Consider the following 121,896-nt stretch of genomic DNA (forward strand, 5'->3'; position numbering starts at 1 on the left):
TACATAAATCCCTCATTTCTATGCCCTTGCCTTCCAATGTGTCAAACGTGCCACAAGACATTACTTAAATAATGCCTGAAGGTGCAAACGCCACTGACGGTGTCCCCCTCCGTTCAATTTGAAACGCATCAAATCCTCTCTAATTCCACATTTGAGGCTTTTAAATTGCCCTGTGCTCTGAAACGTAACCAAAGGCTTCAACTTTGTTTCGAGACTTTTTCCCTTTTTATTTTCTATTAATGTCAACTTTGTGTTACTCTGAGCGAATGAGATAGGAGAGGGGAATAAGGCCATTTTCTTTTTGTTGTAAATGTCCTCTGTGTGGTCACACAGGAGCATCCGAGCAGATAGCAGACCTGAGTTTCAACGCATTCCAATTTTAGGAAGTGAAAGCTGACCTCTTCGGGGACTTCCTCATGGCATGTGTCTCTCAATCAGTGGAATCTCTGTGGATATTCTGCTTCAGGTGGGACACCGTTGGACGACATGGACAGAACAACAGCCTGTCTCATTTTGGAAACTCAGGCTGAGTCGAAAACCACTTCTCATCTCACCATTATAATTATGGGACTCAAATTAATGCCATGACAGAAAAATGAGATCCAAAACACAAAATCTACAGCATTTGATAGAATATGGTTCTAAAACATCATGTAACTTCGAAGTTACATGTAAATTCATCTTAAGTATATGTATCATAGTAATCTCGATGCAATGTCTATCTTCAAGATGTTCATCTTCTGCAGCAAATATTCTTTTATTAGATAGTATTATTATACTTACTGATAAGTTAATATGTAAGCAGTGTGTTGTTGTTGTACATGTCCAAGGTGGAGCTCATTTAATCTACTTCATCTAAGAATTTATTCTAGATATTACTGCTCTGGAATTAATGCAGTAGTTTAAAAAGTATTCCCACCTTAAGAGCAAACTGGAAGTAAAATATCCCTTGCAATGCAAAAGGCATAGCCTAGCCACGCTACACCCATGTTTCTGACGGCACAAGGGTCGAGGGAAGCTCGACAGGGAAGGAGGCGGGCTAAAAAGTTGTCTATCAAATCCCTCTGCAGCAATTGGGTAGGTAAACAGCCAATCAACGCAACGAATAGTCCTAGAGCACCAGCGGATTGTGGCTAAGTCCCGTTAGCTTCCCAACCAGCGGAGCCACGGAGCCAACTGGTGTATTAAGGATTTGCCATATCCCGTCGGCATAAGTACCAATACGTCTTTCTTCTCAATGAAACACTTCAGTGCCGTCCTTTGTTTGTCTTTCAAGTTGAATTTTAGCTTCAAATCTTTAAGGGCTGTGGCCAAAGCCGAGTCGAAAGACAACTGTTTATTGTGCGCTGGTTGTTTCTGTCAGAATCGTCACGCCTCTGTCGTCACTTCGTTACGCCCGCCTTCTGACTCTACACTTCATGGTGATTCGTCCGGCCAGTTTTAGGAGAATCCAGCCTCAAGCCTTATGGAGGGTAACTAGACCCACCCTGGCAGAGAATTAAATTCGTTGCCGTGGGTTGTCTAGCGCGGCAAGGCTACAAAAGGCATGGTTTTAAGCCAATACACTTGATCACTTGCCAGTGAAGTAGAGTAATAAAGTAGTATGTGATTGCAATTACTGGAATATGCTTCTGTGCATGTGCATGAATTTAAAAAAATCTGTCTATCTATCTATCCATCTATCTATAAGGGGCGGCTGGTCAACAGAGGGCGCTAGGGTGCCTGTCCCTCTGTCTCACATCATGTAGAGTCACAGCCCTTCCTTTAATAAAACGTTTTTAAAATCATATTTACACGTATATCCTATGTTTTTAACAAGCAAAATGGATAATAGAGCCTGTAGAGAGTTACTAAAATGTATAATTTGTAATAAAAAGTCAGATTAGAAATGTCTGACGTTGTCTACAATTACTAATAGTGGACATATATCCGGGGTGCACTCATCTTTCCCCATTGACTCTTGTTATAACTTTGACATGCGCAGTTCGTTCCTCTTCAATACAAGAGACCGCGCCCTGCGGGTTAGCCTGCGCTGAACTGTCGCTCATCTTCAGCAACACAGAGTTCAGGAGTTGCAATGGTGCTGTGGCTCTGTACCAGCTCTTCATGAGCAACAATCTTCAGGACACCTTCTTAGAGACTGTGTCTTTCCTGAAGATCCTCATCACGACTCCAATGACGACAGCTGAATGTGAGAGGTGCTTCTCAACACTAAAAAGAATCAAGACCTTCCTCAGGAACACGATGTCACAGGATCGTCTTAATGCACTGGCCATGCTCTCTATGGAAAAGAAACTTGTCAGGGAGACCCCAGATTTTAACCATAGAGTCATTGAGAAATTTGCATGTCTCAAAGACAGAAGAGCAAAACTTGCATATAAAAAATAACACAGATGTAGAGGTGCTGACTTTAATCTCTAAAATGTGAGGATTTACTTTTTTGTCATTTAATTATGTAAATAGAAATGTTAGTTGACACAAGCTTTAGACTGACAACAGGCTTTCACTTTAGATTGAAAGCCTGTTGATTTTCATATGTTCTGAAATCTGAGGAATTACTGTTTTTCTTTATTTTCATTATAAATATTTAATGTTAGTTGACAGAAGCACTTTGGGCTCAAAGCCTAAGATAAGATAAGATAGGTTTTATTTGTCACATGCACAGTTATACAGAGTATAATGCCTAATGGTTTCACTATTTTTTTTCAGGCAAAGTGACAAATTTTTATTGCTTTGATCTTAAATATGCAGATTTGCTGTTTTCTCATTGTCATGTAAGGTTGTTAATGTAAAAGTTAGCTCGCAGAAGCACTGTCTGCTTTAAGCCTTATAGTTAGTTTTTTTTAACAAAATGTCCAACGTTTGTTGGTTTCACAGGTATGGATTTGTTTTTGCTTATTTGAGTATGTAAATATAAATATGTTGTTCCAAAGATTTTGGACAGAAGAAGCACTTGGCACTCTTTGAAGCTGAAAAAATGAATTGTTTCTTTTTTTTAAACTTTTGAAGTAAAAAATAGATTTGCATATTTATACATTCTTAATTTGTTAAAGGAGATTTTAAGCGTTTGTGTGTACCAATTACACCTTATCTGGAGCAAATCATATCAAACACTGGGGAGATAAATTCAAATTCACTAGCTGGTAACATTTACGTGCATTTTTTGTCTATTTGACTCAGCAGTAGTGCTTAGGTGTACCCTGGTAGTGGTGCATAGTAATAGCACATCAAATGGCCGTGAACATAATTTACATCAATTCTTGTATTCCGGTGTTGCCGACTCTGCTATTTGGTTTGGTAAATTAAGTGCGCCCCCCAAGAGAAAAATTCACCAGCTGCCACTGCTATCTGTCTATCTATCTATCTATCTATCTATCTATCTAATATCTTTCCACCACTGAAAAAGGTGATCTCTCTTTGCAAAGCACGCAAAAAAACTCCAGCTTACTATTTCACAGTGTTTTGGACCTGTAGTTAAATGTATTTGTGGTCAATAAACTGCAATAAAACTTCATAAGTCAGCAATCATATTTGAAAAGAAATCTGTTACACAGAGCTACAAAACAGAAATCTAAAATAAATGCAGACTCTTAGTGGAACTAAGTAAAAAACTGCATTGTTGTTATTCTGGCACTGAGTAAATTGACTTTAAAAAACAAACAATAATGGCACGTCACACAGACTTGCAATGATTGCAATCATTTTTTGTCTTTTCTGCATGAAGTTAAAGAGAAATCTGAAGTAAAGAGTAACATTTTGCTTGTTATTTGTCTAACATTATGTAAATTTGCACTTTTATGACATTCCTTAAAGGTCCAAGAAAGAATGAAATCAAAATGTCACATTTTGCTCTGCTGCAAACAGCTTAGGATTGAACCCTCTGTCAGTTGCTTTCATCAGCCTCATGGTGTAGATGCACATATTTGAAGAGTGTATCAGTGACTGTAGTGGGACAGTGTAACTCCAGCCAGCATGGGTCAATGTCCAGAGCATCACTTTATTCCCTATTGTTTTAGCATTTGCATTAAGCTGTTTGGAGAAGATGAAAACAGAAAATCAGAAACACTGTAGAGACAAGCAAACTTGGATTGCAAAGTTTTAAAGATGTGTCATCACATCACTGAATAATTAATCACTTTATGAATGATTTAATTTTTTCACATCTGTTTTCATTTGAACCCAAACACTAATACCAGGAAGCTGCCCGTGACAGAAACTTTCAGAAAGAAGGATGTTATCAAAGAAGTCAGGGAACTCTCAGTCTTTGTTTCCCTACCTTTAGCTCGTCTTATCGCTCTATTACAAATCTCCCCGCTTAGACCAACGTCATTTTTCTCCCATGTAGCTATCAAATGCCCCTGCCCCCCATGTGTATCGACCACCCTCCTCCTGGAGATCAATACTGAGCCTATGGAGGCTGGAACAAAAACTGTAATTACTCACAAAGCTGCAAATTCCTCGGTGATAACAGCTTATTTCATTCATTATTGCAAGTAGGAAAAATACACACACGTACACATATAAACCCACACACTTCAGAAAGTAGCAAGTGATAATCATGGTGGAGTTATTTTCCCTGTTTATTTATCCAAACCTCAACTTTTCCTTGTTGGGGGTAGAGGTAGGGTAAACTTCTATTCAGGTTAACATCAAGCAACCTGATAAATGCTGTGTCACTCTAAAAGTATTCTATATGTATGTATTCCGTATTTCTCTTCAGTTCACCTTGCTGTCATCCGCATGACAGCAAATGAGATGAGGAGCAGAGCCGAGAACAAACAAAAATCCATTTTGAACCACAACTGGAAAAGATGAATTATTTCCACCATGAGAAATAAGGTGAGCAATAAAACCTCTCATGATACAAAAGGGTGAGAAAGGATAACAAACAAGTGGGCGAGATTTGCTGCCTTTCAGCAACCCTCTTAAGTGGTAATAGGATAACCCTGGACACGTCAACAGCCTATCAAACTGCCCCTCACATTCGACCCCTGGGTGAGACAGGAAGGGCCTGCTTTGTTTGTAGCAATTGGGTGCTGTGTGCAGGGCCGTAATGAAGTGACCTGAAATAATGGAAAGCCCTGGGCCCCGCGCCGATGATTTTTGCTGGGATAAGAGCAGGGATCCTGATTCGGAGTCACAGTTCATTTCATTTTTCGTCTCTGATGAGATCTCCTCCGTTATCTGATAAAATTGAACAGCCATTACCGGCAGGGGCTCAGGCCGGCCAAGCGGTAAAGCGCTGCCGACTGCTCCTAACAGAAATCCTATACACTCCACTTTGTCAGCAGTTTTGAATTCATCGTTTGCCGGCGCTTGAGCCAGATGATAGGAATAATCTTGGCCCAACCAAGATTGACACTTCATTTCAGAAATCAATATTTACAATTTACTTCTTTCAAAGTTCATTCTGAGAGAAGATTCCATATTATCCTTTCCAAATAAGCTGATCATATCTCTCTCTAGTCCTGGAATGGGTTTTCCCAAAATGTGAATTTTTTGGTTTAAAAAAAAAAATCAATGTCACCATTGTGGGCTTTAATCTGCCCTTTGATGACAGTAAATCTTTATCTTTTTATAGGCAAACAGCTGTGGGCCACTGACACCATTTCCTCCCAGAACAAAGCCCCTCGCCCCGTGTGGACGCTGGTAGATACATGGAACCCTAATGTGGCTGGACACACAACCGACGGGTCATTAATCAGACACTGTGACAGCCACCTCTTCCCAATCCAGCCCCGACTTCAGCCACTAGACAAGCCTACTCAACTCCTTACCCACAGGAACCCACGCAGGGAGCAAAGAGACAGAGGGTGAGGAGGATTGAATGGGCGCTGGGAAGACAGGACAGACAGGGATGAGGAGAGATGCTACAAAGCCGAGGTATAAAGAGACTCAGTGAGACTTAGAGATAAGAGATGTAAGAGTCACAGAAGAGTTGGTGCAGGAGATAAACTGTAGTGTGAGAAAGTGGGATTATTTCCTAAAGATCATAGCGTGTGATCATAAACCGATGTACACAACGAATATATTGACTGAAGTGAGCGTGCACCTTCTCACCTTCTGAAACATGTCTAACAAGATGGAGGCCTGTTCAGTGTTTTTGAGCTAAACATCAACATGATCACGAGTGATGCTAATGGGTTAAATTGTTTACAGTCTTGCTAATTAATAGGGAACACATTAGCACTAAACACAGCTAAGCACACCTGAGGCTGATGGGAATGTCTTTCATTTCAAAGGCATTTGGTCACCAACTAAAGCACTGGAACAATTCAAGCTTCTCGATCTAAAGCATGAGAATGTCGGCACCAAATTTCATGTAAAACCATCTATGTATTGTAGATAAATTTCACTTAAAGCCACATATGTCACCCTCATGACAAAAATTCAGAAGGATCCATCATTTGTGGATGTGCTTGTTGCTGAGATATTTCAGTCTGACCACCAGACAGACTGACACCACCATCTGAACTGGTTAAGATACAAGTCTTCATTTTAACTCATTAGGACATACTGTATAATGTAGAACTTCTAGGAACCAATTTCAGTGTCACACAGTAGTTCAATCTTCTATTGAATGATGCGACAGGAGCACTTACAGAGATGGGTCGCCAAGGAGAAGTAAAGTCACCGGATCAGTGAACCATTGTCTAACATTTCACTCCTCAGATAAAGATATGCCTAATGCTATTCCCACTAATTTTTTAAAAAAAAAATCTCTCTATAGTTGCTTTGCAGATGCTTAAAAATGTCAGAAGTCAACTGTCAGGTGAAAATGCATCATTTTGGAATCCATGTCAAGACACCAACCAATGATTGAAAGCTTTTATTTGGAATTTAATTCCAAGTATTCCCACTTTCTGTGCGTTGTTTGTTTCCAGGCCCGTGTGTCTTTGAGCCATAGAAAAGCGATAAGAACACACATTAACACAGATCATCACAAGTAAACCCTCAGAGGTACAACCTGATGTAGTTAAAGGAGAAATAACCAATCACAACTTTGGCTTCACTGAAAACCTTAACATGATTTGCAGCTAAGTTAGAGCCCAGTGAGCATGTGTGTTATCCAATTTTCATTGTTCTTTGGGATGGAAGTGATGTTCCAAATCATCTTATAGGCACAGCTAATGCAGTTTCAATTGATCACAGGTTTGAAGGAGAACCATTTTCTCATTGTCTGTCAGGTGCCTGAGGAAAGCATGGGGCAAATGTATATATCTTACAGAAAACTGAATATGTGAGCATGAATATATACATCTAATGGTTTTTCTAACTGCACCCAGGTGATAACCACGTTTCTCTCCATTTATAGTGAGCCACTCTTCCCGAGCCAAGTACACTCCATTAAAACCCCACTTCACCATAAGCCCCAGTGGATAAAATAAAATACTGCACTTCTCCGTATTGACTGAGTAAAATGAAATAATCTATGATGCATGAACAAGCTCTAAATGAAATAATAATGTCCTTAGCGGTGAAAAACGGATTGGTGGTACAGTAATTGAGCAGATTTATTTCCAGCCGTTGGAAAATGGGAGGAGAGGGAGGTAGCGGTAGTCTGCTGAAAACTGCCCTGCTATTTTATTTAATCTCATATTGGAGGAATTATTGGCTGGTAATCTATTGTTAAACATCATTTAGGGTGATGGATTGAGAGCGTCAAGCGTTTCCCCACGTAATCAATTCATATCTCATTAGCACGTATTATTTATGATTCTCATAACGTCCCTGCGGGGACAGAGCTAGGGGAGAGCCGGCCCCACTGGAGGCCTCAGCTGTTGCTAAAATGAAGTGTGACATACTGTAGCTTATGACCTAATAAATGCATATTATAAAAATGCTTTTGCTTGCAATATTGATTTGTTTCTGGCCATTCTAGAAAAAAAATAGAGAAGATTAAGGGTCATAGGGCCCCTGTTCCCCTTTAGCACTTAAAAAAAAAGATTGTGAGGAAAGAATAATAGCAAACCTCAGTAGGGTGTATAATATGTGTTTCCTTATATTACCAAAACAGAATCATCATAGGAGTGATTGATTTAGGTAGAAGTAAACTCATTAGTATGGCTATGTAAATCTGTGAATACTTCACAGTGTAAAGGTCACATTTCTCCCAAAAAACTGAGTAAATTCAAAGCAAAGTGTGCAACTTTGCAAGGAAAATAAAATATTGCTTAAAGCAAGAGGATGCAAAAAAAAATTAAGAGCATGTTTTTATTATATTCGTTGCTTCACATCCCAACTGAATCAATAAAGCAAGTGATCTAATAATAAAAAGAAAAAAAGCATATCTGTGGCAATAGCAAGCCCGTATGAAGTCAGTTTAGTCTTTGCTGTCAGTTAGCACGAGATCCACGAGCCTGTCTAACTAGGTACCTGCCTACCTGTGCACGCAAGGCTCGTCGGACACATTGCTAGACCTAGTGAGCAGATAGCACAACAGTACCCAGGCCAAATGTCTCAGTTCCACCTAAACCTGCAACATCTGGCACTGCTTTACAAAACAAGAAAAGAAGAACGGTGGGGGAAAAAAAGGCAGCAACCAAAACCTGGGTCAACTTCGGCTAGTCTTCAGTTGTTCTTTTACAGTTGGAGAGGTGGTTATCTGATTTTCTTTGTGTTATGGTAAAGAAGATTTGATGTGGCTTGAATGCAAAACGCTTCTCTTTCATGGATTAGTCTTCCAGTTGTAGTCACACAAAGCGCATTTATTTGTGTTTGAGGAGAGACTTTGGAGGAAGCACTGAAGGGAAGTGCTGGGATTTTGGAGGGTTATATGCACTCAAAATCTTGCCGTTTCTACAACCCTGCACACTGTAGTTGTAACACATATATTTGGCCACATTCCCTTTTTTTGTTGTTAACATGCAAAGCCCAAACAACATTGAGCTGGTAGTTTAGTCATTTGTGCCACAGAGCTTCAGATTTTCTCCACAAACTATTAAAAACAGACCTTGCAGTATTCCCTCAATACGATGAACATGGGCATAGAAAATTTTATACAGTAGATCTCACATACACTGTCTGCACTGTTGTTGTCATACTATCAAATACAAAGTCATTCTCAGCTACAAAACAGTCTTCAATAAATGCAGTGTTTGCCCTTGTAAAAAGTAATGTGCAAAAAAAAAATGGAGAAAGTGTTGAAAGATGCGATACTCCATTGTTTGTTTTGTATATTTTTAGGAGATTTGTCTATAATGCCTCATAAATATAGGATATTGGACTTTAAGTAGCTATAACACACATCAATCAAAAGGCAAAATGTGAGGCTGTTTGACCACTGCTTCTACACATAAATGCAAACTCCACCTTGATAAATTAGTGATTCAGACATACTGTGCTATTAAGACGGTAAAGCAGCACATTAATTTACATCAGAGTATGAATATCAACGTATCGCTCTAAAAAGATTATAGAAAATGTAATCATCACAAGTAGATTATCCATCCATATGTGTGATTATTGTTAAATTTAAAGGGGAAAAAAAGCAGAATGATTTTTCCCTGACAAGCTTGAGAGGTCTTAGGTCTGAGATCTGTGATCAATATCCTGGACAGGGGCATGCTGAGCTGCAGGAGCTTTCCTTCTGTTCACTGAGCCAGCACAGAAAAGGAAAAGTGTCATATTGTGATCTTTATCCAGTAATCGCCCTGACACACAGTCAAGTGATATATATGTCCGGTGGTTTGCTCCGGGGCTCTATGACTGTCCACAGTGTGCAGCGCAGATATAACATCTGTGCTGAGCCCCGGGATCACTTGGCAATAGAAAAACCTTAGAGCCAAAAGGGAATGCAAAGAGAGAAAGAAGGGGAGGGAAAAAAGCAATTATAGACAAGTTATGTTCAATTGGATATTGTTGCAACAAAACAGCCTAAGAATGGACGGATACTAGTAATAAGTTTCTGGATCAGTCAATGTTTATTTTCAGCAACCACGCAAAACAAGCTGTTCAGCTAAATAGATGCACCACTTGTTCCAAGAATAACACTCAGTGGTTTGGAGAAGAGTTGAAGCTCTCACTTGTGAGCGGACTGCTTTCAAAAATAGACCAACGCACAGGTTGTTGACACAAAAAAAAACTTCTTTCTTTTGTGCTAATGATGACGTCCTCATCGTCAACATTTTGCACATTTACATTGCAATAACAAAAGGGTAAAGCTGCATTACATCTTCTTATATTAAAAAGTAATGGCATGCTGTATCCTCTTCAGTAATAATCATCTGACTGTGTATCATAATGGGATTCATAAAAAAGAATACCCAGCATTAGATATGCACTTGAGTGAAACAGTAACTTTGGTGATATAAATGTATTTTATCTGGAGGAGGCAGGAGTTTTCTCTGTGGACATCAGTCCTTAAACAGTGTGTTGTGTTGTGATCCAGTTACTAAGTGACACAAGGCTGATAAACACAAGGTTGAAATCAGTCACAGTATCTCCATGTCTGGGTTGCTTAACATAATACCAGTGTAAGTGGGTGTCCAGGTGAATGACCTGTATGATTGGAAACGTGACTAATAGTTATATTTTACAAGGACTGAATCACTCAGCCAAACATGGAATTCCAAATAAGAATGTCATTGGAAATATTTAAAAAAAAAAAAAAAAAAAAAAAAGACAGAAAGGAGCTACAGCTCTGGATCATCAAACAGTGAGGAAGTCAAAGAACTAGTATGACGTATGACACCGTTCATCCGATTAAGACCATTTTACTCATTTATTTTTATCTAAACCACTTCTTGGTTTTATTGAAACAAACAATAAGATGCTGGACAGCAACTATAACTTTAATCCCTGAAGTGTTTTAAAATATGTCAACTAAGAAAAAAATGTTCTCACCTACACTATGAGTCATCCATGAAAGATAATCACCATTTATAGCATGTAATATAAATGTGAAACAGAGATGAGAAGCAAGATAAGACTAAAGAAGGGATAAAACTGATCGATTCATTCATATTCATAAACTAATGAACAACTTCTGCTAGTAAATAAAATAATTTATCAATAGATAAATTAGAAAAAGAGGATTCAAAACACAACGTCAGATGTCTTTGTGATCACACAAGAACCCAGGTTTCCATCATTGTCACAATGCGAGTCCAAGTTGTGGATAAAACAGCAACATAGGAGGAACTGGGAGGACTGGGAACAGTGGAAATGCACACTAGATGACATGGATCAAATTGTAGGGCTTTAGCACAACGGCAGATATTTCTGACTGAACTCATAAATTTTTTTTTTCTTAAAGGCACACTGGGTTGTTTTTATCTCTTGATCCAATCACAGTCATCAGGGTTAGCACTTAAGTCAAGGTGGCCATAGCGATACCTTTCAAAATAATGTGAAGGGAAACGGTTTTGGCTGTGGGACATGTGTAAATGACAGCTGAGTGTTCCGAAGAAAAAAAGAAAAAAAAATCCCTGCCAAAAAAACATGTTTGTCAAAAGACTTTCTTAGATACTGTAAATGTAGCACATAACCCAGATGAATGCAATGAACACACTCATTTTCCAAAAGAAAACCTGAATACACAGATTTGATGGAAAGCTTTATTTCGGATATGGAGCATCCTAATAGACTAAGTAGCACCAGCAATATTTTTTTACCCACACAGCTCTCCAAAGTGATCAGAAAGGTTGAGTAAGTCCATGTGGGCCAATGTCAGAATTAACTAATGTGCTCACAAAACCCATGCTGATCTTGTGTCAAAACTACGGGAAAAAAAAAAGAAAAACTATGAAAAAGACCTCTAAAAAGTTGGAGTTTGCCTCATCCGTAACAGAATAACACAACTAAACGTGCTGTTGGTGGCAAAAAGAAACACTCCTCTTGCAGAGATGAGTAGCTTCTTCATATATAATGTATACTACCATTCAAAAATTTCGGGTCACCCATACAATTTCATGTTTTCCATGAAAACTCGCACTTTCATTCATGTGGTAACGTTGTCGCACAAGGGTTTTCTAATCATCAATTAAATAAAAACTTAAATTAAAAAAAAATCATCAATGAGCCTTTCAACACCATTAGCGAGCACAATGTAGCATTCGAACACAGGCATGATGGTTGCTGGAAATGTTCCTCAGTACCACTATGTAGATATTCCATTAAAAGCCATTTCCAGCTAAACAATGTGGAGACTGTTTCTGATTAAGTCAATGTTATTTTCATTGGAAAAAAATGTTTTTCTTTTAAAAATAAGGGAATAAATAAATAAATATATATATATATATATATATATATATATATATATTACATCGTGAATTGTTTTAATGTTTTCACACTTAAGCAAGAACTGCAAATGCAAAGATGTATTAGAAAAATGTCACTGAGCTAATGCAGCTTTAAAAACACGAGTACAACAATATGGACAGCATAGTGGCTACAAAGGCAAACACCAAATTCCATCACTGAGTAGAGTCTCAAACAGTAAATACTTTGCACTGTGTAGCAAACAGGGAGCAACTCTAGACACAGCTTAGTTTCCAATAGGAGGCAAAGAAGTGTCCACAGGTTCACCAGGATCATCACTAACTGTCAGTAGGAGCTCTCACAATTCTTGCCTCCATGTCCGCAACATTCAAGCCTGATGAAGCAGCAACACCGACTCTATACCAACTCCAGGGACACTGCTCCGTCGTTGACCCTACTCTAAGAAGCTAGTTTTGGTGGAGGATGGAGGTGGAATAAAAGTACTCGGGCAAAGAGATGAAAGGTCCACGTACAAACCACCACATCAGGCACATCTTTGTTCATGTACGTTGTGTAAAAATCCATGCTGGTGGGCTGTATTTTGGGCGCTGTACTGTATGTTTTAATGTTCCAAATACAAAAGATGATAACGACTGTAGGAATCTCAGCTAGAACGTAGTTGTTACTATACCTTTTGTTATACAAACCTGACATCTACTGGTCATCCCAGTACATTTAGAGGAACAGAGTACATGGATGCAACAAGAAATCATCTAAACCCAATACAGTGTCATTAGATTATCAAAAAAAACAAACATTATTAACAGTACCTAGTGTCTCAGTTTATGTTGCATATCTTAAAAATGTACATTCGACATGTTTTGTTTGCAAAAACGTTTGAGATTGAATGTTTTGTTTGTGCATCTTCACATTCAAATTCTCAGTTGTGTCACTTAATGCTGTATATTAAAAATGTCATATTGTGTACGTCGTGTGTTGCAATCACGCTCCAGCGTTTGAGAAGCATCTGCTAAGTTATTCATAAAGTCCCATTACTCCTTATGCATTTTTAATTGACCAGACATAGCCTTTATGTCATGATATGGAGGCTTGTAATGAATATTTACTGTCCAATTATTAATGGCCTGGACGATTACTAATAACCTGCGAGGACGGCACATTAAATTCCACCACACTATTCATCCTCCAGGGGCCGGGGTTATAAATTTATAGATAACATTTCATTACCATAATCACTTTCATCACCCTGCTTGTTTTTGACCTTCATGAGATATTTTTATCTGTTTGCATTTAAGCTTTTAGAGGCATTTGTTTGCTCTAAAAGGTCCAGTGACTCTGCATCAGGTCTCACTTCATTCAGCCTTCAATGGTTGCTGAGTAGAATATCATTGATTTTTTTATTTTTTTCCCCTGACCATATGTCCTTACCTTGAATGTCAGAGATGTACATCACCCTTTCCCCAATATTTGCTCACCGTCCGACCCATCACTCACCCGGACTTCCAGTGCGTTTAAAGATGCACCTTCAGCAGCTCACAACAGCAACCCACAAAACAGTAAGAGAAAGGGACGAGTTACGATCACGCATTGGCAAAGTTCTAATCATCAGAATGCAGAAGTTTAATTTTATCCTGCAGTGCTTAGCACATTTTGGTGACTTTTGTGCAAAAACAATTACATTTGTATTCAAAATTACTGCTTTTCACTGTCTGATTAATAACGGTGTCCACACACACGCACACACGCGCACACACACACACACAGGCGCGCACACACACACACACACACACACACACACACACACACACACACACACACACACACACATTGACGTCCTTCCTGTCTACTGTCTACTTCTAGCGTTTCTTTAATCACATTTCCAGCTGTAATACCTGACTGGTGTGGTGACATCAGACAAGTGATACGATGGTGCGACTGGACAAGAGGAGACTCGTCTGCCGTCTTGTAGTGAGGACAGTAAAAGACTCACTCACACACGTTCACTTCCAACACACTGTATTAGCGAGTTTGTGTTGCTACAAAGTGATCCAGTTGAAATGAGAAGTCCTATATAAAAAAAGGAAAAGCTTTTATTGAAGATGCATCCACACCTATGAAATTCAGGTCTTCTTAATTGAAGGAAGGTATTGATATCAATCTCTTTATTTCATGGAAAACATTTTTGACTGAGCTTTGGCGATTAAATTTCTAGATGGATGTCCTCTATTCTACAAGACACCTGTCTCTTATCTCCCTCTTATCTGTGAGGATCGAAGCATGCAGACTCTTGAATTACCAAACCATACAATGTCATCTGTTTGTCCCCCAAGTTGGTGTAACCCGACCTTGAAATCAGAGCCACCTAAAATAAATAAATGAAACCCTAATCAAAAATGCTACTCTCCTTTGGATGGGTGTCAAAGAGGAAGGATGATCCGTCCTGATTTGATTTTGTTTCCAAACCACATGATGCATTCGGACAATTAAAATTTCAGCAAGTCATTCGCTGATAGCCCTGTGAGTGAGTGCCGCTGGGCCGGGTCCTGGTTTTGGATTTCTTGCGGTTCTGCCGACACTCTGAGGGCAGGTTATTTATTTTGGCCCACTGCCATGTCTGAGAAAACCATGTTTCTCTGAGTGTGTGTCTGGAGTCAGAGCAAGGTCAAAAGTGTTCAAAGTGGAGAGTCCCAGCTCGCTTTAGCACCGACTGCTGCTGCTGGATATTTAGTGTTCTGTCCAACAAGTTATTTCATGGGTCTGTCTTTGTATTTTACATTCCAATGCTCATTAACATTTATGGTACAGTGCAGATGGGAGTCTGTCTGTTGCCGAGTCTGATTATCAATGAAGGAATGCATGGGAAAGTGTTTAAATTCCACTCAAAAGCAGTAATGCACACTATCAGTTAAAAGTTTGGACATACCTTCTCATTCAATGCTTTTATTTATCTGTATTATTTTCTACTTTGTAGATTAATACTGAAGATTAACTCTTTTTTTGTTTACAACATAATTCCATATATATTCTTTTATAGTTTTGATGTTTTCAGTATTAATCTACAATATATAATATAATCAAATAAAAACCATTGAATGAGAATGTGTGTCCAAACTTTTGACTGGTAGTGTATTTAATAACACCAGTTTGATGCAGCAGTGTAAACTGCATTATGATGTCACAGGTCATGACACTTTTTAACAGTAATATTTCCATCTATACATCGCTTAATCCTCATTGGGGTCGCAGAGGGGATGGAGTCTATCCCAGCTGACTTAGGGTGATAGCAGGGGACACCCTGGACAGGTCACCAGTCTATCACAGGGCTACATATAGAGACAAACAATCACACTCACATTCAAACATATGGACAATTTAGAGTTACCAATTAACCTCAACATGTTTTACACTGTGGAAGGAAGCTGGAGAACCCAGAGAAAGCCCACGTATGCACAGGGAGAAAACAGAAATTTGGGAAGGCTGTAACGCAAACTGAGGATCTTCTAGCTGCAAGGAAAAAGTGCTCACCACCAAGCCACTGTTCAATCCCCAGTATTGCCATTTCTTGCTAATTTCATTATTCCAGGACAACTATTTGACAGCTATTGTTACCTGCTACTGCACAGAAAACTGAAGCAGTATTTTGATGCATTGCTCTAGATAAAATACATAAAAAAGCTTCAATTCAACCAGCCACATCAGTTAAATGGTACAGACACATTGATAAATCAGTGATGTGACACGGCTGTAAATCTTAAAAACAATACATGATATTTAAGGACTGCATTATTTGCATGGTAATTAATACTTTCTAAACTTGAAATGTGGTAAGGCCAAAAATACCTGATAAAACAACTCAAATATAAAACATGTGAGCTGTGTTTAATAAAAGTAGAAAACAGTATCTGAAGGATATAAAGTCTGAGCACATGTGAACCCAGTTTCAGAGTATTACGCCTCAGAACAAACATTTACAAAGAGATCTACAATGCCCTACAAATAAACTGTATTATACTGATGTATTCTTCACTATAAGTGTTAACATTTTCTGTTTGCTTGTTTGCTTTTATGGCCAGTGTAATTGCTCATACATTAAAAAGCAAATCCGCTGCAGAATGAGATTAGAGGTCTCACCCATTTAAAAGTAATGTTAACCATGTGGCATTAGGGCAGAAAGTTTTCCATGAAATTAAACAAAAGCAGACTTGTGTGCTCCTCTATGTCCCTGTGTGTGGCTGCGTTCGCTCACAGAGGCCTCTGTGCACCCACTTGTGGAGTGTTTTGCAGCCAGTGTGGCATGGCCTCTGTGCAGATAAAAGAAAATGAAACTGAATGTGATTAAGATGAAGTCATCAAGTATAATCTGCCGCTGCAAAGCAACACTGCAGGGACCTCTGATAGGGGATACTGCTGTGTTGGGCAATGGACAAGCAGATATAGGTGTGCAGCAGCCCGTGACACCCTTTTTACCCAGAGGGGAACATCCACAATGAGAGTGACAGCAGTGATGATGTCATCAAAATTGGCCCTGGCATGATGTGCTTGAAAACGATGCACGGCTATGGGGAATGTCGATTTAGCGAGCAGTGAAGCATGATAACTCCACTACAGGCAGTGCATAATTTCTGAGCAACGCAGGGAAAAGACATGTCTTTTTTAAAAAAAAAAAAAAAAGGGGGAAAGAAAGTGTATGGCTTCACCATAAATAATGAAACACAAATGGTTTCCGATACCTCCTGGCTGGCTATGCAGGGCTATTTTTGTTTTTCTTATTACACTCCATTGGTTTTTTCCACACTGAATTTAAATCGTGGTGAAACAAAGACTACTCTTCAAAAACAAGTCAACAAGAAATAACTAAATGAGTGCTCCTCGAGGATTAAAAACAGTCTGGGAACTTTCTTTATGGGAAGACCAATTATGTTTGATTGTCTGAATAGAAGTTGTGACAGTGTTTTGAAACCAGAGCAATAAGACATTACATTTCTTTGTACTCATTTCCCATTCATACTTTTTTTGCTTTCCAAGGTAAAAAGAAATGGAAATTACACAGATTAGCAAGGCAATATTTTCTATGGCTGCACTAAAAACAGTGTATATTCAGTCATAATGAGTTACATTCAACAAGCAAATTAAGAAAAATAACTACAAATAAGCACACAAATAGATCAAATTGATTTCGAGGCAGATGACGAAGACTCGGAATTTTGTGATTGCATAAATAGACTCATATTGATATAAGCTGAATATATGTAATCTGATCTTTGCACAGAATTATAGTCAACGTTTAACACAGTATTTTGTACATTTGCAGCAATTTGTCCATTATTCAGTATGAGCTTGACAGCTTTAAGGTAGACATAGACACGTCAGAGCGATGACTGTGTTTCTTAAGATGCAATGCTGCCATCAAGTGGGCGAATGGAAACATTTCAATTGTTCTGAGTTCATTTACAGGCTGGTGTAGGCATTGTTGTGGGTCTTTCCAGAATTGGAGGACATTTTTACATCCTACCCATCAAATTTCAAACAATCCATGTACAAAATATCAAAACATGCAGTTTTTGTGTAAATGTTCTTGTCCTGAAATCAAATCTAAAAAATAAAAAAAACTAGGAAAAAAGAATGTTTGAAAATATTTTTTAAATACCAAATAAGTCTGGAGTTCCACCTACAACGCCATTTTTCTCGTCTCACCCCCAATGACCAAACCGAATCTCAAATAAAACAGTTAAATGAAATTTGCATCTCCTGTTTATTTTTTTTTTCATTGATGTCTCTTGTAAATGTGAGAACATTTTTTAATCAACATAATATTTTAAATAATAATTATTATGCATGTGAACGTGTGTCCCACAACAACCCTGTTACCAAAACCTTTTTAGCTGCTAGAAGAAGAAAACAGTGAATCACATGAAACGCTGGAATTAACATCATCAAACAGTTTTCTAAAAGAATGGGTAGAGAAAAGCTATGTCCTCTCTTCTATTTTTCATATTTTCATAACATTGTCAGCCTTGATTGAAAGCTGATTAACTAGCTTCTACTAACACTAGTATGGATTAGCAACCCTGTTGCTGTGATTAGAGTAGTGTTAGCAAACAAGAAATAAAACATGGAATAAAAATGGGATCACTGATGTGTAAGCTGACCTAATCAAGCCTTTGATAGTTCAATACCTATTATTGATGAATATGTAGCAGAAAATTGTAAAAGAGGTTTATTTTTTAAAAATTTTGAACCCCAAATTTCCTCCAATTCTAGAATGACCTTTGTGTTTAGCTGATAACTTTAATCCTTTTTGTTGGTGTTTCTCATACGTTTTCATACAGTCCTTATATCTGTGAATATTTCAATATTTTGTGAATTCACACCTCCTTGGTGAAAAAAAACTTGTTTATTTGCAAAGAAAAAGAGTAATTGTGAGGATGTACTGAAGTTAAAAGCTAACATTAGCATTCTTCTAATGATAATTCTAGGACATTGGCTAATGTTAACTGTGTTCACTGTGCATGTTAGTATCACAATCAGTAGTTAATTAGCACTAAACACAATTAAGGCTGATGGGAATGCCATTAGTTACTAGAAAGCCACGAGCAGGACACTGTTAAAATATATAAAGAAAGAAATACATTTATTTTCATTTAATTATTTTTCCATATAGTTTTCAAAATCAGAAAATTACAAAACAGACTATATTTGCATATGTAATTTAAAAAACAATATTTAAAACCTGCAACTGAATAGCAGAGAAAATGGTTTTTTTCTTGACTTCAAATGACATTTACCAACTTATTGTACTTTCATGTATGTTTCCTTTTATGATTTGATAAATAAAAGTTAAACTGAAAATTCAAGTTAATATTGAAACAGCTTTTTTTCTAAAATTACATTCAAAGAGTAGCCTAGCAGCGCTAGACCCATGCTCTAAAGACACAAGGGTCTAGGCACGCTCGACAGGGAGGGAGGCGGGCTAAAAGGTTGTCTATCAAATCACTCTGCAGCAATTGGGTAGGTATACAACCAGTCAGCGCAACGAATAGGCTCCTCGAGCGCCGGAAATCAGAGGATGCGGTAGTTCGGTGAAGCCTTATTTATACAGTCAATGGGTGAAGCTCAAGTATATTACAGACATGTTAACAGAAAGATTATTCAGAGTCGGTGCTAAGGGAGCTCAACAACTGTTGTCGTTTTTGTTGTCGACCCTGGCAGAGAATTAAATTCGTTGCCGTGGGTTGTCTAGCGCGGCTAGGCTAGTTGTTTCCGGTTGTTTCTATCAGAATCGTCGCGCCTCTGTCGTCACTTAGTTACGCCCGCCTTCTGACTCTACACTTCATGGTGATTCGTCCGGCCAGTTTTAGGAGCATCCAACCTTGAGCCTTATGGAGGGTAACTAGACCGACCCTGAGAGAGAATTAAATTTGTTGCCGTAGGTTGTCTAGCGCGGCTAGGCTATTAAAAGAGTGACAAAGAACAGAAAAAGTATATATATATATATATATATATATATATATATATATATATATATAGTGGGTACGGAAAGTTTTCAGACTCCTTGAAATTTTTCACTCTCTGTGTCATTGCAGCCATTTGCCAAAATCAAAAAAGTTCATTTGATTTCTCATTAATGTACACTCAGCACCCCATCTTGATAGAGAAAAACAGAAATGTAGAATTTTTTTGCAAATTTATTAAAAAGAAAAACTGAAATATCACATGGTCATAAGTATTCAGACCCTTTGCTCAGTATTGAGTAGAAGCACCCTTTTCAGCTAGTACAGCCATGAGTCTTCTTGTGAATGATGCAACAAGTTTTTCACACCTGGATTTGGGGATCCTCTCCAGTTCTTTCAGGTTGGATGGTGAACGTTGGTGGACAGCCATTTTGAGGTCTCTCCAGAGATGCTCAATTGGGTTTAGGTCAGGGCTTTGGTTGGGCCAGTCAAGAACGGTCACAGAGTTGTTCTGAAGCCACTCCTTTGTTATTTTAGCTGTGTGCTTAGGGTCACTGTCCTGTTGAAAGGTGAACCTTCAGCCCAGTCTGAGGTCCTGAGCACTCTGGAAGAGGTTTTCCTCCAGGATATCTCTGTACTTGGCCGTATTCATCCTTCCTTCAATTGCAACCAGTCATCCTGTCCCTGCAGCTGAAAAACACCCCCACCATGTTTCACTGTAGGGATTGTATTGGGCAGGTAATGAGCAGTGCCTGCTTTTCTCCACACATACCGCTTACAATTAACGCCAAAAGTTCAACCTTGGTCTCATCAGACAAGAGAATCTTATTTCTCATAGTCTGGGAGTCCTTCATGTGTTTTTTTGTTTTTTGTTGACAAACTCTATGCAGCTTTCATGTGTCTTGCACTGAGGAGAGGCTTCTGTCGGGCCACTCCGCCATAAAGCCCCGACTGGTGGAGGGCTGCAGTCATAGTTGACTTTGTGGAACTTTCTCCTATCTCCCGACTGCATCTCTGGAGCTCAGCCACAGTGATCTTTGGGTTCTTCTTTACCTCTCTCACCAAGGCTCTTCTCCCGCGATTGCTCAGTTTGGCTGGACGGCCAGGTCTAGAAGACTTGTGGTCATCCCAAGATTCTTCCATTTGAGGATTATGGAAGCCACTGTGCTCTTAGAAACCTTGAGTGCTGCAGAAATTCTTTTGTAACCTTGGCCAGATCTGTGCCTTGCCACAATTCTGTCTCTGAGCTCCTTGGGCAGTTCCTTCCACCTCATGATTCTCATTTGCTCTGACATGCACTGTGAGCTGTAAGGTCTTATATAGACAGGTGTGTGCCTTTCCTAATCAAGTACTATCAGTTTAATTAAACACAGCTGGACTCCAATAAAGAAGCAGAACCATCTCGAGGAGGATCAGAAGAAATGGACAGCATGTGAGTTAAATATGAATGTCGCTGCAAAGGGTCTGAATACTTCTGACCATGTGATATTTCAGTTTTTCTTTTTTAATAAATTTGCAAAAATTTCTACATTTCTGTTTTTTTCTGTCAAGATGGGGTGCTGAGTGTACATTAATGAGAAATCAAATGAACTTTTTTGATTTTGGTAAATGGCTGCAATGACACAGAGAGAGAAAAATTTCAAGGAGTCTGAATACTTTCCGTACCCACTGTATATATATAATTGATGGGAAGCACATTTATATTATAAATGTGCTTCCCATCAATTATGTATGTATATATATATATATATATATATATATATATATATATATATATATATATATTATTAATGTAGAAAAAATCTTTTTTCTTGTGGTGATCAAGGGAAATCAAAAGAATCATCATATCAAAGTCATTAGTGCACATGATCAAAGAACCATTAATGTCTGCACAAATCTTGGCCCACATATTAGTGCAAATCCATCAGTTTTCAAATTGCAAGAGCTAATGAAAATGTAAATGAAAGAATTTAGAATATGAGTAGTAAATGTCATGGGAAATTATCTGTAAATCACACCTCAAACACTGCCCGTAATGGCTGCCCTTGCAGCCACATTTGGTGCAACAGTTTAGGTTTCATGAGTGGAAACACTTGCCATTTTAATGCACGTACACAAACACAGAAATGACAACACATACTTTCTCATTTCAAAAACACTCTCATTGCTTATTTAGTCAAGTTTTGTTTGACCAGCATTATGTTTTAATGATTTTCTTTTGCTTTACCCGTGCTGTGGGATCCAGGCTTCTGTCATTTGACTCATCTGGCTGGGCAAAAGCTTGCACCAACGCAGTAGCAGTTTTTTATACCAGGGCTGTCCATCAGACTGTACCAACTCCCAGCCACATACAAGCCAGGCCTCCAATGCAGATAGTATTAGCTACTTCATCTATTGGACAGCCTAAACTATATAAATGGAGGATTCTAATTGGCTGCCTGAGGGGGAGGACACTGGAAACAGGAGTGAGACTTTACTCGTATTATAATAATAAAAACAACATGTGTGCGTATTTTAGAAATTCAGTTACTTTGACTAACTCAGATTTCTTTATTTTTGATAAATAAAAGATCTTAATAGTTTAATCCACTACAGCTTCAAACATTTCAGTTTTTGTGGACAGTGATTTAAGCCTGGGGCAGACATAAGTATATTTGATCAGTTCAGTTGTTTAAGTCATATTTGTCATTTATGTCTTAGTTTAGCTTTGTTAATTTAACTTCTTTTACACCTTATTTAACCTTTTATGGACCCTGAAGTTGAAACTTGCTTCTGCAATTTTTGCTATTATTTGAGTAAAATCAAACCCCTACTCCTCTCCGCCCCTCACACTACCCCTGCATACACTGTGACAAATTTTCCTATAAAATTACAGTGAAATGAAAAGTTTGTTCATGCTAAAACCGATTACATTAAGCTCAGCAGTAGAACATGGGTTTTACTGTTTAATACTTTAATTAGACAAATGTATGTTTAGTATTTGTGATTCAGTTTAACTTTTAAAAATGCATATACCATTAAAGCACCTAAGAAAGCAGAAGCTAAATAATATGGAAGTTGTTTTTGTCAGAGGCAGCAATGTATGATAAATTGTAGTCTACTAAATAAATTTCAGAAACCAAGGAAAAATAATTTAATTTGTTGTAATTTTTTATTTTTTTTTGAAAAATCAAAAATGGCCTGTCTCAGGGCTTAAGTGTAACGTCATCAGTAATATTCTTATCTGCCAAAAATCAAGTCACCTGTCTAAACAGCAGCAAAGCCAAAGTGCAGCTATTACCTTCTTGTCAACACACTTTTTTCCTCTCATTTCATTAACAAACCAGTTCACCTCACTGAAGTGTGCTCCCTGCTCATGAAATAATTGTTGTCTGGATATTTTACTCTTAACCGCTAATGTGGAAAAGTCAGTGGATCACTGAGGTTGGTAGGAATCATCTTCCATGGCCAGTGCCTTGTGAAAGTATTCGACCCCCTTGAACTTTTCAACCTTTCGCCACGTTTCAGGCTACAAACATAAAGATATAAAATTAAAATTTTTTGTCAAGAATCAACAACAAGTGGGACACAATCGTGAAGTGGAATGAAATTTATTGGATATTTTATACTTTTTTAACAAATAAAAAACTGAAAAGTGGGGTGTGCAATATTATTCGGCCCCTTTACTTTCAGTGCAGCAAACTCACTCCAGAAGTTCAGTGAGGATCTCTGAATGATCCAATGTTGTCCTAAATGAGTGATGATGATAAATAGAATCCACCTGTGAGTAATCAAGTCTCCGTATAAATGCACCTGCTCTGTGATAGTCTCAGGGTTCTGTTTAAAGTGCAGAGAGCATCATGAAGACCAAGGAACACACCAGGCAGGTCCCAGATACTGTTGTGGAGAAGTTTAAAGCCGGATTTGGATACAAAAAGATTTCCCAAGCTTTAAACATCTCAAGGAGCACTGTGCAAGCAATCATATTGAAATGGAAGGAGTGTCAGACCACTGCAAATCTACCGAGACCCGGCCGTCCCTCTAAACTTTCACCTGGAACAAGGAGAAGACTGATCAGAGATGCAGCCAAGAGGCCCATCATCACTCTGGATGAACTGCAGAGATCTACAGCTGAGGTGGGAGAGTCTGTCCATAGGACAACAATCAGTCGTACACTGCACAAATCTGGCCTTTATGGAAGAGTGGCAAGAAGAAAGCCATTTCTCAAAGATATCCATAAAAAGTCTCGTTTAAAGTTTGCCACAAGCCACCTGGGAGACACAGCAAACATGTGGAAGAAGGTGCTCTGGTCAGATGAAACCAAAATCAAACTTTTTGGCCACAATGCAAAACGATATGTTTGGCGTAAAAGCAACACAGCTCATCACCCTGAACACACCATCCCCACTGTCAAACATGGTGGTGGCAGCCTCATGGTTTGGGCCTGCTTCTCTTCAGCAGGGACAGGGAAGATGGTTAAAATTGATGGGAAGATGAATGGAGCCAAATACAGGACCATTCTGGAAGAAAACCTGTTGGAGTCTGCAAAAGACCTGAGACTGGGACGGAGATTTATCTTCCAACAGGACAATGATCCAAAACATAAAGCCAAATCTACAATGGAATGGTTCACAAATAAACGTATCCAGGTGTTAGAATGGCCAAGTCAAAGTCCAGACCTGAATCCAATCGAGAATCTGTGGGCAGAGCTGAAGACTGCTGTTCACAAACGCTCTCCATCCAACCTCACTGAGCTCGAGCTGTTTTGCAAGGAAGAATGGGCAAGAATTTCAGTCTCTCGATGTGCACAACTGATAGAGACATACCCCAAGCGACTTGCAGCTGTAATTGCAGCAAAAGGTGGCGCTACAAAGTACAAAGTGCAAGGGGGCCGAATAATATTGCACGCCCCACTTTTCAGGTTTTTATTTGTTAAAAAAGTTTAAAATATCCAATAAATTTCGTACCACTTCACGATTGTGTCCCACTTGTTGATGATTCTTGACAAAAAAATAAAATTTTATATCTTTATGTTTGAATCCTGAAATGTGGTGAAAGGTTGAAAAGTTCAAGGGGGCCGAATACTTTCACAAGGCACTGTATGGTTGTATGAAATGTCATGACAGTCCATCAAATAAAATGGCATTTTGCTTTAATTTGACAGTCTGCAGACAGACAGATGTGGTTTGTACTTTGACCATTAGGCTACAAGGGAATCCCAGTTAGTGAAATTTTCGGTCTGAAGCAGACTGCACAATGCTATTTTTCTACCCAAACAGGGACATATTAACTGATCTTTCTACTAAGATTAGAATATTACACGCAGCTCAACAGACAAAGTGCTCTCTATTGTTGCATTGAGCCTGGATTCGTAATTAAGATATTTAGTTTCTAAATTTGAATGTATAAATCGATGGTGCATTTTATTATTTTTAAAACATTCCTGCTTCATTTTAATGCTGGCAGTCCTGTATAGTGTCTTCACAAAAGCATAATAACTGACAGGTTGTTGTGACATACTGCACATCACAAATAGTGATGTGCAGTATGTGCAGTAGTGCAGTAGTGATAAATTATGAAAATTTATTAAAAATGTCCTTGTGGTGGTTTATTTATATCCTTAAATCTGATGGTAGAGAAAAAGTACGTTTTTATTTACTTATTGCTTTAACAGAAGTCCTTGTATGCATACGAGTAAAGATACTCTCTAAAGGAAATTTCAACATGATGAAACCTTCACATTTTCTTTTAAACTGATCCTTTCTCTCTATATACATACTATGTGTACTATCTGTACTAAATAAGAACATCCAACATGGCATCATTTACCCACAGGATTCAGAGAAAGAGTTCAACCTGCAGAGGTCACCAAAACACTGTAAAACCTTCAGAGAGCATGAATGTATTCTCACTGATGTGATGTTCTCACCACAGATGAGACACAGATATCACTGTATTTAATAGGAAACTGTCTGAATTACCTGAGATCTCGAGTAGAAGCACCTCATTGCAGACTGTAGTGTGTAGATAGGATTAGGTGAGATTACAAAGACAAAGGCAAACTGTACTCTTGACATCCCTTCTTTGAAACCTTTGTTTGAAGAAAAAGGAAAAGTATTCATTTACTGAGCTGATGAAAAATCCAATGTACATGCAACAAAAGGCCAAGAGATGAACTTAAATTAAATTGGTTCATGCTTTGCAGTGCAGTAAGCTAAAAACCATATTTAACTAAAAAAGAATAAAAGTATAAGAGCTTGTTAGGCCTTGATGTCTGGGGCCACAAGCTCAAATGTTTCATGAACAGCCCCAGATCTCAAAAAAGAGGCAATTTTAATAATAAAAGTAGTATTTCGAAATCTGAAAAAACAATAACGCTAATTACTAAATGACAGAATTTAAAATCCATACAACCCTTCTGCTGCTCTAACCCCTTCCAACCACATGAACGTGTATCTCAAGCATGTAAGGACAGTTGAGCTAAAAGTCAACATTCATTTATGGCTTCACCCAGGATTCAAAACCAATCCATGTATGGTTTGCTCATTCGTTTTTCCGTTTCAAAATAAAATGAGAAAAAACAAATAATCGGTTTGTGTTTTTGTTTTTTCGTTTTAAAATGAAATTCAAAAAAAGAAAAGCAGAGAAAGAAAAAAACCCTTTGTTTTTACAAATTTTAAGGTTCAAACGAACAAAAAAAGTCTTTTCCCATTTAGAAGCTACTGGCAGAACCGGAAGTCACAGTGAGAATTCGTGGTGACTTGACTTCACTTCTCTGTCAAACTCCGCAGCACGTACTGTGAAAACAAGACATGTTTGTCTTATTTAGAGCGAGTAGACAAATCACTCTGAGAACTCATGATCACAGTGTGAACAAAATTGCTTTAATGGTCCAAGTAAGTATTTTTAAGTATTAAAATGTCAAGTACTCTCAAGAACTCTAATGAGTTCTCTAATGAGTCAGACTGAGATGGTTCGGACATGTCCAGAGGAGAGAGAGTGAATATATTGGTAGAAGGATGCTGAGTGTCCCACTGCCAGGCAGGAGGCCTAGAGGAAAACCAAAGAGGAGGTTTATGGATGTGGTTAAAGAGGACATGAAGGTAGTTGGTGTGAGAGAAGAGGATGAAGAAGACAGGGTTAGATGGAGGCAATTGATTCACTGTGGCGACCCCTGAAGGGAAAAGCCGAAAGGAAAAGAAGAAGAAAATGTCAAGAACTCTGGTGATTCCGACCGCTGTTCCAGTTTAACTGGCGATCAAGTCAACTAGTGATAGTTTCCGTGTACAGATGTTTAGTTGCAGGTTTGTCCCGACCAGACCTGGTTGTGCATCAAATAAACACATTAGACAAAGAAAACTTCCCCGAAAAACGTCGGCATCAGTAGCCTACGTAATAAAGTCTATATCCATGTAAACATCAGCTATAGACAGTAAAAAGAAATGTCTCTAATTTTATTTCTGGATTCCATCGTTTCCTCTCACCGTTCATAAAAATACGTGTTTTTTATTTCGCTAGTACATTTCCTTGTAATGTCTGTAGGTGATATTTACACGGATATTGACTTTATTCAGCAGTGATGCCGACGTTTATCGGTGAGCTCTTCTTTATCTAGTATCTTAATTTCACACACAGCCAGATCTGGTCTGGTCAAATCTGCTATGAAACATCTGGAGACTGAAACTATCACCAGTTAACCTGATCACTGGTTAAACTGGAACAGCAGCACCAATAGATGACACAAACGTTCGTCCATACGTCGGGCCTGTCTGTAAAACACACAAAAGTGAAACATAAGATTCTAAAGTTAATAAAGTATGGCACTGAAATTAAGATATGTCGTTAATATGGAACAAATGACAGCTCTCTCAAAATCAGCAGCTGACACATGACTGCGTCTTAAATTGTTCTCCATGCAGAACTTCCTGATAATATAATATAATATATTATAATCTCTTTAATATAGAGCAAAGTGAACTCCATGACTTCTGTGTGGGTTTTGTCACTCTCAAAGAGAATAAAATTGGAAAAGCGCTCCATTAAAGCCACTCTAGATGTGTTCACGATCCAGACCAGCTCTTAACAGTTCTTCCTCAGCGACTTCCGGTTTTGCAACAAAATAAAACAACAGCCGTATTTTGTATTTAGGGCTTAAAAAGCAAGAGCAAAAATCCAACACTGTGGTTTTTCCATTAGTTAAATAATACATTTCTACATTTAGGTTTTAAAAACTGAAAAACAAAAAAACAACATGGTTTATCGTTTTTTTAGATTTTATTTTGAAACGGAAAAACTAATGAACGAACCATACACGGATTAAAACCCAAATTCCCCAGTGAAATCCTGTTTTCACCGTGGATATTTTTTTTGTTCTACATGGCTAAAAGAATTATTGTTTTAGTCATTTACTGGTATTAATTGCTCAAGCATGGATGACTACCATGTAGAATTACATCCTGAGGTTTTTAATGAGACCCTTAGTTGATTTCAGAATGAAAATATTGAGAGATTGTTCTAACTTGTATTTCTACTGAATGATGGTACAATTTACTTTATTTTAGAGTTAGTATGTGTGAAGCATATTAACAGACTTCACTATTCGCTATGTGTGGTTCAGTCTAAGATGACTGTGCCCCCCTCCCGGTTCATCCTTAGCTCCGTCCCTGCTGCTGTAACAGCAGATGAGTCATGATGTAAGAGCTCCACTGCCTCATGTACCGACTCAGGTTTGTGAAGAAGAGTGCTCTTTAGGTAGATAGCACTGCAGCAGCCAGCACTGTCTGTGAGAATATTATGGGACATGGGCTTAGTATAAAAAGAAAGTGGGACGACCTTACTCTGGGTCTGCAGAATCCAATTGATAAGCTCTCCAGACATAATGTGTTTGCACTGTAGCATGTCTGTATGCATGTCTGTGACTAACTTTGCAATTGAAACTTTCATTCAGATGGGAAGTTATGCTAGGAATCTGATGGAGAGAGAACTGAAAAGAGCAACACGCATATGACAGAGGAAGGGAGGCTATTAGGATGGATTTTATCAGATAAGAGTAGTTGGAAATGATAAATTGCAATATAATGTTGACTATTTACATTTATTGCAGCTCCATTCAATATCAGCCTGTGGCTGTGTTTTATGACTGTCAGTCCACATGGAATAATAAGCACTTATGAATATTAATGACTTGCATTTGTATAATTAAATATTTGTTGGTGTATCTAAATAATTTGTGAAGCTTTCGTTCAAAAGAAATTGCTAAATAAGATGTGTATGTGATCTTATCATTAGATCAAAGACAGGAGAGAGTTGCTCAGGCTTTGACTGGCATATGGAGACTGAATCCTTTAAATAACGAGGACAGATAAGAGGAGGAGAGTGAACGAGCTGCTGCTAAGGTGAAGGACAGGAGAGCATCAGATAGATACATAGGACATAATTTGCCACAGTTCAAAAGAAGCCCTTGTCACACAACAAAGAGAAGCAGAACATATGAGACCGGGGTTGGTCAATTTTCTAAATGTAACATGATACTGGCACCACACAATATTGTATATGACTGCTTCATCAGTGTCTAGGATCTTATTTTTTCTTAGGGTTTCACAACCTGCTGCTGCAAAATTGCAACAATGAGGTCTTATTTTGCTTATTGTGATTTCCTGTTGTGGGAGGTGGTATCTCACATATTTATTTTCATTCTCAAAAAGCCCAAAAATGAGAAAAATATTGAATGAAAACCTAAAAATTTCTGGATGTTTCGCAATCTTAAAAGCATCTCCGAATGTACCTATAGAGCAGATCTCCAGCGTAAACATGAGCTCAGGCTGGTGGACTGAAAACTGATGAATAGAAGCTGCTGCTTTTATGCTGCAGAGAGGAAGAGAAATGGGCTGCAGGTTGGCAAAGAGACAGCCAATCTGCTAATCTGACTCTGACCCAGATGTTCATCAGGTAAACATGCTCCGTCTCCATGACAACAGGCATCCCAAAAAAAATAGATTTTCTTTCTTTGTCTTCGTAATAGGTTGAAAAGATCAGAAATGTGTTGAAGATGAGCAGAGACACTGAGTCATAAAAGGGGGCACATAATTGCAAGAATATTGGACTTAAACTGCAGAACACTGAGAGAAAAATATTCCCTCAAATCGACCTGATTAAGTGGATTTCACATTCAGCTAATGGATGATTCAGAGGTCTGTTTAAGTGATGGAGGAGATCATAACTAAGAGACCTTTTCCATGAGGCCATACCCCTTTTATGTTTTGCATGTCTATGCATTAAGGGAGTGTTAATGGAGGGAACATACCACCAAATAGTAGCCATTTGAGGACAAACACAAAGTTCTCACTGAGCAGTTTAATAAGGACACTTGTACTCCTGCTTATTATTAATAAATATCTAATTAACCAATCATAGAAATGTACAAACTTCTCAGAATTGTTCATAAACTTTCACACCAAACATTATAATGAGTGGAAAAAAACGGTATCACCGACTTAATGGCATGATTGTTTTTGCCAGATAGGCTGGTTTGAGTGTTTCTATAACAGTTGATCTCCCGGGTTTTTCATCCTGAAATTCTCTCAAATTTATTCCGAATAAAGTGAAAAACATCCAGTAAGTGTCAGACCATAAATGCCTTGATAATGAGAAAGGTCACTGGAGAACAGCCAGACTGACAGCATATCTACGCTAACTCAGATAACTGCACTTAATAACCATAATGAGTAGAAGAACATCTCAGAATGCACGACATGACACGTCTAACCTTGAAGGGCTACAACAGCAAGAGATCTAGCCGAGTTTCTCTCCTGGCAGCCAAGGGCACAAATTTTGAGGCTCACAAAAACTGGACAGTTGAAGATTGAAAAACGCAGCCTGGCCTGATGATTCCTAATTCTTAAGTTTCATTTTGGCAGCATAAATCCATGGACTCAACATGTGTCTAGGCTGCTGGTGATGGTGTAATGGTGTTGTAAATATTTTTCTTGTACCCTTTGGGCCCATTTACACCAATTAATTAGAGTTCACAGCCTCTCTGAGTGTTGTTGCTGACCTTGTGATCCTTTTATCGCCACATTTCATCATCTTCTAATGTCTACTTGGAACAAGTTGTCTCACAAGTTTCACAAGCATGACAATGAGCTCGGTGGCCGTCCCTCTCCTCGGATCTGAATGCAGTAAAACACCTTTGGGGTGTCGCAAGACTTTAGACTTACAGCGTGAAAATTGCGGTTGACAGAAATGATATGATGCAATCCTGTAATCATGGATCAGAATCTCAAAGGACTGAGGCTGTTTTGAGGGAGGTCCTGTCTAGCATTAGTATGGTGTTCATATTAAAGTATTTGGATTCAGCATTTGCATGAAGTGAAATGAGTAAACCCATCTGCCAAATCAAGTGTCAATCAAGAGTTGAAAGTCTGGCAATTAGTACACTGATCCAGATCAGATCAAGCTCTTGATCAAAGTGCAAGAAAGATTGTAGGTTTTTCCTGCTTCCGATACATTAATTGTTCACTTACTGCCTAATATATCTCACCCTTTGATAGTTGTTACTGTCACAAGATAATCAGTGTTCTTGTTTTTAATTCAGAGAGACAGTATAGCATTGCACTGTTCTATAGAAACTCTGTGTCACTAGGGAAAGTTCAGCTTGATGTAGAACACTGGGACTACACATTCTGATCAGTTTTAGCTGTTTTGCATGCATGGCAAAAGGTTGCTGTGAGCATTTTCTGCAGTTGTAGAGTCAGGGCCTGTTCTGTCGTCTTACCAAACACAGCCGGAGCATAACAACTTATCAACTCTCTTTAATCTTTTCCAATAGAGACATTTCCTTTTCCTTTCCTTTTGCTTTGATTGCTTCAAACATTGCAGTTTTTGTTGACAGTGATGTAAGGCTTGTAATGTAAGAGACCTTTTTGACCTTTTGAAGTTACCATTGTACACCCACATTTCACTGAGGACAAGCCTGCAAACACTGAAGAGAGTCAACATCTTGTATTGTGAACAACAATTTGAGACAGATACAAGGACTTGTTTTGCAGCAAAGGTGGCTTCTTCCTTAGCAAAGGTGCTCCTGGAAGCAATTACTGCCAGTGTGAGTGCCAAATGTACCAAATATGTTTTTTTGTCAATCATGTTGGGTTTTCTTCAGTGTGACCCTTCTGACGTCCGAACTTAGACTCTAAGAAGTTGTAACAATCTGCAGAATCCCATAACTGTCCTATTACCTTTGAGGTCAATTTGATCCCAAGCTTTTAGCTGCAGAAAGCAAATAATGAATACCATTGTTTTACACATTTTGTTTTGGTTATTTTAGATGATACTGAGGCCACCATAACATGCAATTTTATAATCCTCAAAAAGCTTTAGGGCCCTGAACTTTATAAAATTGTATTTGTTTTTCCTGATGTCAAATTGACAATATGGAATTTGAAATAATATAAAGCCATTAAAACAATTTAAAAAAATATCTCTTTCCAGTTTTAGGCCAGTCTGTGAAATTTTATTGTGATCTGCAGATTTCTCCATAGTCGCATAACAGATATTCTGGATGTGTAAGGGGAGTGGGTGGGGGTTGTTTTATTGAAAGGGCTATTTAAGTAGTCAATAAATAGACATAAAGTACCTGACACAGAAGTTGGGGAACATCCATCCATCCATTCTCTATACACCGCTTTATCCTCACTAGGGTCGCGGGCCTATCTCAGCTGACTCGGGCGAAGGCAGGCGACACCCTGGACAGGTCGCCAGTCTGTCGCAGGGCTACATATACAGACAAACAATCACACTCACATTCACACCTACGGGCAATTTAGAGTTATCAATTAACCTCAGCATATTTTTGGACTGTGGGAGGAAGCCGGAGTACCCGGAGAAAACCCACACATGCACAGGGAGAACATGCAAACTCCATGCAGAAAGATCCCAGGCCCACCCCGGGATTTGAACCAGGGATCTTCTTGCTGCAAGGCAAAAGTGCTAACCACTACGCCGCTGAGCAGCCCAGTTGGGGAACAATTTTAATTAAAATAACTTTCTTGAGGTTTTGCTGGAGTCAAATTGACCCCAAGGATAAAAGATGTTAGTAAACTTTAAGGTAATAGGAGGGTTAATATGACTTCTTGTCATTACACAGAGCTCCAGAAGAAAGCACCTTTTGACCCTTCAGACATCTGTGTCAAGTGAGAGACAATTCTTGGTCTCCTAAAATTAAGACTGAATCTGTCACGATACTGTAACTTTAAAAAAAAAAAAAAAAAAAAGGCAAAGTGGCAAGAAAAAGGGTCCAGAGGCTGCTGCTTTTTAAGTTATGTGTGGTGGATTTTCGTAGCGTGAAATGAAGTATCATTTTTCTCATCACATCTTTCCCATCACGCCCAGAAGAGCTTCAGTTGAAGGCACCACTGCATACACCACAAGACATGTAGTCATTTGGAACTGTTAAATCTATTGTTTTCATTTAAATACAAAACTGCACCATATAGCAAGAATATGCCAATCACTGCGGAATGAGTTTTTAGCCTTGTGTCATCACATTAAGTCTAATGGTGGATATTTAGCTCAGAGTAGTTGTCAGAGAGCGTTGCAGCATTATGTTAAGTAGCAGGCTTTTACTGCCTTCTTCGTACTGCACAGAAAATCTGGAGCGGGAGCTAAAAGGGAGGTGCATGATGTGGTTCTGATCCTCGGAACTGCAGGGCCATCTTGTTGAAAATAACTCTGGTTGGTTAATTTGGAGAGCAATCAAAGAATCTTATGATTAATTGTGGAAGTGAATGCGCAAGTAAAAAAGTTCAATTAGCATCCTGCAATACAAGCATGAATGTTTATTACGATCTCATCATGTTCCCTAATTTAATCCAAATGAGGCATCGCATGACCTCCTCTGAGCCATATTTTTTCGTGGACCGTGTTTACCATCCATGTTGCACCGACAGCAAGCCACAGAAAAAGCAGCTGTTCATATGAGCATCACAGATTTTTAGTGTTTATGAAATGCATGGTTCATGCATTCATGCCAGTTGCTCACCATTATGGTCATCATTATGCCAGTGCCAGCTATTACCCATCCTGAGTGCGAAGAAGAATTAGTCTCCAAGATAATCCGCCAGGACAGGAAGAATTAAAGCTGATGAAATTTACCTCCTGCTCCTCTTGGATATTTTCCTCTTCCTCTAATTGCTCACTAGAAAATCCTGATTGAAGGCACTGATCCAATCTCACCATCTCTAAAACTAACGGTATGATCATCTTTTTCATTTTGATAAGGAAGGAAAATGGGTTGCAAACATATTTCAATTTTTGCATTATTCGCATGAATATTTACTGAATTGGCCTTCGAGTGCCAATCTTTGGTTCATTGTATGAGGTAGTATTTTTGTACCCCATAAACTGAAAATAATCTTTTAAAACGGTTTACTTATGTAGTTCTCAACCACTGGAAGTCCTCCTGTGATCACCCATAAGTTAAGGCTGCGGTATAAACAGATAATGAATGACAACATAAAACAAATACTTATGAGACTGCAAATTATGACTTAGTTAGAATTACACAGCTGCTTAAAAGGCTCAGCGGCCCGTGGGCGGGCCGTTTTGATATCTGCATAAGCATTTTTCGAAATAGAACGATACTGCCAACTTGATGATAGAAACATTATACACCGATGGAAAGTTAAGATTCTCATGAATCCGCCAGTATAAACCACTTTCAGATGTGATTACCACAGCAGGTAATATAAACACATTTCTCCAACAAACAACAAAAATTTAAAGGGCACAACTCACCTTTGGACGCTCTTTTACTGATCAAAGATGAAAATAATCCACAAAAAACAGCCAGAATCCAAGCGTCGGCATCCAGACAATACTAGCAAGTATAATATTTTGTCCAAAACATGTCTTGAAATAAGTAAATAATCCACAAATAGTTCGGCTCCGTGCACGCACACGCAGCGCATGGCGGCGCTGCCCGTTTCATATTCACTGCATTTATGTCCATATTTTTATTCAGCGTACAGAGATCCATGTGGTCTTGGACTCAAAATGGCAACTGAAGTCTTCCTTTATGTTTACACCGCGTTTCAACCAATCAAGTGACTCTGGCCTGCCTCCGAGCCCGAGACGGCCAATCGTAGCCGAGACTGACCGATCTGGACCGACCTCATTTCGTCAATAAATTCTGAGCAAATCACGTCGGAGGAAACGTTTGACTGACATGGCTGATAGCCAATGAGCCTGCTGAATAGCAGGATATAAATAGAGCCTCTGTCAGCGGGGTTGTGTGACATTTCACACCTCGACCGCAGGCAGAATCTGCTGTAGACATAATAAAGAGTAGACGCTGCTCGGGGTGCTGCACAGCGAAAAATACGGCCGCCATCTTGGTCTGGTCACCCGCTCCACTCAGCGCTGTTTGACAGTGCATTTAATCTATCTTAACTCTGAATATTAAACTGATTTTCACGCCTTTTTTATTTTTATTTTTTGCTGCAAACGTCATACATGTAGCTATGATACAGAACAAATGGTTCGGTGTATTTTAATATTCATAGCGGGAATAATAGATAATAATAATAATAGGTAATAGAATATTCTGATATTAAGCTCGACTGTAGACAGGTATTTTGCAAACACTGTAAACACACACACACACTAATATATGTTAGAGAAGCAGATAATGGCAGTAAAGTCAATTATTTTAATAATTTGAAGAGACAATATATGATTACGCTATATATACATATATAAACAAAATACTGACTAATGAACACATTAGTCAGTTTTCTGATATATTGATTATATTGATACTCCATACATGATTTATATATGTAGTATGATTTTCTCTGATATATAACTTTTATCTATTATAGCCTATATACAATGCCTTGTGAAAGTATTCGGCCCCCTTGAACTTTTCAACCTTTCGCCACATTTCAGGCTACAAACATAAAGATATAAAATTTAAATTTTTTGTCAAGAATCAACAACAAGTGGGACACAATCGTGAAGTGGAATGAAATTTATTGGATATTTTATACTTTTTTAACAAATAAAAAACTGAAAAGTGGGGTGTGCAATATTATTCGGCCCCTTTACTTTCAGTGCAGCAAACTCACTCCAGAAGTTCAGTGAGGATCTCTGAATGATCCAGAGTTGTCCTAAATGACTGATGATGATAAATAGAATCCACCTGTGTGTAATCAAGTCTCCGTATAAATGCACCTGCTCTGTGATAGTCTCAGGGTTCTGTTTAAAGTGCAGAGAGCATCATGAAGACCAAGGAACACACCAGGCAGGTCCCAGATACTGTTGTGGAGAAGTTTAAAGCCGGATTTGGATACAAAAAGATTTCTCAAGCTTTAAACATCTCAAGGAGCACTGTGCAAGCAATCATATTGAAATGGAAGGAGTATCAGACCACTGCAAATCTACCGAGACCCGGCCGTCCCTCTAAACTTTCACCTCGAACAAGGAGAAGACTGATCAGAGATGCAGCCAAGAGGCCCATGATCACTCTGGATGAACTGCAGAGATCTACAGCTGAGGTGGGAGAGTCTGTCCATAGAACAACAATCAGTCGTACACTGCACAAATCTGGCCTTTATGGAAGAGTGGCAAGAAGAAAGCCATTTCTCCAAGATATCCATAAAAAGTCTCGTTTAAAGTTTGCCACAAGCCACCTGGGAGACACAGCAAACATGTGGAAGAAGGTGCTCTGGTCAGATGAAACCAAAATCAAACTTTTTGGCCACAATGCAAAACGATATGTTTGGCGTAAAAGCAACACAGCTCATCACCCTGAACACACCATCCCCACTGTCAAACATGGTGGTGGCAGCCTCATGGTTTAGGCCTGCTTTTCTTCAGCAGGGACAGGGAAGATGGGAAGATGACTGGAGCCAAATACAGGAGCATTCTGGAAGAAAACCTGTTGGAGTCTGCAAAAGACCTGAGACTGGGACGGAGATTTATCTTCCAACAGGACAATGATCCAAAACATAAAGCCAAATCTACAATGGAATGGTTCACAAATAAACGTATCCAGGTGTTAGAATGGCCAAGTCAAAGTCCAGACCTGAATCCAATCGAGAATCTGTGGGCAGAGCTGAAGACTGCTGTTCACAAACGCTCTCCATCCAACCTCACTGAGCTCGAACTGTTTTGCAAGGAAGAATGGGCAAGAATTTCAGTCTCTCGATGTGCACAACTGATAGAGACATACCCCAAGCGACTTGCAGCTGTAATTGCAGCAAAAGGTGGCGCTACAAAGTATTAATGCAAGGGGGCCGAATAATATTGCACGCCCCACTTTTCAGGTTTTTATTTGTTAAAAAAGTTTAAAATATCCAATAAATTTCGTTCCACTTCACGATTGTGTCCCACTTGTTGTTGATTCTTGACAAAAAACTAGAATTTTATATCTTTATGTTTGAAGCTTGAAATGTGGCGAAAGGTTGAAAAGTTCAAGGGGGCCGAATACTTTCACAAGGCACTGTATATGTGAATGATGTTGATACTCCATCTATGATTTATATATAGTCATTTTCTCTGATATATAACTTCTATCTAATGTTTTATATAGAAACATGTGTTCATTAGTCAGTATTTTGTTTATATATGTATATATAGTGTAATCATATATTGTCTCTTCAAATTATTAAAATAATTGACTTTACTGCCATTATCTGCTTCTCTAACATATATTAGTGTGTGTTTACAGTGTTTGCAAAATACCAGTCTACAGTCGAGCTTAATATCAGAATATTCTATTACCTATTATTATTATCTATTATTCCCGCTATGAATATTAAAATACGCCGAACCATTTGTCCTGTATCATAGCTACATGTATGACGTTTGCAGCAAGAAAATAAAAATAAAAAAGGCGTGAAAATCAGTTTAATATTCAGAGTTAAGATGGATTAAATGCGCTGTCAAACAGCGCTGAGTGGAGCGAGTGACCGGACCAAGATGGCGGCCCCACCGCTCGTCGGCCCCAATATGCAGTAGTGGTCGATGCGGCGTCTACTCTTTATTATGTCTATGGAATCTGCAGCCTGTCTCTCCCCCTCCGAGTCTCTGTGTCTGATCCCACACTGAAGCTTATCTGAAGTGATTTTTTGAGTTCTTTTTGAGTTTTTGGAGTGAAAATAACGTGAAAACGGGCTATAAAATGAACATACACCATTTTTGCCCAGGGTGTGCAGAGGACAGAGGGTGTCCAAAATTGACAGCGCCTGGCCATAGCAGTACAAATACATGTGCGAAACACTCATTTCTTGTAGTATTGCTCTAAAATTTTGACCTGAACTATGTAAGACCCCAGGCTGTTGCCTTTTTGTGTTTTCAAGCTGTCACAGTGAACTTATTTTCAGGTGTTTTATTAGGGAAAAAATTAGGCGAGAATAAAAGTCATCCTAATTCAGTGTGTTCCAACATAAAATACTCTGTGCCAGTAGCACCTAGAGTAATTCTGACTGCACTGGGGGAAAATTCAGGTTGTCAGCTTTCAAAGGAGACCCCAACCATGCCTGTACTCCAAACAGTTCAAGAACAGCATTCAATTTACTTTCCGTACATCTTCAGTAGAAATTTCAGGCGAAAATTGACTGAACCTTATAGGTGTACTAAAATATGTTATAAACTACTTTGTTTGCATACTGTTTGCTAAGTGTTCTTGGTACTCCGCCAAGGAATGCGGTGGAGCTATGTGACGATCGATGTACATTTGTCCTTCCATCTGTTAATCTGTCCTTCCATCTTTGCACAACATTATTCTAAAACAGACAAATGGATTTGGATAAAATTTTCAGGGAAGGTCAGAAATGGCCCAAGGACCACCTCATTAGATTTTGTCAGTGATGTGGCTTATTGTATGAATCCATGGATTTGTTAAAGATTTCTGTATCATTGCATCACTTTAACTATGACAACAAGTGAACACTACGTCAGCTGCCTGCTGACGATCACAATTGTGATCCTGCTACAGATTCAACGCTGCGAATTTATTGGGACTATTGGAAATAACACAAGGAACAATTGATTAAATTGTGGATATGTTTCTGAGTCCCATCAATTCTCACCACCTGCTACATACCGGGCTTTGCAAAAGTTCTGTTACACTCGGTTTCATGATCTTTAGAGACGTTTACATGTCGGACTGAAAAATTCCATGAAACAAAATGAAAGTTCTACCAGGCAGGTGTCATTAATACAAATTTGTTCTCCGGTGAAATTGTATCAAAATGGAAGTCAAAAGAGTTGCGATATCTGCTCTCCTTTGTGCTGGCCACAACAGGTCTGACAGCCAAACAGCTGAACATCAGCCGGATGACCGTCCACAGAGTCACGGAGAGGCTCAAGAATGGTGAAGATCTTTCAGGTCTTTGAAAGATCTTCACCATTCTTGAGCCAGCACCAAAATAAAAGCCCCTTTCTCTGGTCAAGAATATTGGTTTGGTATGTTCTGAAGGAGTAAGACTCGGTACCACTTGATTTGAAGGGCAAGCTCCGCGCACTGCCTCTTCACTTCTGCTCTTCAAGTGCATTTTGTTTCATTTTTAAACTACTGGTGTGTGTCCAGATGAAATCAACTGTGGATTTTTGTACACCTACATTTTACATCTAAGGCTTATTGATTATTTGAAAATGCTATGAAAATCGTAGACCTTCTCCACATTTCTAAATTTGATTGGACAGTCTCTCTTTCACCTTGATGGAGATAAAAGTCTTTGTTCTTTGCTAAGTGTAGTGAATAAGCCATCTTTCCATGGTAAGGTATCGATAATCAATATACATTTAACATTCTATATACCATATTTCATCTGTGAAATGTTAATATATGAAATTTTATATAATAAGAATAACAAAGTCAAGATCTGTTGTGAAAACACTGCTTTTTGACAAATTAAATGACCTCTGGATGGAATTTTTACATACATTTTTGCAACTGGGTATTAACTGGTGTGGTCCTTATGTTGCTTTTGGAGGTCTTTATTTTCTGCTAGCTGTCTGTCATATGATGCTGCTGCCACTAGGGGGCACCAAAGTTGAAACTACTCCAGATGAACCTTTATAGGAGGATTTATATTTCTATGGAAGAAAAATGTCACAAACTTCACTTCTTTCCTTTTATAGGGAACTCTGTTTGGTGACTTGTCAAGACGTTGGCACATTACTTAAAACATATTGTTGCTTCATGACATTTAGGGCAGTGCCTTATCTTAGAATGTATTATTTCTCAGTCAGGTCTATACTCACTGAGCTTGAACAGAAGGTGCAGCTTTGCATATTTCCAAGGTACATGAAGACAATCAGAAGCATCAAGGATGTAGTTACCTGCAAAGCAAAAAAAAAATTGTGTATAATGGTTTCCATGTCATAAAAAGCACTTCGGTAAGACATCTCAGTCCTTTAAATGTGTGTTATGGGAGATCCATTAAGACGTATGATGTGACCATGTTTACTGGTATAACATTTCAACATTACATTTCAGTGCAACTTCTCGAAATAATTAAGTCGAGCTTAAAAAGTTTTCAGCTTTCTTTGAAAAAAGACAGACATTTTATTATTATTATTGATCTCTACCAGGGAACAGTGATGAAACAGTTAATGAGTTTTTCTAATGGTTTATTACGACATGCTAAATATAGCCCAATCCTCTAGTTTGTACTATGTCTCCGATTGTTCTTCTTCATTTTACCTTAGATTTGTTTGCATGTTCTCTCTCTGTATGTGTAGGTTTTCTCCGGGTTCTCTGCCTTCCTCCCACAGTCCAGAAACATCCATCCATCCATTCTCTATACACCGCTTTATCCTCACTAGGGTGGCGGGGGGTGCTGGAGCCTATCCCAGCTGACTCAGGCGAAGGCAGGGGACACCCTGGACATTTACCTCAGCATATTTTTGGACTGTGGGAGGAAGCCGGAGTAGTCAGGGGAAACCCACGCATGCACAGGGAGAACATGCAAACTCCATGCAGAAAGATCCCAGGCCCACCCTGGGATTTGAACCAGGGATCTTCTTGCTGCAAGGCAAAAGTACTAACCACTACATCACTGTGCAGCCCCAGTCCAAAAACATGCTGAGGTTAATTGGTAAACTCTACCACACTCTAAATTGCCCGTAGGTGTAAATGTGAGTGTGATTGTTTGTCTGTATATGTAGCCCTGTGATAGATTGGTGACCTGTCCTTCACCCTACGTCAGCTGGGATAGACTCCAATACACCCCACAAATCCAGTGAGAACTAAGCAGTGTAGATAATGGATGGATGTCTCTATGTGTGTTTGAGTTTTGCCCCATTGATGCAGTTTTCCTGTTTATGGACCAAACAGGCTGCCAACCATGTCCATTTGTGTACACACCACCTTGTTTCTCCTGAGGTTCATCATGGTCAAATATCCAGCCCATCTATGTGTTGGTGTCCTATTAACTGAGATATGTGCATGAGTTTTAACTTCAAAAATTCGTTATTTTCACATCTGACATATTAACATGTTTTTCAAAATGTGTTGCAGAAAGTCCCAGATGAAAAAGCTGAAAAACTTGTTCATCCTTCACAGTAGAATCACTACTGAAGTTTGACTTCTTCATGTAAAACAGAACTTTACAAGCTTTGCTTTTTAGACAGAAAACGTTGGTCATGATTCGTATGTGTGAGTGTTTCAGTGCTACTCAGAGTTAAAGAATAATATTTTAATGACAGATCTACAGAAATCAATAAATAGCACAGCGGGGGTTGGGTATAGACATTCAATGGCTAACTAATTAGAGTAATTATCAATATTTCATTATAGACATAATTAAAATGCATACATGCATGACCTTTGAGCCTTTAACATACTTGTCTTTTAATATTAGCAGTGATGAGCACAAAGGTCTACAAAAAGAGCTTTATCTGCAATTATAGTGATTTACTGTTATAGAGGAATTGATTCAATAACAATTTTGTCACTACAAGATGTTATTAAAGGGGTGAAATGATGTGAAATGGCTGTGTTGTATATGGTGCCACAGTACCAAGAATCCAATGATTGTCTTTGTGCAGATCTTAAATTGATTTATGAATTTGTCATTTTTTTGTTAGTTTTTTCATGTCACTAAAATACAGAGGTGGGTAGAGTAGCCTAAAATTATACTCAAGTAAGAGAAACGTTACTTCAAAATAATATCACTCAAGTAGAAGTAAAAAGTAATCATCCAAAAATTTACTCAAGTAAAAAAGTACTTAAGTACTTAAGTAAGTCTTGTTTTCATTTTCGTGCCATACACATCAATGGAAAACACTGAAACTTTGCCCCCACTAGCTTAGTGTCTCCGTAGGCACGCTGCTCAGAGGGGCGTGTCGTATCGACTCTTCATATCTATGCCTGTGATCGGGAATGACTATCCACACTGGACAGGAAGCCCCGCCTAGAGCCATTTGATTGACAGCTCAGTCCACCAAGTGAAAGCAAACTGATGTGCATTTTATTTCTTGGAGAGAGACCTGGGCTTGAGGGCAAGATAACTCCGGCATATAGTCAACATCTTGGAAAACAATGTCAAGACTGGACTTAAAAAATGCTGCTCACTCACCCTCCCCTCCTACCTGGTAGTGTTTGAGCAGTTTTGCAAAAAGAAACCCACATGGTAATGCATTTCAGTGTCTACATGTGCAAACCTTTCCTCGCAGATATGCTTTAATTGCGAGCTAAGCCATGCTTACTAAATCCAGACATAGATGCAGGTGAGTAGTTATGTAATGTTGAAATATGTTTTCACTCCTGATATTATTGTGTTGCATAAATATAAAAAAGGAAATTATACCCTCTTCTACCAGATGTGTGTTGTTGGAATATATAATTTGACAGCTGAAAGGGTGCACTTAAAGCTTTAGCAATCACATTATTGTCAGGCACATAAAAAAATCACCAATGTGCCAATCGCAACGTGACTTTGAGACACTGGTCATGGATATTGTCAGCGTCTGTCTGGCACACCATGACTTTTTCCCCCTCTGCATAGACTGACATTAGGACCAGCCTCTGTTTTGCTCTTTTTATTGATTGCTGCCTTGGTCCTCCACCTTGTTAGCGAAGCTTTCACTACCTTAACTCTGCCTCCCCTTGTTTCTGCTGTGACCTTTCACAGAAAAGTCGGAGGCGAGCTATGAAGCAAGGGAAAGAGGCACATTCTGTCTAATAGAATGAAACCTTGTTTGAATGTGCAAGATGGGGCAGTCAGTGGAGTTATTTAAGTTGGCACACTTTATCAGGGAAGTTTCATTTAATGAAGCTCCTGACACTTCTGGGAGGCTCTATGGTGATTTTGAGCATCTAAATGTCTACCAACACTGGAGGCATCTAAAGCCACGTGCCAGTTCAATTTTTTTTTCAATTCAATTTTATTTATATAGCGTCAATTACAGTCAAATCGTCTCAAGACGCTTTACAGAACCCATATGCCTGACCCCCAGAGCAAGCCCAAAGGCGACAGTGGTAAGTAAAAACACCCTTTTAACAGGGAAGAAACCTCGAGCAGAACCCGGCTCTATATAGGGGGGACCCATCTGCCTGCTGGCCGGGCGGGTTGAGAAGGACAGAGGAGGGCAAGGGGGAGGGGTGGGAGAAGAGGGAGGGGTGGGAAAGCAAGGAAAACACAACACACATTTGGATACGTGCATGACAGGATATGTGACACAGACAAAGTATAAGCTAACATTGAAAACTGACTCATAGTTTACTCTGATGATGTACGGCTCTGACATTAAACATACTCCATATATAGCTAGCAGTAAAATTCAAACAGCATGTAAGTTAGCATAACAAGTATAGTGAAGGCGATGCAGAGTTGACTGGTGGAAAAGGGGAGTTGGAAGCAGAGGGCTGGAGGAAGGTCAGCGGCAGCATCCCACAGTGGACATGATGGAGACTGGACCAGCTGGTGGAACATCGACCGCAGATCTGAAGCATCCAGCTCTGGGACCAGGGACACTCGGAGAAATAGCACAGGGGGAAACAGAGTGAATGTACTGCAATAACGGTATACATATTGAATGTAAAGATAGATAGAGAAGGGCTCAGTGCGTCAAGAGAAGTCCCCCAGCAGCCTAGGCCTATAGCAGCATGACTAGAGGCAGAACAAAGGGACGTCCAAGAGGGAGTCAGCTGTGCAATGAAGACACAAGCCGAACCCCTGTGGGTCACCCAGTCAGCCCCAACTATAAGATTTGTCAAAAAGGAACGTCTTAAGCCTGGTCTTAAAAATAGAGACAGTGTCTGCCTCCCGAACCCAAACTGGGAGCAGGTTCCACAGGAGAGGCGCCTGATAACTGAAGGCTCTGCCTCCCATTCTACTTTTAGAAATTCTAGGAACAACAAGTAAGCCTGCAGTTTGAGAGCGAAGAGTTCTACAATAATAATAAGGTACTATCAGATCTTTAAGATATGATGGAGATTGGTTATTAAGAGCTTTATATGTCAGAAGAAGGATTTTAAATTCTATTCTGGATTTAACAGGAAGCCAGTGAAGAGAAGCAAGTACAGTGAACCCTCGTTTATCGCGGGGGTTACGTTCCAAAAAGAACCCGCGATATGCGAAATCCGTGAAGTAGTCAGCTTTATTTTTTTTACAGTTATTATACAATACTGCACTTGGGGGAGCGCTGCAGCTGCAGCCAGGTGGACGCCGCGGCGGTACTCTTGCCTCAGAGAGCGGGCCGGCTGAATCAATTGGAGCAGTCGGGGGTGGGGAAGGCTCGCGCCCGCGCTCTTCTCCAGGGGAGCGCGGCTGCGGTGGCCAGAGACGGCGGGGGAAAAGAATAAAAGGCTGCTCCGTCGGCTCCGTCTTTCAGGGTGTCTCACTACATGGAGACCAAGGAGAGAAATGATCCAGCACTCCACAGCAGGCAGCGCTGGCCTGTATGGCAGAGGAGACGAGGCTCGGAGACTGTTCACGTTGGTCAGTCCCTTAGCCAATCAGGATGCAGAACACAATGAACTGTTTAAAAAAAGCATTAAAAAAACTGCACTAAAAAAATCCGTGAAACAGCGAAGCCGTGAAAGGTGAACCGCGTTATAGCGAGGGTTCACTGTATAGGGGAAATATGATCTCTTTTGCTAACTCCTGTCAGTACTCTCGCAGCAGCGTTTTGGATCAACTGTAGATGTTTGAGAGAGCTATTTGGACAACCCGATAATAAGGAATTACAATAGTCAAACCTCGAAGTAACAAAAGCATGAACTAATTTTTCTGCATCACTCTGAGACAGAATGTTCCTGATTTTTACAATATTACGCAGGTGAAAAAAGGAAGTCCTACAGACTTGCTTTATGTGCGAGTTAAAGGACATGTCCTGGTCAAAAATAACTCCAAGATTCCTCACAGTAGTACTGGAGGCCAATGTGATGCCACCCAGAGTAACTACTTGCTTTGAAAGCGAGTTTCTAAGATGTTTGGGGCCAAATACAATGACTTCAGTTTTGTCTGAATTTAGCAGTAGGAAGTTAAAAGTCATCCAGGTTTTAATGTCCTTAAGACAATCTTGCAGTCTAGCTAACTGATCAGTTTCATCTGGCTTCATAGATAAATACAATTGTGTGTCATCTGCATAACAATGGAAGTTAATACAATGCTTCCTAATAATATTGCCTAAAGGAAGTATGTATAATGTGAAAAGTATAGGTCCTAAGACAGAACCCTGAGGAACTCCATGATTAACTTTAGTATGCTCAGAAGAGTTATTGTTGACATGCACAAACTGGAACCTATCTGATAAGTAGGATTTAAACCAGTCCAGCGCTGTCAGTTTAATGCCAATTGAATGTTCTAGACGCTGTAATAAAATTTTGTGGTCGATTGTGTCAAACGCTGCACTAAGATCTAACAAAACAAGTATAGAGACTAGTCCATTATCTGATGCTATGAGAAGGTCATTAGTAACTTTCACTAGAGCTATTTCTGTGCTATGATGCACTCTGAAGCCTGACTGAAACACTTCAAACAAATTATTCCTTTGTAAGTGTTCATATAATTGATTTGCAACTGTTCTTTCCAGAATTTTAGAGAGAAATGGTAGGTTGGATATTGGTCTATAGTGAGCTAACACATCTGGATCTAAAGTGGGCTTTTTAAGCAAAGGTTTGATGACAGCAACCTTAAAAGCCTGTGGTACATAGCCTGTTACTAGAGAGAGATTAATCAGATCTAACATTGAAGAATTAATTAAAGGTAAAGGTAAAATCTCCTTGAATAAGTTCCCTTATGTTGTTCCAGACATATTACTGATCTCTCAGCTTATGAAGCCAACTGCACACAGCTTTAATATACCCAGCTTTTGTTATCTGTTGACCTTTAAGTGTCAGATATACCCTGACTTCTGGGTTTGTTATGCTCAACTATTTCATCCCCAGTTGGACTGCACTGCAACTCCTATTGTCAGGCCAGCCACTGGCGGCTCTGCCTAGTGCCTCCTCCCCCTTCCTTCCCTCCTCTGTGTCTAGGTGGTGCTCTGTGTTGTGGCAACGCTCAGCTGTGGACACCTGCAATCAGCTGATTGGATCCCTAACAACAGGTGTTCCTAACCAATCAGCGCTGCCTTCTCGTCCTACAAGAATAGGCGCCACACACACATCGGCGCTGGATCGTGACACGACTTCAGTAATCACTCAGCCGTTATAGTCTCTAGTTTCTGCCTTTGTTTGCTCTCAGTAACACCGTTTCTCTTATGCTACAGTTCCTTCACCTGCTGCCTCCTGCCTGGACACCTCAACCCTCACCAGCATACCCCTGCCTGGACCCACAGAGAGGATCACTGCACGCCAGCCCAGCGCATCTTACGACGCCCACCGCCGCCCTTCCTTCCGCGTCCCCTTCCAGAGAATTCGCCAGCCGGTGCCCCGGTTCGAGCGTTTCCTACGTAAAGACTCTGATTACCTGTTAAAATCTAAGAGGATTCCCCGGCACAAAGGAGTTAGGTTTCAAGCCCTGTCGGCACTAAGCGTACGCAGTTCAGAGTAAGCTCCTCAGCCCCTATGGCTTCGCTTTTTGTTAACCTCCGAGTTAGTTAATCCAAGCCCTTTTGGCTTCGCTTTTGGTTTTACCACTGAGTAGTTTTTCCAGGCCCCTTTTGGCTTAGTTTTTAGTTAAAAGCCCCATCAGTCGAAGTAGTTTCGGCCACCGTAGTTCAGTAGTTACTGTCTAGCCATTAGCCTGCATTTAGTTTATCATATCTGTTGTAAGTACGTTTCTGGCATTAAAAGCCCTCTTAAAAACGCAGTCACTGTTGTTCCTGTCTCATTCCTTGCACATGAGCTCTAACCAGAATCCTAACAGCACGATCCAGCCAAAGAAATGAGCTCAGCAGGGAATGAACCGGGAGCCGCAGGTAATGTTAGCCTTTCTATCCAGGAAACCCTGCTTAGTTTAGATACGACGCTAGCCCAGCATGACGAGACGCTACGTACACTTTCTGCAGGTAGCACCGCCATGTTTAAGCAGCTGTCTACATTAACAGAACAGATGAACCAAATGGTCCTCCGGTCCAGTCAAGTTACACCCGCGGCCTAAACCACTCCGGTGTCTCCCGAATTAGAACCCGAGGTTCCGACCCCAGAGCGTTATAGCGGAGATTTTGGCAGTTGCCAGGCTTTATTGACTCAAGTTTCGTTAGTTTTTGAACTCAAACCACGTTCTTATCCCACGGATCGTTCACGAATAGCTTACCTTATCGGGTTGTTGACTGGAGACGCTCGCGACTGGGGAACCGCCATCTGGAAGAAACGGGGGCCTCTCTGTGATTCCTACCCGGCGTTCATTAACGAGTTGGCGAAGAACTTCGACTATCCATCCGGCGGCAAGGACTCTTTTACCAGGCTGCTGGAGATACAGCAGGGAGGTCGCAGTGTCGCTGCATATGCCCGAGAGTTCCGCACCCTGGCTGCAGACACAGACTGGACCGAATCAGCGCTCAGGAGTGCGTTTTACCGTGGGTTGAATGAGCAACTAAAGGACCAGCTCGTGACGAAGGACCAACCAGCCTCCCTGGATCAGTGGATTTCGCTGGCCATTTCCCTCGACAACCGCATCCAGGAGAGACGTGTGGAAAGGAAGAATCGATCCTGGCACGGTTCTCCTTCGACAGTCACCGCTGCTCCTTCTCCACCGTCTGAAACACCGGAACCCGAACCGGAACCGATGCAGATTGGCCGCACCAAACTCTCGCAGCAGGAGAAGGATCACCGAAGGTCTGCCCGGCTGTGTCTCTACTGTGGAGGAGCGGGTCACTTCGTCGCGTCCTGTCCTCAGCTGCCGGCAAAAGGGAGGGCTCGCCCGTGAAGGGGGAACTCCGGGTGAGCCAGACCTCCATTTCTCCCCCTCACAGACTTCTGCTGAACGTGACTCTCTGCTGGGGTACGGTTTCCTTACCGGTTGCGGCACTGGTGGACTCTGGGGCTGAGCAATGTCTTCTGGACGCCAATCTGGTAAGACAGCTGGGCATTCCTACGGTTTCTTTAAATCAAACGTTAACAGCTCGTTCTCTTAATGGTCTCCAATTGGCTCAACTTTCTAAGAAAACTGTTCCTATTGATCTTGTCTCCGCCGGTAATCATAGAGAGAAGTTAACATTTTGCGTAATGAACAATGCCAACCCCCCGGTGGTCTTAGGATATTCATGGTTAGTAAACCACAATCCCCAGATAGATTGGCAGTCCGGAGAAATTTCTTCCTGAAGCTTGTTTTGTCACCAGAATTGTTTGCGTTCTGCTTTGACCCCGTCCAGCAACTCTGTTGCTAAGCCTGATGAAACTATCAGCCTAGATAAGGTTCCAGCTCAATACCATGACCTAGCAGCGGTGTTTAGTAAGTCCAAAGCCATGTCCCTACCACCTCACCATCCATATGATTGTGCTATCGAACTGTTGAAAGGTGCCACGTTACCATCAGGCAGATTATACAGCATTTCTAAACCTGAACAGGCGGCAATGGAAACATACATCAGAGAATCGTTGGCGGCAGGGATCATTAGGCCCTCGTCTTCCCCTCTAGGTGCTGGTTTTTTCTTTGTGGCTAAGAAGGATGGTTCTCCGAGACCGTGCATTGACTTTCGTGGGTTGAATAGCATTACTGTTAGGAACTCCTATGCCCTGCCCTTAATGGATTTGGCCTTTTCCTCCCTTCGGGGAGCGACTATTTTTACCAAGCTAGACCTTCGTAACACTTACCATTTGGTTCGGATCCGTAGTGGTGATGAGTGGAAGATGGCTTTCAACACACCCTTAGGCCACTTTGAATATCTGGTAATGCCTTTCGGACTTACGAATGCCCCAGCTGTCTTCCAGCACTTGATTAATGATGTTCTCCGCGACATGCTCAACCACTTCGTGTTTGTATACTTGGATGACATTTTGATCTTCTCTCAGAGCCTGGAGGAGCACATTGGCCACGTTCGTCAAGTACTGGAGAGACTTTTGAAGAATCGCTTGTTTGTTAAGGCAGAGAAGTGTGAGTTTCAAGCCTCAACTGTTTCCTTCCTGGGGTTTGTTATTTCTCCAGGTCAGATTAAGATGGACCCTGGGAAACTTACTGCAGTACAGGACTGGTCTGTTCCAGAGACCAGGAAACAGCTTCAGCGCTTCTTGGGGTTTGCAAACTTTTACAGACGTTTTATTAAGAACTATAGTAAAGTGGCTGCCCTCCTCACCGCCCTGACTTCCACTTCTAGGTCGTTTTCGTGGACTCCTGAGGCAGATCAGGCTTTTAATAAACTAAAGCTGCTTTTTACCTCTGCTCCAATTCTCTCTCAGCCTGATCCGTCCCTCCAGTTCGTGGTGGAGGTGGACGCCTCCGATATCGGTGTTGGTGCTGTATTGTCGCAACGTGCCCCCAGGGACCAGAAGCTCCATCCATGTGCTTTTTTTCCGAGGCGTCTATCCGCTGCCGAACGGAATTATGGCATCGGCGACAGGGAGCTTCTGGCAGTTAAGTTGGCTCTGGAGGAGTGGCAGCATTGGCTGGAGGGAACTGAACTACCGTTTGTGGTCTGGACAGATCACAAGAACTTGGAGTACATTAAGTCAGCCAAGAGACTGAACTCTCGTCAGGCTAGATGGTCGTTGTTTTTTGAACGGTTTAACTTTTCTCTGTCTTATCGTCCTGGTTCCAAGAACATTAGCCTGACGCTCTCTCTCGACAGTTTTCGGTGACTGATGGTGGGGAGGAACCGGGTCCGATCCTGCCTGAGTCTTGCCTGGTCGCTACACTTACCTGGCAGGTGGAATCAGATGTCCGTCAGGCGCAGCAGTTACAGCCTGATACGGGTACCGGACCAGCTGGGTGTTTGTTTGTGCCTGAGGCTGTTCGGGTTCGGGTTCTCCAATGGGGTCATTCTTCCAAGGTTGCATGCCATCCCGGGGGTCGACGCACATTACAACTGATCAAACAGCGGTTTTGGTGGCCTTCTATGAATGCGGATGTCAGGGACTTTGTGGCGGCGTGTTCTACCTGTGCCCGTAATAAGTCCTCTAATCAGGTCAGTCCGGGACTGTTGTTGCCCCTTCCTGTGCCTAGGCGACCTTGGTCGCACATTGCGGTTGACTTTGTTTCTGACTTACCAGTGTCTCAGGGTAATACTGTCATTCTTACTATTGTGGACCGTTTTTCTAAAGCCGCTCACTTTGTTCCTCTGCCCAAGCTGCCGTCGGCTAAGGAGACAGCAGAGGTGTTGGTCCAGAACGTTTTCTGTCTCCATGGCATTCCGGCTGACATCGTCTCTGACTGCGGTCCGCAGTTTACGTCAGAGGTATGGCGAACTTTTTGCACCGCCCTAGGGGCTACGGTTAGTCTCACGTCCGGTTTTCACCCACAATCTAATGGTCAGACTGAACGCACCAACCAGTCCTTAGAGAAGTTTTTGCGTTGTTTGGTTTCTGAGAATCCGTCTTCGTGGTGTGAGAGGTTGCCGTGGATTGAATATGCTCATAACTCGTTTACTAATGCTTCTTCTGGCTTGTCCCCCTTTCAGTGCTCTCTGGGCTATCAGCCTCCCCTGTTTTCCTCACAGAAGGCTGAGATTGACATTCCGTCGGTGGCGGCGCTGTTTCGGCGTATGCGTGGTACATGGAGACGGGCGCGGTGGGCGTTGTTGCACTCTGCTCGACAGATGGCATCCCAGGCCAATCGTCACCGCCGTCCTGCGCCGACGTATTCTCCCGGCCAGAAGGTGTGGCTTCGGGCCAAGATTATTCCCCTGAGGGTGGAATCTCGTAAGTTGGCTCCTCGTTTTGTTGGACCTTTTGTGGTTGATCGGGTGGTGAATCCCTGTGTGGTACGGTTGCGGTTGCCTGCCTATATGAAGATTCATCCTACATTTCATGTTTCACAACTCAAACCTGTCTCTGAGTGCACTCTAGCCCCCCCGATCCTCCTCCGCCTCCTCCCAGGATTATTGATGGGGACCTGGCTTATACGGTTCGTCGAGTGTTGGATGCCCGTCGTCGCGGCAGGGGTTTGCAGTTTTTGGTGGACTGGGAGGGTTATGGTCCAGAGGAACGCAGTTGGGTGCCTCGCAGCAGAATCCTGGACAGACCGTTGATCTCTGACTTCTTTCGAAGTCACCCCGACCACCCAGCTCTGTCAGGCCAGCCACTGGCGGCTCTGCCTAGTGCCTCCTCCCCCTTCCTTCCCTCCTCTGTGTCTAGGTGGTGCTCTGTGTTGTGGCAACGCTCAGCTGTGGACACCTGCAATCAGCTGATTGGATCCCTGACAACAGGTGTTCCTAACCAATCAGCGCTGCCTTCTCGTCCTACAACAATAGGCGCCACACACACTCCGGCACTGGATTGTGACACTACTTCAGTAATCACTCAGCCGTTATAGTCTGTAGTTTCTGCCTTTGTTTGCTCTCACCGTTTCTCTTATGCTACAGTTCCTGCACCTGCTGCCTCCTGCCTGGACACCTCAACCCTCACCAGCATACCCCTGCCTGGACCCACAGAGAGGATCACTGCACGCCAGCCCAGCGCATCTTACAACGGCCACCGCCGCCCTTCCTTCCACGTCCCCTTCCAGAGAATTCGCCAGCCGGTGCCCCGGTTCGAGCGTTTCCTACGTAAAGACTCTGATTACCTGTTAAAATCTAAGAGGATTCCCCGGCACAAAGGAGTTAGGTTTCAAGCCCTGTCGGCACTAAGCGTACGCAGTTCAGAGTAAGCTCCTCAGCCCCTTTGGCTTTGCTTTTTGTTTAACCTCCGAGTTAGTTATTCCAAGCCCTTATGGCTTCGCTTTTTGTTAACCTCCGAGTTAGTTAATCCAAGCCCTTTTGGCTTCGCTTTTGGTTTTACCACTGAGTAGTTTTTCCAGGCCCCTTTTGGCTTAGTTTTTAGTTAAAAGCCCCATCAGTCGAAGTAGTTTCGGCCACCGTAGTTCAGTAGTTACTGTCTAGCCATTAGCCTGCATTTAGTTTATCATATCTGTTGTAAATACGTTTCTGGCATTAAAAGCCCTCTTAAAAACGCAGTCACTGTTGTTCCTGTCTCATTCCTTGCACATGAGCTCTAACCAGAATCCTAACACCTATGGCTTTCTTTAATGTAGCGGGAAGAAAGAGGATGGTTTATATTAAAATGAAAGTACAGGTGAATGATGCAACCTGATAATTATGTGTCACTGCAACATTTGAATCAAAGCTATTGTAGATACAGTAGTTCAGATTCTTCAGGAGTCAGAGATAACAGTGTTTCTCATAAATTTTAATGGTGCATTTTCACAGTCACAGTTAATTTCAAGGTGGGAGTCAGTTCAATCTAAAGTGTGGTAAGTAGCTCTGTCTTGACCCTTCTGATAAGAGAATTATCCTTGTCCCGTTGCTGCAGCGAGCAAAATGGAAGAAACAAGAATTCCAATTATTACTGGTTAGATAAAATCAGTGGACCTCTGTCACAACAGAGGAATCAAGTGAAACTGGAAAGACTTATCCGTATTAGAGGACAGCAAATGTTTGAGGATTGCCACACATCTTATGGAATAATTTCAACCCTAATGGATTAGTTACAAATTTTTTGTTGTCATGTGTCACGCCATAACTTTGGAAAAAAATAACTTGATAAAGCAACAGAGTTACACAACAACCAGGTTAAACAGAAATCTTAGGACTTGGCTTGGGTTTGGGTGTGGGAGTGCAGCAAGTGAAATATGCTAGGGACCTGATTATTAGCTCTCCAACTCCCACATATGCTCCCCCTCAAATATTATTTATAACTGTCTTGCTGATAGAAGCAGCTTGATGTCTGACATTTTACATTTTGGAGAGTCAGTTAAAGGGGTGGTGGAGCCATTATCAGTCAACCCTGTCTCCACAAAATTGCATTCCTATACAACTAAGCTAATCACTAAAGCAGCTACGAACTGTGCCAATTATTAACTACCCCAATCCTCCCTAGATTTGGAGAAGTTCATCTCAGCAATTTCTTCCCTTTTCTCATCTACTGCAGCTGCCCTTATGCCATCTTGGAATGCCTGCAGTCTTTTCAGAGAGCATTAACATGCCTTTGATTAAAAGATTTTGTCACCCACAGCTTGCCATTAGAGTACAGTTATTAACGATCTCTGTATTTCAAGTAGTTACTGCAGTTTCAGGGCTTTGTCAACCTCTGATCATCCCAAACTATATGTATGTATATATATATATATATATATATATATATATATATATATATATATATATATATATTTCCTTGATGTTTTATGAAAAAGGTACCAGTATAGCAAGTAATTAAGGTGTAGTGGTGTTTCAGAAGTCATGGCACAGGAGAATTGATGACACAACCACTATGAGAAGACATGCCATAGTCGAGGTTCATTCAGGGATGGTTATTTCAAATATCTACTGAGAGAGAGAGAGAGAGAATGCTTTCACAATAGTGATGGGAAATCCGGCTCTTTTTAGAGAGCCGGCTCTTTTGGCTCGGCTCAGTAAAAAGAGCCGGCTCTTTCGGCTCCCAAACGGCTCTTCGGGTTGTTTTGTTGCTTTAATTAATTTATTATCAACAACAATATAAAATTATGCACAAAATGAAGTACTCATGTAAAAGATTGTGTTTTTTAAAATTTATATATGTTTATTTTATATATATATATATATATATATATATATATATATATATGCTTTTTTTATTCACTCCACAAAAATCCATCATTTCTCTATACACCGCTCTATCCTCACTGGGGGGGGGGGGTCGCGGGGGGTGCTGGAACCTATCCCAGCTGACTTGGGCTGGGGACACCCTGAACAGGTCACCAGTCTGTCACAGGGCTACATATACAGACAAACAATCACACTCACATTGACACCTACGGACAATTTAGAGTTATCAATTAACCTCAGCATATTTTTGGACTGTGGGAGGAAGCCAGAGTACCCGGAGAAAACCCACGTGTGCACAGGGAGAACATGCAAACTCCATGCAGAAAGATCCCCGGCCCACCCCGGGATTCAAACTGGGATCTTCTTGCTGCAAGGCGAAAGTGCTAACCACTACAGTACTGTGCAGCCGACTCCACAAAAATGTAAAACAAATAAATTATAAAATACAAAGAACAACTATTTACAACTCAATTTTCAACAATTTAAATATTCAGCTTTTTCCTTTTAAACAAATTTAAAGTGAAACAACACAAAACACAGCAAACCACTTCGTTTTCCACATCCCACTCTTTTGCCACTTTGAGCAGCTCTTCTACTAAGTTCTCAGCAGTGTGTCTGTCGCTGAACTCAAAACAATCCAAAAGACAGGACACCATTTTAAATTTTTCAATAAAGTGACACGTAACTGACAAGAAGGATGTATTGGTTTGGGATGTCCAGCTGTCAGTTATTAGACAGACTGCTGTGGCTTTTTTAACCCTCTCTTGCAGTAATGTATGTTCTGTGTCATACAGACCTGGGATGATTTTTTGGGAAAGTATTTTCCTGCTTGGAATTGCATACATTGGATTTAGTGCATGAACAAACTTCCTGAATCCTTTATCATCCACAACTGAAAATGGTTGAAAATCAAGGGCAATCATTTTTGCCAGTTCTTACGGAGCCCCCTGGGGGACATCCTTCGCGTTGTATTTTCTCTCCTTCCTGTTTGTGTTATATCCCTTCCTGTTGTACTTTTTCTCCTCCGCGTTTGTATTTTATTTCTTCGCGTTTGTGTTTTTGTCCTTCGGGTTGTACTTTCTCTCCTCCGCGTTTGTGTTTTATCCCTCCGCGTTTATTTTTTAAGGAACACTTTTGTCATTTTTGCCCTCCGCCTTTATTTTTTAAGGAACACTTTTGTCATTTTTGCTGTTGACAAGTTGTTTTTCAAAGACGGAGTTCGTGTTCAAAGTCGAACTCCGTGTTTAAAAACGAACTCCGCGTTCAAAGACGAACTCCGTCTTGGGCCCGAGCAGTGTCACTCAGTCAGTCTGTTGAGCGTGCAGCAGGGGAGTCAGAGGATGGATTCCTACGGTACTACTTCCTGTCCAAACTTAGTTTGGAGGTTTGCTTTGCCTGGCACACCGGCTGATCATCACCTTGGGACATTACATGCAAACGGTAAATAATTATTTTAATGAATAGCGCAGTGTTTCATCTATTGTTCTGAACTCTGCTTATCTCAAGTCACATTAGCCCTTTCTGTATTTATCGCAGTTGGACTGCTTCGGTTTGCACGCTAGCATGAAGCTAAAAGGAGCGCTCCGTCTTTGAAAAACAACTTGTCAACAGCAAAAATGACAAAAGCGTTCCTTAAAAAATAAACGCGGAGGGATAAAACACAAACGTGTAGGAGAGAAAGTACAACGCGAAGGAAAAAAACAAACGCAAAGGAATAAAATACAAATGCGGAGGAGAAAAAGTACAACAGGAAGGGATATAACACAAACAGGAAGGAGAGAAAATACAACGCGAAGGATGTCCCCTAGGGAGCTCCGTAAGTTCTTCATCAATTGAGTTCTGTCTTGCTGTGGTCACAGACTTCTGCAAAAACTGTGTCATAGAGCTCTGGATCAGAGGTTTTGGTGGCTGTGGTGGCATACTACATGATGCTGTAGATACTGCAGCAGAAGCAGCAGCAGTAGCAGCAGACAACTATCCATCCATCCATTCTCTATACACCGCTTTATCTTCATTAGGGTCACAGGAGCCTATCCCAGCTGACTCGGGCGAAGGCAGGGGACACCCTAGACATGTCGCGAGTCTGTCGCAGGGCTACATATACAGACAAACAATCATACTCACATTCACACCTACGGGCAATTTAGAGTAATCAATTAACTTCAGCATATTTTTGGACTGTGGTAGGAAGCCGGAGTACCCGGAGAAAACCCAGGCGTGCACAGGGAGAACATGCAAACTCCATGCAGAAAGATCCCAGGCCCGCCCCGGGATTCAAACCAGAATCTTCTTGCTGCAAGGCGAAAGTGCCAGAGCTCTGGAAAGTGCTACCCACTACATCACTGTGCAGCCCGCTTTCACAACTAATTCATAAAAATATTTACTTTTTATATGTGATATTTACAAGCATCTTATATTTAAAAACAAATATATTTCTGGAAAAAATGTCAGCATCACATTATTAACGGTGTGTCTACTGTACTACCCCATAAAGCCTGCATTCCTTCAGGTCACATGATCGCCTCTCTGTCCAATCACGTCGTCCAACCGATGTGACGCACGAGATTCAAAGTTGGCAACAACGTTCCTGCTCGGACTCCTGTTTAAACCTGCCACTAAAACTGTCCACAAGCTGTGAAAAAAACCTTTATATCTCCATGTTTTCATAACAGTGAAGCCGGTACCAGAATGGAGGCTAAAGTAATCGGACCGGGTCCTTACAGGGCCACGAAGCTGGTGAGTCTGTTGGTAACTTTGGCGACGTGACGTTAGAAAAGCTTGAACTTTAGCTTAGCTGTGTTTTCTAATGTAAAAGTGGAGCTTGCTAGTCTTATTAGCATAACTTAGCTGTTTACGTATTGCCGTAAATTAGGGTTATGTTAAAAATGTACATTCAGGAGGCGAAAATAATAGCGTGCTTTTAAAATGAGCTCAATAGTAAGCTTAACGATAACTAAGTTAATCAGCTAACACAGCACTCGTATATCATTTCAAGCGTATTTCCGAAAAAACAAAGTGAAGTTAGCAAAGCTGCACAAATGTTAGTCCTTGTCTCACTTGCCAACTAACTCATAGTTTTCCTGGAAAAGTCTAGCACAGCCTCTTTCCTACTGTGGGCTGCACCATATACACCTGCAGTGGCATTTAATGTATATGTGTGAGCTATGTTGTACTTTGCAATTCATTAACATTAATCACCCCGTCTACAAGTCAATGTAATGTAATTACGTTGCTATAAATGAAGCTAATGCTGTGTTCACTCATCATATGCAGTTGCTTGGCATCAACACATGCAGAAGCTTCATACACAACATAAATGCTATTTCTATTTGAAGTTTCTGTATATATGTTCTGGCTGTGAACTCTTTAAGCCCTTTAAACTCTAATAAAGTGCTATAGACATTAGTGCAGAATTATATATTAAATTTACATTTATGTTGTAGCATGCAGTATTGATATACACTGTTCTGACCTGTTACAGTTGTAAACCCCAAAATTGATTCTTTTTTGACACTTTCGATTTTCTGTCATGTCAAAGTTCTTTTAGTGAAAAAGACTGAATACTCTACAGAAAAGACTCAATTCGCTGAGGTGACATGCTAAGTTTAAAAGTGCTCTCAAGAAACAGCTTTTGAGTCAAAAAAACATCTCAAAGTGAAAGGGCTTATAGCAAGTCATTTTTAAAAAATCTTTTTTCTGACTGGTTTCTCCCAGGACTAATTCAGTAGCAATTTAGGTCTTTTTAGGATTCCAACTTCTCTGTTCAGCTGGTGTGTATTGGACTTGTGCCATCTGATTTTTAAATCAATTTTACTGGAATTTACTCACTGCAAACCAAGGCTGTAGGTACTTCATATCAAAAACAGATTCAAAATCCCAACAGATTTTCCTCAAAAACTCTCAGAGAACGCTTGAAAAACACCTGAGGGAAGTAGACTTGAAGATACACACTTACTGTTGAATTTTCGTTTCATCCATCCATCCATCCATTATGTAGTGTTACTTTATCTTGTGCAGGGTCACAAAGAGGCTGAGGCTAATCCCAGTTGACAAAGGGTTAAATGCAGGGTTCAACCACGACAGTTTACCAGTCTATCACTCGACTAACACAGAGAGACACCCAAACAAGTTTCTTTCTGTGGGACATAACCTTTTTTATTTATTTATTTTTTTGCATCTTGTTTTAATGAAAGCCCACCCCTTAGCCTCTTTTCCCTAAGGTCTCAAACCAGCCTCTTGGCTTTCAGTTTTCTGAAGTTTTTTAATCTTTCCCATCACATGTTAAACAGTTTTCATGATTCAGATCAGCCGCAGCAGAGCTTTTCTTGCCTTAACATTTGCTTTATACAGTTCAGAACTCTCCTGGGTTTTGCTGACCTTCTGTATTTCTCCATCTCCACCTCTCTGCTTTTATCTGCTTATTGAATTTTTCTCACACCCAGCTGGATACTTGAGAGAGCTGATAGTCCAAAACCATTCAAAACATTATAATGAGACAGTGTTTTATTTATTTTGATACCTGCATTTTTTTTCCTGACAAGAAGAAAGATGGAGTTAATTTCAAAAATACAGATTTCCTCAACAGTGTCTGTTTTGCATTTGCTATTACAAATAAATGGTGTATTAAGTGTGTGGATTGAAATCAGTATGGTGTGCAACCATAGCTACCTTAAGGTATAATGAAATTGCAAATCCAACACAGAATACCAAAAACTGGTTTTTCCAATGGCTTGAGGCTGGCTACAAAAGCGAGTCAATCCCCATCGAATCCCATGTGAAAATGCCCACTTTAACAGCAGAAATGAACAGAATTAGCCTGATGTATTTAAAAAAAAAAAAAAAAAAGCTTTTCTATGACTTATTTCCCTGTTCATGATTACCGTATGGGGAGATAATTTATATAAAATTCAAGCACTGAAATTGTATTAATGCTTAAAATTATGTTTGCTTAGAGATACAGACACTTTGAGTGACAGATGGGTGCTGTCATAGGAAAGTCGAGAAGTTTGAAATGACCAGTGCAGATCCATTTACACTTTACCTCTTTGCTCATTTTTGGATTAGCCAGGAATTATTAGGCCAGCTGCTGTTCAAACAACATTTTGGTAAAGTCACAGAGGGTTTATCCATCTTTGTTTACAGTTTATGGGTGTAGGGTACTGAAGGCCATTGTGCACACCAATAACTTTAGGTTGTAATAGTCTATTAAACCAATGCTAAAAAATGTCCTCAACAGCATTTTAGTGATAAGAACAGGTTGGTGAATGTGTAAAATGCTGTTTTATTTCACCCTTCCTGACTGCCAGAGGCAGTTCTCCTCACTGGATATCTCCATCTCGCACAAGCGCAGGATGGAGATATCCAGTGAAGAGAACTGCCTCTGGCAGTCATCCAGGGTTCATAAAGCCGTGGTTACATGCGTAACCTTCGTTATCTAGGCCATATGAGACAAGTAATGCCAATATAATATTAGCCTGCTGTATGTGATAATTTATTACACAAAATGGATTGCAAATGGCACTCTATGAATGTGAAAGTTGTAAAATATTGTTTTGCAAAGGGCCTTCTTACATGATGATCTTTTTTTAACAGTGGCTCTCACACTCCATTGTGTCTCCCTTTTATGCAGTGGAATGAAACCATCAAACTTTTTCGCGGGGGCATGTCACTGAGAAGGCACTGGGCACATTTCCGTTACTATGACTGCAGCTTCACAGGGTCTGAGGCTGTGGATTATCTGCATGAGCTGCTGAGGCAAAACTACAACTTTGGACCTGAGGTGACTCGCTATCAGACTCTGCAGCTGCTCCGAAAGTTCCTTAAGGCTCATGTCATTGAAGACATCAAAGGACGCCATGGGACAGAGGACTTTGAAGACAATGGCAATCTGTACAGGTATAAGTTTGTTTTTCTGTGTAGTTACTGGTGTTGCTTCATACATCAGAAGACATTGCTGCTGCATCTTCACAGTTCAGAAAAGTACTGCTCTTTCTTCCCTTTGGGTGAACTCAGTTCTGTTGTCTTCCCAGGTTCCCCACACTGTCTCCCCTAAAGTCTTTTCCAACAAGGCCTCTGATGAGAGACAGCAGTGACCTGCCCAGACTTATCCGCTGGGATGACTATGAGGAACTACCTCAGCAGGAAAACATTGCACCTCTGAAGTCTGCTGTCATGGTGAGAAAGAGACAGAGATGTCCTAGCCACTTCTCAGCTTTAGGGCTGAAATGATTCCTCGAGTTATTCAAGTAATTCGATGACAAAAATTCCTCCAGGCAAAATTCTCTGAGTCTGACGAAGGCTGGGCACATCCTGGGCAGATCACCAGCCTATTGCAGGGCTACACATAAAGACAAACAAGGACACTCGCACTCAATCAATTTAGAATTACCAGTTAACCTTTGGACTGTGGGAGGAAGCCAGAGTACCCAGGGGGAACATGCAAACTCCATGCAGAAAGACAAACCATGCAGAAAGACAAACTGGGGATGTTCTCTGAAAAAAATGAAGTAAAATTTCTCAAAATTAAAAGTTTTCAAAAATAGGATTCCTTGCATAAACACTTAGTTTGATTGCATTACATAACTTTATTGAATTAATATAATACTGTGCTGACCTTGTGTAAGTATAAAAGGATTTTTTTTTTCATTTTTAACAGACTTCAGACTTGTGGAATAAAAGGCACAGTGTTGCTATTGGAGATGTACATGAATGCAAGCTCATACGCAGGAAGGAGATATCGTCTAAACAAGTGGACCATATCTGGAAATCAATGACAGCTGCACAGTACGTTATCTTTTACTTTATATTTTAAACACTTCTGTTTATGCTGTTTGTAGTTTTTTTTGTAGCTGTTTGATTCTGTTGTTTTAGTTTACAGAGAGTACTGGGCCTGAAAACGTTGGATGGAGTCTTAAACCTAACACATGTGAATGGAAAACACATAGTTCACAATGTGTTCAGTGTCAATAAAACAGGCATAGTTGTGTTGGAGAACAAAGTCGGTACGGTGTGTTAATTCATATTCAGAAGAACAATAGCTTTACTTCTTTGTTGAAACCTACAAGAACATTTCGATTCACCTTTTTCCTTTGTATCCCCAGAGGACATGCCCTATTGGGTGGTATCAGCAATGAAATGCCTCGCCAACTGTAAGTATAAAGTTTTGTCTCAAACCATCAGTGTTGAAAAAGACCATTTGCTCTGTGAGTCTGTAAACTTAAGCTGAATCATTTTTAAACATGAGTAATTTTCACACCATGGAGGTCGTAATTTTGAGTTGTTTCATGAAACACTGGGTTTTTGCAAGTTTAGCTGTATGTATTAATCAGTAGTGTTTGGTTATTATTGATATACTGTACATTTGTTTCACTGTATGCTGCATTGGCTGGCATTGTTTGTGAAGTACAATAAAATCTGCTCCTGTTTTCTTTCTCAGGGCCTAATGGCAATGAAGCCAAACAGCCAGTGTACCCAGGTTTTGAGAGGGATGTTCTGAAGACAGTAGCTGACTACTTCCACAGACTCAAAGAACCCCTTTTGACTTTCCATCTGTATGAAGTCTTTGTCAACATTCTCAGTGAGTATTTCACAATGTGCATCCACTGCAGTGGTTTTGTCCTGCTATAGGTAAATATTTGCTATTGTTCATTTTAGTCCAGATTGCATGTTTGCCCTCAAAGAGCAAGACTCCTCTTTTGTCATATCACTGTAGGTCTGCTGCATGAGCAAGAGGTTGCCACTGAGGCTCTGCAGGTCAGCTGCCTGCTCCTGCCACCACCCAATCGAAGACGCCTCCAGCTTTTACTGCGTCTCATGGCACGTGTCTGCCAGAATCCTCACCTTCCTCCACTCAACGACACCATTGCTCCCCGCACACTGGTACAAATTCTTGCTTTTTATTCAATATTTACTTTTGTACAACTTCTCTGGTATATTGAAATCAGTTGTTTAAGAAAAAATGCATGAATCAGAATGATATCATGTACATAAAATATATTTTAATATTACATTTTATTTAAAAAAAAAAACTATTTCACGCAGTGACTTGTGGAGTGCAGACATCCGAACTTTCCATTTCAGGATGTGAACTTTTTCATGACATGCTATTAATATAAAATTAACACTTGAAACTCCTTGAATTCTTGGTGCAGATCTGGTTGCCTGGCTTTTGACTCACGCAAAACATTTTCATTTACAGTTCACTGGATTTTTTCTTAGCAGAAATGTAGCTGTACTTGCTGCCACTATTCTACACATTTCTACTATTGCCCATTATGTCTAGCACCTACAGCATCTGTGCTGCTTTTAGTACCATAGAAAAATCAGTCGATTGTTGTATGCTTGTATTGTATTATGAAAAGAAAAAAATAGCAGTGGGAAATAAGTTCTGTCCAGACTTGTTACTTCCTGTAAAGGGTAAATGGGATTCAGAGCAGCATTCTCAGGAAGGTAAACACAATCCTCTTTCAGTAAAAACATGATCAGAATCTGCACATTGTGGTAGACAGACACAGGTTTGCTCATCCTTCAGCCATTATCTGTGATAAACTGCGGTATTCAGTGAGTATGATGAATTTAAGACTGTTTTAATTTATTTGTATGGCACAAGTTAGATGTAAGTTTGAAGACTGTAAGTATCATCATGACAATGATTTGGCTTACTGTGATGTTTTTCACCTCTCTGCTCATCTTAAGAGAAGACATTACTCATGAAACTGAGGTATTGTATATTCAGGGAAGGATACACCTCACAGTCACTGTGACTTACCTGCAACACCTGGTCCGGACTTGTACTCCCCTTAACCACCCCATCACAAATCACTAGAAAATATAATCAAGCGAATAATGTACATACTTGCACTAGACCAGGATACTTCATAAAAGAGTCAAAATTCACAGCAGATAAAGTGAAGCGATTCAGAATGTAAAGGTAAAACTTTGCTGTGCAATTGCTCACTAACAACTGACACATCAGAGAGAATATTCCAGGGTCTGGCTCAGAATGGTGGTCTTTGTTAGGTGACTACACACTGCAGTAAAAATCATTGATCTGTGTATAATAAATACAATTATCATGGTCGGTAAAAATAAGATCTCATTACCGCTAGCTTCAGGCACCGTCAAAACAGTACTGTTTTATCCAGCACCAGCCTTGTGTAAAATATAGTGGCTGTGGATTAGAGGGATCTGCTGAATTAAATTTTATAGAATAGGTCTTTATAGCTCCATTATATCTTTAATATCTTAATTTCAGTGTCCATGTACAGCTTCCTAGCTGGAAAATCTGTTCTTGGTGTTTTATTAGGAAATGTGAATATGCTGCTACTGAGTGTGAAATTTGGTAAGCAATCATGATAACACCGGAATCGACTATTTCTATCTGACAGTTATTCACTAACGTGGCTATTACTTTGGGTTTATTTGACAGGTGCTCATTATATAGTGTATAGCTCCAGTATGCGTTGCCGGAAGTTAGTTTCTTATCTGTCTTCCATTGTGTTGTCTGTATAGATGGTGCAGATGTTCTCTCACTGCGTCCTGGGCTCAGCAGATGACATGGACTTGGACGAGTTACTTGCCACTAAATTGGTGACCTTCATGATGGAGCACCACAACACCATCTTCCAAGTGCCTACCAAGCTGCGCTGCCAGGTTGATGAGCACCTGTCCCACCTCAAAAGAGCTCAGGTCAGAACGCCTTCTACAGTTACAATGCAAGAATAAATAAATATACTGATATGCAGACCTGCCAACCTGTACGCATTTTTGCATAGCAGGTACGCAATTTGACATCAAAATACGCTGGTACGCTCCGCCTCATTAAACTACTCTAAAAGCTGCAGACATCTGTGAGTGCTGTTAGAAATGTGGAAAAATAATGTGCCAGATTGCCTTCGTCATCTTGCCAAACGTGAAAATTTGGGACAGTCACTGGCTAATTAAGATATTTCATTAAAGCCCCATACAATCTGGTAATTGCATATATTTCTTTGTTAATGTTGAAATGTGGAAAACACAGTCACAGTAGCTTGAGACACTCAATGGCCCTTTGTTTAATTGTGACTTCGGTGTCCAATCTGGTAAAAGCACCTCTCAGGCTTTGCTTCTGTACTAAAAACAGAGTGCATCACTAGGAATCTAGGGGAGCAGCTGGTCAATTCACTATAGATGAAAATATAGTATACTCTGGAGACAATCGCATGAATTGTACACATCAGTAATATTGAATGAAAGCAGTAATGCTAATCCAAATCTGGTATTGAGTAAGTATACTATGACTACTGCGTTGAACTCTGATGTTCCTGTATCTGCTTTGTATCTATTGCTATGGAAACACTACCACATACCCTGAACCATGCATACTTTCACTTCTCTGTGCACATGGTTGGTTCAAACTGATGTGTGCATGTGCTTAGTTTTGGCCTGCACTTCAGAAAATGTAGAACAGACTGCATTGACTGTTTGTGTTCAATGTTGTTTGGCCTACGACTGAAGGCCTGATTGATTTTTGTCTTTTAGTGCAATAGTGCATGCACAGGCATACAAATTCTATTCTGTCAGCCGAACTGAAAACACAGTTTATTGGGAATTTAACCATAACCCTCCGCCATGGAGGTCCTGAGACATAACGGTGTCTCTTAGAAAAACACAACCATCAGTTTGTTGGAGTTCGCTATGTTTGGCACATTTGCTGAAGAGGATACCTGCTCCTGCTAGCACTGAAATCAACAGAGAATTTGTTTTTCATTTCTCTTGAATCAAATTTGGTAGAGTTACAAATGGAAATTTTGAGAACAGGGTCAATAACCTAACTGCTGTTATTAACTCTCTGACTTAGAGTTTGTGACTACACAGAAGGAAAAAGTTAGAATTCATATTCATTTATTTATATTTATTCATTTACTGGTATGTTTCATTGTGGCATGGTTGTAAGTACAAGGAGACTTACTGTATTTCTGAATTCTCCTGTGTCTCTTATCCAGAAAACCCAAGGTTTTTTCATTTTGGCCTTATGGTTTTGCAACTGTTGCTGATGTTTTTCAGGTAGAAATTTCAAAACATAGCCTCGGGCCGAAGTTGTTAATGGTATAAAGTACTGACAGCACATTTTGTATAGAAACATTAAGTTGTATTGTGGACTCATGATAGGGTTATATCCTGAGATGTAGACATTATTTATTGATGATGATGATGCAGTGAGTAAAACATTTCTATAGATGCTGTTCTTTACTTTGAAGAAGTGAAGTTTTAATCCAGCATCTCCTTTGTGTCTTCCATCAGATCAAATATGCAGGTTCAGATACAGATTTCAGCGCATCTCCAGCTGTCTGTAAACAGATCAGCAAGGTGGAGTGTGAGGAGCAGAAGGTGATAGGTACTCAGATCCCCTTGCAGCAGCTGCTGGAAGGCCTGATTGCAGACAAAGAACTGCCTGCTAAGGACAAGAAGAAAAGACTGAAACAGGTATGCTCACAGGAATGGAACATGTTCAAAAAGAAATGCTATTAAATGTAGCTCCAACTAGAAGTGTTGCTTGAAGTTTTGTTAGTCGTTAGCAATGTAGCAAAGCTAAACCGCTCTCAAACAATTAGCTATAAGCCATTACATATGAACTGTTTGATCCAAAACCTGGGACCAAATCAGTTCCAGAATTCTACCATAGAGCCTGTTGGAACTAGAGAGTTACTAACAGTGGACAACAACAACACTCGTGTGGTGGTGGCAAGTGTAGGTGCAGCAACAGTCCTGCTGCCTTTGTCTATAGAGATATTTTATGTTTTAACTGCACAATCACAAAGCATTTTGCACTGAAGAAAGAACCATTTTGGAATTATCCAAGCAACTTAAAAACAGGCATCCTGATCTGTTCACTGACTTTATGGTAAGTGTTTTAGTTATTACCTCCAACAATATATTATCAAAATGCTCATAGACAGAAATGTTCTTATCATTGTTTCCCTGTTGTGGTGGCTGGCAACAGCTGTAGCAATCCTCTACACACATATTGAGAATGTTTCCGTGAACACTGTGTACAACTTTATTTTAGTCTGTGTGAACAGAACATCCGAGGCAGCTCTTGTTTGAACTTGAACAGCACTAGCAACAAACACAACAGAGATACAATAACCTATGGTCGACCATGCGTGCAAACAGAAAGCAAGCATATGTTCATTCACAGCCGAGCACAACTCACCACTTATTATCTCGCAACCACTAATTAACCACTCATTTGTTGAAGAGCAGAGCGCTCTGTAAAGATTATCCATTTCTAATTTACATGCCTTGTCCTTGTGCATTGCTACCCAATGGAAAATTGAATTGTGTAACTAAACTGAAAATGTTTCCTTCAAATACAGATGAATGTCTGCCCTTGCCTGTGTGTGTGTGTGTGCGTGTGCGTGTGTGTGTCTCTCTCTCTCTCTCTCTCTCTCTCCATATACATATATATATATATGTATATATACACACACTCAACAAAAATATTAATGCAACACTTTTGTTTTTGCGCCCATTTTTGTGAGATGAACTCAAAGATCTAAAACTTTTTCCACATACATAATATCACCATTTCTCTCAAATATTGTTCACAAATCTAGTGAGCACTTCTCCTTTGCTGAGATAATCCATCCCACCTCACAGGTGTGCCATATCAAGATGCTGATTAGACACCATGATTAGTGCACAGGTGTGCCTTAGACTGCCCACAATAAAAGGCCACTCTGAAAGGTGCAGTTTTGTTTTATTGGGGGGGTCCACTCCTCTTCAATGGCTGTGCGAAGTTGCTGGATATTGGCGGGAACTGGTACACGCTGTCGTATACGCCAATCCAGAGCATCCCAAACATGCTCAATGGGTGACATGTCCGGTGAGTATGCTGGCCATGCAAGAACTGGGACGTTTTCAGCTTCCAAGAATTGTGTACAGATCCTTGCAACATGGGGCTGTGCATTATCCTGCTGCAACATGAGGGGATGTTCTTGGATGTATGGCACAACAATGGGCCTCAGGATCTCGTCACGGTATCTCTGTGCATTCAGAATGCCATCAATAAAATGCACCTGTGTTCTTCGTCGATAACAGACGCCTGCCCATACCATAACCCTACCGCCGCCATGGGCCACTCCATCCACAACATTGACATCAGAAAACCTGTCACCCACACGACACCACACACACTGTCTGGCATCTGCCCTGAACAGTGTAAACCGGGATTAATTCGTGAAGAGAACACCTCTCCAACGTGCCAGACGCCATCCAATGTGAGCATTTGCTCACTCAAGTCGGTCACGACGACGAACTGGAGTCAGGTCGAGACCCCGATGAGGACGACGAGCATGCAGATGAGCTTCCCTGAGACGGTTCTGACAGTTTGTGCAGAAATTCATTGGTTATGCAAACCCATTGTTTCAGCAGCTGTCAGAGTGGCTGGTCTCAGACCATCTTGAAGGTGAACATGCTGGATGTGGAGGTCCTGGGCTGGTGTGGTTACACGAGGTCTGCGGTTGTGAGGCTGGTTGGATGTACTGCCAAATTCTCTGAAACACTTTTGGAGATGGCTTATGGTGGAGAAATGAACATTCAATACACGAGCAACAGCTCTGGTTGACATTCCTGCTGTCAGCATGCCAATTGCACGCTCCCTCAAATCTTGCCACATCTGTGGCATTGTGTTGTGTAATAAAACTGCAAATTTCAGAGTGTCCTTTTATTGTGGGCAGTCTAAGGCACACCTGTGCACTAATCATGGTGTCTAATCAGCATCTTGATATGGCACACCTGTGAGGTGGGATGGATTATCTCAGCAAAGGAGAAGTGCTCACTATCACAGATTTAGACAGATTTGTGAACAATATTTGAGAGAAATGGTGATATTGTGTATGTGGAACAAGTTTTACATCTTTGAGGTCATCTCATAAAAAATAAGAGCAAAAACAAAAGTGTTGCATTTATATTTTTGTGTGTGTGTGTGTGTGTGTATATATATATATATATATATATATATATATATATGTGTATATATGTGTGTGTGTGTGTGTGTGTGTGTGTATATATATATATATGTGTGTGTGTGTACATAAAGAAGCCACACAAAATATTCTAGATCTCTTGAATGAAAGAGTGTATGTTGAAATATATTTATTTGATTATATTATATTCTATACAGTCCTGTACAATAAAGACTCACTTTCCCTCCCTTTCAGTTCCAGAAGTCCTACCCAGAAGTCTACCACAATCGATTTCCTACTGAGGAAAGCAAGGCTGCTGTTATACCTGAAAAAACACCACGACTCAAACCTCATTTCATGTTCTTCAATCTGAAGAAACCCTTCCAGCCTTTTCAGAGAAGCTGGAGTTTTAGGGCGTAGCCCATCTACACTTCAGACTGTAATCACACGTCAGCCTCAGTCAGAAGACGGTGTGGCTGTAATAGTGCTGTAGCCACAACTTTGGTTCTCTTTATTAACCACTGTAATTTGTATTTTTTATTTTTATAAAAAAATCAGTCTTCTGTAGCAGTCAAACAAAAGTTATCACTTAAAAGTTCAGTTCACTCAAATTCTCCACTCGCCCTGAGGGCAGTTTTGGTCGATGCTGCAGAAGTTTGATATTAATGATGCATACAGTGAATGCGGATAGATGAGCTGACCTTTTAAGATATTTCACTGTATTATGTCGCTAGAAAACTTGAAGTACAGGAAACAATGATCCACTAACACTAAAAAAGCCACTCACTGGTGCTTTTAAAAATGGATAGATTGATATTCATTAATATGTAACTGTACATTTTTATTGTGTGTTAGATGGGCCTAAATAATGAGAATTTAAAGGAACTAATTTGACTGAAATACATTTCAGAAGTATTAACGAGTTATTGGATGTTAATATGAGTTGTTAAACGTTAAACACATAAAGCTCTTTAAAGATTAAATAGTGATAGTGATGTTACACTTTGTTATACATATTTGGATGCATTTCATGGTGTTAATTGGCCTTTGAGCAGATTATGTCATTTCATGAGCTCTTAATGATTTCATGACTCTTGTAATGTAAAGATCCATTTTGTTTTATAATTTAGGCAGCCTAATCTGTTCATCCTGTTTCTTTTGACCAGGTCAACAGTTACTTATTGTCAGTAAACATAAACATATCAAGGGTTTATCTAGAAAGGGAGTATACGTGACATTTTCATAACTATAGAGGGGTTTTCATTGATAATCACATTTGTAACTACACATAAATCAGACAAACAAGGGAATAATATACAAGGCGTTGGTGAAAATTGCAGACTGAGTTTGCTGTATGAACTTTATGACTGCATTTATTTTATATACACATAAACTGTCACATGCCTTTCTCGCTAAACCCTCCCTCCTGCTTACTTGATGAGTCCTATGCTGTCTGCACTCTTTAAACAACTCATTTCATGTTGTTACTTATTGGTCTTATTCTGTATATAAGCACTATTTTCTCGGATGGTACATGTTTCAGTGTCTTGAATACTCTTCTCTCATTTTTCTTAATGTATTTTGTCCTTTACTATTCCCTGCTGCTCTGTCAAGTCAATCAGGTTGTTTTTCACTTAATTTGAGACTTAAGAATTTTTTTATTTTAATAATAATAGGTATGGATGTTTTGTTTTGGATTTTCACAAATGCTTTTAAACAATGCTGGAATAACTGTTACACTTGAATTACTGCTCTGTGCTGGAAAGAAATTAAGTGAATTTAAGTCATTTGATGCTGATAAGGATTTTCCTATAAAAATTATAATTGGCTTATATAACTTTGCTGTTGTCTTTTTTGGATGTCAATGTTTTTATTGGGATCATTTGAACTGAAACTGTTAGATGTGCAGAACAGAACGACCCTGATAATGACTTTGATACATTTAATAGACAAGAATTTTCTTTATATCAAGCAATCTCAGTATTTAGCAAAATGCATTTGAATATTTCCTCAACTACTAAATAAGGAAAGACCTTTAGTTATCTCTTTTTCATCTTTTTGTCCTGTGCTGTGTGTGAATATGTATATTTGCTGATGAGATGGTAATCATCATACTCCACAGCAGAGATGATGTGTAGCTACAGGGTGCTTGAGTCACATTGAGATTTTTAGCAGGAATTGGAGTCAGAAAAGCTTTTGTATCTTGCAAAAAAGGAGTTTTGAGTCAGCAGCTGACACCTGCATGATCTCACAAGCAAACTCATCCCACACAGTGAACACTTGATTCATTTTCTGGGAGGCTGCAAGAAAACGTTTGTTACATTACTTCATAATAGTCATGACCACCCATATGATGATTCACAATGTTGAAACTACTGTGTAAAAGGTGTTGTTGCAAGTCTCAGTTTTTGAAAGAGTGACAATGCTGGTGAATGTTTTTGCTGTGGATGTCATGCACCTTAGTGCCTTCAGGTGTCTTCAAATACTCCATTCACAGGCTTTAATTTGTGTTGTCTCTGCTTGGCAACAGAAAAACAATTGGTTTTGGTGTAGCAAAGTCATTTTCTTCTTAGTAATGTGATTAACAAACAAAACTGCAACAGAAAACAGGGTCCATGGGTGTTGCTAAATCCAACAAATGAAAAATACAAAACATCTACAAATAAAGCAAAAAGACCTAAGCTACCTACCCAAAGTAAAAGCAATGACAGCATCAACTGCTACGCCTACAGTGTCTAACAAAGGATGGCTCAAAGTATGTGCAGCTGTATGGAACAAACAAGTCCGTCTCCGGCCAGTTGAATGAATGTCTCAGGACAACAAACCTAGTGCAGTGTGACTATAGAATCCACAGAGCACAAGCAGACACATGCTAAAATGCACAGGGCTACTGGTAACAACTAACAAACGATTACAGAACACTAACTCCTAACCACTAATAAGTGATTACAGAATACAGGAAGCAATGAGAGGCACAGAGACAAGCTGCTCACGTTATGCAACCCCCTGGCAAAAATTATGGAATCACCGGTCATGGAGGATGTTCCTTCAGTTGTTTAATTTTGTAGAAAAAAAGCAGATCACAGACATGTCACAAAACTGAAGTCATTTAAAATGGCAACCTATGGCTTTAAGAAACACTAAAGGAAATCAAAAATTGTGGTAGTCAATAACAATTGCTTTTTGAGATCAAGCAGAGAGAAAAACTTATGGAATCACTCTGTAAATTTCTATTTCCAAAACTAACACCTGCATCAGAATAAATTGGCTCATTAGTCTGCAGTTCGAAAGGAGTCTCTTGGAGAGCTGTTGCACCAAGTGGATTGACATGAATCATGGCTCCAACAGGAGAAATGTCAATTGAAATAAAGGAGAGGATTATCAAATTTCTTAAAGAAGGTAAATCATCACAGAATGTTGCTGTGAACAACCAAACGATGTTGGTTGTTCACAGTCAGCTGTGTTTATAATCTGGACTAAATACAAACAACATGGGAAGGTTGTAAAAGGCAAGCATACTGGTAGACCAAGGAAGACATCAAAGCGTCAAGACAGAGAACTTAAAGCAATAGGTCTTGAAAACAGAAAATGCACAACAAAACAAATAAGGAACAAATGGGCAGAAACTGGAGTCAATGTCTGTGACCGAACTGTAAGAAATCATCTAAAGGAAATGGGATTAAATACAGAAAAGCTAAACGAAAGCCATCATTAACACCTAAACGGAACAAAACAAGGTTACAATGGGCTAAGGAAAAGCAATGTCTTAGCTTAGATCGTCATGAATTCGCCGGTATAAACCACTTTCAGATGTGATTACCACAGCGGGTTTCGCTCGTGGTGAGCGGCACGAAAAACATGACGACATCGTGTTGGTGCGCACGAAACCGAAACAAAAACTGACGTGACAGTTTCACGAATCCCCGTGAGACCGGGCTGGGCTTGCAGGCCGAGGCCAACAACCCCCCTGAGTCACGGTGCAGTGAAAACAGTGAACACACCAAATGAACCCAGAATGTAGGACTAGAACAATGAAAAACAACCAGTAATAAGAGAACATCTCAAATCACATAAATAACCCCACAAAGCAATCCCAAAGAACACATAAGTTCCCATGATGCCTAGCGGCTCTCCCACCCAGAACACAGCTAGGGCCCCTAGCGGCCCCCACGGCCGCTACAATACTATGTTTTTGGGCTTCTGAGACCTATATGACATGACTGAAAAATAGCATAATATGGGACCTTTAATGGCCTGCAAATAGTCCAGATCTCAATCCAATTGAAAATTTGTGGTGGAAATGGAATAAAATGATCCATGACAAGGCTCCAACATGCAAAGCTGATCTGGCAACAGCAATCAGAGGAAGTTGGAGCCAGATTGATGAAGAGTAGTGTTTGTTACTCGTTAAGTCCATGCCTCAGAGATTGCAAGCTGTTAGAAAAGCCCGAGGTGGTGCAACAAAGTAGTAGTGGTGTATGATAGTGTTTTTTGTTTGCTTGTTTTTCATGATTCCATTTTTTTTCCTCAGAATTGAGTGACTCCATATTTTTCCCCTCTGCTTGATCTCAAAAAGCAATTGTTAATGACTACCACAATTTTTTTCTTGATTTATTTTAGTGTTTCATAAATCCAGAAAGTTGCCATTGTAAATGACTTTAGTTTTGTGGCATGTCTGTGATCTGTTTTTTTTTCTACAAAATTAAATGACTGAAGGAACATCCTCCAAGATTGGTGATTCCATAATTTTTGACAGTGGTTGTAATCACAGGCACTGGAAGGACCATTTGGGTAAGCTTCTAAGCAGGTGCAGTGGTGACGGTCCAGCTCGACTGGAGTGTAGAGCTGGGGCACCAGTCCAATCAGCCAGGGCAGGACAGAGGGGCAGCCATTAAACAATAACCCGAGCCAAGTCCAAGTGCAGGCACTAATCCTGGTCAGGAGGCCATGCATAATAATTTACACATATGAAACATGTTCAGGAAGGAAGAAAGGCAGAAGGCCACCAAGACCCATGACAATGTGGCAGTGCATGGCAACATCACTGCACACGAGAGCTGATGTGTGACGCTGAATTGAGGCCCAGCATGCTAACAGGCTGACATTTAGCAAACTGTTAATGGTGTTCATTTAACAAACACGCTGTATTTTTATTTTAAAGAGGTAACTTTTGGGCCTGAAAAGTGAAGCCAGTTTAGGAGTAATTTGAACACACATTAATTCTAATGGCCAGCAGGGATCAGCTCCCTGGTTGCAAAATGAAATCCAATTATTTTAAAATCACTGAGAAAATGACCCAACTTTATTTAATTTGTTATATCAGTAAGTATTTTTCTGATGTGTTTATGTTCTCAGTTGTTAGCTTAAACTCTCCTTCAACACAACTTGATCTTTGGTCGTTTTGTAAATGAATGTACTATTTGCACGGAATTGGTATTTCCTCTGGATCTCTGATAATTTGTGAATTATCCCCCCACGTCTGTGTTTCTTGCAGTGTATTCGTACGGGATAAGCAAAGTCTGTATTCTACTCGAATTTACTGACATTACAGCCCGGAGATGATGTCAAATCTGTGCATGTTTAAACATCCACTGTTCTCATGTCCATACGTACACACTCTGGAGTTACTGGAATTAAGTGACAACAGGTGTTTGACTGATTCTGTGATTATGTAATATTGCCATTTTCACTGCTTATAGTGTAAATGTATTTAGATAGTGTGGCCCATTTTGACAGCATAATACAAAATACGGTGTGATACCTGCCCTGTCCAACATGCTGAACCGACAGAGTCGTCAGGACAACATGATTTGTGCTTTCCAAACCCCTTAGACCTATACATCACCATTAAAAGCCTATGTTGTAACAACGCTATTGTTAGGGTCTCGTTAGGTTTAGAGACAAAAACCACTGTTAGGTTTATGGAAAGCTTGTGGTTCGGGTTAAAATGATCACTTTTAACATATTTTGTAGTCGTCATGGCAACAGTAAATATGTCAAAGCAGCAACATGACTTGAGAACAGTGGCCAGCATTGTTGGGATAGCGGGCCATCAGGGTGTTTGAATTAAGCCTGTTGAAAGATTGGCTGAGAAAATTTTTTATTACCGCACGCTACTACGCATGTCATCCATCTCAATATCCTCATGTTGATTTCATTTTTCCGTTTCTACGAATGGCCCAAAGACCTGTTATGTATAGGCCTACTCTTGCATTTGCACCTAAAAATGCTGTCAGTAATTTCCACCACAGCCTCCATAATTCAACCGGGTAGAAAAAGAGGTAGAAAAAGACACAACTACAATACCCTCCAATCACTGAGATGCACATTTACATAGGACTAGCATTATCACAGGACGTTGGTGTTTGGTGAAATATGGTAGACAATTCTCGGTGGAATTTTTAATTTAAAAATTACAGATATGGCACATTCGCATGGGATTAAGATTGCTGACATCCTCCACAGTTATTACAAATCACCATTGGTCCTGAGGTAATACTAATCCTGTGCAAATAGGGCTTAAGGTCTCATTTAAAGTAAACTATACAATAAGTATACTTTAGGCCATGGCTACATTGTGCATTTTTTTCTCAAGTTCTCCGCTAAATCCAGCACTCAGTTGCCATGTCTTGTTTCAAAAGACCAGGATAGCCAATAGCCAATCTCTAGTCTTCAAAGCAGTTGTCTACAAACCAATGGGTGAAACCATCTTTTCTATACAGTCTGTGTCCAGCTGAGGCTGATGTTAACACCAATGCATTTCTGGATATTTTATCAGAAACCAGTTGAACAACCTAAAACTTAGACCTGAAAAGTTCAAGTCCATCAAGTGGTTGACATATATATATTTGTGTGTGTCAGTGTGTGTGTATATATATATATATATATATATATATATATATACACACACACACACACACACACACACACAAATATATATTACCACACGCTACTACGCATGTCATGGGACTTGGCTATATATATATATATATATATATATATATATATATATATATATATATATGTGTGTGTGTGTGTGTGTATATATATATATATATATACACACACACATATACATATATATTATATATATGTACATATATGTCTATATACATATATATATATATATATATATATATATATATATATATATATATACACGTATATGTATATTTTATTTTTATTTTTTCTTATGTCAGAAACTTGACCGAGCGAGGGGATCAGAAAGGTCATTTGGCTTTCTCCTTGTTGGCGCTTTCAATATTGGAGTTGCTGGGCTGCTCCTCTTCTTCTGATTCTTCTGGGACTCCCTCTAGGGCATTGCTAAGGACACTGTTCTCCATCCTAGCAAGCATCATCATGCTACCTGTAAAGTTTTCTTTATTCAGTGTGAGAACTCCTTTTCCTGTCAGTTAGGCTGTATGCATGACTACTGAGTAATGTGCACGAATTGGAAACATAACCTTTATGAGTAAGATACACCAGCTCAGAGTGGACAGGTGGGTGATGAACATTTGCCTCTGGCGGTTTGCTATAAGAAAGCCATCTCTTCTCTGCTGTAAGTATAATAGGGCCTGTGTCCAAAGCAATGTAGACGGATATAGAAAAGGAAGCCCAATCTCAGCATCTGAACCAACACCAACGTTGTGGAGACCTTTACATGACCCTTAGGCCAAATTCAAACATGCCTCATACGAGATGGAAAAAGATGTTTGAAGCTTGCCACTACACATTAAGTGCTATTATGGTAGCGCACATTTGAAAGACCTACTCAGCACCTATAATTTAGCTTTGACCTAAAGACTTCACAATCTCACTTTAAGAAGCATTAGTAGCAGACTTATGACACCGTGGAGGTCATCCAACTGTTATAAAGTCATTGCATTTATTTTAAAAAAACAACGACATAACTCTAATGAATGGTGGTGCACAGAGTTCTATAAACATTATTATGCTTCAGCTATTATCACTGCATTAATATTCCAGCTTGTTTGCCTGCGGACAGTACAGTAAGTGTTCTATTCAGAGCGATTGGTAATAGCTGATTTTGCAGCAGTGGAGTGAAGGAGAAGGAATTAACTTCATCATCAGGGACCTCTTCAGCCTCTGTAGCCATGAGTGCAAAGCCTGACCTGAATACAAAGCAGCCAATGTCCTGTCACATATCAAGACAGTAAAACTGGCATTAAATACCACCTTCTACCCGCTCGTGGACTCGCAACATATCTGATCTTTAAGTGCTGCTGACACGTTCTCTTTTGCAAATTGACTCAGACCTACTTGTGAGATAATCTTAAATGCTGAGGAAAAAAATCACTTTTTCTGGACCACTAACACCAGTTATAAAAATCCAGTTTACTTCATTATTACCTCATTACATGCTTGCTAAGGGTGAAATGTTGCTGCAGAAATCACCTCTTTTGTACATCTGTAGTTCATTGCTGGGCTCCACCCCCTACCATGAGCTATTTAATCTCCCACAATTATCATGTTGTTGTTCTTTTTTACACTGATGCAGACTGGATTTCCAGTAGAACAATCGCCTGTGATTCTATGAGACGTGAATATTAAGGTAATTGTTCCTTTTCCCTTTCTTTTCGCTTCGGGAGCTGCCAAGGTCACATGAACCCATAGAACATTTTGCGGTATTTTGTGTCAGCAAGTCAGGCCATGGTCTCCTGTTGGGAAAACCCATGCTGTTTCCCTAATGCTTTTCTGGGAACAGACATGTAACTGTGGTAATTGGTTTTTCACTCCGGAGAGGTTTTTGTAGTGTCCATGTATCACACGATCACATCGACCTAAAAGCAATGCAACACAGGGGAATAACGATCCTGCTGTATGTATGATATTTTACCTTCAAATCGAGAGCAAACATGTAAAGAAAGATAAAAAAATAAAACTGGATTTGAGTTTTTCACTCACTGTCAACAGTAATTTGATGGATTAACTTCACTGCTGTTAACAGGTGATACTTTTGAAGTCAAATTCAATTATTACCTTAATCAAAGAAAGATTAACTGACAGTGATTTTTATATGCTGAACATTAATTATATCTTAACTAATTATGCACATTTCCAATTACAAGAGCAGAAACCGCAAGGTTCAGAAACATAGAATAAACTTCTCAATAAATGAGAATAAACATTGAATGAGAATATACATACAGCATCTAATAGTTTATTACTGCCCGGCAAACATCGTTTTCCGGAAGGTATTGTTTTGAGCTGCCTGGTCTTGGTTGGTTGGTTGGTTGGTTGGTTGCTTGTTTGTCTGTAACAATTTGGTTTCCATGCGATAACTCGATAAAATATTGATGTAGCCTCACCATATTTGGTACACAGGTGTACCATAATAAGATACAGGTCAAGTGCGCATTTGGTGACTTTGACCTAATTTTCAAGGTCACAGGGGTCATCTTTGTCGCCGGGCGGTCCAAGTTTGGTAAAACTTCTTGTTCATATTTTATCTATCTTTTCAAGCAGGCATGTCTAACTCATTTTAATTCAGGGGCCACATTCAGCCCAGTTTGATCTCAAGTGTTCCAGACCTTTAAAATCAGATCACAACAACCGATAAAGAACCACAACTCTAAATGTTTTCCTTTGTTTTAGTGCAAAAAGATATGTTCTGAAAATGTTCACATTACAGGACGTATCTTACTACAAAACATTTTAAACAACCTGAAATTTCTTAAGAAAATGAACTAAATTTCCACAGTATTATGCTTCAGTTTGTCATTTGTGTATGACAACTTACAGATCACACTGTGTCTACAAAGTCACAAAACATTTAGATTCACAGGTATCTGGAACTGAATGAATGAGGATACTCAAAACGACAAAAGCCAGACAAAAACAACAAAAATAAGACAAAATACTACAAAAATGAGACACAAAATGGCAAAAACTATAAACAAAATGACAAAAGCGAGAAACAAAAAAACACAAGCAAGGCAAGAAGGAAACACAAAATGAAAAAAAAGTGAGACAAACAACATGATTGATTGATTGATTTTATTTTATTAAAGTGTCATGCACATTTGTGCCCAGCCCACATGGGCTTACAAGACACTAACAAAAAATACATAATGTGGCTGCAGACCACAACTTATAAACAAGAATCATATTAGACTGGATACAACAACCTTTGCCTTCTATCCCAGGCTTTACATAGATACTTGGGAATGGAAAACACATGATTTTTAAAAAGGTAACTCAAAATAGAACTTTCTGTTTGCCAAAAAAATATTTGGATCCAAGCATACATCAAACAAAATATTTCTTAACTCACAATAACAGGGACAATAAAGAACAAAATGTGGCTCATCTTCTACCACGTTAAGGTCACACAGCGTACATAGCCGTTGTTCTTCAGGTAAACCTTTATACCTACCAACTTCAATTGCCAGAGGTAACGTGCCAGTTCTCAACTGAGCACATAGGGATCTTTGTTTTCTCGATAAATGTAACAAAATATACAGGTGAATTTAAAAATCTCCCGTGGAATGATACAATTAACTGGACAGACATTGACCATTCATGTGATGAGCTTTTATCCAAAATTAAACAAATCGTTGCTAAATACACTTTAACTCAACCACGTAAAAAAAAATGCAAAAGCTGCCGTGGATTAATGAAACGATTTGGACCCTCATGAAACAAAGAGACTCGGCACTTAAAAAATCTTTGAAAACTCATCTAAATATAGATAGAATGATTTTTAAAAGTCTCAGAAACAAGGTCACAATGCAACTTAGGAAAGCTAAAGCGGATTTTTATTTAGAAATAATTAAAGCAGTGAAAGGAAACACCAAACAGTTATGGAAAAGTGTTGATAAACTCTCAGGAAGAGAAAAAACAAGTAACAAAATTATAACATTGAGGCTGAATGATACTATCATATCGGACAGCCTCTCTGTTAGTAATTATTTCAATTATTATTTTATTGAATCAGCACAAGCACTCAGTCAAAATTTTTCACAAGCATTGAAGAGTCAAAACTACTTGAGTAGTCCCAATGACTTGAAATTTTCTATTACAAATGAGACAGAGGTATGCAAAATCCTTACCTCTTTGTCAAATTCAAAGTGTCAGGACATCTATGGACTTAATAATATTTTTTTAAAAACATACAAAAGTAGTTTATCTATTCCTATCACAAGGCTAATAAATCAATCTATTCATGAAAGCACATTCCCAAAGGCATTGAAAACTGCAATTGTAATTCCAATTAATAAAACAGGAGACAAAAAAGATATAAGTAATTACAGACCAATTAGTATACTTCCGGTTGTGTCAAAGGCACTTGAAAAGGTTGTCACTAAACAGCTCATTGAACATCTAGAAGCTGAAGACCTTTTACATCCCATGCAGTTTGGTTTTAGAAGAAATCATTCAACAGAAACAGAAATGTCTTCTTTTAGAAAACATCAAAACCAAACTTGATAATGGAGGGGTTGTAAGTGCAACCTTTCTAGATTTGTGAAAGGCCTTTGATATAGTCAGTCATTCTATTCTTCTCTCTAAATTGTAACAATATAAACTGTCCATGGATGTCCTGACATGGCTGGAGTCCTACCTGTCCGATTGCTCTCAGGCTGTTCGAGTTGACAACGCCGCCTCTTCTACTGCAGCCATTAACATCGGTCTGCCGCAGGGGTCCAATATGGGCCCTTTGCTCTTCTCCCTTTATATAAATGACCTGCCGTCTGTGGTGCAGAATGACATTTTCATCCAAATGTACGCAGATGACACAGTCGTTTATACGTGGGGGAAGAATGCTGAAGAGGTGGCCTCTAAACTCACTGAGGCCATGGGGCAGGTAGCGGTATGGCTGCAACAATGTTGCCTAACATTAAATGTGAATAAAACGGCAACAATGTACTTCTGTAATAATAATAAAAAAGTTAATTATCCAACTATCAGTGTGAACGGAGAACAAATTCAAAATGTAACAGAGTACAAATACTTAGGTGTAATCCTAGACCCAAAGCTTTCATTCAAAAAACATGTTAAACAAATGTGTCAAAATTTAAAATTTAATATTGTTACTTTTAAATGTATTAGGAACTCATTGACCTTGGAGGCAGCAAAAATGTTTTTCAATGCAATGATTATGTCTCGATTTTATTATTGTGTGACATGCTGGTCTCAGGCTGACAAAACTACATTGAAACCTTTAGAGTCCATTCATAAACAGGCTCTAAAAATCTTGGACAGGAAATCAAGGCAGTTCCATCATTGTCAAATTTTGAAAAAATATAAATTATTAAATTTTGAAAATATTCAGAAGTTTGCAAGGGTCCGATTGGCTTACAGAATCTTAAATAACACTGCACCTGCTCCTCTGAAGAAATTCATCCAACTGAGATCTCAAGTCACAACTAGAGTTACTCGCTCCTTCTCCAGGGGGCAGTGCAATGTCCCATATAGAGACACTAAATATGCTCAAACAACCTTTTCATACAAGGCTATGGAGAAATGAAATAGTCTCCCCACTGATCTTAAAAATCAATCGAGTTATACTGTCTTTACGCTGGAACTAAGAAAGTGGTTATTGGATGGTCAGACTTGTCAGCACTGACTGTAATGCTGTTTTTTCGCATCCAACCTGGACCTGGATCCACCCAAGAACTGAGCTCTTCTCTATATTCTTCTCTATATTTTTTTTATTTTATTTAATTTTTTAAAAATTAATTGTATTAAATTTAAACATGAATAATATGGTGCACTTATTGATGTGATGCAATGTAGTTGTTTTGCTTAGTAGAGCTATGTAAATTATATTGCTAAATGGACTGATGTAAAATGTGACACAGCAAATGGAATTGGACGTGTTAACTGTCTGATTGTGAAGGTCTGACAGTAGTGAGAAGTGTGAGTTTTATTTTATTGTTTTTTTTATTTGTTATTGTATTAGCACTGTTATTTATTAATGTTATAGGGACTGCAGATGGAAACTAGCTAATAAGTTATAATCTGGTGCAGCACATCTCTGACTCATGTGAGCTTAATGTTTCTGTACATTGTCCCTTAAATAAAGACTAAACTAAACTAAACTAGGTCCTTCTCAAAAAATTAGCATATTGTGATAAAGTTCAGTATTTTCTGTAATGTACTGATAAACATTAGACTTTCATATATGTTAGATTCATTACACACAACTGAAGTAGTTCAAGCCTTTTGTTGTTTTAATATTGATGATATTGGCCAAAAAGTAAAGAAAAACCAAAAATCCCTGTCTCAAAAAATTAGCACATTATGAAAAGGTACTCGAAACGAGCTATTAACCTAATCATCTGAATCAACGAGTTAACTCTAAACACCTGCAAAAGATTCCTGAGGCCTTTAAAAACTCTCAGCCTGGTTCATTACTCAAAACCGCAATCATGGGTAAGACTGCCGACCTGACTGCTGTCCAGAAGGCCATCATTGACACCCTCAAGCAAGAGGGTAAGACACAGAAAGAAATTTCTGAGCGAATAGGCTGTTCCCAGAGTGCTGTATCAAGGCACCTCAGTGGAAAGTCTGTGGGAAGGAAAAAGTGTGACAGAAAACGCTGCACAACTACAAGAGGTGACTGGACCCTGAGGAAGATTGTGGAGAAGGGCCGATTCCAGACCTTGGGGGACCCGCGGAAGCAGTGGACTGAGTCTGGAGTAGAAACATCCAGAGCCACCGTGCACAGGCGTGTGCAGGAAATGGGCTACAGGTGCCGCATTCCCCAGGTCAAGCCACTTTTGAACCAGAAACAGCGGCAGAAGCGCCTGACCTGGGCTACAGAGAAGCAGCACTGGACTGTTGCTCAGTGGTCCAAAGTACTTTTTTTGGATGAAAGCAAATTTTGCATGTCATTCGGAAATCAAGGTACCAGAGTCTGGAGGAAGACTGGGGAGAAGGAAATGCCAAAATGCCTGAAGTCCAGTGTCAAGTACCCACAATCAGTGATGGTGTGGGGTGCCATGTCAGCTGCTGGTGGTGGTCCACTGTGTTTTATCAAGGGCAGGGTCAATGCAGCTGGCTATCAGGAGATTTTGGAGCACTTCATGCTTGCATCTGCTGAAAAGCTTTATGGAGATGAAGATTTCATTTTTCAGCACGACCTGGCACCTGCTCACAGTGCCAAAACCACTGGTAAATGGTTTACTGACCATGGTATTGCGGTGCTCAATTGGCCTGCCAACTCTCCTGACCTGAACCCCATAGAGAATCTGTGGGATATTGTGAAGAGGAAGTTGAGAGTCACCAGACCCACCACTGTGGATGAGCTTAAGGCCGCTATCGAAGCATCCTGGGCCTCCATAACACCTCAGCAGTGCCACAGGCTGATTGCCTCCATGCCATGCCGTATTGAAGCAGTCATTTCTGCAAAAGGATTCCCGACCAAGTATTGAGTGCATAAGTGAACATAATTATTTGAAGGTTGACTTTTTTTGTATTAAAAACACTTTTCTTTTATTGGTCGGATGGAATATGCTAATTTTTTGAGATAGGGATTTTTGGTTTTTCTTTACTTTTTGGCCAGTATCATCAATATTAAAACAATAAAAGGCTTGAACTACTTCAGTTGTGTGTAATGAATCTAACATATATGAAAGTCTAATGTTTATCAGTACATTACAGAAAATACTGAACTTTATCACAATATGCTAATTTTTTGAGACGGACCTGTAGTTTTCTGTTTTATAATCTTCCTTAAAGTAAATATAATGTCTTAACTTTGTTTTTTGACAAATGTCATATTTCCATTGTTTTTTAAAAGCATCTGTTAACTTTTGATGTCGTAAATTTAAATTACATTTAAGTTTGTTTCTACTAATATAATTTAAATCATTATCAGAGAATAATTTAGTCATTTCCCTGGCCCAAGGATGCTGATTTGAACAGTCCCATAAAAAAACTTTCTTTGTCAGTCTATCCTCTGGTAGCTGGGTGAGGCGGTTCCATAAACGCATCATTTCAATTCTCTGCTTTATCAAGCAGGACTCCCAACCCATATCACCTTGTAAAGCTAATTTAGTTGTAAATTTATGCACACCTAAAAATATTCTAATTGCTCTATTTTGAAGAGCATTAATGTGCTCAACTTCCTTTGCACCCCACACACCGGCAGAGTAAAACAAAACAGAACCAACCAATGAATCAAACAGTTTTGCAAATACAGAGAAAGTAAGATCAGGCACAACTTTCATCTTACTCACAATTGAACCCAGAGCTCTGCCTGCTGAGTCTGAGAGTAGCTTAGTTCCCTCTGTAAAGCTCATGAACTTGTTAAACACTAGTCCTAGGTATTTATATGAACTTGTGTATGCTAATGAGGTGGATCCATACATAAAATTATAAGTACTTCGCAACTGCCTGCTTGTCCTAAAATGCATAATCTGAGTTTTATCCTGATTTATAGCAAGCCGCCATTTTCCACACCATGCATTCAGAATAGATAAAATATTCTGCAAATTTGTTTCATTTTCTGCCACTAAAATAATATCATCAGCATACAACAATATACATAAATTGATATCATCAATGCAAATACCCAGGCTAGCGTCTTTGATTTCAGTTACCAGATCATTTATATATAGAGAGAATAAGGTTGGTGTTAGAACATCTCCCTGCTTTACACCAAAGGGAGTAGGGAACCAGCCAGTTCTTAAATTATTGACTTCGATACAAGCAACAGGGGTTTTGTACAGGGACTTGATTGCATTGTAAAACTTACCATTTGTACCATAACCTAACAATTTAAATAATAAAAGATCCCTATTCACTCAATCGAATGCCTTCTGGAAATCAACAAAACAAGCAAAAGTGGACTTCCTTTGTTGAAGCCGAGCTCTTACCACTGAAGATAAGACGTAAATGTGGTCAATGCAAGCCCTGCCTCTTCTAAAGCCGTTCTGTTCATCAGCCAAAATATTATGTGTTTCAAAGTAATCAGTCAGTCAGTGCAATTAAGAATTGCAGAATAAAGTTTGTACACTGTGCTGATTAGACTGATACCTCTATAATTAAGTGGCTCTCTTGGATCCAACTTAGTTGATTTTGGTATTGGTTTTATAACTGACTGATACCACACTGATGGAATAACGGCATGATCAAAGCAGGCTTGAAAAAGACAGTGCAAAACATTGACCAATGAAGGAGCTTTAAGAGCTTCATTCGGGAGCTGCTCAATACCTACAGCTTTATTTGGTTTAGCTGAGCTTATGGTTCTTTGTACCTCTTCAACTGTTATATCGAGATTTAACAAATCGTTACGACCCAGCATTGTATTCAACATTTCACTTTCCAAATTAACTTTCTGTAAACAAATTTGTTTTAAGAAATCATCATTAAAAGATACTTTATGACAACCATAAAGGGCACTATAGTCATGTTCCCATTTCATCATTATGGTCTCCTTATCAAAACAAACCTCTCCATTGGCTGTAACAACTTCCATGGGGATCATCTTACTGTTTTGCGGTCCTAATTTATTAATTTCTCTCCAGAAGAGTTTTGAGTTTAATTGCTGATTTTGCAGGGTAATGCTCTGCCCTCTTCTGAAATTTCTTTTAATAAATCTTAACTTTCTATCAAAGTACTGTTGATGTTTTTTAAATTCACATTTTAAAGTGATTTTTTCAATAGGGACTCTAGATTTTAAATAAAGTTTTTCAGCTACTCTAGCTTTAGTCCAAAGATTGTGAAGCTCTTCATTCCAGTATGGCTGGTTTATTTTATAGTATTTTGGCCTGTGTCCCGTTTTCCTCTCAGAGCATCCCATTTCTTTATGTATAATATCACAAAGTTTTTTGTAAGTTGTATCCATGTTTTGCTGTGTTTCGATTTCTTTTACAAATCTATTTTGAATACTGGTCAAGGTAACTGCACAGTCATCAGTGGACAAGAATTTTGAGGAGAAACATCTTCTGATAATTTTCCTAGGTAAATTAGAATTATCTTGCTTAGGCAAAACAAACTCTCCAGTTCTAAACTTAAGACTTAACAAAGAGTGATCAGGAAGTCTGGATTGAGGGCCAATTAGATCTAAGGCTTCAGAACCAATCTTTTCCGCAAGCTCTGAAGGCGTGTAGACATTAATTTCAAGACAAGACTTTATATCTTTGTGTGGTGTTATAATATAATCTACAACAGCCTTTCCCCTAACAGACGCAGAAGTAAAATTATCTGCGTCTGAGTTTAATCTTCCATTGAGCACACAGCATTTTGCATCTTTTAGAAACTCAATAAACGCCTCACCATGTTTATTGGAACTTAAATCTAATGCATTTCTAATAGGGATTTCATCTGTATCAATATAATCTTTTAAATTAGAGATACGGGCATTAAAATCCCCACACAAATAAGAACAATCCACGTCAAGTCGATACAATAACGACAATAAATGTCCAAAAAAACATTCTGCATTTCTTCCAAAAGTCGATGTTTCAGGTGGCAAGTAACAAGAGATTAGAGCAAAAGACTGAAGTGTTTTCAAAAAGCAGACACAATAAGCCATCGATAGTCTTATCAACAATTCTAACATAAAACTGCTCAAGAACTACATTTCTAACAAAAATCCCCACACCACCTGAAGCTTTAACAGCTTTTCTATGCGTAACGCGATTATGTCCAAACCAAGAGTATCCAAACAGTTCAATGCTTGAGCAAGACAAGTGTGTCTCATTTAGACAGACAAAGTCCGGATTTAAATGATGGACAGCAAAAGTCAGACAAGAATAGACAAAGACACAAAATATTACAAAAATGAGATACAGAAAGACAAAAGAACAATTAGCGACATAGTATTTTACTTGATCAACTTGTCAAGGTTTAGAAATTATTTTAAATTTCTAGTTTAGCATATTTACAATTTGCAGTTAATATCTTCTCTGTAATTTTTGCACTTTTTCAAACTCGTCCTATGGGCCAGATTGGACCCTCTGGCAGGCCAGTTTTGGCCCGTGGGCCACATGTTTGACACCCTTGCTTTCAAGCCTATAAGAATAAGTATTTGTTGTTCCAACACACAACACTTTGACACTATAATTGACATCATGAAACAACCAAAAATGTTAATTATAGCAGTTCCAGAGTGGTACCATAGACCAAAAAGCAGTTCAACATGTACTACACATAAATAATAATAGTTAACAAGGTTTGTCGATGCTGACTTGTCTGCAACACTTTTGACAAATGCTGGAGTTGTAGACATTCAAGTCCCTGGCGACAGCCTGAAATAACAAGCCAGCATGGCAACAGCCTGTTCTCGTCTTCTGTGGCATTGTGTCATTTAAATAAAGCTGCATTTTAAGATGCCTTTTGTAGTCACCGGTCACAGGAGAGCCTGTGTACTGCTGTCGGATCATTCTCCTTTAAAGCCACATCTAGATCATCTCAGTGCTTGACAATTCATCACCAGCTGAACAGCTCAGAAATGTTTTTGTGCAGGACTGGCTAAAATGAACCCTTTCTAACCAGAACAAAATAAATGAGAGTTTTAACTTGGTCTCAAAGTTGCATGCTGCATTAGCATTTTTCTTCAATGCACATTTTGGACAATGTTTTTCGCTAAGTGGAACTCACCTGGCGTGGTAAGAGGTCTCTCATTTCACAGAAAGCTAAAAGCCATTAAGGATAGCTGAAACCCATTAAGTCCAACAACAGACGGTGGTACAAAATGCAATGAAGGAATTAATTTCATCTCCTATTCTAATCTACATGCTGTTTGAATTTTACTGCCAGCTATGTACACCCCCTGTCAAAAGTTTTGAGACAGGTTCTAATTTATTTGAATGAGAAAGTGTCTCAAAGCTTTCGACAGGGGGTGTATGTAGTATATTTACTGTCACAGCTGTACATCATAACAGTAAACTGTGAATCAATTTCAATGTTAGCTTGTACTTTGCATCATCTTTCTTATCATACATGTATCCAACTGTGTGTTATATGTTCCTTGTTCCCCACCCCCCTCTTCTCCCATCCCTCCTTCTCTGCCTCTGTCACTCTACCTCTACCTCTCTACCTCTTCACCTCTTCTGTCCCTCTCAACCTGCCCGACCAGCAAGCAGATGGGTCCCCCCACATAAAGAAAATGGTTTCTGCTCCAGGTTTTTTTCCTGTTAAAAGGGTGTTTTCCTTGCCACTGTCGCCTTGGGGCTTGCTCTGGGGGTCAGGCATATGGGTTCTGTAAAGCGTCTTGAGACAATTCGACTGGAATTGTAATTGTATAAATAAAATTGAATTTAATTGAATCCTATGCACCTGGACGAATCAGTCTAGAGGTTAAATGTAGCAATGCTCACACTTCTCAGTAGAAGACCTTTTTAATAATCTCCATTTTGGTGTTGTTTCTGCAGTCTGCGGCGCTGCTCATTACTTTGGTCATATTGTGGGAGTTTATTTTTCCAGTCTACACTGCAGGATATGTACCACAACATGTAAATCAGTCATTAAACAATGTTAACAACTAGAAAGTAGATTTACTGTTTTCTTCAGTTTAACTTCAGAGACTCAGCAGATATTCATGACTACTGGCAACACAGAACCTTCACCTTACTGTTTTAATCACATTCAGGTTTTCTGAAGGTTACATTAATATGAACCAACATCTCCACTGACAGTTTTATGAACTAAATGTACCACATTACACGAACACAACACACTTCAACTGTGTACATGAAAGTCAACACAAACATTGTTAGCTAATGCTACATTACCTTTAATCAGGCTATGACTGAGCAGCTAGCTCGGATAGCATTGCTAATTCACATTAAAGCTAATATTGACTGGATGCTAACTCTATCTCTGGTCAACATACACACAAATAAACTCCATCGACATTTGGAGTGCATGGTACACAATGATACTACAGGTGTATATAAAGTGCATTAAACCCGGTACCATTAAGAAAATAAACATTAACTTACTGAACTATCAGAGTCCTTTCAGTGTCTGCTGGTAGAATCAATCGAAGCGCCACAGTGACATCGCTTCACTTTAGCGGTGCTAGGAGCTGGCGTCAGGCAGGAATTCTGTGATCAGAAAGCCCCACCCAGAGCATTTTAATTGACAGCTCAGTCCATCAAGTGAAAGTAAATGCAAAACAGAAAAAGCAATGACAAAATGAAAAAGCAAATGAAAAATGGAAAAGACAATGACAAAATGGAAAAATAAAAGGAAAAAAACAGAGAAAAGGGCAAAGCAAAGACAAAATTTCCCTTTTTGTTTATTTATTTATTTATTTATTCCTCTTTATACTTACACATTTATTTCCTTATTTTTAGCTGATTTATTTATTTAGTTCTCTTTTTATTTACACATTTCTTTCTTTCTTTCTTTATCTTTGTATTTACACATCCATCCATCCATCCATCCATCCATCCATCCATCCATCCATCCTCCCTCTATACACCGCTTTATCCTCATTAGGGTCGCGGGGGGTGCTGGAGCCTATCCCAGCTGACTCGGGCGAAGACAGGGGACACCCTGGACAGGTCGCCAGTCTGTCACAGGGCTACATACACAGATGAACAATCACAATCACACTCACATTCACACCTACGGACAATTTAGAGTACTCAATTAACCTCAGCATATTTTTGGACTGTGGGAGGAAGCCGGAGTGCCCGGAGAAAACCCACGCATGCTCAGGGAGAACATGCAAACTCCATGCAGAAAGATCCCAGGCCCACCCCGGGATTCAAATCAGGGATCTTCTTGCTGCAAGGCGAAAGTGCTAACCACTACCCACTGAGCAGCCCGTATTTACACATTTATTTATTTCTCTTTATATTTACACATTTATTACCTTATTTTTAACAGATTCATATTTTATTGTGGCACTTCTGTGACTCCATACTCTCCCTCCATCTGTGTCAAATAGATAACAGCCAATGGAGCGAAATGAGGCTGCACTGCCTGCACTCGGGCAGAGTGAGCAGCATCTTTGTTTATAAATGAGTGACTGACTGACTGACTGAATGAGCGATGCGGTTTTTCAGCTACTTGCAGTGAGAGTACCTTTTTGTCCGACACCCTCTTGTAGCGCTGAGTGGCACGAAGCTTTTGTGCTGATCTCAAGGTGTGAGCAAAATTAGCAATAATATGTCTGTTTTTCACAAGAAAGGGAGTCATCATGGAACAGATGTTTAACTCATGTGCGCTTCCTCAATGTTTTTTCTTTGATAAAAGCGGTTTATTAGTTTTTGATGAAAGAGCAGTTATGGATCATTATCATGATCACATCAGTTCTTCTGGGAAATGGAGCCATAGCTGCGAAATCTTTAAGAAAGTGTCATTAATTCCAAGCTGCACAAGTAATTTTACCCTGACCCTTGCCCTCTTCATTATTTCTCACCTGTGCTTTGCTTTGCTGGTGTTCATCGGAGACAGAGTTACACTTAAGGCAGGGAGAAAATAACTCTGATGTCAGGAAGAGCTGTATTTTGTTCTCAACGTTAATGGCGAAGATGATTTAGGAAATGGCATTAAAGACCTAATTTCCTGCATTCTGATGCATTTTTAGGTAACGATTTAGTTTCTTTTGCATCCATTTATGGCCAAAAGGTCATTTATCTAAAGGAAAGTGCAAAGGTCAGACACCACGAGTCAACAATTTAGTGCTTTTTGCTTTGTTTGGGTTTTACTGGGAGGCACAAATGCACAAGTTTGAAATACTGAAGGGGACATGTTCCCCCCCTGAAATCTACACCTATGAGTGATGATATTGAATGGTAAGTAGGCAGCTGAAGCCACTGGCCAGCGTCAGCTCTCTGGGGCTCTTAACTTCCAAGGGAGAGTTATTCCACTCAGAAAGAGGTGCTGTGGGAGTAATCTGCAGTCACGCACTTTGTGACTCAGGCCATGCTTAATCCACAAAGCCTGCTGTCATCACTCACATCTCTGCAAACCTCAGGCAGAAAACTGTAAAGACGTAGATCACAAATGTATCCTGGCATGAGAATAAATATATCTATATACTGATTTTTTTCCCAGTGTCACTATTTTTCTTAGGAGCAAAGCAAGGTGAGAGTCACCTGGTCTGGATATCTGTAACCAGCAGGGTCAGGAATAAAGAGCTGGATATGCAAAATGCAAGAAGCACATGCATTGTATATCACCCAGACTTGGCCAGGAGACTTGTGAAAGCACATTGGAATTTTTTTCCAGTCACTTTAGAAATTGCCCAAGTTTGTTGCCTCAGTTTTAAATGTATTCAGAGAAAAAAATGAGTTTTCCCTGTGAATGCTTTAGCTGAAGCTAGCATAAAATGGGTTTTATTTGTTTGGGAAAGTCACAAAACTGAACCTAAACTGGAAGGAAGTGTTTTTGAGTGTGTGTGTGTGTGTGTGTGTGTGTGTGTGTGTGTGTGTGTGTGTGTGTGTGTGTGTGTGTGTGTGTGTGTGTGTACTTGTTTCTGCTATACCGGTGGGGACTTTGACCTGACTATTTGCTATAAAGGTGGGGACTTGTCTTACGGTGGGGACCTAAAATGAGGTCCCCACGGGTGGCAACACCGTTTTCTTTGCCATATTGTTGTTAATAAAAAATGTAAAAGTGCAAAAACGTTTGTTTAGGGTTAGGCATTGATTTGGTGATGGTTAAGGTTAGGGTTAGGGTAAGGGTTAGGAGTTAGATATGAATGGGAGTCAATGGTAAGTCCCCACTGGTATAGAAAAACAAACATGTGTGTGTGTGTGTGTGTGTGTGTGTGTGTGTGTGTGTGTGTGTGTGTGTGTGTGTGTTCTTGTACTTGCTACATGGTGAGTACCATTTTCTGCATTTAACTATCAAAGTGAGGACATTTTGGCCGGTCCTCACTTTGAAATAGCCATGTTTGAGGGTGAAGACTTGTTTTTAGAGAACAGGTATGAATTGAGGTTTGGTTAGGGTTAGGGTAAGGATTAAGTTTAGGCAATCAGTTGTGATGGTTAAGGTTAGGGTAAGGCTCTAGGAAATGCATTACGCCTATGGATGTCCTCACTAAGATAGAAGTACAAACATGTGTGTGTGTGTGTGTGTGTGTGTGTGTGTGTGTGTGTGTGTGTGAGAGAGAGAGAGAGAGAGAGAGAGAGAGAGAGAGAGAGAGAGAGAGAGAGAGAGAGAGAGAGAGAGAGAGAGAGAGATCTGTTTTTTTTAGATCAACAGACAATTGAAAAACACAAGAAAGATTCTAGAACTCTGCTGTAGAATTCATCCACAACTGTTGAAAATGCAGGAATGTAACCTAGGTACTTAGGTTATAACAGCTGTTTTCTTGTTGCAATCGAACAGATGACAGCATCGACAAACCGTTGGATTATTTCCTCATTTCTGGAGAACACTCAGGACTTTATTTCCATCACCATGGCTCAGAGAACACAACCAGAACGTGAAGTTCGGTTCAACATTACACCAGAGCAGGCTGCTTCCAAAGGCTTCAAAAGGCCTGGACTTTACAAGAAATTTTATAGTTTGATAGAACTCCTGGTTGAAAAGGAGCAGTCATTCCAGCAGGAAGAGGCCAGCCAGACCAGATTAAGCAAACTGGAAGAACTGCTGTCTCTGCAGAGAAAGCTAATCAGCTTGTTGCTACAAGCCGAGCTGGAGGCCAAGAGCCAAAAAAACGAAGATCAGGCCTCTTGCCAGACCCAGACTGCGACCATGAATTCGGCCGATGCCATGGTTCACAGAGAACCTGACTACCAAGAAAATGGGGACTTGAAAATGCAAGTCGAATCCTTGGTGATAGAGAATAAAAAATGCAGGAAGAAAACAACAAGCTGCAGAAAGAAAATCAGGCATTGGTAGAAAAGACTCAAAGACTGGAGGAGAAGATCAGGCTGACTGAGAAAGTCAACATCCAAGCGGACATCAAGTTCAAGACTGATCAGATTGAAACTCTCCAGACAGAGAAATCACAACTCCAAGACCAGAACAACGAGAGATCCCTCCAGATCAAAAAGCTGGAGGAAATGCTCTTCCAAGAATCTTGCAAGAATCAAGAGATGGTGGAGAACGTTAAGTTCATGGAAGAGCAGACCAGAGCAAATCAGGAACTGCTCAGGAGACAAAAAGACCTGCAGGAAAGAATCAAACAACAAATACAAAATAATCAGGAACTGCAGGACCTTTGGATCCAAAAGAAAAACAAAAAGAGACTTTTCAAGTTTTTTAGGAGGACCAAAGGTAGAAAGAGCAACGAAAAAACAAGTGATGAGGTGATCGAGGAGACAAATGAACAAGCAGAAGCAAATGAACAACAGGAGCAGGAGAAAAGAGCCAAGAATAAGAAAAAGAGCTTCTGGAGTTGGCTCAAGGGCAACAAGAAGGCGGAGTAGCCTCCTCCTTCCTCCATTTCCTCACCCCTTCTGCCTCCTTTCTCCTCACCTCTTCAACCTCTGTCACCCTCATCCTCTCTATTTCTTCCCTTTCCTTCCATCGTTTCCTTTCCCTACTACTCTTTCTTTCTATTCTTTCTAGTCCTGCTTTTCTTTCCTTTCCCCTCCTGTCTCGCGTCCTGTGTGTTCTGTGTTCCCCTCTAAAGAATCGCCACCTTATCGCGGTGGAGGGGTTTGAGTGTCCCTGTGATCCTGGGAACTATGTTGTCCGGGGCAATAGCTCCTGGTAGGGTCTCCCAAGGCCAATTGGTTCTAGGTGAGGGACCAGACAAAGAGCAATTCTGAAAACCCTGATGACATTTAACAGTTTTTTTTTTACATTTTAATTGAATACAATGTTTTCAGTATTTTTTTAAATAGCTGTAAGAATTAGCTAATAATTTTTTATCATGGAGCAATATATAGTGTCACTACAAGGCTTCAGCTCCCAACCTGTTGCAATTCTAGAAATATTAACCTCTCGATTTTAAGATATCAAAGAATGAAAATTAAGAATAAATCTTCAGAAAAATAAAAAATACAAATGGTCTGAATACACCTTCTTTTTAACATGTTTTTAAATTTTTTTCTACTTTAAAAATAAAACACTTTATATTTGTATTGTCCAAAAAACAGAAATTATAGAAGATAAGTCATGTTAATATTTTAACATATTCAAACAACCATACAAACAAAACAGCACAAGTGAAATACTGATGTGAAACCTCAGTTTTTATTATTTATTTGATCTTCCACTTTTCTTTTTATAACCCAGACAAGGCTTTGAAATTATTTTTTTACCACATCCGCCACGTCGGTCCACTTTTCATCTACCTAAAATATTCATATATCCAATATTAGCTCTTTGTTTTAGCGAGCTATTTGATAATAGGTTTAGGAAAAACTGTACTTGATCCGATTTAGAAATTTGATTTCTTTGTAACACAACATACATATATTTCGTGAGCCTCATAAACATTTTTTTCCGCATTAAAATGACTCAGAGCTCTTTGTTGGTGTCCAAATTTTAACAACACACATCTGGAAAAATAGGACACCAAAGAGACAGAAAAAGAAAATCAAACAAGATGAAACAAAGACAAGCACTAACAAAAGTGATGACAAAAAAATCCCATATCTGGTGCAAAACCATAAAAAAAAACACCAACAAAACAACATAGAAACCCATACAAATACAGCAAAAAATTTAAAGAATGAGATCTGCCGTTGTTTTTATTTCTGGGAGATGATATGTTTGTTGTCTCTGGATTTTTTGATCCATATGTAAATATTAGCACATTTCACATCATTATGTTCATATCAGCCTGGAGATAAAATGTGTTTTTTAATATACTTGACTGAAAATGATCCAAAATTTTGAAATCAATAGAATACTGAGGTGGAACAGCTGGGATTTAAACTGTCTGCTTCATAATCCAGTCATTAATTATCAGTTATTTCATCATATCTGTTATGATTGTGCAAAAACTCCCCTTTTTCATTTTGCGACTTTCCCAAATCCTTTCATTTTTAGTGGGGTTTGAACCCTTGTGACCAGTAAGTAGCCTTTATTTATGTTACTGCCTGCATCACTGCTTCATTCTAGCTTTAAAGGTAAATTATTATCTGGTTCTGTTACAGTTTATAATCATCCCAGCTTGCTCTCCCTTCCACCAGCATGAAATCGGAACAAATTCTCCACTGTCTCTTTATTTCTTGATGCTGATTAAAATGGGGCTGTACAGAGGCTCGGGGGTAAGCACTGGGATCTTTCTGCGTGGAGTTTGCATGTTCTCCTTCTGCATGTGTGGATTTTCTACGGGTGTATAGATAATGAATAAATGGATGATTAAAATGGCCAGTTAGATGTCTCAGCTTCAGCTCAGTTCAGCTTCATTTATACACGTCAGATTTATCACTTGTGTCATCTCAGGGTAATTCACACAGTAGGATGAAGACCTCGGTGACAGAACTTTGTCTGACCAATTCTTAATCTCTGTATAATTACTTGACTCTTCCTTCTCGGTTCCATTAGTATTTTATTTATCAAATCGATACCCTTTTTGACTCTAGCTGAATTTTCTACAGCTTAATTAGAACAAAGCGGAAGTTTTGGTCCCTGAAAATATTTTTTTTTCCTCACAGTAAAATTTCTGATGTCCACATTTTCAACATTTTTGAGAAATGTTTGAACATTTTTTGGTGGAAAAAAGAAATATTACAAAAAATATTTCTTTAAGAACATTCAGAAAAAAATCAACCAAAATCCAGCGAATTTCGCTGGATTTTGGTTGATTTTTTTCTGAATGTTCTTAAAAAAAATTAGAAATTTTACTGATATATATGTAATCATTTTAGATATTTCTGGATTTTTTGAGGAAGATTTTTAGTCATTTTTTAAAAAATATTTACAAGAATTTTCTTGCCAAATTCAGGGGATTTTTAAAAAAAAAAAACTTTCAAGGGAAATTTTTAATGAATTTTTGAAATTTTCTTCCTGAAGGTTTTGCAAGTTTTCAGAAATTTGGGGAAATTTTATGCAGAATGTTTGGGTTTTTTTCAGACAAGGAAGCATTTTTTTTTTTTTTTTGTGCCCGTAAATGAAGACAACAGGAGGGTTAAGACGACCTGTAAATCTGATTGCGGCATTAAAATGATCATTTCAGCTGCAGTTTTCCGACATTCCTTGAACTACTCACGTGTGATCTAAAGTTTAATCAACAAAAATAAACAAATCTAAGCTTAAATCTTCACATTTAATCAAATTTCATTTTATTCTACACGTTTTGTCAAAAATTTGCACCAGATTCTGTTAAAATACGAAAAAAAAATCTGTTGAAATCTAAGTTCAATATCTATATTATGTAAAGTTCTCATTTTTTCCAGTGCTGGTAACACCACATAACCGAAAATGCATATTCATTATTTGGAAAGCACTGCCAGACTGTTTCCCTCTCAAATCAATGCATGCTACAGTACTATAAGCCAATATAATAGAGGCCTTATTTAAGTTAAATTGACATAAGATAGATATTTATTAATCCCACAGCTGGTGATTTTGCAGTTTTAATGCAGTAGGATAGTGCAAAAAAATATAGGGACATTGCAGAAAAGCAACAAACAGAAATTGCAGATATGAAACCAATTTCTGTTTCAAAAATGATTTCGAAATCTCTTTATTGATTTATAAAACTCTTAATGGTCTTGGTCATACATGTTTATCAGATCTGGTGGTTTATTCAGCATCGTTTTTTAAAATGTTTTTCTCTCCTTTTGAATGTGAATCACTTTGTCCTCCACAGAAATACTCTGAGTTTTCTTTTATAATTCATGCAGATGTCAAATTTTTGTTCCTTTTCCAATTCTGATGCCATAATTTTGAAAGTTTAATATTAGTATGCCTGCCTTCACTCCAATTTTTTGTCATTTCCTGGAATTTTACCGCCACCTATTGGACTGGAGGAGGAAAACAAAAGAGTGTGGAAAGAATACAATAATAAAATATAACTTTTAAAATTATAATTATTTAGTTTATAACTGTAGCTATATCTTTAATTTTTTTTATATTTACTTACTAATTAACATTCTGCTCTAAACATTAATAACGTTGGATGTATATGACGGTTAAAAACTTTTTTTCCTCATAATTTATTTGGTTTTAAATGAATGTATGGTGCTGGAACAAATCCTAGCATGGGTCTTTCTCATAACAAAAATGTTTTATAATCACAACAGATTGTTTAACACGTGAATAAAGGAAATATTAAAGTACAATCAATGCAAAGAGACAAATATCGGCTTCACCGGGCAGGCAAAGTCGCAACATTAAAAAACTGAGGTAAACATATTAGTTTATTAAAGGCTACCACATAAAGCAATTCCTTTCATTGAAACAGAAAAGATATTTTTATTAAATGTAGTATACTGTACATGATAAAAAATATAAACTGTCTCATTTGGATTTCTAGGCACAGAAAATATCAGAGCTATTAATTAAGTGTATTTTCAGAATTTATTGTAATTAAAATAACATCATTCCTACCTGACGCTCTGATTGAAGTAAATAGGAGCTCCAAGTGATCCTGGCTGAACCTGTAGGTGAGCACATACCGCTGAACTTGGAGAAGCTCAGGAATCATCAGCATCAATGTGTCAATATTGATGACAAATCCGATGACAGACAAGTACCTGCAAAAGAAAAAAGTTTTATTACTCTGATCATGGCAAAACAAGACACCCCAAGAAAGCACCATGTAATTTTGTTCATTCAAAGCAGTAAAGTGATTTTCCATCACATCCATCAGTAATGTGTAATCACCAGTTCTTGAGTGCCTATCACAGGGATGCAAACTCACAGAGAATGAAAATGGTAAACAGCTACCAGAGCAGATAGATAATTAGTTTGCATCCATGTTTTTAGGAATGTGATCAGTTTCTTCTTTAACTTATACAGTATACTTTAAGGACACTTAACTTGGAACAATATAATTGCAGAACTGGGAGAACTTGAGAACAAGAACACATGCAATACCTACCATTTTGACATCTACATGTACTTGGTGTTATGTAATACATACCATTTACAAATATCTAGGAAAACTGAAACACATCAGACATTTCCGACATCAACAAAACTGAACGCTGAAAAACATTTAAATAAATGAGCATCATGTTAGCATACATACCGTTATGACACTTGTGTGGGACAGAATACAAAACAATTTGAACAGAGATAAAAATAAGGAAAACACTGTAACAGTAGCATTATATGAACCTGATGTAGAGAACGGAGCATCTTAGGAATTCGATGCATAACAGAACAATGGAGCATCTTAGGAACTGGATGCATAAGGGAACAAAGTGTCGTTGAACTCATGTCATGAACTTTTCATGCATGAATAACAAGCACTATTTTAATAGACCTCTTCGATCGGTGAAGGGGTGCTCCATCTTTTGTCACCAAAGTGAGCAAGTACTCCCTGGCTCTTGATAAAAACGCTTTTCTCTCCATCCAATTCAAAGCATCCAAGGGAGCTTTGAATCCTTTGGCACGAGGATTGCGTCCATTCATTATGTCAATCAGCCTGTCAATCATCTATAAAGAAATATCGGCATCTAAATCACTATCATTACAGAGTTTCATTAGGTATCAGATAGTTGAAATCAACACTCATCTATTCAAAATATACAGAGAACAGATTACTTATTTCTAAACTGTATGTTCAATGAGTTAATATGCAAGTATTAGTATTTGCTTGACTTCCTTATTTCCATAGGTCTGCTTTGTACTACAGTAAATTTCAGAGCTTTACCACTCAAACATCTGTGAAGGTATGTGTAAGGTTATGTACAAACTTTTGTGTTTATGATGAACATGCAATATCATGGTTTATGACAACATTTGGATGTTGAATTTAGAGTCAGTCAGAATTGTCAACAAATTGTTCCTGATGCTCAAATCAAATTTTATTTTTTGTTTTTTTAAAACATGTACTTGGTTCTATAATCATTAATAGTATTACCTCAATGAATTCTGCCATTGCCTCACAGTCTTTAAACTGAGAGTACCCAAGATCCCTCATTGTGCGGAGAGCCACTGACAAAGAGCGACTCAGTGTCTGCGCAGCCAGGGACACCCTCATCTTGTGGTTCTCAAAGTAGACATGTTTGTCTGTAATTTTATTGGCAGCGTGCAGTCCATCCTTTTTTTGCACATCATTGAGATGATTAATGTACCTCCAATTGATCTGTTCAGTGGTTGTTGCAATTGGACTGTATGCCTGCAGAATAAGAATCAGTCACTACTCAAACAAGTGCAAACAGCATAATGTGATCATCCCATCCAGCCATAACTGCAAATGATCAAACAGCAATATTTAGATATAAGCTGCAGCAGAAGAATCATAACTTGTACAAATAGGTCTACAGCCATCACCATTTACCTGCAACATATTACGTGCCAACTTGAGCATGTGGCAAGCATCCATCATTACAAATACTTTCTCGCCAGTCACCGGATGCGGGAAACTGGTTTGAAGCGGCTCTCGTGGGTCTCTCTTCAGCTCACACCCAAGTTGGTTGCACATGCTGACATTGGAGGCGTGACCATTCATAGTTGCACAGACTACCCGAATGCCCCGTGCATGCAGCTCCTCCAACGCATGACTGAGAAGGACCCTTTGTGTGTCTGGAGACAGAGACTTAGTCAGGTAGTATGCAATGGGAGCCTTCCAATGTCCTTGTAGGCCAACCACCATGAACACATGAGCCTCAGGAGCAACATCAGTCTCACTGCTTCCATCAACCATGTCCACAAATCCAGACATTGACTGGCTGTTTGGAATATATTGCACATGTTTCCTGATGGCCATGGTATCCGACATGAGTGCAACACATCCATATTTATCCTGATCTTCTTGGCATCTACTCTCCAGCATATCCAGCATCATCTTATTCAAGCCAGGCTTGTCATCCACCGAACACAGCCACCTGTAAAATAAATAAATAAAAAATTGAGAACTAGCTATTTAACGTGTTTGCATCAGTAATTGCCAAAAATTGAATTGGACAACATTAAGACTACCTTTGTAATGTATGTGGATGTGGGAGAGGAAAGTGTTGAGTTTCTCGGAGGTACTTGTATGCCTTCGGACCATGCAGATGGAGCGTGAGTGCAAACTCCCTGTACTCTTTTGTATACTCATGGCCCTGGTTTGCCATGAAGTCTATCTGAAGACCTGAAATTTTATGAGAAAAATCGATCAAGTCCCCTTCAGATAATAACTAAGGAGTTTAATAGAGTGTAAGAATAACATGTACATGAATTTCAAAGTGTGAATTTTATTTTACCTGAGTAGAATTCAAGCCTCTCTTTGAGCTCTTCGTTAATGAGGTTCTTTTCCCTCAAATCCCCCAAAAGACTCTCTGCTGTGGTCTTTGCCCTCTTTTCTCTGGCAACGGCGTTTTTCTTCTCTCGCTCCAGACTTTCCACTCTTGCTAGGGCTTCACTAAGTCTGATCTTAAGAGCGGTAGGAGAAGCCGGCAAACCATAGCCATGATCCTAGAGAGAAGGATGAACATAGTTTGAGTGATATTTCACTTCACACACATCACTTTGACACCACTAGTGTATGGCTCACATTCTTTCTTATTGTCATCACCTGTCAAAGCCACTGCAAGCAGTGTGTGTGTGTGTGTGTGTGTGTGTGTGTGTGTGTGTGTGTGTGTGTGTGTGTGTGTGTGTGTGTGTGTGTGTGTGTGTGTGTGTGTGTGTGTGTGTGAGTGTGTGTGTGTGGGGGGGCAACCTACTTCACTTTTAAGTCAATAAATGAGGTTATTTTTGCTTGACGCTCATCCTCTGTGATGGTACCTTCTCTTAGGTTCATTGCAGCAAAACCACAGATATCGTGTTTTGTGTTTTACATAGTTTTATTCTCTATTGAATCTTAGCACCCATATTTCCCACAATGGAACCTTGACTATTTGGTTCCAGATTAGGGTGTGCTGTGCTAAAAGTGGCTAATGTAGATTTAAACACATGAAAGAGTCCCATGTCTCCATCTGCAGTTTCATATCTAAAGTGTTGGACAAACTGTAACTTCGACCTGATAATGGCGCTGGATGAATAGCTTTGGAATCGCCCAAATTATTTCAATTCATCCGTTGCTCGCCTCAGACATCTATCATCTAATAGCTGTTGAGGCATTTGATTCATTATAATAATAGAAATCCAGACTCTGTGGTGCGAAAGGAACAGATGATCACCACAGTTATTGTCATTGGTTATCCCAGACCAAAGGAAGAAAATTTGATGGCAAACCAGGAGCCAAAGTGGTGGAGTAATCAAAATTGCATTCCAAAGAGCCACTTTTTAAAATGTTTGAATTGTATGATATGAGAGCTGCGCAGTGGCTCGATGAAAAGGGTGTGCTCATTCAGCCAAGACCTAATGTAAGGGGAGTTGCTCCATGACCAAACAAAAGTCTCCCGGTGTCCTGTTGTTGGTCCTGCCTAACAGAACTTTAAGGTTGTCACCAAACTGTTCAGGAGTAAGCAACTTCCGCTTTTGTCCTTCACTGTTGAACATTCTGAAGACGTGGCTTGTTCTGGATAGTGATACAGAGCTATCTCTGGAATATGTCACTTCATCTCTCATTCTCTTGGTCTTTGTCTCATCCCGGCCTTCCTGGAATCTTTCTGCATGGAGTTTGCATGTTCTCCCTGTGCATGTGTGGCTTTCCTCTGGGTACTCTGGCTTCCTCCCACAGTTCCAAACATGCTGAGATTAAATGATTATTCCAGATCAGTGTGGGACCTTCACGCTCGTCCGCTCGTCCGTAGCGACCTGAAACTCAGCCGGACGACTCGTCATTACGATATCTACATTCTTGCTCGTCCGCCCGGACGATCACCGCTCAGAAAGACATATTAAACTAGAAAAGCACTCGGAGAGTGCAGACCTCCGCCAGGCCATCGCTCAATTGTACAGATGACCAATCGGAGTTTGTTTGTCTGTGTGTCTGTCTGTTTGTTGACAGCATAACCCAAAACGTAATGGACGGATTTAATTTAGTTTTAACAGTTTGTGCACAAAGCATAACATGCATGTACAGTGTAAGAGCACGGTGTTTTGACGCACGCACATAACGGTAGCGTTGCGCGCGCGTGTGACGGTACCGTACGCCTCGCCGCCGCTTCGTTCCGTTGGTCCCGACTCGCTCGGGCAGGCCGAACCGGCCACGCGGAATTCGGCCGTCGCCCGGGATCTTTGTGCACAAAGCATAACATTCATGTACAGTGTAACAGCACAGTGTTTTGACGGCGGCGCCGCCGCACGCACGTAACGGTAGCATTGCGCGCACGTGACGGTACCGTACGCGTCGCCGCCGCTTCGTTCCGTCGGTCCCGACTTGCTGGGGCAGGCCGAACCGGCCGCGCGGAATTCGGCCGTCGCCTGGGATCAATCCGGCGACCTCTGTCTGTACAATTGAGCGATGACTGGCGGCCATCCCTGCAATTGTCCTTCGACCTTCAAAAAAATCCTGGATCCAGATGGTGATCCGGATCACCTCCAAAATCTAATCGATTGTTACTTTTGCTCTTCCGGACATCCTGTAAAAATTTGGTGAAAATCCGTCCATGACTTTTTGAGTTATGATGTTAACAGACAAACAGACACACACACACACACACACACACACACACACACACACACACACACACACACACACACACACACACACACACACACACACACACACACACAGACGGACAGACAGACAAACTCCGGTGATTACATAACCTCCTGGCGGAGGTAATGATTTCTTACCAATTTAAAACAATGAATAACTTCTTGGTTCTCAACCTGCAGGAGGCCGCCATCTTGTGTCATTGTGCATCGCTTTCGCGCAGGTTTCAGTTTCCGGTTGGGGTTCGTGTGGATGTTGAGCGAGGTCGATTCCGACTCTAACCATTTATTTATATTTATTGCTTCGGTTCCCAACTTTCCTTAGGGGTCTCACTTCGATCACTGAATGACAGTACAGAGGGGGCTATAATGGATAATGAAGAGTTTCATTTCCGATTTTTCTTATTATTCGATGTTTGGAGGTTCGATTCCCACATCTCCACACAGGTCTCAGTTTGGATCACACAGGTTATTAGGGCAGACGCTTGGGTTTTGTTATCAAGGAATATTCTCAGGGATGATGTGGTCTTAGGACTTTTTTGGTATGACATTTTTGTGATAATTTTGTGCTAACTAAGAGACTTTGTGCTAACTTGTCTAAGTCATATTTGTTCTTGTTGGTCAGAGAGACTATTTAATGATAATATGAAGATATTAGTATTGGATATGAAGATATATAGACTTGGTATGATGATGATGACATTATATCTCATATTTGCTTATCAGAGATAAATTTATTTCAATGTTAGATAGATGATACTAGTAATAATGTACATAGTTGTTATGTTAAAAATTATCTCAGGATGATGATCTCAGTGCTACTGGAGGACTTGATGCTACATTTAAATTTTCAATATTATTTCTGTAGAGTTGCCATATTAAAAGTGATCATAATGATCTCAGGATGATGATCTAAGTCTTACTGGAGTGTAGTATTAAAGTTACACAAGATATAATTAAAGATTTTTAAAAAAGTGACTTTTTAATCAGTTTTATTTTTTGCTTCAACTTAAAAAAAAAACGCCGCGAATTACGGACGACCAGAAATTTGTACGGACTACCAAAAATTTGGATTTGGCAGGAGTTGGTCGTCCGTAATTTGCTGTACGGACGACCAAGGATTTTGATGAAGGTGTTAGTCTGTATGTGTAGCCCTGTGATAGATTGGTGACCTGTCCAGGGTGTCCCCTGCCTTCACCCTAAATCAGCTGGGATGACCCAATGGCCGTTCCCTGGTAGCTCAACTGGTTGAGGGGGTGACCCATAAACAAGGGCTATAGTCCCTGACACAGCAGCCATGATTTCAGTTCTGGCATTTGCTGCATGTCCTTTCTCTACTCATTTTAGTTGCTCCCTGGGGACAAAAGTTTCTGAATCTGAACTCTTCTCCCCACGTTTCCTGTCTCTCTCCGCTTTCAACTCTAATAAAGGCTATAAAAGCCCCACAAGTAACTTCAAAAGTGAAGAGTCAGCTGGGACACCCCCTCTCTACAATCCTAATGAGAATTAAGAGAGCTATAGATAGTGGATGTATGGATAGATATATGACGTGAGTTTAGACACAATCCAGCTAACATGAAAAGATAATATCTCAAATTCTCAGCATGGTTCTGTGCAGACTTATCACCTACATTTTTGTCCACGATAAGAGCAGCTGTGTCCCTTGTTCATGCTAAAACACCAAATGTCCTTTCTGTTATTTTTATGTCAGCAGTGTATCTGAGACCACAACCGCTGTTTCTTTTTCCAGTGCTGTCAAATGCCTCTCGCTGTCTCTGGGTGAGACTTTTTACTACATGTACAAAAACAAATGTTGTTAAAGTTCTTTTCAACTCCTGCCCACTCATGACCTTTTACTATCTTTGTTCATAGAAATGCCCTGAAAAAGCTAGCTATTAAGTGTACAAGGCATCACTGACCTATGGGCTGTTTTTTTTAGACCTCCCTGGGATCACTGGGTTGATTTGTCAGGAAATGTACTCCACTAGTGTGTAATCAACAAAACCAAATTCTAAGGGGATCCCAACTGGTGGGAACATACACTGCAATTTTCTCTCTTTTGGCTCCAACCCAAAGTGACAGTGTAGGAGGTGAGGTTTGATTTTTTTTTTTTTTTAGTACAATTCACACTTGAGAAAGCTCCTTTTATAGAATGGAATGCCTCAGTGAGATGTGAGGTTTTCATTTGTGAGAAAACAGGAAATAACAAGGTTTCTTTGAGGAAATTCCACAAAGTTTAATTTAACTTTAGAATACTAGCAGCACTGCATAAGAGACAATCAAAAGCCCGGATATATTTAAAAATATTATCCAAATATGGAGAACTTTCTCACACATTGCATTCCAAGCAGAGAAAGATTATAAAGATTGGAAACTATTTTTTTCCCCATATATTCTGGTCTGGTCGTTTTTTTTGTTTTTTTTTTAATAGCACAGCTGATTTCAATACAAGAACACAATTCAAAAGACGCACCAGGACAACCCCAGTAAAACACGGAGCACTGAAAAACTGTACAAATATCATTGTGTCACTGAATGAATAAATAAGAACTGAAAACAAATGAAAATTCCCACAAGAAACCTATAATAAGACAGAGCACCTTTATCACATGTCCACACTCATGTGTAAATATGATTGTACTTCCTCTTTTTAATGTTTTGACTTTAGAAAAAGAAATAAGCCTTTTTCATTAGCATGAAGTCACTCAGAAAAAAATGTCTAGAAATGTATATCTGCAAAATTATTGGTTCAGACTTTAGAATGCAGCTTGTATTACTATGAAACTATTTAGTGCATACATTCAGCCAATGGAATACTAAATAACAGCAGAAGAAGGAGAGAAGGGGAAAACAAATTTGTGTTCAGATGCGACCGACAAACCAAAATAGCTAGGAGTGCTTTTATAATTACCGAGTTGAAATACCATAACTAAAAGGGGGATGATTGAATTTATTTATTTCAATACAGTGCTGTAAAATTTTGTCATGAACTTTGAAATTTTGTTAACATTCAACTGAAAAGATTTTCTTCTACTTAGTAAAAATAGAATGTACTTTGTAATTATGATGAAATAACACTACATAATGGATATGCAATATTTACTGTGTAATTACCGTAAATAAAGGACAAAGGACCATTTAATCATTCAGCCTTCATCCACTCTTACTGCAGAATATACACTGCCGTTCACAAGTTTGGGGCCATTCAGAAATATCCTCATTCTTGAAAGAAAAACTTATTTTTTTCAGTGAAGATAACATTAAATTTATCAGAAATCCAGTCTAGACATTGTTAATGCGGTAAATGACTATTCTAGCTAGAATCAGCTGATTTTTAATGGAATATCTCCATAGGGGTACAGAGGAACATTTCCAGCAACCATCACTCCTGTCTTCTAATGCTAGTTTGTGTTAGCAAATGCTGTTAAAAGGCTAACTGATGATTAGAAAACCTTAAAAAAAAACCTTAAAATTATGTCAGCACATGAACAAAAGTGCGAGTTTTCATGGAAAACATGAAACTGTCCAGGTGACCCAAAACATTTTTACAGTAGCATATATCATTACAATAACTAGAATTACCACCTCATGATTTTTTGCTTCTGTCAACTCCTGAAGTTGCACTTTGCACCCATGTCGGTCCAGATTTGACCTTCGACCTTTCGGATATAAAATGTCATCACCTCATCATTTTGTCCCACTAGACATTTTGTGTAAATGATGACATTATTCCTGTGAACTTTCTTCTTGCTGGACAGCATTTCAAACTCCCATGTTTTTTCCAATTTTGAAGCAATTCCCTCGAGGCCTACAAAAGATATCTAACAGTCAGTAGTATGAGATGGAAAAACATAGTGCCTGGCTGTCACTGGTGGGATGATGGGAGAATAAGTTTTGATTACTTTGGCCATTCCCTCACTAGATTTCAAAACTACAGGATTGCTCGCCTACATATCTTAACCTCCTGAGACCTGGCGGCCACACATGTGGACATCATTTTTTCTTCTCAAAAAATATTTATAATAATAACAACAAAGAAACAATATAAATATAGCATAAATATAATAAACATAATAATCTGACATTAGATATCATCCAGTTATTATATTTATTGGTTACTCCTTATCCCAAATGACTAGAAGAAATCTAAAATGCAAGCCCAACCAAACCTCAGGTCTTATGAGGTTCAACACATTACAGTGACTATTTAACCACTATAGTAACACAGGTAACACAAGTCTACTTTCCCTAGACTTAGACTAGTGTTCTAGTCACCACTGCTAACAAAATATGTTACATTAATATTAATAATAATAACTCCACAATTTTTAAATGTACTCTAATTACTCCACCGTTCCTTGGCGGAGTTATGTGACGATCAGCGTATGTTTGTCCGTCTGTTTGCCTGTCTATTTGTCTGTCTGTCTGTTCGCAATATTACTCAAAAACAGCCTAATGGATTTGGATGAAATTTTCAGAAATGACACAAGGACCAACTGATAAGATTTTTGCAGCGATGCGGCTTATAGTCTGGATCCATGGATTTGTTAAAGATTTCTGTGTTTCTGAGTCCCGTAAATTCTCGCCACCTGCTACATATTTAGGTCACGATTCGGCATCTGGACATAACGTACACATGCACAACACGCCTGTGCTCAGCGCAAGGTCATTTTGTTTGTAGGTACATCCATATTAAATGGCCACATTCTGGAGTGCCATGATTTCTGGCATAAATTTATTTTTAAATTTCAGTCATAGGAAATCATACAACGACTGAGCAACCTTGGCGGAGTACTGTACACTCTGAGTGTCTTTCTTGTTATAGAAATGTAGGAGCTGAATTTAAAACACGGAATAAAAAGTTATTAGCCCTTATTTCGTAGTCTCTAATTTTCCTCTCCTGTCCTTAGATTTGTCTATAAGAACACAGTAAATATTGCACTAATATCACATATATGTTAAATGATTTTACTGTAATTTGCGGGCTGCATTCTACAGTGGCACCAAACTAAACAATAAATGATTTACTAAAGTAATTCTTGTTCATGTGCTCTTTATGCAGGTATTTTGAAGAAACCAACACTCTATTTACGTTCCACATGAATTAATTAAGTCAAAGGAATTCCATTCATCATGTACAGGATGTGTCCATTAGAATCTCACCAATCCTCCAGGATTAGGTTTCCGTGCATCTGTCCTCATTTAAAAATCTCCCTCGGCCCTGCATTGGCATGAATGAGCGTCATCATCTGTGCAGTCAGCATTAAGAGATCAAAGTCATCAACTGCACCCCCTCGGCTCTCTGGGAAAATTCCTTGACACTGACGAGATATCCTTGCTGACAGGGAGGGAAAATAGTCTGCTGATTACACTGATTAGTTCCTCCTCTCAGGATGAAGTTGGTGTTAATCAATTACATCAGATGTTTGCAGAAAAACAAACAAACAAAAACTTGCAGCAGAAGAACACACAGTTGGGATACCTCAGGCTGAAAATCCATGCTGAGTATAACCTGGGTTACCTTTTCAGGTAACTTGAAGAACGGACATTCCTAGATGTATATCAAATGCTATGTGATACTGTAGGTCCAAGATAAAGTTCTCGTGTTGTTTATTTTTAAGGATTTTGTTACACTGAGGTAAAGCTGCTGTGTGGAGCCTTTTCACATCACATATATATGACAGACTCCATCAGTTTTCTTCATTTCCACAGGATCTCCTGTTAGATTGTTTTCCATGGTTAAAAAGATCCAGAACAGGATGCAAAAACATACGGCACGGCACAGTCCAAAAACTGTTAGCGTAGCATCACAGCCAAATACAGAGATTTCACAGGCAGGTGTGAATACCAGCTTCATATTATTTACAATCAAAGCTGTTAAAAATACAAGCTTTAATCGTTTAAGTTTTCTTTTTTTTATCTACAGTGATGACATTTCATCAGCAAAAATGAATTATTTACACATACATCCTTCTCACCTCTGATGTACTTAGCAACTTAGCTCAGATAGATCTAAGAGTTTGGCAGATATTCAAGTCCTAAACATACCCAGCTTTGGTACACTGATAGCGCCGCTGATTGAACACGTGAGTCCTTTCAATTTTAGTCCAGAGACATTTACAGAATGTCCTTTTATGGTAGCTAACTTGAAATGAAGAGCTAGGCTACAAGGGTCACAATTAGTAACTGTGTTTCTAAAATGCATTTTGTATGCATTTTTAAAAGTTGCAAAGAGTTTTTCTAAATAAAAAAGGCCCCAATTTGCTCTCTCAGTTATTTTAGTTTTGTTTGTTTTTTTTTAAGGAATTTGCTTTGTGGGAGTTGGAAACGCCTCTTTAGAATAAGCTCTAATGTTGCAGATATTTAGCTGTGTCTTTTGTTGTCTTCATCTCTGGACAGCATGAAACATTGTCAATAGTAGCAAACATTAATGAATAACTACAAGTTCCCTCATTTCCCACAGTTTCTGAAAATGTCCCTCCATTTATTGTATACCAGTTTAGTTTCTGACTTCTTTTACTCCAACATAGCATATAACACCACCTCCTGGCAACATTGCACGCCTAGTTTCTTCAATTGCAACCAGATACTGGAAGCAAACCTAATTCATATTTTCTTTTTACATTTTTATTTTTTTTGCAACATTTCAAAAGTTTGCTCAAAATTCACTTGACAGTTATTAATGAAAACTATAACAGCTGTATGTGGTTGCAAAGTCAACGGTGTTTTTGGTCTGTAAATGGTGATATTTACAAAGAGCTCCTGGTACACTTAAGAGGTCCACTTAAGGTATTCAGATGTAAGAAGTTTGATTGAGATTATCTTTGTGAAACTAGGGAATGCTTTCTTATTCACACCTCATTCAAATATCAAGTGGTAATGCTAAACCAAGTGAAGGCTCCAGCATGTAGTTTACGCGTAGCGATGGCTACTTAATGACTAATGAACTGTTTGAATTTCTGACCGTGTTTGTGTTACCAGAAACTGCATTTTGTCTTTTTGTTGCAGCTGGCTGCTTCAAGCTCCTACGTCAAACTTGCCAAGCTTACACATTCTCAGTTTCTCCACTGAAGTGACAAAAAGAATAATTTTTTTATGGCCTTTTTGGATAGACAAAGTGAGAGAGAGACAGAAAGTGGGGGAGTAGAATGGGGAAAGACATGCAGCAAGGGGCCGCGAGCGGGAATCGAACCCGGGCCGCTGCGTCAGAGACCAGTATGGCGTCAAATTTGGGTCAAAAGCCGTGCGCGCGCAACACTCTCTTGCGCGTGCGCAACACGTAACCCGCGCGAGCGGAAAACAGTCTCCACGGGCGCAAAAAACACTCTGCACGCGCGTGGCAATGACTCCGCGCGCGAGGAGTCTCTTACACGCGCGGAGACATTGCTACTCGTCCGTGTATGGTGCCATAATTATCCATGGAGCTCTGATTTATGCACGCGGATAGAAGACTTTTGACCCTTTGTGGGCGGATACCAGTGCTCGCCACAACCTCCCTATGATTGGCTGTCTGCGACATTGCCACGCGCGCGCAGAGTGTTTTTTGCGCCCGTGGAGACTTTTTTCCGCTCGCGCGGGGTACGTGTTTCGTGCGCGCGACTTTTGACCCAAATTTGACACCATAGACCAGCCCCTGTACATGGTTCACCTGCTTAGCCCGTTGAGCCATACAGGCACCCAACAAAAAGAATAATTTGACTTCTAGTGAGACAGCAAACCAGTGGATGCAGCCAAAGCATTCTGGGATCACTTGTATTTTGATGGTGAAATAATAATCTCTTAACAGTTTCTACAGTTCTTGAAAATGCCACTTCAATCATTCTTGAGACAGAAGAGACACAGTAAAACTACATTCATTACATAAAGCTGAAATTCAATTACCTTATTTGTGTTGGCTATGTAACTAATATCTGCAGTCAAAACAAGTTTCACCATTTTCCTGAGTTTCAGACTTGACAGGTTTTGAAAGAAGAGATACAGGAAACAGAGACAGATCAAAGAGAGAGCAATCGAGTCCGACAGCTGCTGTGACTTCATCCCCCTCTGGTCCAGGTACAATGAACAGCGCTTGTGTGGAATAATACAGCTGGAGCAACCCTACTTACCGACATAAAAAACACACACCCACTCATTTCTGATGACTCTGTGAAGTACGGCGAGTTCCAGGGTGACAGCTGGCACAACTGACAGTCAGTCAAACGTTGGTGCAGTTAGTCGACGGTGGTGTATCTGCTTTGCTGCGGATCTCCTTGATTTCATTGAGCGGAGAATCACTGGTACCAATCTGGCATTTGAACACCTGCTTGTAAGCTTTCCTGAAGTTCTCCGACAGGAAGGCGTAGATGACCGGGTTGACAGATGAGTTGCTGTAGGCTAGGCAGTGTGCTGCCACCCGTAACATGAAGGACGCCTGGTTCAGGGGGAAGGTCCCGAACTCCACCCAGAGGTGAATGACGTGATGGGGGAGCCAAGACAGGCAGAACACCACCACCACCACCAGCACCGTCTGAGCAGTCTGGGATGAAGAAACAAGAAACAAGGAACAGAAAGGAACAGGTGAGAGATTTTATCAGTCCCTTAGTTGAATCTAACCTCAGATTCTACTCTATGAGCTTAATACCTTGGAGAACCTTTCTATGTTTATATTCTGCAGCTGTTCTGGTGTTATGCTTCATTCATTTTCCATCTATGATATAGTAAACTTTGCAATATGCCAGCTGAGGACTACATGTTTACATTGGTTTTCATAGAGAGTAGACGGGAGACTGTAAATCTGAGGTGTTGTAGATAAATATATAGAAGTTCATGACAGCTATTGTAAAGACCTGAGGACAGTACATAAACTACTGTATGATGAGTTATTGCCTGTTGTTTGATACTATGTTTATAGAATGCATAGAGCCAGAAGTTCTAATGTCCATTTAGGCTGCACTAGTTGTTTGAAGACAGAACCGCAAATCCAGTAAAGATTCTATTTTTGGCTCTGTTTAGGTCTGAAACTTCTGAGAAAGACTGCCTCTGCCTCTTTGGCTGCAAAATATTTATTTTTTGTCTGCATTTATTCTCATTGTTTACCTCCACAGAAGGAATGTCAACATTTTATGAGATTAATGCATATTTTTGTCTTGCAGCCAAATATTTTTTGCTAAATACTGTATTTAAGCGGCTAGTGGGTAATGTCCCTCAGCTATTTGTACAGCTGCAGCTAGAAATGATTTCAAAACACCAAAACAGTGAACTAAAAGATGCAAAAATGTATTTTAGTCCTGAGTGAAACATCCAACATGGTAACAATTCTTTACTGACATCTTACTATGATCAACCCATTCCACAATATACATTGTAAAATAAAATATTATTAACACAGCCTAAATTGGTGATGATACACCAGCTGATACAGCAGACTCATTTGCATGTTATTTCATACTAATACAGATTTTAATAACCCTCAATTGTATTACATTAAGCTGATTAGCAGAACATAAATCACATTATTCTATTGACATTTCACTCAGCAGATCCTGCTGCAATCCTCATTAAATTAGCCAAAATGCAAATGCTCAGCACAGCATTACCTACTGCAGATAATGTGGTTACATCTCATTCCAGTTAGGTAGATATCTGCAGAGCTACATATTAAGCTTCATTCACACGGCTTGTGGGGCTTTGAGTGTATGTTCACCAATGACAAGCATGTGAAAAAAAGTGACCATGTTGTGTAATAAACGGTCTGAACAGGATGCTAATCGTGAGGGCAACAACTGGGGACAACAGAGATCTACATTTGTCGAGCTGCTATACAGACATAAACAGTAGGTTGCATGTTCTGACTTTCAGCTGACAAATAATTACATTGCAGTCAAAGTCAAGCTAGAAAATCCTGAATAAACTCATATATTCCCTGGACTTTCACTGATGGACTGATGAGATTCACCACTTTATATCATCAGTATCCACACAGAAAGTTTGTCTAATTAATAAAGTCTGGGCTATTCAATAATTATTCTTGGCAATGTAGTGGTACCAACTACCAGTTCTGCACATAATTCATCATAAAAGTTTTTATGATCGAAGTTTTTACCCTTTCAAAGTCCTTGTCTTTATGAAAGACACAAGACTTACTGTGGAAATTAATTTACACAATATCTAAGAAGAAAATGGTAGATGTTATTACTTCTAGCAAGGCCATCAGCTAAAAGCCACAGCTGTTAAGTATCATTGTAAAAAAAAAAAAAAAATCTCCATTGAAAAACACAGAAATACGTACTGAAGAGCCTGGAAGTAAATTAGAAATTCTGCTATTGATGTTATTCTGCTTCAAGAAAGTTATCACATAACTGATGTAAGTAGAAGGTTACATATTGAGTAGAGCAGAGAGCAGAGAGAGATGGACGTATAAAGTAACAGAGACATAAGAAAATAAACAGAATATCTCGAGATTTAGGGTAAATAAACTGACATTCAACAGATACAGCCTTTTGATGAACAATGTGTTTGTTCCAGCACTTCTTTCAGAGATATCTCAGCTGGTAAACACTCTGAAACCCATTCTCACTTTGGTTTTGTTGTATTCGTGAGGATAGGTGCTGCATCAAGGTCCTTAAACTTGTATTATTAAAGGCACATTAATCAATATTTTCTGATAACAAACAGTTAAATGAACTTTTGTAGTGTGAGAAGGATCGATCGTGGGAGAACTTTGACTCACCTCAAAAGCATGTCATAGCATTTTTAAGCCAATTGTTCAGGTTTTTCTAACCCACAACTTTGCTGTTTGGTTCAGTCTCACAGATGTCATCATTTGTAGTATACAAACAGAACTAATTTCAGTAAAAAAGAAATCCTTGCTACATGCACAGTGCAGTAAGGCAGACAGTAAAAACCCCTTTCAAACATGCACGCCTCTCCATTAATCTGATGGCATCTAGATATATTGTCCTCATGTCTAAATGAGCGTCTCGGTCATTTTTCTGGAAATGACAGAGTCTAATAGCATTCACATATCACTGTTTACATGACACAAGTCTGAACTGTATGTTGTTGCATTAATAGGTGGCGATTACACCAATGCAGGATGTTGTTACCTAAAGGGGCAACAGTCTAGAAAATGATGCTGTAAAATCTGCAACCTGATCTCTGCAGAAGCATTATAGCTCACTTCATATACTGTCCAGTCTCACCGCTAAGGCACATATCACACATGCACTGCAGCTCTCCCCATGAAGACGTGAAGAATGTTAATGTAAAAGTGATCTATGTCGAAATGACTGATGTCACTTTAACGGATTTTACATCTCCCTGGTCTGAAAAGGGCTTTAGTTAGTTGGTGCCAATTATTTCCCTCAGATTGCTAAAATCCCACTTTAGATCATATTTATGAAGGTATTTCAGGTGCAAAATGTTTGAGCACCTGTAACATCGAATTTGTAGTTGTGTACATTGAATTTGTATGTGTATCAGCAAATCTGATTTCCCAACACTCTATGAGTTGTGTACTTGTAAAATAACTTCTTGTGTGTGTTGATTTTTTTTCTTCCCACAAATACAACACAAAAATACACATTCACAAAATCGTAATTCCAGGTGCACAAATCACATTTACAGGTACACAAATCATATTTAAAGGTGCACAAATCCTTCTCTACACGTCACATATTTCAACACTGACACGCTCACATTTTGCACCTATTGTTGCAGCACACTAAGTGCAAAACATACTTGTGCATCTGCATTGTACGAAGTGAAGTTGAGGTGAGAATTTGAATATGTGCAAATCTCAATGTGAATTTGTGCAATAAGTATGTGAAATAATTTACCACGAAAATAGCTGTGTCCTCTAACACACGAACACAAATTGCTACTTACAACCACTTGAATTCTCCCCACGAGTCACACATTCTCTGTTTTCTACAGGTGCAAATCAGAAATCGTACTTTTGGTCCCGCTGAGATATTTGGTGCAAAACTACAAAACGATCTGTGTATAAATTCTATGCTCTGAGATTGACAGACTTTTCGGCCAGTCAGAGAGACTGTAAATGTGATTTGTGCACCTGGAATTACAATTTTGTGAATGTGTATTTTTGTGTTGTATTTGTGTGAAGAAAAAAATCGACACATACAAGAAATTAATTTACAAGTACACAACTCATAGAGTGTGGGAAATCAGATTTGCTGATACACATACAAATTCAATGTACACAACTACAAATTCGATGTTACAGGTCAGGGTTCTCGCCAGCGCATTTCCTGTTACGCTGTCTAACGGCCCGTTACGCAGTCGTAACGGCCCGTTACGCTGTCTAACGGCCCGTTACGCTGTCAGTTTAAAATATTGTTATGAGAGTGTGTGGCTCCGTCATGAGAGAGGGAGAGAGAGCAGCGTGTGTAAGTGTGAGAGAAGGAGAGCGAGATGTCCGAGCGACTCTGAATGCAGCGCGAGCGAGAGAGACGGCAGTTCTGTAGAGGAGGAGAGAAAGTGCGTAGTTGCTGGGTTGGCGGTACTGTGCGGTTCAGCCACTGTTGATAGACAATAAAGGCTGCAGTGTTCTTCGATACGACTGGGCTCCTGTGTCTTTGACTATACGGCTGCTGATGAAGTGAAGGGGGTTAACCCCGGGCTTCCTGACCATGGTCGGGGGTCGACCAGGAAGGGTTAACACTGTGATTAGGGCCGCTGCCTTGTTATTTTGACAGATAACGCCATGTGCGTTTGTTTTTATCGACTGGGTGGCTATCTAGGTTAATTTATGTCTCCCCACCTCAGCCGTACTTTCCTGTCGACTGACCCATTCCCGTCTATTGCGCGCGCGTGTGCGTGCAGGAGGACCTGCTGTTACGCTGAAAAAAAATTCTGGTGAGAACCCTGCAGGTGCTCAAACATTTTGCACTTGAAATACCTTCATACATATTGATCTGTGGTAGCTAGAGGCAGCATGTTAACATTAACAAGTTTAGAGAGTTATAGTAGAGTGCCTGTATATCAGAGTGGCGACATGACGGGTCCAAAAAATTTTGGTCACGTGATCTATGGGCGCCATTTTGTTTACAATTCATGAACGCCGGGTTTTCCTGTTAACGTTGTTTACACTGCAGAGAGTAATTCTAGGTCTTTTTCGCTTCCTAAATACCTGAAAAATGACAGACTGTTGTGCCTTTGGGTGCACAAATTGATCGGAGAAGGGATTCCACATGTTTAGATTTTCCAGTAATAGTGAAAGAAAGAAACTGTGGGAAAATAAAGTCCGGAGAGTGGGATGGAAACCGACTTCATCATCGTTTTTGTGCCAGGTTAGTCCCATGTATGTACTTTCATGTTATGATGTATGGGTGAATGACAGATAGAAAAGTTTGATGTGATTTTAGGCAGTTGTGGTTATTTTGACTTTGACCATTTTCATGCATGGAGATGCATGAAATACGGGCCGCTGAAGTTTAACGGGGTAACCCGTTAAACTTCAGCGGCCCATATGTGCAAACGTATTTTGCTAAATTGACCAAAGCTGCAAACTCGATGATAGAAACATTATACACCCATGGAAAGCTTAGATTCTCATGAATCCGCCGGTATAAACCACTTTCAGATGTGATTACCACAGCGGGTAATATAAACGCATTTGTCCAACAAACAGCAAATAACGTAAACAGCACAACTCACTTTTGAAGGCTCAAAACTGGTCACAGATGAAAATATTCCACAAAAAACGGCCATAATCCAACCTTGGACGCCCAGACAAAACAAGCCAGTAAAATATTTGTCAGTAAGCAATCCACAAATAGCTAGTTTTCGTGAATGTGCACCTCACGCTGCGCGTCCCATATTCAGTGAATGGAAACAAAATGGCATCAAATCCCCAGTTGTTGCCACTCTGATATACAGGCACTCTAAGTTATAGATTGTTGCACTGCCCCCCAGTGATGAAAATATACATGCCTACGAGTGCACACAACACTTAAACTTTTTAGGAACCTTTCAACTCAGACCAACATAAATTCTGGCCATTGTTGTAGCCCAAAGCTGTCCACTGGTAGGCAGAATGACGATACTAGTAATTTGTCATTTTTTTATGCAGCCTGATGAAATGCTTCATGATCAGTATTTCAACTTTGGAACTTCTCGCAAAAGTGTAGTGTTGATCAGCTTGTAATGTAACGGGATCTTACTGATTATATTAGGGATAAAGATCACCAGTGGGACCATATCCAGCTAGAAATAAAAGGTCAACATTGGCCTGAGTCCAACACACACAGACACGCAGTATCTGGGGAGAGTTTCCCACAGTTTTAGTGCTGCAGTATGGTAATAGCGGTGCTTTGTTTGGATAGTTTCACTAACACGTTCATATCTTCACCTCTCCCCACTGGGAGCCATCAGTGCGGCTAACATAAACAGCAGCATCTCCACAGGAAGAAAGAACTAATCAAATTTGTGCCCTACAGCCTTTAGATCTTTTGTTGAGCTTGTAAATGATTGAAGAAAAGCTGTCATATTCTACTTTCTGATTCCGTTATTGATGTTATATTGATCCAGCTTCTTATTTATCATCTCGGCGTTGCAGATCATTATTGTATTCATGTAGACACAGTCAAGGCTGGAAACAGAATAAACATTTCTTCTTTGTGTTGTAATGTATTTTGCATTTCAGTGAACTGAACTCATTTTACTGTTTAGTGCTCCATAAATGAAAGCTGCATTACAAGCTACAACACAAATGTAAGGTGGCACTTTTAGGACATCGGAGGCTAAAATCTTAAAAATCTTGCATGAACTTTACTTTTCGCAACTGATTTGAAATGTTCAATGCTAGTTTTTCCATCATTCAGCAAACATTCCATGGTAATCTTTCAGTTTTTTGTAATTAAAGCAGTCAGAGACGGAAACTAGATTTCTGCATGTACTTTTGGCTTAGTTTTCAGGCTTAGATAATGTAGCCTGTGATGGGAGATTTTAGCCAATTACAGGCCTTTTGATGCAGAACAGTTGGATAGTGGTGCAATGGTTTAAAGTGAATGGTGATTATTTTTGTGTTAACCCACATATTGAACCGGAACAAGCTGCTGTATTGTCAAATTCTATCCTTTTCAGTTTGTTGTTGTTTTTTTTTGCCTGTTGCAAATTTCAGCATATTGCAGTTTTAATGTTGCTGTAAGTGACTCTAGAAGCCACTGACAAAGACTGTGTGAATATTGTGGGATTTGGGCTTTCAGGTTTTTCATTCAGACAGGATAGTAATGCTCACTTTAGGATAGTAACACGATTTGGTCTTTGAAGCGTTGGCGGTCCTGTTTCAGTTTACAGATGCTGTTTAACAGCTTCAAGAGGCCAAACATTCAGTTTCGTAATTATCCATAACCATCTGTGTGCTCCGTCTGGACTCAAATTCTTAAACCTACCACTGAGCACTAATTGCTTGCTATTTAACCTCTGACTCAACATTGAGAATTCATTAAAACCTTATGCTCTGTCAAGTAAAATGAACTCCAAAGCTTCTGCTTTTGCACGGACATTAACCTGGAAATATAATATTTAAGTTTTTGGTTTGTATTTGATTTTTTCTTGACCTTAGCACAACATCAGATGTGGGAAGAGGCTTATATTGAACAGGTTTGTCTCGAAGACCTTCCAGACTTAATATTGAACATTTAATACCTTCGGCTAGATTTGGCTTTTGACAGCGTCAATGACTTTCGAGTCTGTGTTATTCTCACTGAGTGTTTGGCGTTGATAAGAAGTTAGTCTTGATATGTTTCACAACAGCAGTGAGAGTAACCTTGTTCTTCACAGCTGCCACTGAAATTATGTTTCAGAGACCTGCCAGGGAGCCGCAGAGAGTCTAGTAAAACACTTATTTAAATAAATCCCCTCCAAAGTCAGCATGTGGCTTGCTACAACTTATTTATGTCTCATTTGATTTTCATCATAGCATATCTGCTAGTGCTTTGAGGCAGCAGACAAAAATCAACCTCATAATTCCTCAGTAACAACACAGTAAGTCAGTGCAATCATGTGTTTCCCTGGAAATAACCTAGTTCAGGTGTAAAGGAAGAGTGCCACATTTCCTAAAATATGTTCCTTCTCTTTCTTGCAGAGGTTGATACAACTACAATTAATTGTGGGATTGTTTGTTGCCACACAAACAGTTGGAGATACAGGAACACACTGTTTCTGGCCAGGAAATGGTCTCAGACATACACTGAATTTGCACTATATCATTCCCATCATGGTTAGTTAGAAAATAAAGTAGGAAATAACATTCCCGCCAGCCTGTGAGTTGTAATTAAGATACTGAGAGTTTTTGCTACAATATGTCACACTTTGTGAATAGAACCACAAACGTGTTAAACAAACTTGGCTACAAATGACTGCAAAGTCCCAATAGCTGTTTGTAATTACATAATAACTGATTTAACCATGTCGTGTTTCAGTTTATGTATGAATTTTTGTCCAATGTTACGACAGGTAAGATGCTAGAGGTCTGCATTGGGTATATTTCAAATCAAACGAGCAGCTTCTAATCTTTACTGTATGCTCAGCTAAGCTAAACTAAAATGCATTTCCTAGCTGTAGCTACATATTCAGCAGACAGATGCAAGTGAGGTATCATTCTTTTTGTCAAGAACTCAGGAAGAAATCAATGCAGCTTTTTTTTTTTACCAAAGCCTCAAGCTAAATTCCAAATCTTTCACGTAATGTAACCTTGGGTTACTGTGGCTATATTCTTGGTGACTGCCAGGTTGACATTAGCATCTTTAAGCAACACTGGCTTGCAAGGAACATTACCGTGTGCCGGGTTTACCACAGGACACACAAAGTGCAATACAACAACTGGATTAGCTGTTCAGGTAGAGTGAGGAGAAAGCAAAGCTGAGTCATCTTGAGGCCCTGTGATAGAGCAGGTGTCACACCAATTTGTTTCCCTTGAAGATGTGTTTTGCCTGGCAACACCTTTCCCTTAACTTCATACTGTCAAAGGAAGTGAAGAAAGAAATTTCTCTCCAGAGTGCAGTTTTTTCTGAGATTTTTAACATAATTCCAAAAAGTCTGAAAGTAGACTGCAAAGACACTGTGGCTGATCTCTGTTTTATTAATGCTACTAAACTAACTTTAAACTGGGTTTTGCTGTAAAAAGGCATACCCACACTATAAAGATTTGACTACACATGGAAATAAGACAGTGGGTGATCTATTTGCTTCTCAATTAAAATCCATTATGATTTTTTGCATTCTGCACAGACTCCAACATGCTATACTGTACTTTAATCTTCTGAATAACTACCTCTCCTGACTGGCGCTGACCAAAACAGACAGACTGCAAATGAAGCATAATTTGGAACTATCACAATAAATCTGTACCCATAAAAACATAAATATGAATGTCACAGCTTTCAAATTAAAATCATTCATTTCAGCAGCCTCATACATGTCTCTGTGTTCCAGTGCAGAAGCAGTAGATACCTTATGCAGCTGTAATATGTGTGTAAACTGTCTCTTGTGACATGAGTTAGAGGCCAACAGTAGCTACCCTGAGGTAATTTATGTATAAGGTTTAAAGCACTATTTGCCAACCATTTATCACAAAGCTGTCAGTGTAACATTCTCTCTGTGCTTTCTCTATCAGCACAGTAAATCATCAGCACATCTGAAATTCCCGTTTTACCTCCCGAGGTTGTTTTCAGTCTCATGCAATAAAGCATATTGATAGACAGGTGGCCTCCACATCACAGGACATGTACATTCTCATCAACCTCTCCCCCTCCCCACCGACCAGGAGTCTCAACTCTTGGCTTCATAAGCTGCAAAACTGATCAGCTGTGAAGAGCAATGGACCAACAGGCAGATCTGCAGTGAAACAGGTGACGGCAGATGACGGCTTCTTGTCAGAAATAATGAAGGCGAGACAGTAGTTTGTCTTTTGGCCACTTTGCTGAAGTGTGCCTGTTAACAGCAAGCATTATAACATTAATATTCATTATTTGGGCTCCAAGGAAACCTGGAGACGAGTTCCTCCTGCTGCCCGCTGCATTGGAGGTAATGCATATGGTACAGACTGGCTTGTCCCCTCACTGAATAATGTGTGCTGGACTGTGTGCCAGCCATGATATATTTCTTCCTAAAGGCCAATGACCCTGGCCTCTGCTGTCTTTGAAACAAACCATATGTGCAGCAGAAGAGCTCCATGAACCATAAAAGACCCTTATCCAGATAAATGGAGAGGTTTTCAGTGACGGTTCAACATATGGATTCTTACAATTTGTGTCAAGGGTGAAATTATTTCCCATCTTAACATCCATCACTGTGGCAGATATTAGTGGAAGTTTATGACACAATCAGTACTTTAGGTGTAGCAGTATTTCTTTTACAGACTTTGTACTTAAGCCTGTGTCATTTTTCAATCATATTTTTTATTATTTAAGTCCCATTGAGATGCATTAATAGATCACTTCATCAGTCTATGCACACTACAACCAGACAATTCTGCCCAATAATCCTTGACATACCCCACCACCCAGCCATTCAACAAATTACAGCAATACATACCTTTTTCTTTGATGCCTCTGACTTTTTGGACATATTTCTTAGTTTTTTGTGCAAGTGATTTAACACCTGTAACAAGGAGATATAGGTGAATGTGCTTTTGTTTGCCAAGTGATTTACGTAAATAATAAATGACCCATATCTAAACTTATTAGGTATTCTTACCTTTGCATAACAAAAGGAAATCAGCAGCAGAGGCAACACATAACCAAAAACAAACGTGAAAACCACATAGACTTTCCTCTGGTTTTGATCTGGCCACACTTCCCAGCAAAAGGTTTGATTCTCCCCACTGTGAAAGATATTCTGGTAGTGCATGACGGGCGCAGCCATGGCCAGAGACAGTATCCAAATCACCAGCACGCCTATCAGAGCGTGACGCGCCACCCGGATGGAGGACGACTTTCTGGAGTGCACGATGGCAATGTACCGGTCGACGGACATGGCAGACAGGGTGAAAATGCTCACGAGCATGGACACGGTGAAGAAATAGTGGATGAACTTGCAAATAAATGCGCCCAGGACCCACGTCGGCAACATGTAGATGGTGGATTGGAAAGGGATGCAGAAGAGCAGGTAGGAGAGGTCCGCTATGCTCAGGTTGAGGATGAAGATGTTGGTGGTGCTCCGCGGTTTCCCGGGTTTGCTCCGGGCCAGCACGGTGATCACCATGGAGTTACCCAGGACGCCGAGCGTAAAGATGAGTCCGAAAACCAGCAGCGTGATGAAATTATCCATCCCGATCCCGAACAGTTTGTCGTCCTCTTTCTCCGCTCCGCTGAGGTTCCACGGTTCCTCTAAGAGCCACACGGACTCTGACAAGTTCATGATTTCTTCTTTCACCCTTAAGACGAACTTGAAATGCTGCCAATGTGACCTACAGGAGGTCTGTGATCCACTGCTGCCTCATGACACCAAGTTTTCAGAGCAGTGGCTTATGCGTCTCCTTTGGCGCTCCTGTTTATAGTGTTTTCGCTTTTCTGTACATTTGACTTTAGATTTCGGTAAATCCTCCTCCTTAGTTTTGCACATCACATTTCTGTCAACTACAAATACACAGAAAATCCAAAGCTACTGAGTTTTTTGTCCAGATCTGATGGTTCGTGCCGCTGTGCGTCCCGGAGTCTCTCTCTCTCTCTCTCTCTCTCTCTCTCTCTCTCTCTCTCTCTCTCTCTCTCTCCTGATGCGCACCTGTTGCGTCTGCGCACCGACCGCACTGATCCAGTCTGGAGCCTCTTTCTCTGCGTCTGGTCTTTTCCCCTCATATTAAAGCAGGGGCTGGGCTGTGCTGTTCACGTCAGCATCTATACCACCTCCCAAGAAATGCTGGGAGCAAAAAAAGAAGAGAGAAATACTAATCTGAATATGCTTTGTTCTCCACTTTTCCGGAGCTATCCATAATATATTTTGCGATATGACACAAAGCAATCTTGTTCAGCAGTCATGCTATAATTGAATTATTTGAGTTTGACTGTCATTTGTCAAAAAAGAGTGAATGAGCTTTCTACAAACATTATAACAAAGAGTTTAGTGCCAAGTTTGTGTTGTTCTTGTAGCATTAAATTATACATATGAGCAGCAAATATACACAGAGTCTAATTTGGAGCCATATAATTTTATCAATTTCTTAAGATTTTGTCAGTACTACAAACAAGCTACTGTGTTTTTGTATCCAGGCAGATCACACAACATCATACTAACTTTGCAGCATGATTGACACTGACATTGACAGACAGAAATTAATAGAGTACCTGCAAAATACAGCAGATGGTTTAAATACAAAGACCAAGAGACTCAAAGATGAAGTGACATATTCCAGAGATACCTCTGTATCACTACCCAGAACAAGCCATGTCTTCAGGATGTTCAACACCGAAGGATGAAAGCGAAAGATGCTTACTCCTGAACAGTTTGGTTACAACCTTAAGGTTCTATTCGAATGGACCAAGGACTTTAGTTTGGCCATGGAGCAAGTCCCCTTACATTAGGTGTTGGCTGAATGAGTATAGCCTTTCGTGTGCCAGACAAACAAGGATGCATATTGAACCTTCTCTGGAAAAATAACGATTTTGAGCATAATTGTCGTATTTTATACAATGCCAGTA

General features: G+C 39.6%; 2 protein-coding genes across 5 annotated transcripts; one reads left to right on the plus strand and one right to left on the minus strand.

Moving 5' to 3' along the window:
* The first annotated feature begins 56,332 nt into the window (after positions 1 to 56,332).
* On the plus strand, positions 56,333 to 69,563 carry depdc1b (DEP domain containing 1B). Its single transcript, XM_051957259.1, has 11 exons — positions 56,333 to 56,516; positions 59,410 to 59,675; positions 59,810 to 59,954; positions 60,436 to 60,563; positions 60,651 to 60,781; positions 60,881 to 60,928; positions 61,216 to 61,356; positions 61,492 to 61,658; positions 63,291 to 63,467; positions 65,061 to 65,243; positions 67,982 to 69,563. The coding sequence occupies exons 1-11, from the start codon at positions 56,469 to 56,471 to the stop codon at positions 68,144 to 68,146; spliced, it is 1,599 nt and encodes a 532-aa protein (XP_051813219.1). The 5' UTR covers positions 56,333 to 56,468; the 3' UTR covers positions 68,147 to 69,563.
* Positions 69,564 to 82,153: 12,590 nt separating this feature from the next.
* Positions 82,154 to 121,515, minus strand: LOC110949666 (galanin receptor type 1-like). Of its 4 annotated transcripts, XR_007945574.1 has the most exons (6): positions 119,957 to 121,515; positions 119,795 to 119,860; positions 109,363 to 109,772; positions 98,920 to 99,130; positions 98,654 to 98,807; positions 97,720 to 98,559 (listed from the first exon to the last, which is right to left on the minus strand). XR_007945574.1 is itself a non-coding variant. In XM_051957260.1 (5 exons), exon 5 carries the CDS (start codon positions 85,254 to 85,256, stop codon positions 83,667 to 83,669), a length of 1,590 nt encoding a protein of 529 aa, XP_051813220.1. In that variant the 5' UTR covers positions 85,257 to 87,744; positions 96,113 to 96,258; positions 98,013 to 98,559; positions 98,654 to 98,807; positions 98,920 to 99,125; the 3' UTR covers positions 82,154 to 83,666. The 4 variants fall into 4 exon arrangements, 3 of the variants coding, with proteins under 3 accessions (XP_051813220.1, XP_051813221.1, XP_022047519.1); XM_051957260.1 differs by lacking the exons at positions 109,363 to 109,772; positions 119,795 to 119,860; positions 119,957 to 121,515 and adding exons at positions 82,154 to 87,744; positions 96,113 to 96,258 and having other exon boundaries at positions 98,013 to 98,559; positions 98,920 to 99,125; XM_051957261.1 differs by lacking the exons at positions 98,654 to 98,807; positions 109,363 to 109,772; positions 119,795 to 119,860; positions 119,957 to 121,515 and adding an exon at positions 82,154 to 87,744 and having other exon boundaries at positions 96,113 to 98,559; positions 98,920 to 99,125.
* Between the last annotated feature and the right edge of the window lie 381 nt (positions 121,516 to 121,896).

This window comes from Acanthochromis polyacanthus, chromosome 12 (genome assembly GCF_021347895.1).
Source record: "Acanthochromis polyacanthus isolate Apoly-LR-REF ecotype Palm Island chromosome 12, KAUST_Apoly_ChrSc, whole genome shotgun sequence".
NCBI classification, from domain to species: Eukaryota; Metazoa; Chordata; class Actinopteri; family Pomacentridae; genus Acanthochromis; species Acanthochromis polyacanthus.

Coding starts and splice junctions, on each gene's coding strand:
- LOC110949666 (XM_051957261.1), bottom strand. CDS start 85,256: ATGTTAGAATTGTTGATAAGACTATCGATGGCTTATTGTGTCTGCTTT.
- depdc1b (XM_051957259.1), top strand. CDS start 56,469: ATGGAGGCTAAAGTAATCGGACCGGGTCCTTACAGGGCCACGAAGCTG. Junction 59,955..60,435: donor CTCTGAAGTCTGCTGTCATG/GTGAGAAAGAGA, acceptor CATTTTTAACAG/ACTTCAGACTTGTGGAATAA. Junction 61,659..63,290: donor CCATTGCTCCCCGCACACTG/GTACAAATTCTT, acceptor TTGTCTGTATAG/ATGGTGCAGATGTTCTCTCA.